The sequence below is a fragment of the Pogona vitticeps genome, chromosome 4 (genome assembly GCF_051106095.1).
Source record: "Pogona vitticeps strain Pit_001003342236 chromosome 4, PviZW2.1, whole genome shotgun sequence".
NCBI lineage: Eukaryota > Metazoa > Chordata > Lepidosauria > Squamata > Agamidae > Pogona > Pogona vitticeps.
Window position 1 is genome coordinate 197,899,072 of NC_135786.1, and position 108,504 is coordinate 198,007,575.

Here is a 108,504-nt window from a genome sequence, read left to right on the forward strand (position 1 = left end):
ACTGAAGAAACACAGTGCTGGATCGTAAAGAAAAAGAAAGGAAGAAAAGAAAATAAATCCTCCTCTGGCTTCTCTTCTGCCTCCCCCTCCACAGGAGTTGGGGGGAGGCAATTTTTTTACAATATATACTGTATTGGTAAGTGACATATCACTTCATTGGCTTAGCACCCAAGTGATTGCACTGTATTGTAACAAAAAGGAAGAAAAAAAGAAAAATAAGACAACCCCTTTCTTCTGTCTCCCTCTAGATGGGGAGTAGGAGCACTGAACTGCTGGGGGAAACACCTGCCAGTGCTGTTTTGTTTTGATACCAACAATCACACATGCTAGAAACTGAGCAATCCTACTGATGGTAAACAACAACAAAAACCAGTAGCCCCGGCAATGAGGAAAAAAGTCTGGATAGCCACAGAAAGGGTCAGGCTGGTTTGCAATTAGTAGTACACTGTGTAGTTGCCAGAAAACATATCAAACCAAACCATGCCAAATGTGGTCCAAAATGTAATATAAATCACCATCTAACCACACCCTTATGCACTGGTAATGTACCATTTCAAAGTGATGTGCTTTTTTGCCTGGCTGCGGGTTTGGACTGACTGAATCCAGCTCATTGGGAAGTTGCTGCTTAAAGGCTGAAGGAGCAGACTGAGGTGTCAATTCGCAGACTTTTCTCTGCCCCCTGCCTTTCCCTTTGGAAAATGTGGTTGATGAGCAAATATGATTTACAGAAGAGCCAAGTCCTCACCAAGGCACTGGGAGTATTTTGAGATGGTGACCACATTGAGCTGAATAGCATAATAGGCAGAAAATATTCCCAAGGAATAAAGATTGCCTAGCATAAAAATATCCATAAGGAAATATCATTAATGGATGCACACCCATAAATTGCAGAAATCAAGAGGAAATAAGTGCAGTATTAGGGTTCCCAAGAGCCAGTCCTGCACTGAAGCAAATCATAGCACAACAAAACAAAAATGCATCACTGCTCACAGATGGTGTAAAAATACAGTGGTGCTTTGAGTTATGAACTTAATCCGTTCCAGAAGGTGGTCGTAACTCAAATTGGTCGTAACTCAAAGCACCATTTCCCATAGGAATACATTGAAATGCGATTAATCCGTTCTGGCTGAACCCCCCCCCACACACACACACACTAAAAAACACACTGCAAGAGCCATCAAAGCACAGAAACATAACCCCCTCAGAATCAAACAAACCCATTCCATCAGGGAATAAAAAACACACTACAAGACCCATCAGAAATGCGATTAATCTGTTCCAGCCGAAACCTCCCCACTAAAAACACACAAAAACACACTGCAAGACCCATCACAGCATAGAAACATAACCCCACCACCCAGCCCGAACCCACGCTGCAAAACCCACCCAGAACAGGCAGTTTTTAAAAGCAAAAAGCAGTACTTTACCAGGCAGTCCAAAAGCCTCCTCCAAATGCACTCTTTCTAACTGCTGGGGTGAAAGAGCTACAAAGAAGCAGCCTCTTTGCCGACCAAAGAGGTTAAAATTTCCCTGCCTTTCCCCCCCCACCTTTTTTCCAGTAGTAACTCAAAGCTCCGGCCGCAAGTCAAAGCAAAATTTTGCGGCCAGAGCTGGTCATAACTCAAAATGGTTGCAAGTCAGGACGTTCGTAAGTCGAGGCACCACTGTACCTGAAAAGCATGTTGTTGTTGTTGTTGTTGTTTGCGGTGGTCTTGCTCTGACTGTTGACACTAGTTTCAGCCCTGTATTGTGTGGACATTGGACTGCAATACTGGCTTCATGAGTGCAAGGAAAGTGCATTATGTGGACATTGGACTGCAATACTGGCTTCGTGAGTGCAAGGAAAGATGAACAAATGCTTCAATTGGACACACTGTCAGTGAGTTTTAGCATGCACCATATTTTTACAAAGAAGGTGCAAGAGTGTGGTAGCATAGATCAAATTGTGAAACAAAAATGTCAGCATGGACCAGACATTTGTTGTTTGTTCTTTGACTCTGCAACATTGAACAATGACAATATGTTGCTGATTCTTTGACCCTTTTAGAACCAATTGGACAGGGGATTAAACAAATAAAACCTGGAAGAAATTATGCTTTGTCTTGAACAGAAATTCATATCTAGAGGGGGTGTTTTTTGTAGAGAAGAAAGTAATTAGGCTCATTCAAGGCTGTCCTCTTGGTGTGCCAGAATTCTAGGGAAATGTAACAGTACTTCTTTTTTGTTGCCCATACTTCCAATCATTCAGCCTCCATGACTTAGCAGAGAGAGAAGAAAGAAAAACAAGTGAGGTGGATATTGATTGAGAGTGGAGAAATATAAAGGAAAAGGCAGTGCTTAACCATTTTTTTCATTCCAAATTACCCACCACTAGGGCTGTCCCAATCTGTTTCGACAGCTGATGCAGCAAAAAGTCCCCTACACACAAATCAAGTTACACAGCACTGAAGGCTAAACAAGCTATTTTGATACTTGAGGAAGAGAAGCTCTCATGTGTCTCTCCCTAGAAGTAAAAATATAATAATGATTAAATATCAATTTCCTGCTAATTTCTTTCGCTCCATAACAGGTAACTAAGGTGACTGCCTTGCTCAGCCTTGTTCCCTATTTTTTCATTTACAATTGTCCCCACAAGTGTTTTTTTCCTCTCCCAGGGTGTTTCAACTCTGCAATAGCCTATGAGAAACAACAACTCTTAATTTAGAACACACAGGTAGGGGAAATTGCCATGAGGAGATCTGGAAGGGGGGAATTGTAGATGTTAATCAAAAATTCCTCCAAAAGCTTCTTTTCTAAAGGAAAACAAAAGAATGTTAGACCTATCATACATCATAAGTCACCGTTATCTGACTATAAATATTTGGGTATATCCAAATATAAAAGGCACACACATTTCATCAAATACAAAGGACCCTATCTTGGGTCTCTGTGGTGAAGAGACCCCACTAATACACACAGCAATAGGTTTCATATTTTCCATGTTTAGTGTTAAATCCAAACCTACAAAAACTAAGACTGTGACAAATTCATTTTGGCAAGAGACACAAAGGGAAATAAAATATGTTCTAAAATATTTAGCAGAAAAGACAAACAAAAGAGGAAAAAAGATCCCTGTAACAATTAATATGAAATGACAGAATTCCTGCAAAAATATTATGGTTTTGATAGAAAGGAAACAAGACAAGAAATGCACAACAGATCAAACTAAAAAAGGGAATTGAATGAGATTTTCAGAACAAAACTGTAGTCACAAGGTACTGAAAGATCATTCGCCTAATCTTAATCAAGTTGAGGGCCAGAAGGGATTCCTGAAATAATTAGGGAGGCTAATCAGGGCATGTTGAGATATTCTTGGCTTCAGTTGGTTTTTCTATCAATTGTGGTAGACTCAGCAGTTAAGTAATACTTGAAGAAACAAAGCTATAACTTATTATACCAGCGAGAAACTGGATGATTAAGCAAAATACTTAAGGGACTGGAATAAAAGGTCATGCAATATGAGTTCAATTTCAAAAAATAAAAGAAAGAATATAGAGGATTCCAATTAATTGCTCCTGCTCCACTTGTTACACAACATCTTTGTAACAACTGCAGCCTAAATTGAATTGTTGATTTGCCAGCTAGAATAGATTCACTGAATCAATGGGACCTTCATAAATCAACATTTATTGAAGTCTTATTGGTTCAGTGGTTCTACTCTAGTTGGGCCCAACAATTGGATTTGGACTGGCAGCTTCTTAGGATAGGACCTAGAGACATGGAAAAAGAAGACACGCAAATGGTAGTTCTTGCCACACTTCTGAATAACAATTGGTGTCTGTGTGTACTTGCATACGTCCATAGAGAGGGACATTTCTAGATGGTTATCTAGGTCATGATAATGCCTGTTGCTTCAGGCATGATCTAACAGCACAGAATAGGATCCACTTCCCTGCAATGTGTTGATCAAGATGTTGGGACCTGACTGGGTGAAGTGAGCCTCTTGCCCTGTCTCATTGAGCTTTGACATAGCCCTCAGAAATATAACCCTCGGGTGTTACTTTTGGCAGGCGTTACTTCTGGGAAACACAATTCCCAGAATATTCAGTGCCTATACTTGTTGAGATAGCCTGGGAGATGTAGTTCAAAAAAGTAATTTTTCCCATCTCTGATGCAGGGAATGTTCAGAACTAATGCTAAGTCTGATTAGGGTCACATGATAAACCTATCAAATAAGTCTTCCGGTGGTACAATTAGACTGTCTCCACAACAACCTTTGAAAGATCTGAAACTGCCAGATTTTTAAAAAGAAAAAAGAAAGAAAAAAAAAGCAGTCCTTGAAGATCTGGTGTTGATGGGAAACAACTCAGGTATGACTCTGTGGCTACTTCCTCCAACACAGATCAAAAACAACTGCCTGCCTTTCTAGACTCTTCTTCCCTTACAGGCCTAGCAACAAGAGGGGCTGTCAAGATGAGTGCACTTCAGCATTTACCACTCCACCACTGGGAACATAGATAAATGATTTAAAATGCAAAAAAAAAAAAAAAAAAAGGACACGAGGGGATACTGATCCATTTTTCACCCATTACTTCCTCTCCTTTCTCCTCCTCTCCCGTCCATTTGCTGATGTAATTTCATTATCAGCTGACTTAAGATTCTGACTATTATGGCCACATAAAGCGAACGTATTACCTTTTCTCAGGCTTTTTGTAGAACTAATGACTCCATGTAGTTCTTCAAGGGATGGACCAAGAAGATGCTTGCTTTAATCAGTATTTAATGGCTTTTAATGGCTGGTAGCCAATAGCTACTGGGCACTCCCTAGCTGCTTGAGTGGGAGCTGGAGGGATATAATTATTTGCATTGGAACACCCAGGAGGGAAGGAGACAGAAGGTATTTTACAGCTTCCACAGGTCAGGAATTAATACTGCTTTAAAAGACTAATGCTCTCCAGCTGGAGACTTCCTTGCTCCCTATACTCAGCATGTATATTTGTAAACAAACAAGATACTGCAAAAACACAGTAGGTCTCCAGTACTCTCTTTTCAGAGGGAAGCTGAACTTGTGAAAGGCCCTGCTTAAATCTCCTATGACATGGGGAGTCACTGTGAGTTCATGAACAGAAGTGAGTAAACAGGGAACAGTAAACAGAGAAGCAAGGGTATTTTGCCTGCGTGTTTAATGGAGGTGTTTGGAAAGTAAGCCAACAGTGCAGTGTCACCACCAATGTAAGGCAAGCACCTACAGCTTGTGTTCCATGTTTCTCATCCTGACTAACAATATAGAAAGCTATATGCAATAAGCTAGTCGTCCTTTAACGTTAAGTTTGACCCTCAGTTTATCATTTTAAAAGCTCATACTTCAGTGACTATTTAGTGCAGTATCATGTTTGGCAAGGATGGAAACACAGCTTTTCAAAGACAATGGCATCTTCAGCATATTTTATTTATTTATTTATTTATTTATTTATTTATTTATTTATTTATTTATTTATTTATTTATTTATTTATTTATTTATTTAATATCCCACCTATCTGGTCGGTTAAGACCACTCTATTTTGACACAGTACACTGAACTTAAAACAAACAAATAACAAAATTATTGCTTCAATATAACAGCAAGTTGTGAGTGGTCCCTAGTGAGCTGTCCATCCTCACCCCATGCCTTCTAGAGCAGTGGTCCGCAATCTTGGGCCTCCAGATATTCTTGGACTACAACTCCCAGAAGCCTTCACCACCACCTCTGTTGGCCAGGATTTCTGGGAGTTGAAATCCAAGAACATCTGGAGGCCCAAGTTTGGGGACCACTGTTCTAGAGGGCTTGGAGGAAACCACTTCTCCAGGCCTCAGGAGTGTACAGACGTGTCTACAGGTTACAAAGGCTCTGAGATTACACCTGAAATTTCCTTGAGCACTCTTGGATGCAGTTCACATGGCCTCGGAGATGTGAATTCTTTTGAAGAAGTGATGTGTTCCCATGCTACCTGTGCAGTCACCTTCACAGCAACCCTGATTTGTCCCCCCACCTAGTTAAGTACTTCTTTATTTCTTCACCTTGGGAAAAATTGATGCAAAGTAGGTGCTGAGCACTTCCACCTTTTCACTGTTACCTGTTAGCATTTCTACTTCATTTCCATGCAGTAGGTCATTTTTCTCCAAGCACAGCTGAGAAACCCTTCTTACTATTTTCAGCCTTTCTCTTAAGAACTGCTTCTCAATATGCCTTCAGTAACTACCAACCATCATGCCCTTCTTTCTCTTTGAGCATTTGTGACAATGAGATGTGTGACTGTCCCTCCAAATCACCCTTCAGAGTATTAAAATAATCTTTCTTAAAATCCAGAGTCCACGTCATAATAGCCTCAGTTTCCATTTCTTCTTTTGGGGTAGGACATTGTGGTACCCAGGGAAGGGCAAAATCTTCACACAAAGAAGATCCCCTTCAGAAACCGGCACAAAGCTTTCCTTGTGCCCACTGAAAAAGAGGCAGGCCATTTGTTTTTGTGCATCCCTCTTGGGAATTTGTTGTGTGGAGTTTGTTTCCCCTTCCCCTTCCTTTTCTTTTTCTTCCCCTTCTTTAGTCTCTCTGGAAGTGATGCACCATACTTAAAATCCCTTTCTTGTGGAAGCAGCAGCAATGCTATCTTTATGCTGCCATTTTTTCTTTTTCTAAAAAGTAGCCTGGTCATCCCTTCTCAGACAGTAGAGGCTTCTTTCTCCTCCAAGGGCCTGTTTCTCATACATAAACATATACACTAACTTTAATATCCCACTCTAAAAGGCCAAGGGATAAATTATTTGACAAGGGCTACAACACAAATAAGGTAACCCACAACCCTCCCCCCTGACTCCCAGGTTGGGAAACACTGGTGTAACAAATCCCAATATGGTGTGGTGACTTCTCCCCACTATAGTATTTCAACTTCATTGAAACTAGCTCTTTGCTCTTGATGAGGATCGCTTCCAGAATATCTATTATCCTATAAAATACTTTAGCCATCTCATGAGAAGAGATGACTCCCTGGAAAAGACCCTGATGTTAGGAAAGTGTGAGGGCAAGAGGAGAAGGGGACGACAGAGGATGAGATGGTTGGATAGTGTCATCAAAGCTACCAACATGAATTTGACCCAACTCTGGGAAGCATACAGAAGATTTGGGAGACACATCTCATATTGTTCTTGTGGGGGTCAAATCTATATCTCTAGGTTCCCAGCCATTTGTTCTATGCGGTGTATCTATGGCAGATTGGTTGCATTATAGTATTAGGTGCCACCTGGGATCATGTGCTTTTGTAATGATGTAGCAACTTTTATTCCCTGTATCCTTATCAACATCATTAGCATGTTGCTATGGGTTTTATCCCTGTTAACTCTTATAGTATTATATCAGGAAAAGTGTCCATCCTTTTCCTTTATTTTCTTGCTATTTTTATGTTCCTTCTCCCATGCATTTCCTCCTTCTTGTGGCCAATGTCCTATAGGTGACAGTTCTCTGTCACATTCTAGATCTTCAGACCATGGAGACATCACACAGTTCCAAGACACTAGAGAAATGCCTCTTGGTTTGTTTTACACTTGTATCTCTGGCTTGTTGGTGGAGAAACAAGCTGGCATGCCAGGTTTAGAAGTCCTTGTTCAGTGCTACGAGTACACTTTTAAGAAGCAGGCCCAGGTATTCCAAAAGAGAGAAGGCTTTCAGACTGGGGCAGAAATTGGAAGAGTAGAAGCCAGAATGATATCGAATTTATTCAATTGCATTCTACATATATTTTAAAGGTAGATGTTGCTGTGTTTCTAGAAAAATTAATAAATGACCATTAGCAAAGAAATCTGTGTCTAGAGCTGATTCTCCTATTCAAAAGACTTAATAAAAAATCAATGGATAATGACTTGTTTAGTTTCTCCTACTTGAAGCAGGAGGGATTCGACTGGACACATCAGCCTGTGGCTCATGAAAGATAGATCTAAGCTCCCCTAAATATCTGAATGTGATTTCTGACACATGGAAATGAACACCAGAAGATAAATTGGATTCTTTGCTGGGAGAGGAATAGAACAGATGGGGTGACACAAGGTAGAGGAACGTTCATTGATGCTTGCCATTAGCTGTCTCTGCTGTCTTCTAGATAGCTGAAGATCTCCATTCCAGCAAAGTTCTGTAAAAGGACTAGAAAGCCAGAAGCAAGTTTTCAAAACTTGCAGTCAAATTATCCTTTGTTTTAATATTACCTTATGCACATACGTATACTTGTGCTCTTTTCGTTTTTGTAGTGGACAGTGAGGGAGGGAATTGGGAGGGTTATTTCTCCTTCACACATACTTTCAAAACTCATATTCAAGATTATATTTTCGTAAAAGCCAGTTTCGTAAAAGCCAGTTTGCCAGCTCATACAACAATACTTGCAAAACTGTTTGTGCTTCCACTAAGCTAAAAATATGCTTCTCCACTGTTTATGGGTGGGCGTGTATTAGTACATAGAAATTGTATTGGTACATAGAAATTGTTTCTGTACCAACACCCAATAAAGGACTGACATTCAGTATACAATAAAAACCAGTAGTACAAAACAATCACTCACTTTTCATCCAGCAAGGCTGCAGTCCAGCTATAGAGGGATCTTGGCTGACACATAGCAAATCCTGTAAGCAAACAGTTACAGGTTGAGAACACAAACCATATTGCCTACAAATGATGTTGCCGTAACCTGGGACACATGGAGGAATGTTCAGATGTAGAATAGGCCAAATTGTGCCTGCATGGAGTATGCCTGGCATCTAGAAAAGGAAGAGCAAGACTAGCTTTTGGAACTGTCAGCAGAAAAGTGTTCAATGGTGATCATATCCTATTGCATTTTTATTGATTGATTGGTCAGTTAGTTGGTTGATTGAAAACATTCATAGCCTATCCTATATCACAAGATCTCAGAATGGATTACAGAGCCATATAGAACAATTTAAAAACATAAAACCTTTAGAACAATGTAGAAATAAACAGTATGAAACATATAAAATTAAAATATTAAAACCATAGCATTAAAGCCTGAGTAGGCTAAGATCCTCAACCCCCAAAGGACCTAATAAATATGTTTCTTACTTGGTTCTGAAATGAGATCAAAGCTGATACCAGTTAAGCCTTCAAGGGAAGAGCGTTCCACAGTTGGGGTACTACGGCCTATCCCTGTCGTTTAGTCGTGTCCGACTCTTCGTGACCCCGTGGACCAGAGCACACCAGGCCCTCCTGTCTTCCATTGCCTCCCATAGTTGTGTCAAATTCATGTTGGTTGCTTCGAAGACACTGTCCAGCCATCTCATCCTCGGTCGTCCCCTTCTCCTCTTGCCATCACACCTTCCCAACATCAAGGTTTTTTCCAAGGACTGTTTTCTTCTCATGAGATGGCCAAAGTACTGGAGCCTCAGCTTCAGGATCTGTCCTTCCAGTGAGCACTCAGGTTTGATTTCCTTTAGAATTGATAGGTTTGTTCTCCTTGCAGTCCAGGGGACTCTCAAGAGCCTCCTCCAGCACCACAATTCCTGTAGCAATAGTCTATTGAACATCTGTTGAGTGCATAGCAACAAACTCTGTTGCAGAAGCAGTGATATTCATGAAGAAAGCCTCACCTCTGCCTACGGGTGGCAAAGTTTGTGCAAGTGGCATAATACCATGTTACTCTGCTGGTGGGACTTTCGATGTTATCCTTAAGCTGCAATCCTATACTTATATGTATTAAATTGGGAGTAAGCCCTATCAATCTCAGTGGGACTGACTTCGGAGTGTGTGTACATTTGCTATCTGTCTCTCTGCCTGGGATTTTGTTGTGCATGACATTACATAATAGTTGTCTGCCTTGCATTGTCCCAAAAAGAATGGAATCTGCACGTTTTAGCAAATCAGACATGAAGAACCTGTTGAAAGAATTGGTCTTGTATATTGGATTAAATGGCAATGAAAACCAATCCACAGCCCCAGATAAGGTACTTTCAAAGGACTGAGTTGATCCACCTTGTGTATTGTCACCTTGGGATGCCGCAACGAATTATCACATCTAGGCTGACAAAAAATATACACCTAAGAAGGGAGACAAGCGCTGGAAGCTGGGAGTTAAGTCAACTGGCCATGGGTAACACAGAATCTGGAAATAGCTTCTTTTCCCCATTTTTAAAAGTAAATAAGTGTTCAGACTGGTGCTTCTAGTTTTCGTTTTTCAAAACACTTTGGGGACAGGGCCACCACTCTTGGAGGCCTCCAGGAGTCCCTTTTGGAGACTGCAAAATGCTGCTGGGGATCTCAAGCACACTACAGGCTGCACTTTGACTAAAGACTAGAGTGGGCATTATGTGGTCATAGAATAATGAAGTTGGAAGGGGCTTATAACATCATCAAGTCCAACCCCCTGCTCAATGCAGGGATATAAATCAAAGGATATCTGCCAGCTGGTTATCTAAATTTCTCTTGAATGCCTCCAGTGTTGGAGCATTCACCGCCTTTCAAGATAATTAGTTCCATTGTCATACTGCTCTAACACTTAGGAAGTTTTTCCTAATATTCAACCAAAATCTGGTTTCCTATAACTTGAGCCCATTACTATGTGTCCTGCACTCTGGGATGTACAAGAACAGATCCTGCCCCTCCTCTGAATGATAGCCTTTCAAGTATTTGAAAAGTATTATCATATTTCCTCTCAGTCTTCTTTTCTCAAGGCTAAACATGCTCAGTTCTTTCCGTCTTTCCTCATAGGGCTTGGTTTCCATTCCCCTCATCATCCTTGTTGCCCTCCTCTGAAATTGTTCCAATTTATCAGCATCCTTCTTGAAGTGCAGTATCCAGAACTGGGCACTCACGTTGAGGCCTAACCAGCGCTGAATAGAGGGCAACTAGTACCTTATGGGATTGGAAGACTTTACCCTTGTAAATACAGCCTAAATAGCATTTGCCTTTTTTTTTGTAGCTACATCACACAGTTGGCACTGTGATCTACATAAAATCCAAAATCCTTATTTCTCATAGTATTGCTGCAGGTATCCCCCATCTAGTAACTGTGTGTTTGGTTTCTTTTTCATAGATGCACTTACCCCTGTTAACGTTTATTCTGTTGTTCTCAGCCCAGTGCTCAAGCCTATCCAGATCATTTTGAATTTTTCTAAATGAATTTTAATTCTATCTATACTTTCTAATGGGTTTTTCACTGTCAATAGGGAATCATCAGCAAATAGATTAATCTTTTTTTATTATTATCACCCATACCTTCAATTAAATTATCAATAAATAAGTATTGCATTTGCTAACATTTCAATAATCAAACAAAACAGAACTGGAGAAAGAGTTCAGTCTTGTCTGGTGCCTGGACCTACAGCTATCTGCTCTGTCATCCCATCATTTACTACAGAAGTGTTCTCCATACACACACATACACACACACACACACACACACACACACACACACACACACACACACATATACACACACACACACACACACACACACACACACAGACAGTCTGTCTGTCTGTCTCTCTCTCTCTCTCTCTGTGTGTGTGTGTGTGTGTGTGTACACTATATATAGTGTCTATATATATAGTGCTCTCCAAAAGCAGATAGTTGCTTTTAGTGTCTCTAGCTAACTTCAGCTAATTCTCAGCTTTTGCCTCCCTAATGCAATCCCTGCGATTCCTTGCTACTTGTTTGTGCTCTTCCTTTGTGGCATGGCCACTTCCACGTCCTATATGTGTCCTTTTTGTTTTCAAAACTTTTTGTGAAACCACACTGGCCTTTTTTCTTCTTCTTTTTTCTTTTCTTTTTTTATGTATCCCACCTTTTTTCTTATTGTGCCTTTCCCCCTTTTTCTAGAAACTCCCACCCTTCTTGAACTCCTTTTCTTGCTATGATCTCCTGCCATGTGACCTTACATATCCTTTTTCTGAGTTTATTAAAACTGGCTTTTTAAAAATCCAGCATATAGTGTGGCTACACTCTGTTTTGGTTTCCTTTGAACATGCTACTTTGAGTCCCTTGTTGGGAGAAATGCAGCACATAAATAAAACTAACAACAACAACAACAACAACAACAACAACAACAAAAACAAAAACAACAACAACATGGTCACTCTCGCCCAGAGTTCCCTTTACTGCCACTTTGTCCACCAAATCATCTCTATTGGTTACAATCAAGTCAAGGATAGTTACTCCTCTAGTTTCTTTCTCAACTTTTTGTAGGAGAAAATTATCAACCAAATGCTGTAAGATTGCAACTCCCATCAGCCCTAACCAGTATAATCAGAGTTTGAGGGCTGATGAGAATTGCAGTCTCATATCTGGAGAACTACACACTCCCCACCCTGATCTATGATGAGGAACTGTATGAGAATTCCTTCAATTGCTTCCACAATATTATGTCCGTAACGAGTAGCAACACAGACACCTATCAAAGAAGCATTGTTAACCCCCACTGGTCAATTGGCCAGATCCTTTCCCACATTGCTTATCTTTTATTAGTCAGGCTAGACATAGTTCTAATTGACAAACAGTTGGCTTCTTTCCTCCAAATAGCTTGTCCACAAAATCACACTGAACAAACTATTCATGATTGGATAATGCTGCAACATATTCTTTCTTGAACTTTTATGTCCTTGTAAGATTGCATAGCTGTTATATACTACAGGACCCCAATTTATCCATTGTCTGAAAATATTAAAAATATTAAAAGAAAAAACCCAGAAAACTATTTTCACATGTATTACCAGAATCAGCCACTAGAGGGAATCAGAGACTGTGCTATGAATACTTGTTAGTGAAGAATACACAGCATAGTCTCTTACACACTCTAGTGGCCAGCTCTGGTAACTCTCTCTCTCTCTCTCTCTCTCTCTCTCTCTCTCTCTCTCATTCACACAAACTCTCTCTGTTTCATTCACTGTTATCCACAGTTTTCAGTATCCATGGGGTGGCTTGGAACCAATCCCAAGTGGATATGGGGGTCCTACCGTATGGCTTATAATAATATATATTGTATGCATATAACAAATTAAATTGGGTAGAGAGTAAGGAAATCTGTGAGCAAGTTAATTCATTTTTTAAATTGTATAAATAACAGATGACTTAGATGGTTTGGATGAATGTGCACATACATAAAAAACAACAAAAACAAAAGGAAAAGGAAGCTGAAACAAGAATAAAACTGGACAATGGTGACCTTCTTCCTTACATGTTGGTTTCCATTGTTTTGATATGGTAATAAATATTTGATTGGAATAAAGTAGTGGTTCCTAACTTTGAGTCCCCAGATGTTCCTGGAGGAAATCCTGGCCAGAACAGCTAATGGTGAATGCTTCTGGGAGTTTTAGTCCAATAACATCAGGGACACAAAGTTGGGAATGACTGGTTTAAAGTATTTCTATACAGCTCTTTAATTTAAGATTTCATGAATGGTTTACAAGGTTTTTTTTTACATTAAACTGAGAGTGACTTTCTCTTGTCATAACCATGCCCAGCAATGAAAAGCAGTTCTAGCAGGTTTACTGGTTATGGTGCCACACTTTTCTGTGAAGACAAAGAATGCATTCATAGTCAAGCATGCACATGATCTAGGGGATCTAATGGCATTTGACCAGCTCAGTGAAGCATTAAACAAGCTAAAAAGATGACACTGCAACCCCTCCACCAATTATCTACACCTCCAGCCCCAGAAGCAAATTTTCACAAGTGACCTTCAATGGAATCATGAGCATAATAAATTGGATTTTTACAAAACTGTGACTTCAACATTTTCTTTATTTACTTTGTATATGTGTGTGTATTTGTGCATTTATCTTTGTATTGATTTTTTGTATGGGTACATCCCACCTTTCCTCTACTAAATTCAAGACAGTGCACATACCTCTTTCCCACTTCATCCTCACAATAGCTGAGTAAGGGAGAGAGTCACTGTCTTAGAATTGCTGTGTGAGTTTCATGGAATTTGAACCTCTCTTTTTGTTCAGCACACTAACTGCTATATCACCATGCTGTCTTTTTAAAGATCTGAGTATATTTCAAACTATGTCACTTATTCATTGCATTATAATGCATGCATTTACTTCTCCAAATTTATTTAAATATATAGATAATTATTGCCTATGAGAAACTTAGAATTATTTCCTGCCACAGCTTTTTAAGAACATTTGGAAATGGCATCTTATGGAAATCTTTGGATACAAAACCATAGCTCTAAAGTCACAAGTGGATAATGGGCCACAGCGCAATGGTTAACTGCCTTTAGTTTTATTATACTCACTTTCTCTATTGACATTTTCACACACTTGATAACCACAAACCATGTATTTCACAGAGGCTTGTCACACGTTTTTCAAGTTCAGCTGCTCAAATACAGAATCACAATGAAATGTTTGCAGAGGCAGATAAACCTAATTATTCTCTTTCTTCGATTTGGATGAACAGGAACAAACAGCCATTGACAACGAGCATGGACTATCAGGGGAAGCAATGGCTACTGAAACTTTTGTTAGTCATCTCACAAGACTGATTTCTGGCAGAAATTTAATCACGTCATATTCTTCCTCTATTTTAATATTATGTATGCATGTTTTTCTGTTCTTTTTTCAGGTGTAAGGACCCAAGGCAGTTCACACATGATTCAAATCAACAAATACAACTAAAAATATAATTGAAAACACATTAAGTGATAAGTAAAAAAAAGCATGTAACACTAAGAAAACAATGCTAATTTTAAAACAGTTTTAAAACAAAAACACACACACATGAAAAGCAGTAAAAATGCACACCATCCTGCAATAAAGCCGATTCACTTATTAAAAGGCTGCTGGAAGGAGAGCAGGTAGGGACCAACCTGGCCTCCTGAGTCTACAACCTAAGAACAACCATTGAAAATGCTGTCCTCACCAAACATGACTATAAGGGTAGCGTGACTGAGAGAATCGCATCCCTCCCTAAAAATGTGAATTCTCACAGGGGAGATACCATAAGTTCCTTTAGATGGGTTGGATCCAAGTCTAACCTATACAGCTTTATAGGTGAAAAACAGCACTTTGAATTAGGCTCAGAAATGGGTTGGCAGCCAGTGAAGCTGTTTTAACAAGGGAGTTATATTCTCCTTGCAACTGGCTGTGGTGAGCAGTCTGGCTACAACATTTTGTGCCAGCAAAAGCTTCTGAACTGTCTTCAAGCCCAGTCCCACACAAAGTATATTGCAACAATCTAGAAAAGATGTTACTAAGGCATGTGTCACCATAGCCAGATAATACATCTCTATGAAAGAATGCTGTTTGTACACTAGCTTTTACGGGGCAAATATACTCTAGCCACCTGGCATCCAGTTTCAGGTCCAAATTTATGGAGCATACTGAAGTTTTCAGGGGAAGTTTGGCCCCTTACATTACAAGCTGAATCTTGACAGAACATATCAACTGTGTTTCCCCACCTCCAGGTGCTGCCTGTTCCTGCATAGAGAAGGTAGGTGGTCAAAGCTGAGTCAGAACGACCTGCTCAGCTTCATCCAGCAGGATCTCTGTTACACAGGGCAAGTTGGTGTGTTTACTCAAGATGAAATCTTGAATGTTTGTTGTTTTATCTTTCAATAAACCTAGACTTTAGCATAATTGTTTTCTGCTACAAACCAAGGAGGATATCTAGTCTCACACACACACACACACACACACACACACACACACACACACACACACACACACACACACACACACACACACACACACACACACACACACACACACACACACACAAACACCGGTAAATTTCATGAATGAGACAGAAGGATAATACAGTTTTTAAAAAGCCTTGTTGGGAAATGCTCTATATTACTTCTGCAAAGTATGCTATTTGTAAAGGGGGTGTCTTCTGCTAGAGGGTGGGACTTTCTGCTTTAAAAGAGCATGTCCCAGGACCATGGACCCTTTTCCCTAGGAAGCTGGGCTGAGGGTGAAGGCCAGGTATGTTTGCATGGATGTTTTGCTGAGGTTTTTTTTCTGGGGTTTCTTTTTGTCTCCTCACCACATGCCCTGGGGGTGGGGCCTAGGGGTGGGACTTTCTGCTTTAAAAGAGCATGTCCCAGGACCGCTCTTAATATGGTAAATAGGAAAGCCAATTTGATTTGCTTAAGCCTGGGAGGCAGGAAAGTTTTAAGGGTCAGATCATACTTCCGCACTATTAAAGAGCAGGCCGGGTAGGTGGGGCTCGTCAGCCATGGAAGGCAGCCCATCTAGGAGAAGGGAAACTCCAATTTCAAACCTCCACTGCCTTGTGGCTATATCCACTCATGGAAAAGGCTTCAGGAGTTAACCTCAAGGCAAAATCCGTAGCTGGAGTCCCGAAGGCAGCTCATGTCGTTCTGCCAACTCCTGCGACGTTGCTGGAACCAGTTGTATTGGCTCTTGCCTTTCCATTGGACCATTTCAGCAATGTGGAGAGGGGGGAATCTCCTGCTTGGGTAACAGCCTATCCTCCATATTACTTTACCCAGGCTTCATGCTCTGGAGAGGACACTCCTTGATTCCGAGCATGTTACCATAGTCTCTGGAGACTGAAGGTTGCCTATGTGTCTTCTGCTTCCACAGTTTTTTGTGTGATGGTATTTATAAAAAGGGAATACTCAATAGACAAAGAAACTTTTGCCAAGACCAGTGAAAATTCAGCAGGATTGATTGTTTGTATTAGCCCCATTTCCTCATCTAAATCATTTTAATATTAGTTAATAAATCAAAAGAATAGGTTTTGGCTGGAAGCTGCATATTTATCAACATCATAGAGATGCTTCTTAAATGATATTGCTCCTCATTACCAGATCAATTGTCATGTTCATCATAGTATGGGAGACTCCACATAATTTAGAAATATGTAGTAATCCCTTCAATTATTTATATTCTAATTCTGCTCTTGTTTATAAAAGAAATATTCTGTTCTCTCCACTTGTTATCACTGGACATGGGTCAGTATCAAAGCTGTAAAATGTAAAAGCCAACTGGCTCTTTACGGTTTTGGTCAAGAGTCCTTCTAGTCCTATTTGAAAGTACCAGCAAATTAACCAGGAGGTTCTACACTGAAAACATATACTGTACTACTAATCTAACTCCCTCCCCTCCACTGGATTTAGCTCATTCAGAATATATAATTATGCATGCACAGTTCCTTAAATTTTGTTAAATTGAACTTTTAAGTAGATAATGGGTCTCCAAACTATAGCCAGCGGGCCACATCCAGCCCCCCTTGCCTTTTTATTCAGCCCGGTCTGGTATGCTGGGGGTTAACGGCTGCCTAGAATGGATGGTAGCAGACACAGAAGCTAGACTGCTGGAGCTGCTGTTTCAGTTCCAGCAGGCTAGCTTTTGCAAGGAGGAGCAGGGAGGGCTTCCCTTTCGGCAAGCTTGACTGAGGCGATTCCCTCGCTGTCTTTGCACAGACAGCGGGGGTGGGGGATCACTTCAGTCAGGTTTTCCCCATCTTTCTGTGTCCCAGCAGGCATAGAAATACAAGAGAAGTGGGACCCAAGTGACCCTCCACCCCACCCCCCTGTCTTTGCACAGACAGAAGGGGTGGGGGATCGGTTCTGTCAGGCTTCACTCCTCTTCCTATGATCGCTCGGGCATAGGAAGAGGAGGGAAGGGGGACCCAAGCAACCTCCCACCACCGCTGTCTTGGGTCCCCCCCTTCTCTCTTCTTCGTATGCCTGAGCAGGCATAGGCTTTAGCATGCCTGCTCCTATGCCCAAGCAGGCATGCTAAAGCCTTCAGGCAGGCTTCAGAAAGCTGCCCAAAGGGAAAACCCCTCTGTGCTTATGCCCCTGAGGAACAGCTGATCCTCAGGGTCATAAGCAGATAGGGATAGGGATGGATGAAAGAACTAATATAAAAGGGTTATATTTGTTGCTTCATTTTCGTTGGGGTCCCTGGACCCCAAGAATACAAAACAACAAATAACTGACGAATCAGGGATATTTGTTGAAGATCCCAATTCGTTTTTATATTCGTCCCCATATCTAGTAGCGATTCTAGGACCTTTCCCACTACTTCTGGTACTGCTCATGCTGCCGCTGCCGCCTTGCTCATAAGCCTCTCTTCTGCTGTGACTCAGGGCCACAGTGCCTGGCTGGTCATTACTGCCGCTTAATGTACCCACCTGAAGTGGCTGCCTGTCTTTACACAGAACAGCAAGGCCCAGGTCAGCTGTCTGCAGACCAGACTGGCAGGCAGGAAGGCAGGCCAGAGGCAGTGGGAAAACAAGACCCGGCTGGACTGAGAGATGGCGGCCAGGATGGAGAGGTAGGCAATAGATGAGGAGCAGCCACAGTGCTGTTTGGGGAGCTGAGGCTCTCTTTGGCCCGCGCAGGGTGTGCAGATCGAGCATTTTGCTGGCCTGCCTTAAACTGGGAGACCAAGCCCTTCTTCACGTTTAAGTCAAGCTTGCACTCCGACACCTCCAGTACCTCCCTTCTCTGGTATCAGCAGCAGGGACTGAACATGACAGCTCCCTCCTTCTCTTGGCAGCGGTAGTTGGGAAGAAATGGCTTTCCCAATGTAACTGGGAGAGAGGGCAATACCACAGCCCAACAGCCTACACTCCCGCACCACGGGCTGAGTGAGTGAGTGGGAAGAAGGGCAGTGGCCATGCTCCACTTTCTCTCCTCGGGGGGGCAGCCTCCTGCTCCTCCCCGCTGATCCCTCCCCTTGTTTCCACTGGTGGCGGCAGTGGCAGTGGCAGCTGCTGCAGCAGAGGTGGAACAAGAGAAAGGCTGACATGGAGATGACATCTGTCTTGCTGCTGCTCTACCAGTTCATCTGCTTCGGACCAGCCCTGGGAAGGTGGTGAGTCCAGTGTAGAGCCTTGCAGAGGAACCTGTCTGTTGTGCATTCATTACAAAACTGTTCCCCCCCCTTTGGCCCCCCAAAATGTGTAAAATATATGATGTGGCCCTCATACGGAAAAGTTTTGAGACCTGAAATAGATTAAGAACCCTCACCCATATTTGCTATTTTCAAACTTCTTAGTTAAAAAACAGCAGAAGTAAGAAAGTCTTGTAAAAATTCAGGAGATGATCCCAAGTACTGTAGCAAATGTAGACAGAAATTCTAGTGTGTTTAGAGTGGTTTTCACAAGACTGTTCTCTCTAAAACAATTATTAAATACGTATCATGTTTTGTTTTTTAAGTCTACCAACTACAAAACATGATTACAAAACTTTGAAAACTGTGTAAAAATACTAAGGAAAGTCACATATATTAGCTAACAAGAATTATTTAATAATAGGAAGGAAACAACACCGTAAGATAAGTGTCCAAAACAAAAATAGGAGATGGAGGCCAATCAATTAGCTATCACAGATGGAAGAATGTAGTTTTTTAATATTCAAGTTTGATCCGTTGTGTATGTAAACTCTCAGAAATGTCAATACTTTTAACACGAGTTAGAAATTTTGCAGCTGCAGTTCAGTCTCTGGGGACTCTCTTTCAGATAGTCTAGGATCTAATCAGCCAGTGGAGAGTTGTATCCTGAAGCCACAACGCTATGGGTTTGTAGATATATAGTAGCCACGAGGTGTTGCAAGTTGTACAGGCCTGATTGAAAGTAAATGTGGGAGCTTCATGTTGTGTCACTATAAGTGTGTTGTAGAAATGGTGGTTTCCTTACTTCTTTGCTTCTAGCTTTAAAATATTATAAGCCCCCCCTCGTTTCTACTTATTGTACTGAAAATGTAGTTTTAACAAGACACACCACATGTATTATGGTTTCTGTAACACAGTGTATATATTGTGCAGGTTGATATGCGGGAGACTGAGGTGTAAAGGAACTTATATTGAGCCACATGCTTGGGTTCAGCAACTTCTGAATCAGGTTTTCATGCTTAGGGCTGAGGTCCTGTTTCCAAGGAAATTCTATGACAATTTTGCCCCATCTTTGTTAATGAACCTAAGCCAAGATTGCATCAGCCGAATATAGGCAGAAATTGAAAGTCCAAGGTTAAATCTGGAAGGGGAAAAAAAATCAAATTATCTGAGCACTTTTTTCTAGGAAAAATAATGTAGTCTTTTTATTAATCATATATAATTCAATAATTAATGAATGTATAAATGAATATGTTCCCATGAGTTTTCCAGAACTTACAACAGATAAAAGAGTGATGCACTAATACCTTCACTAAATACAATTCCTCTGATTCAGTATTGCTGTATTACATTTACAGTACTAATGTAAGATACTTGGTGCAAGTTCTCCACCTAGTGGATTGATTTCTAACTTTGTAAATGGAACATACTTTCTCCTTAAAGGAAAGGCACACACAGAAAAACAGCATGTAATAGAATAGGAAGGGATCTATTCTTCTCTTTGCAGCACTGTGCTATAGGCCAGCTTTGGCTCCTAGTAGCCTCGAGGATTAGGTACATTGCTGGTTATTAAATTATTAGGCTGTTTGCCTAATAAACCAGCTACACTGCAGAGTCCTGGTACAGTAGCTGTAAACTGCTGGAGGAAGGTTGGTTAAAACTGGGTATTATGGATCTCAGAGAGGAATTACTTTCTTTAGTGATAGACTCTTTTACAAAGGTTCCTTCCAACAATTAATAGGCTCTTGCCAATCAACTGTATGTCCTGACATAGTCTAAGCTGTCCAGCTGATTGGAGTGTTTCTTAGACTTCTCAATGAGTGATCTTTTCAGCTCAAGCTGTAGAGGACAATAAAAAGGGAGTGTGGATTCTCTGGCTCAAAGGCTTGACACACACAAATAAAAATCTTGTGAAGGTCCTACAAACGCTAGCAACATGCAATCCTTCTCATGGGGAGATTAGTGAGACATTCTCTTTTTAAAAAACAGCACAACCAAAACAGTTGGTTATTTGGGAGAACGTGAGAAGAAAAGGCAGCAACCACATATATACAGAATTAGTTTTTTAATAAAATAAGTAAACTTAAATTTACATTGGTGGTTACATGAGACGCATGTGACTAACTGCCGGGTAGGTGGGGCTCATCAGCCTTGGGAGGCAGCCCATCTAGGAGAAGAAAAACTCTGACTTCAAGCCTCCCACTGAGGCGCCGCCATTGTCATCCATTCCGTGAGGGAGCGGGCCGGGTAGATGAGGCTTGTGAGCCTTGGGAGGCAGCCCATCTAGGAGAAGGAAAACTCTGCCTTCAAGCCTCCCACTGAGGCGCCACCATCATCAGCCATGTTGTGAGGGAGCAGGCCAGGTAAGTGGGGCTCATCAGCCTTGGGAGGCAACCCGTGTAGGAGAAGGAAAACTCCAATTCCAAACCTCCACTGCCTTGTGGCTATATCCACTGATGGAAAAGGCTTCAGGAGTCAACCTTGAGGCAAAATCCAGAGATGGAGTCCCGGAGGCAATTTGTGTTGTTCTGTCAACTCCTGCGACGTCACTGGAACCAGTTGTATTGGTTCTTGCCATTCCACTGGACTATTTCAGCAATGTGGAGAGGGGGGATTTGCTGGTTAGGTAACAGCCTATCCTCCATATTATTTTGCCCAGGGTTTGTGCCCTGGAGAGGACACTCCAGCTTCGCATACAGTGTTGAAACACTAGACGCTGTTCTAAGTCCTTCATACAGAGCACGTTACCATATTCTCTCGAGACTGAAGGATGCTTATGTGATGTGTGTGACTAACTACGGTAGCTTGTGTCTGTAGCGGTTTGTGGGTGAAAGGCAAACATGTGGGCTTTAAAGGCACATTTTAAAGCAATTTAGAGGCATTTTGATAGAAATTCTTCAACTTTTGTGCCCTCCTCTTACCAACCCCCCATATCAAGCAATTTTAAAGTATCAGGAAAGTAATGAAAAATGAAGCAGAGCAACAGGTAACACAAGACGTTTCTTTTAAAACAACAGCTTACTTGTCTACTAACAAAGTCCCAGGGCTAGCTGAATTTACTAGCCCTGTTTTTATCCAGTCTTTCTCTGAACCCCTAATCATCTGCGCTGGAGTGGGGCTGCTTTCAGTTTGTTTTAAGGGTGGTTGTCCTGAGATCCCAAAGCTAGGTCCCTGGAGAAACAAGGGTCAGTACACCTGCAGCAAGAGCAAGGCATATGGAATATTGCTGGTCCGGGGCTGGAGGGAATCTAGGCCCACAACTGTTGTTTTTGCAGGTGACATTGGAACTTTTTATGCCAGCATTACATCTGTGTCTGGTTGGCAACCCCAGACTTATCTCTGCTGGGTGTCTCTGTTCCAAACGTTCTCGCTGTTCCCACAAAAGTAAAGGCAAGGTAGGGCGACTATGGTTCTTGTGTTTCATGCTTTATCCTTTGGGAACCTGCTGTTAAATTGAGGTCCATCTCCAAGGATTTTCTTTTATGTCATAGCCCAACCCACCTTCAGATTTGGGGTCTTTATTTTCCTCCTTCTCAGCTTTATAGCTATCACATACCTCCTCTGGTGGATCCCTTCTTCCTCATCCTCTGCATTGTCCCATCCACCCACTCATTTACCCTCCAACTTCCCTTTGATCTCTTCTAGGGCATCTTTTATATTCTCCATCTCAAAGCAATTTTTTCCTCTCCTTCAAGAGGCTCTTCTTCCCAACAACTAGTCTATCTGGATCTCACTGTCCTGGGCCCTTTTTCATGCCTCCTCCAGGTCAAATCCATCCACATCTTTACACTGCTCTCCTCATTAAGGCCTGGGCTATGGCTAGACAGCCACCAAAGGTGCTCTTCTCAGTGTCATCCTCAACAAATTACATTCCAAGCATAGTAACAAGTGACAGAAATAAATTATTTTTAGAAAATAACTTTCCAAATTCTGGGCCAAACCCATGTGGAGGATATATCAGGGGTCTCCTATCAACTCTCTTCAGATAGAAAAAGCTACTTGGATGAGTAGCAAAACATATCTTCAACCTAATAAGAAAGACATCCAGTTGCCATCAGTCAACTTCCAGATAACCTCACCTGGATGACTGAGAATCTTCACAGATATTTTCCTTTCTGGTGCCAGAATATATTATTTTCTTAGCATGAAAGAACTGTTTTGAATGACAAACATTACTACCATGCTTATTATTGTATTACATAACCAAAAACAGTTTTCTGCAGATTTCTATTTTGAAAGTACAGTGGTGCCCCGCATAGCGAGGTTAATCCGTTCCGGATTAACCCTCGCTATGGGAAACATCGCTCAATGAAACAAAAAAAACCCATTGAAACGCATTAAACTTGGTTTAATCCGTTCCAATGGGCCCCGAAACTCACCGTTGAGCAATGCTTCCCTATGGCCGGCAGCCATTTTCGCGCCCTCCCCTTGCTTAGCGAGGGCGTGAAAATGCTGCGCGCGGCCATTTCGGGGCTTCCGGTGGCCATTCTGGAGCCGCCGAACAGCTGATCCGCGGGTTGCAAAGCGAAGGTCGGTAAGCGAACCGCTTACCGACCTTCGCTATGCGATTTTTGGCCATAGAGGCCATCGCTTTGCGATCGCATTAGCGATCGCGAAAACGTCCTCGCTATGTGGATTCGTCGTTCTACGGTGCACTCGCTAAGTGAGGCACCACTGTACAGGGAAAGAAGATACAGTGTTTGGTGATATAATTTAAGTTACAGTGGAAAGAAACAAAATTTCATTGGGCTACAATAGGAATTCAGCATTTAATTTTTGTACAGATGATTGCTGGAATCTTATTGTGGATTCATGTCAGTGTAAATGCAATCGCATAAATCATGGAGGCAAATTGCCATTAATTATTTGTCACTCACACTTCTTGTCGCATGCCAAGTTGTGTAGCTGATGTACAAATAGGGAGGCAATTTATTAATGACTGCTGGTTTGTAACCATGATTTACAGAATTACATCTAATTCCTAATGAACCCTCACTAGAATTCTGATCAATAAGTTAAGGTAATACAATGAGGTCATTCTGTATATCTGCTACCCATTTTAATATACAATGCCTACAGTCTAGTAGTCAGTCACAAATAAATTCGGCCCATTGAATTAGTGGGGATTTGATGAGTCAATTCTTTGGTAAATTCTACTGATTCAATAAGCCAACTCTAATTGTGACTTAGTATCATATTAGTATTGGATCTCAGCTAATATATATAACTAAAGAAACCTCCATTTTTTTTTACACTCAGTAAACTTATTTACAGTGGTCCCTCGACTTACAAACTTAATTGGTTCCAGAACTCCAGTCATAACTCGAAATGGTTGTAAGCTGAAGCACCATTTTTCATAGGAATGCATTGAAATGCAATTAATCTGTGTAACAGCCACCCTCACACTTCAGAGTGGTTGCTACTTCACTTCAAAAACCTCTGCTGTCACCAACTTATCCTTGAAAATAATCATAAAGGACAAGTATAACTTTGAAAAACAAAAACTGGTTTATTGATTACAAAAATAAGAATGGTAAATCATGGGTAAAGAATCAATTAATCAATCACTGTTAATAAACACTAGCTCACACAGACTATTTCACCATTGACAGGCTCCCTCACTCACTCTAATTACTAATCACTTTAAACTCTCAGCTCAGACTCTCAGCTCCAATCTCCAATCTCACACACACCTCACCCCCCTTTATATATCAGCTCCTCCTCTTAAGTTCCACCCTCCGTCACACCATTGGCTGATGACTCACTGCCCAGCTGTGATGGACAGGTGATGCTATGGCTGCCCGTTACAATCTGTTCCAGCCGAAGGGGGAAAAATCACCAAAAAACACCAAAAACAAAACCACTGCAAGACCCATTGGAAACGCGATTACTCTATTCCAGCCAAAGAGGGGAAGAAAAGCAAACAAACCGTGCAAGGCCCTTTGGAAATGCAAAAAGAGCAAAGCAGAAAGCAAACAGACCATGCAAGACCCTTTGGAAATGCAAAAAAAGCAAAGCAAAAAGCAAACAAACCATGCAAGACCTTTGGAAATGCAAAACAAAGCAAAACAAAACAAGAAGCAAACAAACCATGCAAGACCCTTCGGATATGCAAAAAAAGCAAAGCAAAAAGCAAACAAACCATGCAAGACCCTTTGGAAATGCAAAACAAAGCAAAAAGCAAACAAACCATGCAAGACCCTTCAGATATTCAAAAAAAGCAAAACAAAAAGCAAACAAATCGTGGAAGACCCTTCAGAAATGCAAAAAAGCAAAGCAAAAAGCAAACAACCCCCCAAGACACATCAGAAATGGGAACCCCCCCAAAAAAACAAACAAACCCTGCAAAACCCATCACAGCATAGAAACATAATCCCTCCACCCAGCCCAAAACCACACTGCAAATCCCACCCAGAACAGTTTTTTAAAAGTAGAAAACAGCACCTTACCAGGCAGTCTAAAGCCTCCTCCAATCGCACACTCTCTAACCGTTGGGGCGAAAGAGCTACAAAGAAGCAGCCTCTTTGCTGACCAATGGTTAGTAATTTGAATTCCCTGCCTTTTTTCCCTGCCTTTTTCTGGTTGTAACTTGAAGCTCCGGTTGCAAGTAGAAGCAAAAGTTTGTGACCGGAGCTGGTTGAAACTTGAAATGGTCATATGTCGGGATGTTTGTAAGTCGAGGCACCATTGTACTTTGCCATTAAGATCCCATGGTTTCAATGGGACTTATTCCGTAGTAAGACATAGACAGGAATGGAAACTAAAAATTTGAACATATCAGGTGATATAAAGCTGCCTTTAAAGGGGTAATCATGAAGGAAGGTGGTCAATCAAGAATGAAGTAAGTACTTCTAATGTCTAATTTATTAAGGTGTTCTTCTCTCTCCTGTTGTTATACTGAGGACCAAACTTTGTTAAGTGCCATCATGTCGCTTCTGATTTATGGCTATTCTATGAATTAGTGACCTTGAAAAGGTACTGTCTTTAATAGCCCTGCTCAGATCTCGAAAATTCAAGCCCAAACTCTGTATGGTGCTATTCATTTTTTTAAAAAAACTGAGATAACCAAGTGCATCTTCAGCTTCTCTGGTTTGTAGGAATAACAGTTGTGGGGACTCCATCTAAAATGTGCTGTCAGCTAAGGTCAGGAACAGATGAGATGAAAGCTTTTGAAAGGAGATAATGATAAAACATTATCACTCTGGAGCCACATTCCTGACTGTCGTTTTGTCTGTAAAGTTAATATGCAAACGAAGCCCTCCTGATGACCAATCACTATATAAAAACAAATTGATTCACAATTTGTGAAACTTTCAAATAGCAAAGGAGGAACATCCTCCACTCCTAAGACACATCCAGTCCTAATTGCAATGTTCCTGGTTGACCTGTTTCTGCTTTGAATCAGAATCATTTGCCAGTTTGCTGCCAAAACATAGCACCCCAAAACACAGCACCTTCAGGATCTGTCTTTAAGAAGTGCTGTTTACTGCAACATATAGAACCTCTCAAGGCAAATACAAGCCAAGGGAAAGTTTTCAGCAGATTCTGACACAGGACCCTGATCCTGATCATATTCTCCATAGGGATCCTTCAGCTACTCCAAGTGGCCACATTAAGCTTGCCGGAACTGGGTGGCGGATATGGATTTCCGCCCCCTCCGCACACATGCACGCAAGCACAACACACACACACACCCATGAGCATGAGCATGACATTCCCACCGCATGAGCGCAGGGGTGCCGCGCCCCCCATGCATGGGGCTCGCTCCCCCCAGGCAGTCCGCAGCCTCAAAACAGTTGGGGACCGCTGCTCTAGGGAATGGCTGGCTTACTTCAGCGTTTCATTCAACATATGCTGTGACTTTCACTGTACTGAGGAGTACAGTTCATGTGTTTATTTCTTCTATGATTTGATTATGGTTTAATAGCTACTGTGTAGAGTTACAGTAAAAGTTCACTGTACAGATGGCCAAACATTCCAATTACCCATGTATAATAAAGAGTCCTCTCTTTGAAACAGATCTGCAATAGTGACAAAGAATTTGTCAAAAGGCCCTTTCTGTCTTTAGTTGCATTAGTCTCATAAACGATACACAAACACATTGTATTCTTTCCTGTGATGGTTCTAGCACTCGCAGATGTCTCTGTAACTGTCAATTTCTCATCTATATTTCCAGCAATCTTAGGTATTTTTTAAAAAAAATGCATACAAAGACACAATTCAGTTCTTCTTTATTACAGCGTACTCACACTGTATACAAAATTTTAAGAAAAGAAAATTGCAGATGGCATTTAGGAATGCACTATACCATCCCTTTCATGAAAATGTTCTGTCTGGCTTAGCTACATTTGCCAAATAAATCATTGGTGTGCTCATTTAGCTGTTTAATTCAGAAACAGAACAGCCCTCACATAGGGTCTCTACAATCTGTGTTTCACATTGAAAGCTATTTGGAGAAAATTACTGGGACATCACATCTCATGGCATGGTAATTCTTGTGATTTCCCCACTTGTAGATACTTTATCACATCTTCCCGGCACAATGATAACAGAAGATCCCCCTTATAAGCACTGCAGCAATCAACTTAGAAACACACAACAGTTATCTATATCCTCTTTTAAAAAAAAACTTAAAGTACTCTGAGTGACATAGAGCATAATCACAAAACCATACAAAACAAACAGTAAAATGGAAAGTACAACAAACAATTCCTAAGGGTGATAATAAAGAATATACATATAATAATACAGTGCTAAAAAGAAAAGCATAAACCTAATAGCAGCAAGAATAAACAATCTTATTCATTAAAACTGGTCAAAATAGAACTAGCAGAGCTAGGAAAATTACTTATTTGTTCTACAACTCTCAGAATTCCATAACTAGAATAGCCACTTTCTTTTCCATGATGCAAAAAACAGGTATTATGCATTAAAATCCTGTTGAAATCAGCAGCCTAAATCCCTTTGGAATTCTCCGCTAAAGTAGATTCACTGAATTGACACTAACATAAATCCCACAGATTCAGGAGATTTAATCTAGTTTAACAGTAATGTAATTTTGGAAGACATTCAAAAGCTACACAAAAGGCTTCAAGTCAACCAATGCACAGTGACTACACAACCAAATACCTCAGAATTTGCTTCAGTTATAAAATAGATGAATTCTTCTCTTTTTTTAAAAAACCAATCACACAACACAAAGGGCAATTCACATCAGTCCAGACCTTTTTGCTCCCAACATGGAGTTTTTTCCTCTGCCACTGGGGGCTTCCATGTTTTTCAAGCTGGCACAATTTGAATGGGCATTTCTCTGTGTGATCAGTTTTTCATTCTGCAAAAGGTGGGAAGCATGGTGTTGTGGTGACATAGGCAGTTTGGGCATGATGTTTAGGGACCAAAATAATACTCACACCCAAAATCTGTTCCCCATGTACTGTGGCTTAAATCTATTAACAGCTTGGTGGATCTCCTTAAGTGAAATAAGTGGGTTGAAAAAAGAATTTATGTTCAGTACTTAATCTTTTTAATTTTGCTTTAGAAAGTTGATTGTTTATATGTGGAATGTTGAGATTTATGGACTTGTATATCAACTGAAAAAAATGTTGTTAATGTTGAAGAAAAATTTAGTCATGTAGAAAGATCTACTTCCTGCCCCAGTACAGGAGATATGTGTTCCGTGTCTGCATTTTCAGATCTGGTTAGCCAGTAATTTTGAGCTCTTGTTCCTGAACTCAGAATTTCTGGTTAGTGAAATGTATGTCTCTAGATATCTGAGTAAAAGGGTATTAAGCTCAGTTCTTTTTTGTTACAACTGGCAGTACGGACTTGCCAAGTTTCTTCTTGTGCTTTGTTTCAAGGTACTGAATTTCCCTGAGGAAAGGTCTTGTCTCTCTTGAACTTCTAATAAATCTAAGATTTCATTTCATAACCACCTTCGCCATTCTGTTGCTGTTTACCTCAGGATGTTTACCTAGAGTGGAGTTGTATATATTCTGTGATAGCACTGACTATTTTTTCCTTAGAACCCTGCTGTAATACAATAATGGGGTTGAGTCCCACAGAAAATGGAGTAAGAATTCCACCCCTGCTTAGTAGCTCACCTCTTGTGAGAGAATGATAAAACACTGTTACTTTGCCAGTGGATGCCACTTTAATCGTCGTGGTGTCCGCCCAGGTCATGAATATTGTGATATCTGCACAGACGAATGGGAGTGGTAGAGGGGCAGAGTCAGGAGATATAAAGAGACTCAGCAGGAGGAGGGAGTGGAGGACATTGAGAGTTTGGAGAGTTTGGGCAGGAGAATGGTGGTTGAGAGTGGATGAAAAAGGATGTTTGTTTAAGAGTTAACAACACTGCTTGAATTATCATCATCTGTAACAATAAACAATTTCTATTTGGTTCTTTTAAAAATAACACGTTGCCTGGACCTCTATTATTAATATTAAACAATGTTGAGGTAATCAACTGGTGGCAGCTGAAAGACATAGTGTGAGCTCTTAGTTTGGTGAAACAAGCAGGGGCCACATGGGGATTATGACAATTGTATCTTCCCATGCTTTTGAAATTAGGATATAGGCTAGTTGAGAGTATGGTGGAACCTATGGAAATAGTATGTACAGTATAATTGTGCCCAACATGTTTGCAAATGCAAAAGCATCAATCAGGCCACGTGCTTTCACCAGAAGCTTAATGATAGGTAGCTGGTACAGTGGTGCCTCGCTTAGCGAGTGCTTCGCTATGCGATGAATTCGCATAGCGAGGGGGTCCAGGCCATCGCTGGAGCGTTCGCTCAGCGATGGCCCCTATGGCGATTTTTCGCTTTGCGATGATCGCTAAGCGATTCGCTTAGCGATCTTCGCAAAACGAAGCGGGGGAGAACAGCTGATCGGCGGTTCCAAAATGGCCACCGGAAGGTCCGCGCCGCATTTTCGCGCCCTGCCCTCGCTTACCGAGGGCGCGAAAATGGCGGCGCTATGGAAGAAACATCGCTTAACGGTGAGTTTTCAAGCCATAGGAACGCATTGAACAAAGTTCAATGCGTTTCTATGGCTTTTTTAGTCCCGTTTAGCGATGTTTTCGCATAGCGAAGGTTAATCCGGAACGGATTAACCTCGCTATGCGAGGCACCATTGTATTTTGCCTGCTACTATTACAGTGCTCCATTGAACTCTTAAACTTGCCAATAAAATTGCATAATCTAAAGGGATTGTCAAACTCAGGGTACTTCCATACTAGGTATTTAACATGAAACTACCGTGATTCTAAGGGACATCCACTACCATTTTCCAGTTAGTATTACCCTATATTTTTCCTATGCTTCTTCCATCTTGTTCCAGATTTCACAAAGTCTGACTTCTCACAGAACAAAAAAGTAGTATTATCTTTATGGATGTGAGTGCCCTTAAAGCCACTTACCTCTTTTTGAAAAATCAGGGAGCTGTGAGCTACTGGGCAGGTGAACTACGTAGTATATTCCCAGCAAGCATATACTACACATTTTATAGATGAGTACCATTTTCTGACACCTTTTGCCAGTTGATCTTTTGATTAGCAGTAAAACACTTTCCAAGCAACAAAATCCATGAACTATGCACTGTGGAAATACTCAATTTTTGTCCTCTCTCTCACACACTATTCAAACTTCTCTCCAGTCACTTTCTCCTCACCATGCAGCCAACATAAGAGAGAATAAACTGGAAGGTAGTTTTATGTAGTGATTTTTGGATCCATGTTAGATTCTCTGTGTTGATTCAGTGAATAAAAAACAACAACACCCAAAAGTGGCCCAGCGTCTAGCAAACATTGGAGCAAATTGAGGAGAGAGAAGAGACATTGAAATCATTTGAGCAGCCCTACATTGCTTCTACAAAAAAATATATGCTCCAATTTTTTAGATCAGTATATAAAATGATACACATCTTTGTTTGTCAGCTTTACCTATCTTTATCTCATGCTTCAAAAAAGATACAGTAGGTCCTAAATAAGACCTGTACATCAGTAGATTGTTTTCCTATATTTTATGAATTCTCCAATTGAAGGGGGATTTCACAAGTTTATGCACCAACCACCAATTCTGAGGAGACTGAAACTGACAAATTGTATGAAGATTTACAACACCTTATAGAACTGACACCAAAGGAAGATGTTCTTCTCATTCTAGGGGATTGGAATGCTAAAGTGGGGAGTCAAGAGATAAAAGGAACAGGAAAAGTATGGCCTTGGAGTTCAAAACCAAGCAGAGCAAAGGCTAATGGAGTTTTGTCAAGAGAACAAGCTGGTCATCACAAACACTCTTTTCCAACAACACAAGAGGCGACTCAACACATGGAAATCACCAGATGGGCAATACCGAAATCAGATTGATTCTATTCTCTGCAGCCAAAGATGGAGAAGCTCTATATAGTCAGCAAAAACAAGACCTGGAGCTGATTGTGGCTCTGATCATCAGCTTCTTATAGTAAAACTCAAGCTTAAACTGAAGAAAGTAGGAAAAACCACGGGGCTAGTCAGGTATAATCATACCCTATGAATACACAGTGGAAGTGAAGAACAGATTTAAAGAACTAGATTTGGTGGACAGAGTGCCTGAAGAACTTTGGATAGAGGCTCGTAACATTGTACAGGATGGTTTCAAAACCATCCCAAAGAAAAGGAAATCCAAGAAAGCAAAGTGTCTGTCCAACAAGGCCTTACAAATAGCAGAGAGGAGAAGGTAAAAAAAAGCAAGAGAGATAGGGAAAGTTACAGAAAATTGAATGCAGACTTCCAAAGAATAGCAAGGAGAGCCTTCTAAAATGAACAGGGCAAAAAAATAGAGGAAAATAATAGAAAGGGGAAAAGCAGAGATCTGTTCAGGAAAATTGGAGATATCAGAGGAACATTTTGTGCAAAGATGGACATAGTAAAGGACAAAAATGGGAGGGACCTAATAGAAGCAGAAGATATCAAGAAAACGTGGCAAGAATACACAGAGCAACTATACCAGCAAGATTTGGAAATCACGGACAACCCAGATAATGTGGTTGCTGAACTTGAGCCAGACATGCTGGAGAGAGAAGTCAAGTGGGCCTTAGAAAGCTTGGCTAAGAACAAGGCCAGTGGAGGTGATGGCATTCCAGTTGAACTATTTAAAATCTTAAAAGATGATGCTGTTAAGGTGCTACATTGAATATGCCAGCACGTTTGGAAAACTCAACAGAGGCCAGAGGTCTGGAAAATATCAGTCTATATCCCAATCCCCAAGAAGGACAATGCCAAAGAATGCTCCAACTACCATAAAATTGCAATAATTTCACATGCTAGCAAGGTTATGCTCAAAATCCTACAAGGTAGTATGTGGACCGAGAAGTCCCAGAAGTACAAGCTGGATTTCGAAGGGGCAGAGGAATTAGAGACCAAACTGCTAACATGCGCTGGATTATGGAGAAAGCCAGAGAGTTCCAGAAAAACATCTACTTCTGCTTCATTGATTATGCAAAAGCCTTTGACTGTGTGGACCACAGCAAACTTTGGCAAGTCCTTAAAGAAATGGGATTGCCTGACCACCTCATCCATCTCCTGAGAAACCTATACATGGAAGCAACAGTTAGAACTGGATATGGAACAGCTGATTGTTTCAAAATTGGGGAAGGAATACAAGGCTGTATATTGTCCCCCGGTTCATTCAACTTATATGCAGAATACATCATGCGAAAGGCCGGACTGGAGGAATCCCAGCCGGAATTAAGATTGCCAGAAGAAATATCAACAACCTCCGATATGCAGATAATACCACGCTGATGGCAGAAAGTGAGGAGGAATTAAAGAACCTTGTAATGAGGGTGAAAGAGGAGAGTGCAAAAAACAGTCTGAAGCTCAACATAAAAAAAAACCCAAAAAACTAGATCATGGCCACTGGTCCCATCACCTCCTGGGAAATATAAGGGGAAGATATAGAGGCAGTGACAGATTTTACTTTCTTGGGTCCCATGGTCACTGCAGATGGTGACAGCAACCACAAAAATTAAAAGACACCTGCTTCTTGGGAGGAAAGCAATGACAAACCTTGACAGCATCTTAAAAAGCAGAGACATCACCTTGCCACCAAATGTCCACATATTCAAAGCTATGGTTTTACCTGTAGTGATGTATGGAAGTGAGAGGTGGACCATAAAGAAAGCTGCCCGCTGAAGAATTGATGCTTTTGAATTGTGGTGCTGGAGGAGACTCTTGAGAGTCCCCTGGAGTGCAAGGAGAATAAACCTATCCATTCTAAATGAAATCAAACCCTGAGTGCTCACTGGAAGGACAGATCCTGAAGCTGAGGCTCCAATACTTTGGCCATCTCATGAGAAGAGAGGACTCCCTGGAAAAGACCTTTATGTTGCGAAAATGTGAAGGCAAGAGGAGAAGGGAACGACAGAGGATGAGATGGTTGGATACTGTCACCGAAGCAACCAACATGAATTTGACCCAACTCCGGGAGGCAGTGGAAGATAGGTCCTGGTGTGCTCTGGTCCACGGGATCACGAAGAGTTGGACATGACTAAACGACGACGAGCCAGATGCCATCACCATATCCTGTGGCAATTTTTGTACTCTCTCACACACAATTCAAATTTCTCTCCATTCACTTTCTTCTCACCATGCACAGTTATATACCTGTATGATGCCCCTGCCTTATATACCCCTTTTAAGGGTAAACTGACCCAAATGATCCAACTTTATCTCAAAGAGTACTTACTCCAGCCTCTTAGTCATTTTTTTAGTCCCTTTCTGCAACTTTTCAGGTCTACAACATATTTTGAACTGCAGTGGCCAGAATTGTATTTCAAGTGTGATTGTACTACAGCTTTCTTTAAATGGTACAACACAGGTTCTCCGTTTTGAGGTGTTTACTGGGTTCGTCTCTGAACCTGGATGCTTAGCTCAGTAGTGACCAGGAACATATTTGCATAGTTAAAATCAGTGTGCCAATGCATCATATATATGGGCTTTATTGGTACCAGTAACAATTCTATTCTGTAGGATGCCAGAGGCAGAAGTAGAAATCATGTTTAAATGACCGCTGAAAACCTATTTGTTTATGCAGGCATTTTCTTCTCTATAATTATTTTCATTACTGTATTTTGTCTGATTTTTTTCAAAACATTTAAAATGGTTTTATATTGCTTTTAAATCCAATGTGAACCTTTTAGAACCTTTTAAAATTTACTTTTAACTACTAGGAAGTGATGTACAAATATAAATTGCAAATAATAGAGACTACAGAATGTGCCGTGGCTTTAATCTTGCATATGGATACCTGTGTTTCTATTATGTGCAAAAAACAGACTGTGCATGCAATTTATGTACATTCTGAGAGGCAGATTACTATCCATATAAGTACCTGTATTTTCAAAGAAACATAGTGTGCAAGTTGTGTAGCTATTGACACATCTGTCTCTGAAGGGGATATACTAACCTTTCCAACCACAATACAAATGCTCCTTTGTGAAAGACTAAGAAGAACACTACAGTCTGCTCCTAGATCTGCTCTTTTTGCTGTTCTTATCCATGTTCAGTAGTGGCCCCTCATATGAGCACTTTTAAAAATGTATCTGTTGCCCTCCTTCTCTTTTGCTCTATGTAATCTATTATTCTAAGTACTTTAAGTAATATATACAACTAATATCACAAAGCTAAATGCGGGGATCGCTTTGTCAAGAGATGAAGAAAGACGCGGAGACAGACATGGGGGAGGAATTGTTCTGCCCTCCCGATAGTGGGAGAGGTTTATTTATAATCAATTTAGGACAGATGTAAGACTAGGATTGGTCAAGTTTTGGTGCAGTGTTGTTAATGATCGGCTTACTTAGAGTAAAGTGGTGATCATGCGCCTGCCTCATGCAGGGTGCATGCTTGGCTCATGAATCAGGTGTGATTGGTACCGCCACATGGTTTGCCAGTGCTTTGGTAACCCTACAGCTAAATGCATGTATGTACTCAGGAAAAAAGGCTCAGTTCATTCGTGTATACTGTATGACCTAAAGTGCTGTTATTTGCTGTGACAGGAAATAGGAAGATAACAACTTAGAGGTCTTGCTGAATAGAGAGTGCTTCAGAATTTAAACAGTCACACCTAGTTAAGGAACTTTTAAGCCATATCAGTGCTTTATATATCTGGCTGCAGAGCCAGTGGTTGTGAGTTCAATTCCCCATTGAAAGCTGCTGGACTCCATGATCTGTAGGGTTCCTTCCAGCCCTGCAGTTCTAAGATTATTATTATACACAAAAGATTTATTTGCTAAATTCCCATTTCTGAACTACTGCTGGAATCAGCAAGTACCAGTTAGGCTAGCAAAGGGGGATAGGCTTCAGGTGGTAATGTGAAATTCACAACAGATTGCCAATAGTAGCACATGTTGTACATGCCACAGGGCCACAATACAAAAGAGGAATGGTTCTTTTAAATGTGTTATCCGTCAATAGCATCACGGAAGGCCGCGTCACGATACGACTGCTGGAACGCCCTGGCAAAATCCACAGCAACAAAGTAAACAATTTCTTCTTCTTCTTCTTCTTTCGCCGATAAAGAAGCACACACCCATTGTTCCCGACCAGACAGGCCAGCTGAACCGGGCCACGGTCCCCACCCAAGGGTAACACCCCACCAAGACTCGAGCGCCCGTCCCTCCCTCAGAACTTCTCCTCAGGATCCTCCCTTTACCCGCATGCCAAGGCAAGGAAGGCACCGGCTACTTGAGCACTTCCGGGTCGAGGACGAACGCCGCGTGACGTCGCTGAGGCGTTGGGAGCCTCGCGCCTGTTATTGTTCCTGCTCCCTCGAGCTGCTGCCATCTCGCGCCGCGGGACGCTTTCAGCCTCCCCGTTTTGGGACGAGGCAAAAAGAAGTCCGAGGAAGGCAAGAGAAAAGGAAGGCGCGCGCGCGCTCCCCCGCCCCCCCGTGTGTCCGGCGTGGGAGGTCGTTGAGAAAAAAACAAACAAACCTGTCAGGGGCGAGAGGGCGGGGGGGTCAGCGCTCCTGCTAACGGTTTCGAACCTTCCGTCGCGCGCGAGCCCTGACACCGAAGGGCGGGAGGGGGCCCGACGCCGCGTCACTGAGGAGCGAGCAGCTTAACAGCAGCAGCAGCAGGAGGAGGAGGAGGAGGCGGTGGCGGCGGAGAAGAAGCCGGCAGTGAAAGGACATGGCCTACGCCTATCTCTTCAAATATATCATAATCGGGGACACAGGTGAGGAGACCACCGGGGAGATTACCGCTGCGGAAATGGGGGCTCGGGCCTGAGCTACGAAGCCGCCTGCGCAACGCCCAGCCTCGCCTGCCCCATTTCCGCAGTGTTGGCTGCGCCGACGTGGTAGTGACTCGGCTCGGGAGGGGGAGGCGCTCGGCGCACAGGGCCCCGCCCGCGGCCTGGCTCTGGACTTGCCAGGCCTAGGCCTATTAGGTTTCTGCCCCGTAATGCCCTTGCTTCAGAGCCAGGCGCTGGGGCTCTGAGTCCGAAGAAAACGTATGCGGGAGTAGGGGTGAGGAGGCGTCCTCGAGTTGGTTGATGTCTTAAGGCCTCCGGGTCGCAGGGGGAGAGTGTCAGGGGTCTCCTTTGATCCGCCTGGAAAGGGCCCTCTTGGTCCAGGGGAACACTTCGGGAGGGAGGAGTGGGCGTGGTGGTGGGTTTAGGAGGACATGATAACGCTCTCAGGCCTTTCTCCAGACTCGCCATTGTAGGCCTTTAGGAGATCCACATGGAGAGTAGGATTCCAAAGTCTCATACTGCCTAAGTTGTGTCCCCCAGCCTAGCCCTTAGATAGGTTGGACTGCATTTCTCGTGATCCCCAGCCATGCAACGGGGTTTGTAGGTCAGCACATCTGGAGGCTACCAAATTGGAGAAGTTTGCCCTGAGCAGATGGCTTCTCATGAAAATGATTTCACAGTTTAAGGAGTGCTTGTTAAATTTCTGGATTTCCTCTAATATTTTGAAGCTGGTGGAGATTATATAATGGTTACAAAACTGAATTATAAATCATGATGTCACAATCTCACTCCTGCTTTAATTTTTAAAATATACTTTTAATATGAATTAGTAATAACCTTAGTTGAAGGAACCTTTGCTGCTCATCAGAATTTTAGGTGATAATAATACTGACTGCCTTTAGAACTAGAAAGCACATGTGGTATTTTAATACCAGCATGTGGTACCATGTTTCCACGAAAATAAGACAGGGTCTTATATTAATTTTTGCTCCAAAAACGCAGTAGGGCTTATTTTTTTATGTACAACAATATACATTTATTCAGATACAGTCACATCATCTGGTTGCTGCACAATGGTGGAGGGTGGGCTTTCACTTAACTGGGGCTTATTTTTGGGATAAGGCTTATGTTATGAGCATCCTGAAAAATCCTACTAGGGCTTATTTTCAAGTTAGGTCTTATTTTCGGGGAAATGGGGTATTAGCATATTTGTCATTTCTGTTACTTTTGCTGTTGCCTTTTTTATTGGGTTTCCTATTTCGTCACTGCGTTAAGTCTAAATATGGTATAATCTGAATTGGAATAAGAAGTATGGAAGTCATTGCTATCAAATTCCATAGGATTTTCACCCCAGTAGTCATAGGTACATTTTTGTGGAGATGTGTAAATTAAGAAAGGCAAATTGATCCATATCAATTCTAAGTTTTTTGTTTGTTTTTTGGTCTGTGAGACAAATTTGTATTACATACTTATGTTGTTGTTTAGTCATTAAGTTGTGTCCGACTCTTCGTGAACCCATGGGCCAGAGCACGCCAGGCCCTCCTGTCTTCCACTGCCTCACTACATTGAGTACATGTAGCTGTTAGCCACCATGTAATATGGGAAGTAATGCTAAAACATTTTTGTATGAAGATTCTGGGAAACTATCTCTTTCATAGTTCTTTATAAAATAATATCTGTTAAATTATCAATCCTTTCTCTATTTTTTAGGAAGACAATCTAAAATGCAAAGATGTCACTTCTGTTTACTCCTCCATCACCACTAATATTGCTTCCTATTAAAATGGAAATTCATCAGTGTTCAGTTGCATTTCTAGATGCTTTTCAATTATGTTTGGTTTGCTACTCCTTTAAATGTGAGTTGGATTCTTTATAAAACACTGGCCATGAATATATTTGCGTTCTGCTTTTATAAGTGTTTCTTGAAAGCAAATTTCACTGATTCAGTTTATTGCTACATTTTGCCATCATGAAATATTTATTAAAAAAAATATAGTTGTACATGCCTAGGCATACCTAGGGCACAATCCTAACTATCCAAGATGATTCAGTGTTATATGAGCTGACACTAAATAACCTGAAGCTGCACTAAATCTAGAATGTTTTCCAGCCCCTTGATACTGGAAATTACTTAGAACTACTCAGACTCTGGCCTGACTTTATGCCAGCAAAATGACTATGAGTCTGAGTTGAATGTGGTTTGGATCTGCAGTAACTTAGCTCCTCATTCAATCCTTCTCTCCTCCCTCCCTTTCTGGCTCTTCTGCTGGCTGCTCTCAGAATATAGAGCACAGCAGTTGTGCTGGCAATTTCCAAACCCACTCCAGCTGGTGTATCTTTGGATTGAATTGCTTCTTGGGAGTACCGTATTTTTTGCTCCATAAGACGCACTCCCCCCCCCAAAGTGTGTGTGGGGAGTCCATGCATCTTATGGACAGAAGCTGGCGATTTCGCCCCCACTGGCCCCATGGGGAAGCCTCACAAGGGTCCGAGGGAGCATTCCAGGACCCTTGCGAGGCTCCCCTCAACCCCCACAGGGCCAGCAGGGGCGAAATTGCCAGCTTGTAGGACCTTTTCTGAGCCTTTTAAGCCTCGGAAAAGGTCCTAGAAGCTGGCGATTTTGCCCCCGCTGGCCCCGTGGGGGGCTGGGTGGGGGGAGCCTTGCAAGGGTCCAAGGGAGCTTTCCAGGACCCTTGCGAGGCTCCCCCCCACCCCCCACAGGGCCAGCGGGGGCGAAATCGCCAGCTTCTAGGACCTTTTCTGAGCCTTTTAAGCCTCAGAAAAGGTCCTAGAGGCTGGCAGTTTTGCCCCTGCTGGCCCTGTGGGGGGTGGGGGTGGGGGAGCCTCGCAAGGGTCCAAGGGAACCTTCCAGGACCCTTGCGAGGCTCCCCCCACGGGGCCAGCCGGGGCGAAATCGCCAGCTTCTAGGACCTTTTCTGAGCCTTTCAAGCCTCAGAAAAGGTCCTAGAAGCTGACGATTCCACCCCCCCCCCGCTGGCCCTGTGGGGGGAGCCTTGCAAGGGTCCTGGAACAGATCCTAGGACCCTTTGGAGGCTCACCCTGCCCCCCTGCTGGGCCAGAGGGGGCGAAGTCGCCACCTCCTGGGACTCCTTTGAGACTTGAGAATCTTCAGAAGAGTCCCTGAAGGTGGCAATTTGGCCCCCTCTGGCCCCTGGGGGGGCAGGGTGAGCCTCCAAAGGATCCTAGGGTGTGTTCCATAAGACAGACTTCTCCATAAGGCTCACTAAATTTTTAGGAGAAGAAAACAGATTTTTATTCTCCTGTTTTCTTCTAAAAATTTGGTACGTCTTATGGAGTAAAAAATAAGGTAAGTTCTTTTTGGATCTTTTATCTGTGTATACATGCATAGGATCAGATTTCCTGTGTACATTAATTACTTCTTGCTTTAGTTTGTCATAAAATCACAGCAGGAACAAGGTATTTTGGAACATGTGTTTATTAAAAATAGTTAAAATGGATGTAAAAAAGTCCAGATTTTTTGCATTTGTGAGATTTTTTAAAAAATGTAAATCTGATGTTAATTTATTCTTAAAATGCCTTTTCTTTTTAAAAAGTCTGTTGAGATAGTTTTATTTTAAAATTGTCATAATACAAAGGTCTTATTGAATCAGGCTGATAGAGATCTTAATATATGGGGATCTATGGGTTTCTGTGTGGATTCAGGTTAATTTTTGTATCTAATACTCAGACTAGTAGATATAAGGGGAAAAATGCAAATTTTGGTTTTGTGTCTTCACAAGTACAGTATATACTTGTTAAAAGCAACATATGGATATTAAAAATAAAGAACTGGATCAACTCTGTTTTCTAACTCTGAAGTTATTCCTTCCTAATATTACTGGAAATTCTTGGGAGCTGTTGTCTAGACCACTGGTTCTTAACCTTGGGTTACTCAGGAGTTTTGGACTGCAACTCCCAGAAGCCTTCACCACCAGCTGTGCTGACTGGGGTTTCTGGGAGTTGCAGTTCAAAAGCATCCGAGTAACAAAGGTTAAGAACCACTGGTCTAGATTTGCTTTCAATAGTTTCCTTGAACGATGATAATTCCTTTGGTGGCAACTTTAGCTGTTCTCTCTTTTCAGCTTTCTGTGCATAAAGTCGTTGCCTTTCTCTCTGAATCTGAATATGAATACATATTTTGGCATGGATTTGGATTTGATAATGTGATTCCTCCTCAAAACCTTGCTAAAACCTTAATGTGTGGGGTTTTTTTAATTCATATTTTTCATTATCTCTTTTCCCGGATTGCCACAATGTATAAACATATTTCTCAGTCATTCTGAGGGTCTAAAATTGATGTGTTGGTAAAATGAACCATTAAAAATCCATGTTATTACTCTTATATAAAAGGAAATGGTGATGGAAGATGGATGAATTTACTAGTTATAGATTTGCCAATTATATAAATGTGATGTTGGATCCTTTTAAAGGAGAAAGGTGGGATAAAAATATTTTAAATAAATAATGTTGACAATGTAGTCTATGTTCATGGTGCCACCATGGTAAATTCCAAGTCTTTGAACAGCAGCATGTGTGTTGCTCTATTCCTTGAATGTTGACTGTTTAGCTACTATGTTGATATAGGGATTTCAGTTAAAATGGACAAGGGGGGAGCCTGCCATGTGGAAATCAGTGTCTTTTCTGGCCAGAATCTGTTCAGTTAGAGAAGGAGAACTACATTTGTCTGCTTCTAGAATAGCTGAATTTTGCAACACTCCATGTTTGCTATTAAAGATTTCAAATATTCAAACAGAATTGAAACTGGAATAACACCCCTTTAGGAAATATTTTTATTTGCAGCTGTAATTCAATCCTTTTAATATATATTTTTGACATTAGTACTAATATGGTAGAGATTCCAGAATCTTGCGATATTAGCATATAATACTGTACTATGGCCAGTATCCTCTTGTGGAGCTCCACCAGAAGTATCACTTAGAACAGTGGTTCCCAACCTTTTTTGAGTCCCAACCCTTTTTTTAATAGCCAGGTAACTTGTGAGCCCTCTGCCATGTTTTCATAAAAAGATTTATTTTAATCAGTTAAAGCCATCCCATCTCAGAAAGTAAAGGGTTTCTTTCTCCTCTACCTCGGGGGTCTGTTTCTCATATATAAACACAAGGTTCCCTGTAAGCCATGTATGACCATGCCTCCCCCCCCCCATGCAGCTTTCTTCCTCCTCTGTGTAATGTTCGACTCCTTTGGTTCTGCTCGTGATGGAACCCAGTGAGCAGGTGGGCAGAGTCACACTCATGCACGTAGAGCGGAGTAGACCAGCGCTGCTGAAAACAGATACACACTAATTGTAATACCTGGCTCTGAAGGGTCGAGCAAGAAATTACTTAACAAGTACTATAGCACATATGAGGTGACCTGCGACCCCCCAGAAAATAATTTTGCAATCTCCTTGAGGGTCATGACTAGAAATGGGCATGAACTGCTGGTTCAGCAGTTGGTGCTTTTTCATTTATTGGCCGAATAGATATTTGCTGCTTCCCAGCCTTGCCTCCTCTGATTCTGTTTATCATGTGGTAGCAGCATCCAAAGGTCCAGGGGATGCAGGCTCCCACATCTGGCCCATGAAGGGCTGCATCTGTCCAAATTTTTTAAAAATACTGTTTTTAAACCTAAATAAAGGAGTGTCTGTTTACATCCTCTTGTAGATATGAGGGGCAGCATTGCCAGCTTTTTAATCTCTTTGGACCCATAAGAGGCCTTTTTGGAAAATATTCAAAAATTGTTTGGAGCTTTAAGAAAGGCCCTTCCTGGCCTAAAACAGATCATGTGGTACTTGTTGTTGTTTAGTTGTGTCCGAATCTTCGTGACCCCATGAACCAGAGCACGCCAGGCCCCCCTGTCCTCCACTGCCTCCCAGAGTTGGGTCAGATTCATGTTGGTAGCTTTGATGACACTGTCCAACCATCTCATCCTCTGTCATTCCCTTCTCCTCTTGTCTTCACACTTTCCAAACATCAGGGTCTTTTCCAGGGAGTCTTCTTTTCTCATGAGATGGCCAAAGTATTGGAGCCTTAGCTTCAGGATCTATCCTTCCAGTGAGCACTCAGGGTTTGATTTCCTTTAGAATAGATAGGTTTGTTCTCCTTGCAGTCCAGGGGAGAGAGTCTTGTGGTGCTGGAGGAGACTTTTGAGAGGCTCCTCCAGCACCACAGTTCAAAAGCATCAATTCTTTGGCAGTCAGCCTTCTTTATGGTCCATCTTTGACTTCCATGCATCACTGCAGGAAAAACCATAGATTTGACTATGCGGACTTTTGTTGGAAAGGTGATGTCTCTGCTTTTTAAGATGCTGTCTAGGTTTGTCATCACTTTCCTCCCAAGAAGGGAAGTGATGGCTTTGTGGCTGCTGTCACCATCTGCACTGATTATGGAGCCCAAGAAAGTAAAATCTGTCACTGCCTCCATATGTTCCCCTTCTATTTCCCAGGAGGTGATGGGACCAGTGGCCATGATCTTGGATTTTTTTTTATGTTGAGCGTCAGACCGTTTTGTGCACTCTCCTCTTTCACACTCATTAAGAGGTTCTTTAATTCCTCCTCACTTTCTGCCATCAGAGTGGTATCACTCTGGCAATCTTAATTCCGGCTTTGGATTCCTCCTTTCACATTATGTATTCTACATATAAGTTAAATAAGCAGGGGGACAACATACAGCCTTGTCATACTCCTTTCCCAATTTTGAGCCATCAGTTGTTCCATATCAAGTTCTAACTCATGCTTCCTGTCCCACGTATAGGTTTCTCAGGAGATAGATAAGGTGGTCAGGCACTCTCATTTCTTTAAGGACATGCCATAGTTTGCTGTGGTCCAACCAGTCAAAGGCTTTTGCATAGTCAGTGAAGCAGAACTAGATGTTTTTCTGAAACTCACTGTCTTTCTCCATAATCCAGTGCATGTTAGCAATTTGATCTCTAGTTCCTCTGCCCCTTCGAAATCCAGCTTGTACTTCTGGGAGTTCTCAGTCCACATACTGCTGAAGCCTACCTTGTAGGATTTTGAGCATAACCTTGCTAGCGTGTGAAATGAGTGCAACTGTATGATAGTTGGAGCATTCTTTGTCACTGCCCTTCTTTGGGATTGGGATGTAGACTGATCTTTTTCAGTCCTCTGGCCACTGCTGAGTTTTTCAAACTTACTGGCATATTGAATGTAGCACCTTAACAGCATTATCTTTTAAGATTTTAAATCCTCCCACTGGCCTTGTTGTTAGCCGTGCTTTCTAAGGCCCACTTGGCTTCACTCTGCAGGATGTCTGGCTCAAGGTCAGGAACCATACTATTTGGGTTGTCCGGGATAGCCAAATCTTTCTGGTATAATTCCTCTGTGTATTCTTGCCACCACTTGATACTTTCTACTTCTGTTAAGTCCCTCCCATTTTTGTCCTTTATCATGTCCATCTCTGCACAAACTGTTCCTTTAATATCTCCAATTTTCCTGAACAGATCTCTGGTTTTTCTATTGTTTTCCTCTGTCTCTTTGCATTGTTCATTTAAGAAGGCCCTCTTGTCTCTCCTTGCTATTCTTTAGAAGTTTGCATTCAGTTTTCTGTAACTTTCCCTATCTTCCTTGCCATTTGTTTCCCTTCTCTGCTATTTGTAAGGCCTCGTTGGACAGCCACTTTGCTTTCTTGGATTTCCTTTTCTTTGGGATGGTTTTTGTTGCTGCCTCCTGTACAATGCTATGACCTTCTATCCAAAGTTCTTCAGGCACTCTGTCCACCAAGTCTAGTTCCTTAAATCTGTTTTTCACTTCCACTGTGTATTCATAAGGGATTTGGTTTAGATTGTACCTGAGTAGCCCAGTGGTTTTTCCTCTTTCTTCAGTTTAAGCTTGAGTTTTGCTATAAGAAGCTGATGATGAAATCCACAATCAGTTCCAGGTCTTGCTTTTGCTGACTTTATAGAGCTTCTCCATCTTTGGCTGCAGAGAATATAATCAATCTTGATTTTGGTATTGCCCATCTGGTGATTTCCATGTGTAGAGTCGCCTCTTGTGTTGTTGGAAAAGAGTGTTTGTGATGACCAGCTTGTTCCCTTGACAAAACTCTATTAGCCTTTGCCCTGCTTGGTTTCGAACTCTAAGGCCAAACTTCCTTGTTTTTCCTTTTATCGCTTGACTCCCTACTTTAGCATTGCAATCCCCTATAATGAGAAGAACATATTTGTTTGGTTTCAGTTTTAGAAGGTGTTCTAAGTCTTCATAGAATTGGTCGATTTCAGTCTCCTCAGCATTGGTGGTTGGTTCATGATCTTGGATTACTGTGATGTTGAAAGGTCTGCCGTGGATTCGTATTGAAATCATTCTATCATTTTTGAGATTATATCTCATTACAGTGGTGCCTCGCTTAACGATATTAATTGGTTCCAAAAAAATTCATCCCTATGGGAAAACATCACTAAGCGAAACGTGTTTTCCCATAGAGATGCATTGAAAACCGGGGGAACGGATTGCCATCCTTAAGCGAAAATCGCCATAGGAAACATGGCTAAGCGAAACGCGGTTCCCCCATTTCAATGGGGGAGAAAAAAATCACCAAAAATTCAAAAAGAGTCAGAACAAAGCCAAATTTGGTTAACAAAGGGTTTATTAAGTGCACTAAAGATTTCAAGCACTCTAAACCCTTTTTAAACAATTTAACACCTTTTAAAAATAGCGAAAACGGAGCTGTCAAAAACATCGCTAAGCGAAACAAAGGGACCTAAACTGTCATCGCTAAGCGAAGCAAGGTCCCGAACATCACTATGCGAAATTCCCCCATTGGAAACATCACTAAACGGAGCGCAAGATCGCTCCAAAAACCTCATCACTAAGCGAATACATTGTTAAACGAGGCAATCGCTAAGCGAGGCACTACTGTATTTTTTTGACTATGAGGGCTACTCCATTCCTTCTACGGGCTTGTCCACATAGGTAGATATGGTAATTATCTGAATTGAATTCGCCCATTCCCATCCGTTTTATTTCACTGACACCCAGGATATGTATGTTTATTCTTGCCATCTCCTGTTTGACCACATCCAGCTTCCCAAGGTTCATAGATGTTACATTCTAGGTTCATACGCAGTATTTTTCTTTGCAGCATCGGACTTTCCTTTCGCTTCCAGGCACATCCACAGCTGAGCGTCCTTTCAGCTTTGGCCCAAGCACTTCACTAGCTGTGGAGCTACTTGTACTTGTCCTCCACTTTCGTCAGTAACATGTTGGACACCTTCCAACCTGAGGTGCCCGTCTTCCAGTGTCATATCTTTTAGCCTTTTGTTACTGTTCATGGGGTATTCTTGGCAAAGATAATGGAGTGGCTTGCCAATTCCTACTCCAGGTGGATTGCGTTTAGTCAGAACTCTTCCACTGTGATCTGTCCTTCTTGGATGTCCCTGCATGGCATAGCCCATAGCTTCTCTGAATTACTCAAGCCCCATGATAAGGCAGCAAGCCTGCCATAAATGCTTCCAAGCTCTTGGAAGGGAAAAGTGTGTTTGTGTGAGAGAGAAAGAGAGAGAGAGAAAGTATTTTCATCCAGGTTAAGTGTTGTTGGGGTAGGGCAGGGAGCTGCTTAGGGTTATAGGGCAACACACTGCTTTAGCATTCCTGGTCTGTCAGGTATTAGCAGCTGATGTTCTGTCTTGCTTCTCTGGATTTTAAGACAAGAAGAAACCAAGAACATGCCTGGGTTTTCCTCCTCTGGCTTCATGGAACGGAAGTAATGTACAATACTGGCTCTTGCTGGATTTCAATTTCAGACTAAACAAAGATATGCTTAGTTGTGTCTGTTTCAGGCGGGAGCAGTCTGTTGTGCTCCAGCATCTTGACTTGTTTTCTGCAAGTTGGAATTCTGTTGTTATGATGTCTGAACTTGCCCAGTGATTCCTTTAATGTGCTCTGCTTTTTTGGGTCTGAGACTAGTTAGTAGGAAAAGATTGCTTCATGTCTGTCTCCTGCCCAACAACAACAACAACAACAAAACAAAGACATAACATAAAGGTTTCTCTTGTATGCATACATAACGGCTTCAGATTGTGGACTTGGTAATAGTTGACTTTTAGATGTAATTGTATTGTCCTATTTTGCATCAGCGATGTCTGCAAAAGAATTGTTTTATTTAAAACAGTAATTGCACAATTATATATTCTTGCTTTCAAGTAGTCTACATTTAGAGACAAGGATCCTCTCAAAACTGAAGCTTCATGTTGAGTTAGGTTGGTGAGAAGCAGCTGCCTATTACAGAATCAAATTATGAGCATAATGGCTATGTTTTATGTGCATTTAACAAGTAAAGACAATATATAAGATTCATACACTTTCATAGAGCCATCTTTCTATTGCTTTGTGTGAACAATGAGACAAGTCAAGTTAGGTATGTCAGTGGAAAATTATGGCTCATGGCTTCCAAACAGACCAGGATACAGTGATTTAAAGTTGGCTTCCATATTGTGGCTTGTTTGGAAGCCATTAACCATAGTTTTGTAATTCAAACATAATGAAATATCATTGTCAGGTGTAATTTCTTGACGTGGCTTCTTGTTTATAAAAGGGATGTATGTGGGTTACATGTGGGTTCAGGAAGTTCATGCACATTAAGTCCAGATTTGATTTTACAGATTAGGGCAATGAATATATGTTTGAGATATCTTTGAGTTACAATTTTAAATGATTTGAAGATGCATCTTTTTAAACAGACAGTACATGGTTATTTGAAAATTGTGTTTCAAATTGTGTTGTTTGACAGTGGCTTTTTCCACATCAACAAACAGGAAAGCTTTTTCATTTCCTGGCTGGGGCATTGATTTTACACATGGCTTTTGAAAATTTTGACTGCCTAATCTAGTCACTACTACAACTGATGTGGTTAGTATTTTACAAATGTAGTGTTTCATTTGCTGAGCAGTGATGGGAGAAATTCATTTTTCTCAAGATAAATCCAGATGATTTATTATACTGTCTTGCTTTAGAATATGTGTGTAAAAGCAGGCTAATTATTTGTGCCATGGATTTCTTATGTAAAACTTAACATCCTGCACAGGCTTCAGAAAAAAAGGTAGTCCTGTGAGAAAGTATCTGTGTGCACTTCTGAACTCTTGTAAGATATTAAGTAGTCAAAATTGTGGGATGGATAGCTTAGACCAGACTTGGGCAAAGTGCGGCCCGAGGGCCACATATTATCCTGCAAGCTGTTCCTGTCTGGCCCGTGGACAGTTTTGAACATCAAAACCATTTATAGCTTTTTGTCTAAAGTTGATAAGTTGCTCATCTTTAACATACCACAAAAAATCTCTTTAGTATTTGTGAAGTTTAGTATTTGTGAAGTTTAAAATAAAAACAATCATAACATCACTGTTTCATTTTATTTTTAAGTAAAGTTGGTTCAGCCCCCGAACACAGTTCTGATTTTTCATGTGGCCCCCCCTATAGAAATTAATTGCCCACCCTTGGCTTAGACTTATGTCTCATTTCACTTCAATAGACTGGCTATCCATTGCAAACTAGATCATGAGCTGAATGTTGTGCCCTAGTGATAATGTCCATACAGTGGTGCCCCGCTTAACGGTGTTAATTGGTTCCAAAAAAATCGCTGCTAAGCGATTTCATCGCTAAGCGAAACGCGGTTTCCCATTGAAATGCATTGAAAACCGGATAATCCATTCCAATAGGAACGAATTGCCGTCCTTAAGCGAAAATTGCCATAGGAAACATCGCTAAGCGAAACACAGTTTCCCAATTGAAATGCATTGAAACCTATTCAGTGCATTTCATTGGGGGGGGAAATGCAACAACAAATTAAAAAAGAGTCAGAACAAAGTCAAATTTGGTTAACAAAGGGTTTATTAAGTGCACTTTATGACTTCAAACATTTTAAACAGTAAACTTTAACTTTATAAATAACGGAAAAACATTTAATAAACAGCAAACATGAGGCTGTTTAAACCATCGTTAAGCGAAACGGGACCCAAAATTTAATCGCTATGTGAAGCATGGTCCCAACCATCGCTAAGCGAAAATCGCCCATAGGGACCATCGTTAAACGAAGCGTAAAAACGATCCAAAAAAGTCATCGCTAAGTGATTTCATCATTAAACGAAGCAATCGCTAAGCGAGGCATCACTGTATATGAAATTTCTGTGAGAGGATTAGTGTTAACAATTTGTCTAGTTGCTAGTGGCAACCGGATATTCCCAGGTTACCACGTAATGACTGGAGCTCCTGATTCTTTGGCATATTCCTTCTCTTAGAAATAAAAAATTGTTTGCCTAATTCAGTTTGGTGCTGAAGTAAACTCAATTTCGAGTTGGTACATGAATGCCACAAAGTTTCAGCACTGTGTTATGAATCGCATTTCTCTTTGTATCTGGATCAAGGCTTGGGAAATCTCTGCAGTTTATTCAGCATGTTATCTGAAGGGATGTAGTTTCTCTTCTTGTTTCTCCTTCAACAAACCTAATGAGAAATATAGGCTTTGATGTAGATGGTCCTATTCTTGGAATACAAATGAACTGAAGAGAAAGGGTACCTGCTTTTGAGTGACACATTAAACAAACAGCACTGCAAGCTGAAGTGGTTGGGAAGTTTGCTTCAGCATGCTTGCCATACATATCCAAAGATCCTGTTGTTCAGTGTGTCATCTAAACCAGATATCTGGAATTTCCTTGCTTAAATGATCGTTAAGATTAACTACAGATTTAGGTTTGGACAACGTAGCAAGTGGTCGTTAATCAAAAGTGAACATAGAAGCTTCTGAACTCTTCTCCAGTTGCTCAAGAGAAGGAGAGATGAGGATTGGTTGAGCCCAAGACTAACTGCAGTTCATTTCTCCACATTTATATTGTGCAAAAATATGGTTCGGTGCATTATGTGAATACTTCCATAGTGCCACCTGTTCACCCTTGTTTGCATTTACTACAAAAGTTGTAGCCAACAAGAGAGAATAAACTGGAAGGTGATTTTGTATAGCGATTTTTGGATCCATGTTAGAATCTGTGTGTTGATTCACTGAATAAAAAACACGACCACCACCCAAAAGTGGGCCAGTGTCTAGCAAACATTGGAGCAAATTGAGGAGAGAGAAGAGACATTGACATCATTTGAGCAGCCCTTCATTGCTGTTATAAATGATATGCCCCAATTATTTGAGATCAGTACATAAAATGATACACATCTGTGGCTGTCAGCTTTACTTATCTTTTTCTGTACTCTATTTGACTTTATCTCTTGCTTCAAAAAAGATAGGTCCTAAGTATTAAGACCTGTACATCAGTGGATTGCTTTCCTATATTTTATGAATTATCTAATTGAAGGGAGATTTCACACTCAAAAGGCTTCTTAATGGTTTCATATTATGATGAAATACATAGAGTACGCATCAAAATGTGACCCTTTCCAGTCAGGGTTTTGACATGGCTATGTTATTGAGGTGGCTTTCATGATCCTGTTGGATGATCACTTCTTTTTTTACGTCAAGAGTGGGTAATCTTTGCTGACATTATTAGATTTTACAACAGCCTTTAATACAGTGGATCAGGGGTCTCCAAACCTTTCACAATGAGGGCCACATAATATATTTTTCATATTTTCAAGGCCTGAAGAAACACATGCACACTCACCTACACTCCCACCCGCATGTATGCACAGGCCAGATAAAAAGGCAAGACAGGCTGGATGTGGCCCAGGGGCCATACTTTGGAGACCCCTGCAGTAGATCATAGTACAGTGGTGCCCCGTATAGCGAGGTTAATCCGTTCCGGATTAACCTTCGCTATACGAAAACATCGCTGTGCGGGGCAGGAAAACCTATTGGAACGCGTTAAACTTAGTTTAATGCGTTCCAATAAGTGTCTAAACTTACCCCCTCCAGCGATGTTTTCGCTCCGGCGGCCATTTTGGAGCCGCCGATCAGGCCCCTATCAGCGTTTTCGCGCCCTCACCTTGCTTAGGGAGGTCGCGAAAACGCTGCGGGGGGGCATTTCGGGCCATCCGCGGCCATTTTGGAGCCGCCGATCAGCTGTTCGGCGGCTCCAAAATGGCCGCTGGAGCCCCAATCGTCGCAAAGCGAGTGCAGCGATTGGGGCTGATCCGTATAGCGATCCCCAAAAAGGGATCGCTATACGGATTTTTCGTTAAACGGTGCACTCGTTAAGCGAGGCACCACTGTATATTGCTGAAGAGACTGGAGAGAGACATCGGTCTTGCTGGACCAGTTGTACAGTGATTTTCATTTTCCCCCAGAAAAGGATGGTAGAAGACTTTATGAATTTTGTAGGGTTCTACAAAGCATGAGACCACAGTCAGAGGCAGCCTTCCTTAGGCTAGGGTCAAGTGGTGAAGGATCAACAAAATGAAGTTGAATCTAGACAATACAGAGGTGATATTGGTTCCTCAGCAGTTGTTAGGTCTATAGTGGTTGACAGAGAAGAAAATTCCCCTTTTGCATCAGGTGAAGGGCTTGGGTGTCTTTATTAGACACACAAGAACATAAGAAGGGCCCTCCTGGATCAGGCCAAGGGCCCATCTAGTCCAGCTTCCTGTATCTCACAGTGGCCCCACCAGATGTCCCTGAGAGTACACAAGACAGCTAGATACCTGTTTCTTGTTACCCCTCCCCTGCATCTGACATTTTGAAGTACCTTCCTTTTAAGTTTGGAGATTCTACATCCCTATCATGGCTTGTAACCTAGAAATCTGTCCAATCTTCTTTTAAAGGCATTTAGGCCAGATGCCATCACCATATCCTGTGGCAAGGAGTTCCACAGACTAATATCACATTGCTCATCCTGGAGAAACACGTGAGAATTGGAGCTAGATCAGCATTTTGCCATATATTCCTGGTGTGGGAACTTTTTTCTTACTTCCAGAGTAGCTATGTTGATCCATAAAATTGTACCCTTGACTACTGTGACCACATGCTCTGCATGGTCTTCCCTTGAATGCAACTTGGAAGCTGCAGCTGGGACAGCATGTGGTGGCTAGGGTACAGTGACATCTGTATGGTGCCAGTTACTTTGGCTGCTATTGCTTTTCTGAGTTCAGCTCATGGCACTATATATTACCTTTAATATCCTGCATGGCTTGGTACCCACATATCTGCTAGACTGCTTCTAACCATATTATCTCATGTGCCAACTAAGACTGTCTGAAACCTCTCTTTTAAAGGTGCCAGCTGTTAAAACTGTTTGGCTAGAATATGTCAGGTAAATATCTTTGTATGTTGCTGTAAGCTGTGACATCCCTGCACTGATACAGGAGGGGATATACAGCAGGATTATTGTGGTGGGCTTTTGAATGTTATTAAATCCCTGTTCCACCAGTTATGTGATGAAGCATTATGTGGTAATGTATGTGAGATGAAATTGGTTGGTGTTTATTTCACTGTTGCTATTTTCTATTTATGTTTTTGCTCTTTTATGTGAAGTATTTCAATACTGTATTTAGATTGCTATTTGCAACAGATTTGCAGTAGTGCAGCAATAATCATGCACTGGCACAGGAAATCAACATTTTACAAGGCAGTTCTAAAAATAAGGGCAATCCAAACAAAAATTACAACTTTTAAACTGAGTTTCAGATCAGCAGCAAATTTGATACAGTTGTAGCAGATAGTATGTTCTTTTGGGGATGTTTGGGCAAAGAGTTTTCAAGTTACAATTTTATAAAATTAAAACTACCCCCCCCCCTTCAGAAATAGGTGACTCTAAGTGTCCCCACATTAAAAACATCATATAAATTGAAAAGATCAGTCTTACCTGGAAAAAAACTTTTTGACCTCACCTACTTTTTTTTTTTATTTGGAAAGAATCCAGGTTGCAATAGATGAAATATTGATCCTTTAAAAAGGCTTGTCAAAAGGGGAAACAGCTGCTTTGTTGTAAGACTGATTGTATGTGGTATAGGCTAACAGCTTTGCTTTAAAGAAAGCAATAGAATGACAATACTTCAGAAAGGGGAATATTTTGCCGTGCAGCTTAGTAAACATTTTTTTCAGGTTTTCTGAGACCAAACAGGCTCCTCACAAGTGTGTTTCAGTCTGAACTTTTGACTCTCAATCAGGACACATTTCGTTTTCGTTTAGTCGTTTAGTCGTGTCCGACTCTTCGTGACCCCATGGACCAGAGCACGCCAGGCCCTCCTATCTTCCACTGCCTCCCGGAGTTGGGTCAGATTCATGTTGGTTGCTTCAGTGACACTGTCCAACCATCTCATCCTCTGTCGTCCCCTTCTCTTGCCTTCACACTTTCCCAACATTAAGGTCTTTTCCAGGGAGTCCTCTCTTCTCATGAGATGGCCAAAGTATTGGAGCCTCAGCTTCAGGATCTGTCCTTCCAGTGAGCACTCAGGGTTGATTTCCTTTAGAATGGATAGGTTTGTTCTCCTTGCAGTCCAGGGGACTTTCAAGAGCTTCCTCCAGCACCACAATTCAAAGGCATCAATTCTTCGGCGGTCTGCTTTCTTTATGGTCCAGCTCTCACTTCCATACGTCATGACAGGAAAAACCATAGCTTTGAATATTCGGACTTTTGTTGGCAAGGTGATGTCTCTGTTTTTTAAGATGCTGTCAAGGTTTCTCATTGCTTTCCTCCTAAGAAGCAGGTGTCTTTTAATTTCGTGGCTGCTGTCTCCATCTGCAGTGATTATGGAGCCCAAGAAAGTAAAATCTGTCACTGCCTCCATATCTTCCCCTTCTATTTGCCAGGACGTGATGGGGCCAGTGGCCATGATCTTAGTTTTTTTTATGTTGAGTTTCAGGCCGTTTTTTGCACTCTCCTCTTTCACCCTCATTACAAGGTTCTTTAGTTTCTCCTCGCTTTCTGCCATCAGAGTGGTATCATCTGCATATCGGAGATTGTTGATATTTCTTCCGGCAATCTTAATTCCGGTTTAGGAATGTCACTCCGGATTCCTCCAGTCCAGCCTTCCGCATGATGTATTCTGCATATAAATTAAATAAGCCGGGGGACAACAGCCTTGTCGTACTCCTTTCCCAATTTTGAACCAATCAGTTGTTCCATATCCGGTTCTAACTGCTGCTTCCTGTCCCACATATAGGTTTCTCAGGAGATGGATAAGGTGGTCAGGCACGCCCATTTCTTTAAGGACTTGCCATAGTTTGCTGTGGTCCACACAGTCAAAGGCTTGTGCATAATCAATGAAGCAGACACAATTAGTTGACACTTAATTAACATTTTAACGCCTTCCTTGCCAAACAGGCTTATCAGAATCATGCTTGCAAGGGGATTCTGGGTCTGGTTGTTAAAACTGAGAGACAAAGAATACGGAACAAATATTCAGAAGCTCACAAATATTCAGAAGTTTAAGCTGTGTTTTTTGCTTTGTGGCTAGGGATGATCTTATTTGAAGTTTGCTGAGCTTTGGTGTCATAGTCTTCATTCTACTCATGGAATTACAATTGCTTGGTAATAAAGAAAAAAACTCCAAAGGTGTTATGTGGCATTAAGTCACTTCTGATACTTAGTGACTATATGAGTTAATGATCTCCAGTATGTCCTACCATTAACAGCTCTGTTCAGATCTTGCAAAGCAACATCATCTTATGTTAGGTTGTTCTCTCTTCCTATTCTCTCCTGACATTATAGCAATACTGTACAGTATTGTCTTTTCCAGTAAGTTCTGTTCAGGTCTTGTAAATTAACAGCTGTGGATGTCTTTGTTTAGCCACCCCATCTCATGTTAGATCTTCCTGTTTTCTGACTGCCCTCCCCCTTCTTCCTGGCTGTATTGTCTTTTACAGTCAGTTCTGCATTGTCTTTTACAGTCAGTTCTGTATTTTCCTTATATGTGCAAGGTAGGATAGCCTCAGTTTATTCATTTTTGCTCTAGTGAGTGTTCAGGCTTCACTTGATTGAGCACCTGCTTATTTGCAGGTATACATAAGGCTCATTTTCAACATTACATTTCATATTAGTTTATTTTTATCTTCTTTCTTTACTATCTGCCTTTTACATAGGATAGATGATTTTGGCCCATGCATGCACGAACGTGCACCCCGCCCACCCACGAGTACGCCCTACCCGCAAGCGTGGCAGGTGCCCGACCCCCTGCATGCATGGACACCCCACCCCAGCCAGTCTGTGGTTCGGAAAAGGTTGGGGACCACTGCTGTAGATCATCTTGATTGTTGATATTTCAACAGTCTTCAGTTGTAGGAATGTGTCACTGAAGACCAGGGCCAGGAATATCCACACTGTTGTATTCCTAATTGTTTTGTATGAATGTGAAAGCTGAACAGTGAAGAAAGTCAACAGGAAAAAATGAATTTGTTCAAAATATGGCGCTGGAGAACTTTTATGGATAACATGAATCACCGGCAAGATGATTGGGGGGGTGTCCTACACCAAATGAAGTCTGAAGTTTGTCTAGAAGCAAAACATGACAAAACAGAAATGCTATACTTTGAGTAAATTATAAGATAGCATGGCTCACTGGAAAAACCAACAATGCTGGGAAAGTTGAGAGGCAGCAGGAAAAAATTAAGGCCAAATATAAGATAGGTTGGCTCAATAAGAAAGCAATACCTTTAGTTCTCAAGAGCGAAGCAGAACATGTTAAAAAGGATAGTTGGAGATCACCATGAGTTGGAGGTGGCTCGACAATACATAAATAACATCACACATGCTGTCACAGAATACATTGATCAGGAAAATATGACGAATAACTGATAACAATTTATTAACACTTACAGTTTTTATACACCACTTTGAAGGAGTGAGTCTGAGTGTGCCGTCCTCCGAAGAAAAAGGACAGACAAAGGAGAGTGGCTGCGTGGAGGGCGTCTTGGTTGAAATAGAGCAGGATGAGGGAATGAAGAGGAGGCCTACTGAAGTCTGTCTGGCTGATGAAGAAGGGGTGGAGTTTGATCTGATCATGTGGGAGGACATAAAAGAGGGGGGAAACGCGCGGGAGTTCAGTTGGCTGGGGGAAGGAGCACTTGGAGGATATGTAACCCGAGGGATTCAGACTTGAGCCTATGCTCGAGACCGAAGGCACACCGGGCCTTGCGCGGGATTTTCCTAACTTAGGACAGGGAAGGGGCTTACTGCCTGAACCTTTGCCTCCGAGTTGCAGCGGCCACGTATATGATCCGTTAGAATGGATTGTGTCGGTGTACCCCCGGAATTTCCTTGGTGGCCGGAAGGTGATCAGACCAGGGCCCGAGTTCCAGCAGAAGCCTCTGGAGGGAGACTGGGCCCGCCACCCTTGTTACCGCCACTGTGTGCGCGGTAAGGAGCACCCCGCTACAGCCGATGACAGATCGGGAGCGTTTTGGCCCGGCCCCTTGGTAGACTTTAATGGGAATGGGGAAACACGGCCCCCCAAGAGATACCATTTGTTATCTGATGATGTTTTAAGGGATCCGTTTGATCCAGTTGAGTTGAATACTTGTTCAAATAACCTTGTTAATTTTGAAAAAGATTCGCCTCCTCATCTTTTTCCCGCCTTTACCACTCAGCCCCCCCCCAGCTACCGTACCTACTTGTCACAACCACATTTACTTGAAACACAGCACGTTTGCTAGGAGTCTTAAATCCTAAACAGTGGTTCCCAACCTTTTCCGAACCAGAGACCGGCTTGGGGGGGGGGTCCATTCTCCTGTACGGAGAATTAGTGCAGGGAAATCGCCCCAGAGGTAGACCACAGCTGCGATACAAGGATATCTGCAAGTGGGATCTGAAGGCCTTAGGAATGGACCTCAACAGATGGGAAACCTTGATGTCTGAGCATTCAGCCTGGAGGCAGGCCGTGCATCATGGCCTCTCCCAATTTGAAGAGACACTTGTACAGCAGCCTGAGACAAAGAGGCAGTCCCAAAACCAGCAAAACCAGGGAGCTGGACAAGGGACAGATTGTATTTGTCTTCAGTGTGGAAGGGATTGTCACTCTTGAATTGGCCTTCTCAGCCACACTAGACTGTATTCCAAGACCTCCATACAGAGCACATTACCATAGTCTCTCGAGACTGAAGGATGCCTACTATTAAATTCTAACTTGAATCCTGTTTGGAGGCACAGGATAGGATAGAATTCTAGAGTTGGAAGGCAGAACTAGAACTACCTCTTTGTGTGATCTTCATATTGTTGAGCTCTTTTCATATTTTCATAAGGGTATCTATGAGCTTGGTGGAAAAACAGAATGAAATCCACTCAGGTAGTCTCATTTTTCTGGGATTTCTTGCCAAGTGCAAAGAAGTCCACTGTATAATTACCCTGTGAGCACTTGTTATCCATGTGAGCATATAAATAGTATTTCAGACTAACTTTACATTTTAGTGTTAAAAACATATTTATTTTTGTTGACTCATCCAATTCATGGGAGTAAATAAACTCTTTCTTTGTTTGACCTCTGAAGCTGCCTCCAGGTCTCCCCAGCCTTCAGAAATAAGGGATTCGAAAGTAAGAGGTTTGTGGGGAAAAGAAAAACTGGCAGATGTGTTCCCAAGCTTCTAGAAATTGAATTCTGGTAAAGGGGATAGGCACGTGTTCTCTGAAAGTCAATCCTTTCTCTTTCTCTCTGTTCCTTGAAAAGCAAAGTGAACCCTCTCTCTAAGTCAGGAAGCACAATAGAAATCTTATTCTTTAGGCTTTAGCTGATCCACAGTTTGAGATGCTACAGATACAGCATAAATGTGCTTTAAAACAGGGTCGATAAAAATCAATGATTTCTTAAAATGAAAAATCAGATTTTTTTATTTCTATCAAATGTACTTTAATGAAATGCTTTTGGAGGAAAAATCAATCTAAAGATAGTTTCCTATTTAAGATACATTATAGTTCAAAGGTTATTCAGCATGAAATAGAGGTTAGATATGTAGCATGAAGGTATATATCTACATATCTGCATTTTTGGTAAACTAATTCAATTAATCCAAGTTATCCAAACTGAGATAACATGCACTTTTTCCAACGTTCAGGAGAATACTTTAATCCTGTTGTTCTCTAAAACTATGTACAAACAATGAACAATCTATGCTATATAATGTTACTGTTTTAGTTAAATAAACCAATTTAAGTACTTCTCAAAAATGAGTGATTAATCTATTAAACTAAAATCAGTTCTAATATAGCTGTTTTATGAAACTGATAGGTTATTGTTCTAAATATTAAATCTTCAACTGGTTGCAAATATTATAGAATATGAATACCAACAAAAATGAATCTTTACATTTAAATCAAGTCTTGCTGACTAGTGATTTAAATCATTTTTTAAATTAAATCCACACTGCTTTAAAAAGAGGTGTGCTTGCTAGAGCAACTCCTGTTTCAATTGCTGAGGTTGGCTACCATCTTGTCCTATCTCCACCTATCTTGCTGTGTGAATTAGTTCTCTGTTAAGACCTCATCAGTCTTTGAAACATATCCAAGAGACATCCATGTTTACCTTCAATCTTTCCTTCAGTTAATTGTTGTAATATATGTGCCCCAAATAAGAAAAGTTTTGTTTCGTATTAATCACCTCTATTTCTTTGTTTTTCTATCTAATGAAGTATGTTTTCATTCTTTATTCTATAAATCCATGGGACGTGAATAATGCTTCTGTATATGCACTTTTCAAATGTGTTCTGTGGAGCAGGGTATATAGTAATCAGTGATTTTTTTATGAATCAAATTGATTTAAACCTCTATATCATGATTTACATTTTTAAAATGATTTAAAAAATGTAAATAATCAAAAATCTGTTTTTTGTAAGTTAAATCAATTTGAATTAAATCAAATTCACTCTGATGTTGAGCATCTACTCCTTAATAGTCCAAATCTCCCATCTATATAAGGTGGTGTAGCAACTAGATACAGTAATTACTGAGCTCTGCTACCTTAGAGCATTTGCACTACACCCCAGATCTTGGAAGAAATCCAGTTGCCCTCATCCATTTTCTCAAAGCAGTACTCATCAGAAGAGTTTTGAGGTAACTGTGTTATAACTTACAGTCTCTTCCACTAAGTCAGGGGTCCCCAAACTACAGCCCACGGGCCACATCTGGCCTGCCTTACCGTTTTATCTGGCCTGTTCCCTTCAGGCTGTCCAGGGGGGGATATACACCTACGCATGTGCACGTTACTTTGTCCCTCAAAAATGTTGAAAATATGCAGTATGGCCCTCATGCTCAACCCCTGCACTAAGCCATCAGACTCATAGGTACCAAGTTTATATATGTTAGAAGTACCACTGAAATTGTTCCAGCCATCTTGGATTGCACCAAGATCTGCCCTCTTCTGTTCATTAGCAGTTCTCTATCTGCTTTGTGTTGGATATAATTTATAGGAAAATACTTCAGTGAGGTTAACATGATTTCTTTGCTGTATAAGGAAATTGGTGGTTATAAGCTGTAGTATCAGTAAAACTATCATGGGTAGATCATAGAGCATCTGATTTCTAATCATTTGATCTTGCAGCTGATTGTAGGAAAACATTGCTGAATGATGAACATAAATTTGTGAACGAATCCCATAATTTATTGAAATTTCCAGGAAAGATAGTCTGTATTAATCTCTTGCAGAAGAAACAATAAAGAATATTGTGACATCTTACCTGCTTTATTTGTCAAGTAAAATAAGAAGTATTTCCATATGAAGTTGTACTTGATTCATTCAAGGTTCTAACATAAATCAGTTATATAAAGAACTTTCCACTTAATTTGAATTAAATATAAAATAGGCTTCTGGTACCTTAAAGGCTAAGCAGTTGTATTTGACATAAGCTTTTGTGAACTGCATCTGGCTGCTGAACCAGGGGTTAGGAATTAAATTCCCTAATGTGCCTCTTTGGAGAGGAACTAACCTGTGTACCCTTGGGAAGGGCACATAGTTCCAGATTGCCCTCAAAGGAAGGGACTGGTATACTATTTTTGAGTACTTTATAGTTAAAAAACGCTGAGAAGGGTCACGGGAATTGACTTGATGCCAAACAATTATTATCTTGTGGACTATAGTGCACTTTATAATGTGTACAATGTATAAGACAAGGAAACCTTTATTTGGAAATACTTGCTTTTATGTATAATTGTTCTGTTCCTGATGAAACCTGACAGCTATTTGACCCATTGCTTTGTCTGTAATTTCTTTTGGTACAGCTCAAAGTCTGTATTTCTTTTGTGTCCTGGTTTTTTGGAGTAGTATTTGCTTTGTACTATAAAAGTTGGAAGATGCAGAATAGCAAAAATGCATTGTTTTCAGAACGATTACTGAGGATATGTGGAGATATCTACTAAAATGGCATCTTGTCAAGCTTTTGAAAAGAAATACAATATACCATTTTAATATCAGTTTGGAGGAAAGTTGGGATTTTAACCATCATGGTGACATAGAGAAATAAGTTAGCTACAAGTGATTTTTCCATTCTCTGATTTCTGGAATGGTCTTTTCTATCTTCTGAAGTTTTTTTCTGAGACAATGGACTTAGCAGTATTTTTCTGAAGAACTGTTGTTTAAAAATCTCTGAATTTAAAGTACTTTTAATTTTTTTGAATATTTGGAAATTTTTAAAAGTTTTTTAAAATTATTTTTCAGGTGTTGGAAAATCATGTTTATTGTTGCAGTTCACAGACAAAAGATTTCAGCCAGTGCATGACCTCACTATAGGTAAGTTCTTATAAACAGGTCAATGACTAATGGGAGAGTTTGTGTATAGAACTTGATCTGAAAGTTATTTACATGTTTATGGTGAACAGTAGTAACTTTGCCTGTTTTGATAAAAGTTAAATCACTAAATGACTCCATTTTATTTATCTATTTGACAAGATTTGTAGATAGGGATCATGCAAGCACTGTATACCTTGTTGCTCCTTCCAGTAGCACAATTGCTAAAAAGGCCAGGAACTGTTTGCTTATCCTGTTATCTGAACTGGAGAACTGGTTCTTCCTTGTTGCATCCTTTATAAGTCAGGATTCAGGAAACAAACTTTGATGTATAACCCTGATCAAACTTTGATATATAACCATGTGAAGAATTCTGATTCTGAAAACATGGTAAAATAATTTAAAATATGGCATTTATTTTTTCTACGCTTCTTTAATAATAAGTGTGCTGTCAAGTCAAGTTTTGACTTATGATGACCCTTTCCAGGGTTTTCTATGAAAGAATATTTAGAAATGGCTTTCTTCTCAAGGTGCCCTGGAATCATGCAACTTGCCCATGGTTCTTCCCCCAAGGGACACAGTGGAAAATTGAACTCCCAATCTATGGCTCTTGAGCCAAATGCCTAAACCACTAAGCATATCCAGCCAGCTACTCTGATTTAAACACAGTCTGGTTTTTTTACTTGAAATCTGGAAACTAGTGTAAAATGTCGACTTTGATACAAAGTTATATTAGAGTATTACAGTGGTGCCTCGCTTAACGAGCGCACCATTTAACGACGAATCCGCATAGCGACACATTTTTTGCGATCACATTGCGATGTTTTAATAGGCAAAACATCGCATTGCAATGATCGGTAAGCGTTTCACTTACCGATCTTCGCATTGCGATGTTTTGGGAACAGCTGATTGGCATTTCCAAAATGGCCGCCGGGTGCAGAAAATGGCCGCCCGCAGCATTTTCGCGCCCTGCCCTCGCTTACTGGGCGGCGAAAATGGCGGCCGGATGGAGGATTCCCTGCATAGCTGTGAGTTTTTCCCCAATAGGAATGGATTAAACGGAGTTTAATGTGTTCCTATGGGTCCTCCCTCTGCATAGTGACGAATCCGGATAGCGACATTAATCCTGGAACGGATTAACGTCGCTATGCGGGGCACCACTGTATATGCTGGGCTAGGCATTATAGGAAAAGAAATGAAAAACTGGTACAGAATCTTGTTTCCTACCATGATAAAGTCCTGATTTAACTTGTGATTTTATTTCATTGCTGTGTTAAAATGTAGAGCTAATATTTCATTTCATTTCATTATTCAGGTGTAGAATTTGGTGCCCGAATGATAACTATTGATGGGAAGCAGATAAAACTTCAGATATGGGATACAGTAAGTATAGTAAAGAGTTTCTGCACAGATGATATTTAGAAAAGACATTTCAGATCTAAGGATGGGTGTAAGAAACTACCGCTTCTTTATTTACAGTAAAATATTACCCAGTGAGCTTGGATTGTTATACAGAAACTACCAAAATTTAAAAAGCAGTAAGCAGAGTTTAGTGTTATCTTCCAAGTTAGGCATACTGGTTCTAGCCTTTGTTTGTTCTCATTATCAGAATAACACCTAGCCTCCTCAAACATTAATAACTTCAGTTTATCCTGAATCAACAGCCTCTCTCTGCATTGAGAAGAGTTTATACATACCTGGCATTATGCACGTTGTTAGATTACCTTTTCTAGGCTCTCTTATTGTTTAAGCCTAGAATGAAAGAGCTGTGAGAGAAGCCCGATTTTCCTCCTTTTTGGTAACATTCCTATTTCAAAACCTTACTAAGCATATGTGTAATTCATTTTCTTACTCTGTTTTATACAGAATGGATGTTTTACACAGAAGAAGTGACATATAGATCAGCTTTTTCGGCCGGCTGACCAGCTAGCGCTCAGGCAGGAGGGCGGGGGAAGGCTCCCCCACCCTCCTCCCGAGCACGCGCCAGCTTTTTCAGTCGGCTGACCCGCCGGTGCTTGGCCAGGAGGGTGGGGGAAGGCTCCCCCACCCTCCTCCCGAGCGCGCGCCGGCTTTTCTCCGGGAGAAGCTGAAACGCCAGCCTTTCAGAAGAGCTGAGGGGCGGGCGTTTCGGCTGCTCCCAGAGAAACGCTTCTCCGGAGCAGCCCCAGCGCCTGCCTTTCAGAAGAGCTGAGGGGCGGGCGTTTGGGCTTCTCCCGGAGAAGCGCTTCTCCGGGAGAAGCCGAAACTCCAGCCTCTCAGCTCTTCTGAGAGGCTGGCTACCCCAGGCATGGTCGGACTCCTGAGAGTCCGACCATGCCTTGGGTAGCCGGCTGCAGGGCGGATCCAAGCCCATATCCCTCCCACCCTGCCCCCGCCGCCGGGATCCATGCCGCAGCCGGCTACCCAAGGCATCGTCGGACTCCTGTGAGTCCGACCATGCCTGGGGTAGCTGGCCGCGGCACAGATCCAAGTGGCGGGGGCGGGAGGGGGAGGTCCGGAAGGCTTCCAGTGCTTTGCCTGGAATCCATCGGGATCCACCATACCCTGCCCCTGCTGCCGCTGAGAGCCTTCCGAGCTCTCAGAGGGCTTTCTCCAATGTCGGAGGGGGACCCTTTGAGAGCTCGGAAGACAAATGTCGGCGGTGGCTTCGGGGTCCTTCCGAGGCCGCCTCCCACTGCCAACATTTTCCCCCAGCTGAGCGGCGGGGCTCCCGCTCAGCTCGGGGAAAATGCCCCTTCAAAACCGGAATGCCTGCGGTGGCCTCGGAAGGACCCTTCGAAGGGTCTTTCGGAGGTCACCACAGGCATTTTCCCCTAGCTGAGCGGGAACTCCCGCCACTCAGCTGGGGGGAAATGGGGCCTATGGGGAAAAATCGCAAAGCGATTTTTCCCCATAGGCAACATGGCAATGCGATCGCAAAAGCGATCGCAAAATCTGCATCGGTATGCAGATTCATCGTTAAACGGGGCACACGTTATACGAGGCACCACTGTATTAAGTACTGGTCATTAAGTAATTACTCATTCTTCAACTGGAATAATATATTTACATTTAATGTCTTTCTCTTCTTTCTGAAGGATTCTTCTTTACCAAGACCTTGTTGAAGTATACGTTTAGAGAGCAGGAGTATCTCTTGTTGAATCTGTGTAGTTAAGATAACTGTGTAGTTAAGACAATTTTACTACTGTGTAGTAAAGACAACCTCCTATTCTAATCCTGTTTCAATCAGTTCTCAGTCATGCAAATCTCTGCATCTGTACATTGCTTCAAAGAGGTGATTACATAGATGCAATTCCAGCTGAAGGCAGTCTGTGCACCTTGCCAGCAGATAGGCTTGAGACCTCAGAATTTGATCTTTTTTTTGAAAGGTGTGGCAGACATTATGGTTCATTAATTATAGGAGCTCGCAAGCTCTATTAGTGGACATCTGGTGGTGGGTGGGTTATGAATTGCACCATTTATATGTTTGTTAGGTACTGCAGGATTGCTAAGTATGCACTGGCTGAAAAGTTCTTAATTTGTAGTGTACCGCAGCATGTTCAGTGAGTCACTGAAGAGCGGGGGTATCTGTGGTATGTCCCTCTTGCATTGAGTCCATTTTGTGACGATTCCTTCTGGTCACTGGAAAGTGGAGCTGACATGCCTTCCTAGGTTTTTTCAATTTTTTCAATTTCAAAAATTTCAAAATTTTCAATCTATCCTTGTTGCAGTGTTCTGTCCCCACTTGCCTGAAGACATCTATTACAGTGCCAATCCCGAAGCAGTCAGCTGTGGTATCTCCCAATGATTATAGACCAGTAGCTTTAACATCTGTTATTATGAAATGTTTTGAGAGATTGGTGCTGGATTACATTAAGGCTAGTCTTCCACCTTCTTTGGATCCATGGCAATTTGCATACAGGAGAAATAGATCTACTGATGATGCTGTGTCCATTGTACTCCATACTGTATTGAGCCACTTAGAACAACAGGGAACTTATGCGAGGCTGTTGTTTGTGGATTATAGCTCTGCTTTTAACACCATTCTACCAAATAGGTTGTTTTTAAAAATGATCAACCTGGGATTACCTCAGGAGATCTGCATGTGGATAAAGGATTTTCTGACAGATAGGCCACAGTCAGTAAGGATGGGATCCCACCATTCTTCTACCCTGGTACTAAGTACAGGAGCTCCCCAGGGCTGCGTGCTGAGTCCCTTCCTCTATTCCCTGTACACACATGATTGCACCCCACTATATAACACCAATGCAATTATTAAATTTGCGGATGATACGACAGTGGTGGGACTCATAAATAAGAACAATGAGTCTGCTTATAGAAAGGAAGTACAAAGATTGATACTATGGTGTAAAGAAAATCATCTCACACTTAACATCAAAAAAACTAAAGAACTCATAATTGATTTTAGGAGGAAGAGAAATGTACATTTACCACTGTACATAAACGGTGAGGAAGTGGAGAGAGTTGGTAGTTTTAAATTTCTGGGTACTTACATCTCAGAGGACCTCTCATGGACTATAAACGCCAACATGCTAATAAAGAAGGCACAGAAGAGGCTGTATTTCCTGAGAATGCTCGGGAAGTTAAATTTATCACAGCATTTACTTCTGTCCTACTACCGTAGCACCATTGAGAGTGTCCTAACTTATGGCATTCTGGCATGGTTTGGGAGTAGCTCTGTAGCGGACAAAAAAGCTCTACAGAGAACCATTAAAATTGCCCAGAATATCATTGGGCTCCAGCTACCAACCCTGGATGACATCTTCACATCCCGCTGTCTGAGGAAGTCACACAGCATCCTGAGAGACTCTTCCCATCCTGCTTATAACTTTTTTGAACTGTTACCGTCTGGCAGAAGATATAGAACAATTAAGACTCGGACCACACGTTTTCTGAATAGTTTTTATCCTAGAGCTATAATTGCAATTAATAATGAGCTTAAAGACCACCAGTAGTGAATAATTAGTTGGACTGTGTTACTTGGCCTGAGGTGTAGATGTTTGTATTTTTAGTGGGGGACTTTTAGTGGGTGGGGAGTGTTTGGGGATGAGTGTGTGCATGTGTCTGGTCTCTGGGTGTCTGTGAATTTCGTTGTATGGTATACTGTGTATATACTTACAATGACAATAAATTTTATTATTATTATTATTATTATTATTATTATTATTATTATTATTATTATTATTATTATTATTATTATTATTAGGTGATGACTTTTCTCTCCTTCAGGGGCACATTGAAATAGCAACCTTTGTATCTACAGTGGTGCCTCGCTTGACGACGTTAATTCGTTCCAGCGAAATCGCTGTAGAGCGAAAACGTCAAACAAAATTAAAAAACCCATTGAAACGCATTGAAAACCATTCAGTGTGTTCCAATGGGCTGAATACCTGCTCGTCCAATGAAGATCCTCCATACGGCGGCTATTTTTGGTGCCTGTATAGTGAGGAATCCGTCCTAGAAAACAGCGGGGAGGCCATTTTGAAACCCGACGATTAGCTGTTTGCTGATTGTCGTAAAGTGAAAAATCGGTTCCCAAAACATGGAACTGATCAACGTGAAGTGAAAAAACCCAACCTAAACATCGTTTTGCGATCGCTTTTGCGATTGCAAAAACTTCAACGTTAAGCGGATTCGTCGTTAAATGGGGTAATCATCCAGCGAGGCACGACTATATATGCTTTCTCCTAGCTGAGAGTTTTTCTCATCCTGTTACGGTTATTAGTTCTGTCTTCAGAGCCACTGTTCGTTGTGCTGCTGATGAGTGAGGCTCTCATAATTCAGTGCTTCTCTATACCTTTAAATTCTCTCAATAGAGAAAGCTAGATGACAGTGGGAACAGTAACTGACTCCCTCTGGTGTGTGTGTGTGTGTGTGTGTGTGTGTGTGTGTGTGTGTGTGTGTGAGAGAGAGAGAGAGAGAGAGAGAGAGAGAAGAGAAGAGAAGAGAAGAGAAGAGAAGAGAAGAGAAGAGAAGAGAATGGACACTCTAGTAATAATTAAGTCTTTTCGCGAAGATGGGTCTGGAGTATCAAGTCCAAAGTAGATTTTATTTTTGTTAACTTTGTACAATAACATTTAACTAAGTTATTGTATTTTTTTATTTTATCCTTAAGTCTAAAGTAATCTTTATGATCGTGTCAGCTAATTTAAAGAAATAAAGAAAAGAAAAACAGTTCTGTGAGTTACTTTTCACTCCCTGTTCCCTTTTTTGCCATTGTTAAGGGCTGTATATGTACTATGTGCTAGATACAGTCATGGCCAAAAATATTGGCACCCTTGCAATTCTGTCAGAAAATGCAACCCTTCTCTCAGAAAATTGTTGCAGTTGCAAAATGTTTTGGTACTCACATGTTCATTTCTTTGGTTTATGTTGGAACAACACAAAAAAACAGAGAAGAGTCAAATCTGATACAATCCCACACAGAAACCCAAAAATGCACTGGCCAAAATTATTGGCACTCTTAACTTAATATTTGGTAGCATCCCCTTTTGAAAAAAATAACTGAAATCAATTGCTTCCTGAGTTTCTTACACCTCTCTACTGGAATTTTGGACCACTCTTCTTTTGCAAACTGCTCCAGGTCCTTCAGATTTGAAGGGTGCCTTCTCCCAACTGCTGTTTTGAGATTTCTCTGCAGGTGTTCTATGGGATTCAGATCTGAAGTCATTGCTGGCCATTTCAGAACTCTCCAGCACTTTGTTTGTAACGGTTTCCGAGTGCTTTTTGAAGTGTGTTTCAGGTCATTGTCTTGCTGGAAGACCCATGACCTCTGATGGAGACACACCTTGCTGACACTGGTCACTATTTTGCGTCCCAAAATTCTTTGGTAATCATCAGATTTCATGATACCATTCACACAGTCAAGGCATCCAGTGCCAGTAAGCAGCAAAGCAACCCCAAAACATCTTTGAACCTCCACCATGTTTGACTGTAGGGACTGTGTTCTTTTCTTTGAATGTCTCATTTCTTTTTCTATCATGATCTCCTTTACCAAAAAGCTCTACTTTTGTCTCATCTGTCCACAGTATGTACTCCCAGAATGATTGTGGTTTTGTCACATAAGCTTGGACATACTCCAGTCTTGCTTTTTTATGCCTTTGTGTCAGCAGTGGTGTCCTCCTGGGTCTCCTACCATAGGGTCCCTTTTCATTCAGATGGCAACGGATAGCGCGAGCTGACACTGTTGTACCCTGTGTTTGCAGATCAGCTTGAATTTGTTGGGATATTAATCTGGGTTCTGTGTCCACCATTCAAACAACCCTTCATTGTAATTTTTCAGGAATTTTGCTCTTCCATCCACATCCAGGGAGGTTAGCTACAGTGCCATGGGCTGGAAACCTCTTGATTATATTGCACACAGTGGAGACAGGAACATTAAAATCTCTGGAGATGGACTTGGAGCCTTGAGATTATCAATGTTTTTCCACAATTTTTTTCTCTCAAATTCACAGATAACTCTTTACACTTCATTCTTTTCTTCATGCTCAGTGTCACACACAAAACAAAGGTTGAGCCAAATTTTCTCCATCTTAACTGGTTGCAAGTGTGATTACTATATTGCCCACACCTCTTACTTACGACAGATGTATCTAAATACAAATTTAAGAAGTGTTACATGCTTAAAAAGCAGTTATTTCTTACAATTTAGACGGGATGCTGATAATTTTGGACAGTGCATTTTTGGCTTTCTGTGTAGGATGGTATTAGATTTGACTTTTCGTCTCTGTTGGGGTTGCATATTCTGGCAGAATTCCAAGGGTGCCAGTAATTTTGGCCATGACTATATGTGTTCCGACCAGAAATCCTGTTACATGATCATGTAAGGAGAAGTTGCAGAAGCTGTCTCCCCTCTAGCGGGCTTTGCACAAGCGGTCACACACAGGTTGCAGAATTTTGTGCAGTGCCAATGCTGTGGAGGGCAGTCTGCTACAGAAGAAAAAGGGCTTATGATTGCTTGCTTAAATGTGTATTTCTTAACTGTATTTTGGCCCTTATCTGTTGGGAAATGTGTAAGCAGGACCCTGCCTGTATTGACATGTATGTAAGTATTTCCAAAGATTCAGCCCCCCCATCCAAAAAATCCTTTTAGGTTCTGTCTGTGTTAGAAAACTAATCTACATTTTTCATTACAGCGCCCTTAGCTAGCGTCTGGCAAGCCTTTTTAGTGACTTTTTTTTAACCATTTGAGAGGTTTTGAGCGAGAAAAGGCTAGTTAGAAAAATTCTTTCATATCTACAGACATTCTCATCAGAAACCTGTTCTAAACAGACGCTATTCTAAAAATGGGACATTCTGGTTGCTATCCATTTTGAATTTGGTGTTTTCTGGTTTTGGTAATGACGACATTACTTTTACATCCTTTTGACAATCATTTTATTAGAAGAACAAGAAGCTAATAACGTACTGTACAACAAAATGTTGCAGAATTAAACTTAATTATAATAATGTGAATGTAGGAAAAACGCATCTGAAGATTGTTGAAAGCTGGTTGCAGTTTATGATATAATGGGTAAAATGTGCATCCTTGGCCTTCCTACAACCTTTACACCAGCAGATGGCGGGTGTAAAGATGTCACTCATCATTTATTTACAATGGGCTTTATTTATCCTAGTGTCAACAGCTGCCCCCGGGAGGGAGTTATTGAATTCAAATATGAAGAACTGGGCTATTTGCTGGCTTTCAAATTTATCTTTAGAGCTTAGTTGCTAGGAGTCCATTTTGTACTCTAATAATGATTCATGTATTGTGAAACCATTCAGTAAATTGAGTTGTCAGGGATTGCCAGAAAAGGTTGAGATCTTGTTCTTGATTTTTCTCTCCATTGATGTTATGCTGTAGATTTTTAAATATGTGAGTCTTCTTTTCAAGAATTAGTGAGGATTCCCCCCTCCTCAGTTGAAGTGAGAAACTTTGATACTCTCTTCATATGAAAACACAACAGGCCAAATGAACTATCAATTTTATTTTATTGCAGGCTGGACAGGAGTCCTTCCGTTCCATCACAAGGTCATACTACAGAGGAGCAGCAGGGGCTCTACTAGTGTATGACATTACAAGGTGAGAATCTTGTAGATTAATGTAAAAAAATTCTGTCAGCTTTATGTGACATTGAAATCTCTCAAGGTTTAAAGCACTTGATCCTTGGCATTAAGGCCAACAAAAGTGACTTCCACTACAGACTTGTCCAACAGTAGTCCAGTGTACCCCCTTCTTCATGGATTGCTGCCTTGTCGTGGCGAAGGGGCTTGAGTAACTCAGAGAAACTATGGGCTATGCCGTGCAGGGACACCCAAGACGGACAGGACATAGTGGAGAGTTCCGACTAAACGCAATCCACCTGGAGTAGGAAATGGCAAGCCACTCCAGTATCTTTGCCAAGAACGCCCCATGATCAGAAACAAAAGGCTAAAAGATATGACGCTGGAAGATGGGCCCCTCAGGTCGGAAGGCGTCCAACATGCTACTGAGGAAGAGCGGAGGACAAGTACAAGTAGCTCCAGAGCTAATGAAGTGGTTGGGCCAAAGCCGAAAGGACGCTCAGCTGTGGACGTGCCTGGAAGTGAAAGGAAAATCCAATGCTGCAAAGAAAAATACTGCATAGGAACCTGGAATGTAAGATCTATGAACATTGGGAAGCTGGAGGTGGTCAAACAGGAGATGGCAAGAATAAACATCGACATCCTGGGCATCAGTGAACTAAAATGGGCAGGAATGGGCGAATTCAGCTCAGATGATTATCATATCTACTATTGTGGACAAGAATCCCGTAGAAGGAATGGAGTAGCCCTCATAGTCAACAAAAGAGTGGGAAAAGCTGTAATGGGATACAATCTCAAAAATGATAGAATGATGTCAATACGAATCCAAGGCAGACCATTCAACATCACAATAATCCAAGTTTATGCACCAACCAGCATTGCTGAGGAGACTGAAATTGAACAATTCTATGAAGATTTACAACACCTTCTAGAACTGACACCAAAGAAAGATGTTCTACTCATTCTAGGGGACTGGAATGCTAAAGTAGGGAGCCAAGAGATAAAAGGAACAACAGGGAAGTTTGGCCTTGGAGTTCAGAACGAAGCAGGACAAAGGCTAATAGAGTTTTGTCAAGAGAATAAGCTGGTCATCACAAACACTCTTTTCCAACAACACAAGAGGCGACTCTATACATGGAAATCACCAGATGGGCAATATCGAAATCAGATTGATTATATTCTCTGCAGCCAAAGATGGAGAAGCTCTATACAGTCAGCAAAAACAAGACCTGGAGCTGACTGCGGTTCTGATCATCAGCTTCTCATAGCAAAATTCAAGCTTAGACTGAAGAGATTAGGAAAAACCACTGGGCCTCTCAGGTATAATCTAAACCAAATCCCTTATGAATACACAGTGGAAGTAAAGAACAGATTTAAGGAACTAGATTTGGTGGACAGAGTGCCTGAAGAACTTTGGATAGAGGCTCGTAACATTGTCCAGGAGGCAGCAACGAAAACCATCCCAAAGAAAAGGAAATGCAAGAAAGCAAAGTGGCTGTCCAACGAGGCCATAGAAATAGCAGAGAGGAGAAGGGAAGCAAAATGCAAGGGAGATAGGGAAAGTTACAGAAACTTGAATTCAGACTTCCAAAGAATAGCAAGGAGAGACAAGAGGGCCTTCTTAAATGAACAATGCAAAGAAATAGAGGAAGATAACAGAAAAGGAAAGACCAGAGATCTGTTCAGGAAAATTGGACATATTAGAGGAACATTTTGTGCAAAGATGAACATGATAAAAGACAAAAATGGGAGGGACCTAACAGAAGCAGAAGACGTCAAGAAGAGGTGGCAAGAATACACAGAGGAATTATATCAGAAAGATGTGGATATCCCGGACAACCCAGACAATGTAGTTGCTGACCTTGAGCCAGACATCCTGGAGAGCGAAGTCAAGTGGGCCTTAGAAAGCCTGGCTAACAACAAGGCCAGTGGAGGTGATGGCATTCCAGTTGAACTATTTAAAATCTTGAAAGATGATGCTGTTAAGGTGCTACATTCAATATGCCAGCAAGTTTGGAAAACTCAACAGTGGCCAGAGGATTGGAAAAGATCAGTCTACATCCCAATCCCAAAGAAAGGCAGTGCCAAAGAATGTTCCAACTACCGTACAATTGCACTCATTTCGCACGCTAGCAAGGTTATGCTCAAAATCCTACAAGGTAGGCTTCAGCAGTATGTGGACCGAGAACTCCCAGAAGTACAAGCTGGATTCCGAAGAGGCAGAGGAACTCGAGACCAAATTGCTAACTTGCGCTGGATTATGGAGAAAGCCAGAGAGTTCCAGAAAAATATCTACTTCTGCTTCATTGACTATGCGAAAGCCTTTGACTGTGTGGACCACAGCAAACTATGGCAAGTTCTTAAAGAAATGGGAGTGCCTGACCACTTTATCTGTCTCCTGAGAAACCTATATGTGGGACAGGAAGCAACAGTTAGAACTGGTCATGGAACAACTGAGTGGTTCAAAATTGGGAAAGGAGTACGGCAAGGCTGTATATTGTCCCCCAGCTTATTTAACTTATATGCAGAATACATCATGCGGAAGGCTGGACTGGAAGAAACCCAAGCCGGAATTAAGATTGCCGGAAGAAATATCAACAACCTCCGATATGCAGATGATACCACTCTGATGGCAGAAAGTGAGGAGGAATTAAAGAACCTTGTAATGAGAGTGAAAGAGGAGAGTGCAAAAAACGGTCTGAAACTCAACATCAAAAAAACTAAGATCATGGCCACTGGTCCCATCACCTCCTGGGAAATAGAAGGGGAAGATATGGAGGCAGTGTCAAATTTTATCTTCCTGGGCTCCATGATCACTGCAGATGGAGACAGCAGCCCTGAAATTAAAAGGCGCCTTCTTCTTGGGAGGAAAGCGATGACAAATCTGGACAGCATCTTGAAAAGCAGAGACATCACCTTGCCAACAAAAGTCCGAATAGTCAAAGCTATGGTTTTTCCTGTCGTGATGTATGGAAGTGAGAGCTGGACCATAAAGAAAGCAGACCGCCGAAGAATTGATGCCTTTGAATTGTGGTGCTGGAGGAGGCTCTTGAGAATCCCCTGGACTGCAAGGAGAACAAACCTATCCATTCTGAAGGAAATCAATCCTGAGTGCTCACTGGAAGGACAGATCCTGAAGCTGAGGCTCCAGTACTTTGGCCATCTAATGAGAAGAAAAGACTCCCTGGAAAAGACCCTGATGTTGGGAAAGTGTGATGGCAAGAGGAGAAGGGGACGACCGAGGATGAGATGGCTGGACAGTGTCTGCGAAGCAACCAACATGAACCTGACACAACTCCGGGAGGCAGTAGAAGACAGGAGGGCCTGGCGTGCTCTGGTCCATGGGGTCACGAAGAGTCGGACACGACTAAACGACTAAACACACAGTCCAGTGTACAAGTTCTGGTAATGTTAGAATGTGAAAGAGAAATGATAAAAACAAGCTTGATGTTGAAGGCTTGGGTTAAAGATGGAACCAGAGTCTGAAAAGAAAAAACACACACGTAGGCTGAAATCCTGTTGTTTAGTGTACTAAGTCGAGACTAGAGTAGGCCTATGAAACAGTGGGGATTTGGTAAGTGGACAGTTCCACAAATTCCATTGATTCAGTGGGCTTCATTTATTTGCAACTTCTTATACTAAGCACAGGATTTTAGCTGCTTAGTTTAATAAGGTTTGTTTCAGTAATGGGAAGAACACTGGAATTACTTTCATTTGGAATTATCCCATAATATAAAATGTGTATGTTTCATTTTATTTTGTTTAGAGTTGTTTTACTTTTATTCAGCTGATCTTATGTTAATATAGACAATTCTGCACATACAACACTCTTTTGTACACCTAAAATATTGAAATCCTATCTGCGGTCACAACCCCCTCCATCCAGTTATTTACACAATGAAAGTTTGTCCTGGTGCATGAGGCCTTCCGTTTAATATGGATGTACAGGGAGTTTGAGTAGGACAAGGAAGCAAAAACAATGTCATCGGCAGACTAGAGTCTTTTATGAGTCTGTACTCATAGCAGATTTACCCAAGATGGAATAGTGAAAGCTGAGACAACAGATTAAGAGGGATCCACCCTCTTCAGGCTTAAACATCACATCAACAGAAGAGAATGGACAGTTGCAATGGTGACTGGGGCAAAGAAATTCCTGAATGGCAGCTGTTGGATATCAGCAGTAGTGAAGGCGGCAATGACTAAAGATCTTCCACAGACAATAGCAGTGGTGCTCAAGCTAACCATTAGTACATCATGGAAGGTTGCAATAGTAAAATACTTCTGAATATAATATACCTTGAAAACCCTATGATGAGAAAATAAAAAATCGAAACAAGAGTTAGAATATGAGATTCTCACGTTGGAAGCCATTCATACCAGCTACTGAGGAAAGTGGGGGAAAAAGGTTGAATAGCCCTTATAAAAGCAGTTAGATTAATGCTGAAAGGACATCTAGTGGCCGATAAGCATAGAGATAAGAGGTAAGTCTGATGCTGCACAACACATGAAGTTGGAACATAAAATAAAGGTATACAATACCATAAAGGAAGAAATTGAACATTTAAATATTGCAGTACTTGGTGTGAGTAAATGGATTGGAATGGGACATTTTTAGTCAGAGAATTACAAAAAAATTTACTCTGGAAATTATAAAATCAGAAGAAACAATGTGACTAATACTGAAGCTAGGTGTAGTACAAACAGTTAGGGACTATAATATATTTTCTGGCTGAATATGACATCTTGGAAAACTTACTAACATAACCATTATTCAAGTCTATACTCCAACTACAGATACAGAAGAAGAAATTGAAAACTTATGCAAGTGTCCATGAGGAAATGGATCACAAAACGTAATAGGATATGCTGCTGCTTTCTTCCTGTTCCATGTCAAATGCATCACAGTACAATTAAATATAACATAATTTTTGCCTAGTAAGAGCAACATCAAGAAATTTGGGGAAGCTAACATGAAGTCTTCTATAGTACAGGTTTAGGGGCATAGAGTACATTGACATATGTGTGCGATAATCTATTCTTTGCTCTTGAAAAATACTGTATTGGTGCAGAAACCCCATTTTCTTAGGTTCACTTGGGTTCTGCCAATTGCAGTCATAACCTATTAAGTGATTTTGAAGTAATCCAGTTCTCCGTATGACCAGGGGCTAGATTTTCCTGCGGTTCCATCCATTTTAAAAGGTGGGTAGTTACTACTTCCACATTATAGTCATGACATTTTGTGCTGTTACCTCAAGTTTCACAAATACTCTGAGGGGAAAAAATCCTTGATCTTGGGAAGAGCAGGATGGTTACCAAAGAATGTATATGCATCTGATGTAGATGCTTTGATTCTTTAATTGTTAACTGCTACCTCTTTCAGTATTTCACTGGATGCAGTGCCTAAGTAATTGACTTTATCAGTACAGCTAATTTTAAGACATAAGACATAAGAAATTTATTTGTCATTGCACTCACAAGTGGGTGCAACGAAATGAGGTGCTCTTCCCCAAGGTAAAACTGGACAACACCACTACAAAAAAAAAAAGTTAAAAATATACACAACACTCACCATACAAATATAAATACCCCGTTTCTCCCAGCAATTAAATTTCCACCAAAACTTATGACCCCGCATTTAAACTCAATACTGCACTTGGGTAAAAGCTGTTCTTGAATCTGCTTGTCCTTGCTTTCAATACCCTAAATCTCCTTCCCGATGGTAATAATTTAAAGAGCTGATGTCCCGGATGAGAGGAGTCTTTCAGTATGTTAGATATCTTCCTCTTACATCTGTTCTTATACAATTCTTCCAAAGAGGGGAGTGAACAGCCAATGATGTTTTGGGCCGTCTTAATCACCCTTTGAATTGCCTTTTTCTCTGCCACTGTGCAGCTCGTGAACCATACACAGAGACAGTAGGATAATATGCTCTCAATCGAACTCCGATAGAAGGTAGTTAACAAACTCTCAGTCAATTGCTGCTTTCTAAGAGTCCTTAGGAAATACAACCGTTGTTGCGCCTTCCTGATTAACGCAGCGGTGTTTGCACTCCAAGTCAGGTCATTTGTTATGATGGTCCCAAGAAACTTACATTCAACCACCTGTTCCACACAAACTCCATCTATATACAGTGGCTGAATGTCTGCTCTTTTTTTCCTATAGTCCACTATAAATTCCTTGGTTTTTTGGATGTTAGGCATTCAATAATGATTGTTCAGCTTTCGTTAAATGCTATATATGTCTGTTTTGCATGGGTTGAAGTATACAACACTGGGCTGGTGTATTTGCCAGCAGAGCAGCACAAGGCTAAGGCGGTAGCTCTTTGTGTTTGTTTGCCCAATAGTTTTCAAAGAACATTGTTCCTTTTGCTTTGCATTTTACAGTGTTTCTTACAGATCAGCATACAACCAAAAAGTAGCACCTATGTTTGCTATGTGCCATTAAGTCAAATCTTAAATCTAACCCAGCATATAGAATATGGTTTTGAAACGCATAAAATAACTGGAGTGGCATTTGTTGACCTTACAGCAGCCTCTGATACTAACCACCATCAATTGCTGCTCAAAAAAACTCTGCCTTTTTACAAAAGGCAATGGACTAACAGAAATGTTTGTTTGAGTTTTATATCGCCCATCTGTTTTCTACTTGAAAACAGGAGATCCTTTTTTTTCTTTCAGGGGAAGCATAATTTCTGGAGAAATGCAAGGGAAGGTCTCCCACAGGGTGCTGTAGTGTCCTGGCACCATTACTTTTTAACATTTACACAAATGATCAACCAACAACCCTATATTCCAGAAGTTTCATCTAGGCTGATGGTCTTGCCTTGGCAGTCCAGGGGGAAACTTTTGGGGCCATGGAGCACTATCTAACCTCTGCATTAGAAGATCTTTCCTTATATTATAAAACAACCAGCTGAAACCAAATGCTTTAAAAACACAGGTCTGTGCTTTCCAGTTAAAGAACATAGAACTAAAGAGGAAGCTCTGGGTTAGCTGGGAAGGCAAGGTTTTGAAACATTTGGGTGTCACTCTGGATCAAACTCTGACCTACAAAAAATGTCTAAACACCAAACAGAAAGTTGCCACCAGGAATAACATACTTAGGAAACTGGCTGGATCAGACTGGAGTGCACACCCACAAAAAATAAGAACAACAGCTTTGTCCATGTGCTACTTGACAACAGAATATGCTAGTAACATGTAGTACAAATCAGCCAAGTGGATGTAGCTCTTAATGAGTCATGAAGGATTATTAGTGGCTGCCTGAAACCTACGCGCATCGAAAAAGTATTTGGCAGGACTTGCCCCTCCAGAAGTATATTGAGAGGAGCTAGCTAGCATATAATGAACAAAATAAGGTAATACCGCACCAGGCTCATACACCTCATGGACACCAACGTCCTAGATGATGGCTAAAATCAAGGAAAGATTTTCTGCACACTTATCAAGCTCTAAATATTAAATCGGGAAACAGGCTAAACCTACGGAGAACAAAAACAAGACATCTTTCCAAATAGATGAATGCTGAAGAGTGTCTGTCTTCAGGGCAAGACTAGCTAAATCATCTGGAAGTCACTTAATAGACTTCGAAGTGACGCAGAAAGATCAAAGAATAATCAAGTAAAATGGGGTTGCTTGGGTACAAGAAAAAATTCTTTGATTGTGGAGAAAGTCAATCAAAACAGCATTTAGGTGCATGCAGTTTATTTCCCACCACGTGTACAAAAATAGTGTAACATTCCAATTTATTTTATTAATTTATTTTTATTGTATCTTTATCATATACATCCATAATTTTAAATTTTGCAGTGTTCTGAAAGAAAGAAAGAAAGACAGAAAGAAAGAAAGAAAGAAAGAAAGAAAGAAAGAAAGAAAGAAAGACTGATTTATAGTGACCCTAATAGATTTCTCAAGGTATATGAGGTATTTAAGGAGTTGTTTTACCAGTTCCTTCCCCCGATGAATTTCCATGGTAGAATTGGGGAATCAAATCCAGATCTGCTGAGTCCTAGTCCATTACTCTATCCACTGCTCATTGGTGGGTAACCTAGCTCATAGGTACTTGTAGGCAGAACAGGGATCTAGTTAACCTGACGTTTCTGGGATGCCTGCAGTGTATAACCTGCATAATTCAATTGTAAACTGCCCAGAGAGTGCTTTAAGCACTATGGAGTGGTACATAAGCATCACACTTTACTTTTGCTTTGCTTATTTCTTAGATGAAAGGTACATATTTAAGTCATAGCTAGGGTTAGGTTTAAGTTGGTTTATATCAAAATTTATTCTGTGTTCTTCCACAGGATTTGTAAAGAGATGTTCTACCATCTGAAAACTAACGGAATAGCAATGCAAGATGGTCAGCATAAATAAAACTGTTGGTTTCTTGATGGAAGTGGTTAGTCAATGTTGTAGATGTTAAATAAAATAGTATTGCCCTGGGATGGGCCATTCTTTTGAATTCTCTAGCAGCTGCATTGTCCTTGAAAGTTAATGAAAAATCTATGATTCTGCAAAAACCTTGCCATAATTTTAGTTATTTAAAAATCGTGGGTTAGATTATAAAATTTTTGCAGTAGTATTTGCTGGTGGATACTGATATGGGCAGCTGAGAAATTAATAAAGGCTATCCCAGTGATCTTCCTAGTTTCAAAGCTGTCCTCAATATGTTGTGTTATATGACAGATTTGTACAATTCTTCCTAGGTCTAACACCATACTGTTGTGGGATGAGGGGTGATTCCACTAGTTCCATTAGATGTTAAGAATCGTTCTTTATAGAATTTCATAAAGATCAGAAAGTAGTCAGATCAGCCTGAGGTTTTGAGGGTCTGTGAGTTCTTTACCAGGTTTCAAAATAGTAATTACTTGTCCTTTTCTTCAACTATTCAGAATCCTGAACCAAGTAAAGAAAATTATTAAAAAAATAAATAGCCATTTTTATGTTACTGTACTAAAATGTTTTCTTCTATCTCAAAAAGTGGAAAAGGTACTTGTCTAAAATGAATGCATGAGAAGAAAAAGTGTGGAAATTATTAAAGTATGTTAACGACAACTAAACTAAAGGCTCTATGTATGCAAATGCTTCAGCAAATTAAATAACCTATCAGCTCCTGATTATTGGCAGATCTCAACATTGCCATAGGAAATCAGGATCTAAACTTGGAAGTAGCAAACAGCTAGAGACCAATGATCTTACAAGACGGTTCAGCTTAAGCAAATAGAAAAAAACTATTTGTCGTTGCAGAAATGGCAAGCAGCAGGATTGGGTAACATTTATGTAGAATATATGTGTAGTTGATCAGATATGGCTGGAGCACAAATGTAAGAAGTAAAACCAACCATCAAATATTGTTGGAGAAATTGGCTTAGAACTCAGAAATGTAGTGGTAGAATGACTCATAGAATTCTGTGAAGCCAGCAGTCTCTTTATTGCAGATACACACTTCAAGTAGCTGATCAGGTAGCTGTACACATGGACATCACAAGATGGTCAGTATAGAAATTAAATAGATTAAATAATTGGAAGTAGTGGATGAAAAAGCTGTATTCTTTGGGCCAAAATAAGACAATGACTTGTTAAAATCTACAATTAGAGTAAAGTCCAAAAAGAACATTAAAAGAACCAGTATGCCAAAGTATAACTGGAAAAATATTTCTGATTAATTTAAAGTCCATACAAAGAACAGATTTAAACTACTATACTCATTTAACCTTGAAACAGAACTCTGGATTAAAATGAGAGATACTATCAAGTAAGAATGAAAACAAATAACCTGTTCCTGTATCCATCTAAAGTAAAGTCTAGATGGATAATTGAAGAAACACTTCAAATTGTCAAGGACAGGTGAGAGGTCAAAGTAAAAGGAACAGAAATAAAGTCAGAGTCCTGAATGCAACATTTCAGTTACTATCATGTAGAGACAAAGCTGGTGCAAATAAATTACAAGAGAACAGCAAAAAGAGGAAAACAAGATATTTCTTCCAGAAGATCTAAGAAATCCAAAGGAAGTTTAAGCCTAGATTAGGAATGCTGAAAGACCAACAGGGAAGCACAATATCTGACCAGCATACTGAAGACCTATACAGAAAAAATAAAAAGATGACAGATTCCTTTGAAAAAGATATGGATATGAAATCTAGATGATGAAGAAAGCTGACAGGAAAAAAATAATTTGTTTGAAATATGTTGCAGGAGGTGAGCTTTGTGGATACCACTGACCACTAGAAAGTTGGTCAGTTGGGCCCTAAATTAAATCAAGTCTGAACTCTTTGTGAAAGCAAAAATGATGAATCCAAGGCTGTTTTTCTTAGGACGTATCATAAAATGACAAGAGTCTCTAGAAAGACTAGGAAGGCAGCAGGAAAACAGGTAGATCAAATTGAAGTGGATTTATTGCATGAAGAAAACCTTAAGTTTGAATTTAAAAGGTATGAGTGTTAAGGATGGGATATATTGGAGAACATTCATTTATTAGGTCACCATAAATCAGAGGCAGCTTGAACATATAACAGCTGTGTTGTTTCATATAGGTATTAAAAAGCAGCATGGTTGCATATGGCATTTCACAACATAGTTACCAAGAGGCATAGATGTCACTGAATGCAGTTAGGAACAGAATCATAATAACTTCACCCTTTTCCCATCCCATAGAGCAGTGGTCCCCAACCTTGGGCCTCCAGATTTTCTTGGACTGCAACTCCCAGAAACCTTCACCACCACCACTGCTGAGTAGGATTTCTGGGAGTTGAAGTCCAAGAACCTCTGGAGGCCCAAGGTTGGGGACCACTGCCATAGAGCCAGTTCAAGAGGATTTTTTTAACTGATAGTATTAAAAGCCACACCTCTGCACCCATTTGGCCTGTCTTTGGAATGGACATGTCTCTCCTTGGTGGAGGGGGGCAACACAAAAAACCCAAGTCCCCCATCTGGGAATTGGGGTGATAATTTAGTAAACTAACTAGGTTTGGCCAATTGGGGTAAGATTAAAGTCAAAATAATATTACCTAGTGGTTGCAGTCCTGTTCAACTAATGTTGAGAGGCCATGTCTCTTCTTGTTGGTATTCGGCACGGTGGCTATTTCTTGGTTTACCCATAATTCCATTGAAATAAAAGTGAACCATATGTTCAGTAGAACATACAAAAATGCAAGAGTAGGAGATACCTTTATTTGTTGTTCACTTGTTAAGTCGTGTCCGACTCTGTGTGGACCCCATGGACCAGAGCACGTCAGGCCCTCCTGTCTTCCACTGCCCAATGACACTGTCCAACCATCTCATCCTCTGTCGTCCCCTGCTCCTCTTGCCTTCACACTTTCCCAACATCAGGGTCTTTTCCAGGGAGTCTTCTCTTCTCATGAGATGACCAAAGTATTGGAGCCTCAGCTTCAGGATCTGTCCTTCCAGTGAGCACTCAGGGTTGATTTCCTTCCAAAGCGATAGGTTTGTTCTTTTTGCAGTCCAGGGGACTCTCAGGAGTCCCCTCCAGCACCACAATTCAAAAGCATCATTCTTTGGCAGTCAGCCTTCTTTATGGTCCAGCTCTCACTTCCATACACCATGACAGGAAAAACCATAGCTTTGACTATGCTGACTTTTGTTGGCAAGGTGATGTCTCTGCTTTTTAAAATTCTGTCTAGGTTTGTCATCACTTTCCTCCCAAGAAGGAAAGTGATGGCTTTGTGGCTGCTGTCACCATCTGCACTGATCATGGAGCCCAAGAAAGTAAAATCTGTCACTGCCACTGTAAATCTTCATAGAATTGGTCAATTTCAACATCTTCAGCATTGGTGGTTGGTGCATAAACTTGGATTGCTGTGATGTTGAAAGGTCTGCCTTGGATTCGTACTGAAATCATTCTATCATTTTTGAGATTGTATCCCAGTACAGCTTTTCCTCCTCTTTTGTTGCCTATGAGGCTACTCCATTTCTTCCATGGCATTCTTTCCCACAGTAGTGGATATGATAATTGTCTGAATTGAATTCACCCATTCCCATCCATTTTAGTTCACTGACGCCCAGGATGTCAATGTTTTTCTTGCCATCTCCTGTTTGACCACATCCAGCTTACCAGGGTTCATAGATCTTACATTCCAGGTTCCTATGCATTTTTTTCTTTGCATCATCGGACTTTTCTTTCAGTTCCAGGAGTGTCTGCAGCTGAGCATCCTTTCGGCTTTGGCCCAAGCACTTCATTAGCTGTGGAGCTACTTGTACTTGTCCTCCGCTCTTCCTCAGTAGCATGTTGGACACCTTCTGAGGTGCTCATGTTCCAGCATCAATGTTTTAGCCTTTTGTTTCTATCCATGGAGTTTTCTTAGCAAAGATACTGGAGTGGCTTGCCAGTTCATGCTCCAGGTGGATTGCGTTTAAGCAGAACTCTCCACTTTGACCTGTCCGTCTTGGGTGTCCCTGCATGGCATAGCCCATAGCTTCTCTGAATTACTCAAGCCCCTTCACCACGACAAGGCAGCAATCCGTGTAGGAGGATACCTTTATAGATCATTTTAAAAGGCATTACACAATCTGCAAGCTTTTGGGGATCATGTCAGACATGCACCGTTGTGTAAAACTTCCTAAGTATTCATGGCAAGATGGATTTTGCTAGGGAAGTTACCGTATTTTTTGCTCCATAAGACGCACCGGACCTTAAGACACACATAATTTTTAGAGGAGGAAAACAGGGAAAATATATTCTAAACCAAATAGTGTAATCAAATATTTAATAAACTATAACAGAATGACATTTGAACCATGTAAAGTAAACAGCAGTCAACAGTGGCATTAACAAATGGAGAGACTTAAAGCTTTGTGTACTCTAGTTTATGTACCATAAATTTGTGTACCATAAATTTAATTCAAGTACATATAGACCATTATTAGCCAGTGATAAGACCTATACCACACTACCTATATTTTACATTTCCTTTCATCCACCTCCTCCCCATGCTTATAGAAATGTCTCAATGACAGATGAGATTGTTGTGCAACTCTGCCCATCTACAGCTCAAGCCTATGTTAAGTTAGAAATGGTTTGTCTGATTTGGCACTGCATTGAGAGGTCCCTTTTAGTTGTGTGGAGGATAAATAGTGGAATTAAACTATTTAACAGCTGGTTTTCCTTATTTACTTTAGGTTATGCAAAAGAACAGCAACACAAAGCTTAACCCATTCACCAGCAGTAGCACATGCTCAGCATAATACCAAATCTCCATTTTCTGACATAATTGAACATTTATAACATGCAAGGCACAACAGCCATGAACAATGTTCTTGACAAGCCAAAAAAACTGAATACAAACTATAGTAGCTGAAATCAGGAAGCAGGTACTGTAATCCAGTTAGAAGTCAGGAGGCACAGTTAGTTTCCTTGCTGCAACACCCTTTGGAAATACATTCTCTATTAGATGCCCAGAACTAGTTGAAAAGTTTGCAAGTGGAATCCAAATTTATCATAACAATTCATTGAAAATTAATTAATGCATTCTTATGGGGAAAAAGGTCAGAAACTTTTAAAAACTTAAAAGAAAGTCACTTACCAGGTACTGTAGACTGAGCCTTGCTCTTCACAGTACCTTGGTAGACCCCAGAACAGTCAAAAAAGAGCCCCAAACAGCTAAAAGCCAGGAGGCAGCCGGCAGCCATTTTGTGCTCTTCTCCGCTCCTGCCCTCTCCCCACCTAACAGCTGATTGGCGCTGGTCTGAAATGCTTCCCAGGCAAGCAGGTTTCAACTCAAACGGAGCACCTTTTCACCCAAGCACGGTTTAACCCAAAACAAGCAGCTTTTAAAGAAAAACAAGCAGATTTTTAAGGCAAGCATGAACGTTTCTACACAAGCAGGTTTCAACTCAAACAGAGCACCTTTTCACCCAAGCACGGTTTAACCCAAAACAAGCAGCTTTTAAAGAAAATCAAGCAGAGTTTTAAGGCAAGCATGAACGTTTCTACACAAGCAGGTTTCAACTCAAATGGAGCACCTTTTCACCCAAGCACGGTTTAACACAAAACAAGCAGCTTTTAAACTAAATTTTACATTTAAAAATGACAATACCAGGCAGTCCCAGGTCTCTCTCCCAGCTCTAACTGCTTGGACTAGCAAGGAAGCAGACAAGCAGCCTCTTCACTAACTGAAAGTTTGAATTTCCCCGCTTTCCCTGCCTTCCCCGCATATTAGGTATGCTAATATCTGTGCACTGGAGGATTGTGGGAGGAACATTCCAGGCCTTGATGGGGGTCCTGTGGGGCACCCCAAAACACTGAGTAGGTCTCTTGGCCTCTTTCAGGACTGGGGCTGTGCAGCCCTGCTCTGATCAGGAGGTGCAGCTGGGGTGTCACCATGCCTTTTTGGGGATAGGGCACAGAAAGGGGAAGAATTTTCAGGGGCCATTCTAACTCATACCTGGCAAGGGAGATACCATTATTGTAAAAGTGGTTTTCCCAGGGTAAGGCTCATCTATTGCACTTTGGATGTGCTGACCCCTGTGATTTCCCCAAATGTGGGAAAATCAACTGCCTAAGTGGGGGGCTGTGTTTATGGTTTCCCCTGTTCTTTCTAGAATCACCCTTTCCCCTTTGGTCCTTGGCTGTTTTCACTGCCTGCTGCCGTTGGCCTTGCTGGTTTTCCAGGTGGGCTGCAGGAAGCAGATCCTGGAAAGCTAGCAGTGCAGAATGGTGAGGTCCAAACAGCAAGCAGTCTCTGGTGCCAGTTCAGAGGCCTCCCAGCATGGCAGTGGGAGGCTTCTGGGTGGTGGTGGCTGAACCCTTTTTTTACTGTATTTACTCCATAAGACGCACATACTTTCTCCCCCTCTATTTGGGAGGAAAAAACTGTGTCTTAAGGAGCAAAAAATACAGTACTCTTAGTTGTAATTACTTATAATTAGTTGTAGAATTACTTGTAGTTTTCATTATTTGAGTGTCTATCTATACATTTACATCATTTGCCCTTCTCTTCCTTGGCATCTGCTAGCAATTAAAATTCAGCCTCTGTGTTGTCCAGTTTTCTCAACTGAGGGGCAGTATGCTGGGACATGCATTATCAGTAGACCTCAAACTTCCTTAATGATAGCAACAACAAAAGTCAACAATAGATGGGCTCATTTCCTTTTTTAATCTCACCACCCCTGAATGTTCAGTCGTTTCTGGACCTAGTGCAGGCTGTGCAGAATCGTAGGTGAAAATTTGACTCTGATGTGCCCCAAAGTTGACTAATCCCTGCTTTAACTGATTAATAGTTTTATTACTTTGCAATTTGTCTTGAATTGATAACAAATTATTTGGGATATAAAACTTCAAATAGAAACCTTTGTGTATATTAACAACAATGGCTGAAAAGCTTTGCTGCCTGCAAGGATTACATCATCATCTGTGGCCATGCCACTATTGTTTGAAGGTAATAAAAAAATTATGTACTCTTGGGGATCCTCTTTACCCTAAGATGGCCATGGCTGATGACATCATCCTCATTGCACAGTGTAAAGTCATGCAACAGGATTTCAGCCTTTGTTTGTTTCATAATCATTGACTTATACTTTGGTTCCTTTTCAGAAGAGACACTTTCAACCATTTGACAACATGGTTAGAAGATGCTCGCCAACATTCCAATTCCAACATGGTCATTATGCTTATTGGAAATAAGAGGTAAAATAAAACTTTCTAAAGCAGCATAGTTTAGCCAGTAACAAAGGCTGAAATTCCTGTGTTTCTTTTAATATTTGCTGCTCTTGGTTTGAGAAACTTTTAGGCTGTGTAAGAAGAGAGAGATTTTGTGTTAGTATAAAATCCTATTGTAGTGTTAAATGCACTGAAAAGATAAATATATTTAAATCCCCTTTTCTTATCCTATACTTAGGTCATTCTTTGTCTTTACAATTATACAACATGCTAATTGTGAATACTAATTTTAAAGTTGACCCCCTTTTTTGGTCTAAATTATACCCTTTAAGAATTAATTTTGAAATAACTGCACCTCACATTTTTTCATAGCTTGTAAGCTTTTGATTTGATTTTTTAAGTGCTCTTTTTATTGTTGTCATCGAGGGTCAAGATAACAACGCTTGTTACCTGGAGAAAAGGTGGTATGCCTCCATTAAAGTTTCTGATACAATATCATTTTTTTCAGAAGTTTTGCTGAAATTTAGCAATTAATGTGCTGTAGTTTCAACTATCCTCCAGCAGCCGTGGCTTGCATACAATTTACTTTTTACTCACTAACTTTAGAATAGTCAAGCAGGTTTTGGAGATTACATGATTGCAATGGTATGGTAAAGAAGGAAGATTTTGCCTGGTTAATAGAAGAAAGAGACTAATTCAAAATTAGTTGTCATCTTTATTTTCTTTCATACAGTCTTCAAGCAGCATGATTTCTGCAAAAAAAGGCAACTTATTGGCTCCTGTTTATATATCTGTCCTCTCATCTCATCTCCTCCTAAGATGTAGTGTGGGTTTTTAATGAGTTATAATCAATGGATTATGAAAGATATAAACATCTATGCTGAACATCAACAAATATAGCATTACCTAGAATGTACAAAGACAATTTTACATAATTTGATATTATTTAAAGAGGCATATATAGGCAGCAGGCCTGTTCATGGACAGAAAATAACCTTGTTTTGTTGCATTAGTGATCTAGAGTCTAGAAGAGAAGTGAAAAAAGAAGAAGGTGAAGCATTTGCACGAGAGCATGGGCTTATCTTTATGGAGACATCTGCCAAAACTGCTTCCAACGTAGAAGAGGTAATTTGGTGTAGTTTTTCTATGATATTTATTGTTATTTACTGTTTATGGATTATGTGAAATGTTGGGGGTAGAAGCAGACCCTGGAAATAAAAATATAGGGTACCTCTCTCCCCAAACCACCAAATCTATCTATGTTGAAGTCATTGGGTAAAGTCTAGTCTCTCTGCCAGCAAAATGGTGTCCTTCAGTGACAGATACCCTTTCCCTCCTGTATCCCTCTCCCGCATATGCTTTTGGAGGGTTGAGGGATCCACCATAGCAGATTGTGGAAGTGGGGGAAGGTGCAGGAAAGTTCCTTTGCATGAGAGAAGTTGTCATGTACGACACTGGATCTTGCCCTCGTTCCAGTGGCTGTTTAATTCCTTGTTGTTAACTAAATATACAGGTTTTGGGAGGTTGACATAATCATTACAGTTTCATAAAATTCTGTTAACTAAATATAACTGATTCAAGCTTTTTCAAATTTTATTTTTAACTTTTTAACACAAAATAAACAAAACTTAACAGAAACATAAGCTAAAGTATAATCATAACTCAAAATATACAGTATTCCCCACCATTCTTAAGATGATGTTGATTTGCATGCCCTGTCTCTTTTCATAAATACAGTGGTGCCCCGCATAGCGACGTTAATCCGTTCCGGATTAATCATCGCTATCCGGAAACATCGCTAAACGGAACAAAAAAGCCCATAGAAACGCATTAAACGAAGGCTTAAAACTCATCATTGAGCGAAGATCCTCCATAGGGGCGGCCATTTTCGGTGCCTCTAAAGCGAGGCAACACAGCGGGCAGCCATTTTGGAACCGCCAACCAGCTGGCCGAAAATGGGGCCTTCGGCATTTTCCCCCAGCTGAGCAGCGGGAGCTTCAAAGCCCCACCGCTCAGCTGGGGGAAAATGTCGACAGTCGGTGGGCGGTGGCTTTGGAAGGACCCCGAAGCCACCGCCGACATTTGCCTTCCAAGCTCTCAAAGGGCTTCCCCTCCCCGCCATTGGAGAAAGCCCTTTGAGAGCTCGGAAGGCTCTCAGTGGCGGCAGGGGCAGGGTAGGGGGGGTCCGGATGGCTTCCAGGCGAAGCACTGGAAGCCATTCGGACCACCCACCCACCCTGCCACCGCTGCTTGGAGCCGCCCCGCGCCGAGTTTCCCAGCCATGCTCGGATTCCCGAGCCTTGCCCTCCTCCTGGCTCTCCCTGACCCACCCCTCACCCTCATCTCTGCTGCCGCCGCTGGGTTTCGGGAGCCGCTTCCAAAGCCCAGTGGTGGAGAAGGGGGTGAGGGGTTGGGAGGAGGGCGGCCAGGAACACCCGACCCTTGCCCTCCTCCCGGCTCTGCCCGACCCACCCCTCACCCTCATCTCCGCCACCGCCGCTGGGTTTCGGAAGCCGCTTCCAAAGCCCGGCGGCGGCGGAGACAGGGGTGAGGGGTGGGTCGGGGGGACCCGGGAGGCAGGGCAAGGCCCGGGTGTTCCGGCAGCCCTCCTCCCAGCGGAGGTTCCCGCCCAGCTGAGCGGTGGGAGCTTCTGAAGGGGAAGCTCCCGCCGCTCAGCTGTGGCTAAATGCCGATGTTTTCCCCATAGAAAACATCGCAATGCGATCACAAAAAAGCCATCGCTATGCGGATTCGTCGTTAAACGGGGCACCCGTTAATCGAGGCACCACTGTATAATGATTCTTGGGTATGGTGAAACCTTGTCTTTTACCAAATATGTGTGTTAACAAAGCATTCCGTATCTCCTTTCAAAAAATCGTTTTCAATAATCCTTTTCTAACTTTTAATTCACACATTAATTTATCATTAATAGTCATACTCCACATTTCTTTCTCCCAATCCTTCAAAATAAACTATTATTTTTCCAGCTCTTTGCAAATATCAGTCTTCCCATTGTTAATGTAATAGTAATTAATTTTTTTTCCTATTCCAATTGAATATCTCCAGACATGTTTAACAGAGCTATCATTGGATACCTATCATTTCCTTTATCTCTTTGAAATTCATTGTCCAATCCTTCTGCCTTGTTTCACATGTCCATCACATATGTAAATATGTTCCCTTTTCTTTTTTACATCTCCAAAATGACGATGATACTTTTTTATTCATTATGTTCAGTTTCATTGGCATTTACCATCTCCATATTACTTTGTAACAATTTTCCTTAACCCTCACAGACATATTCTTCATTATTCTTTTAACTGAATTGAGACAAAAAGTTGATAGTTGTCTAGAAAAGACTTTCAGGACCAAAAGGTTTGTAGATCTGTGAGAAATTATCTCAATTCAGTATACGTTCTGGTTTTTAGAGTTCCTTCAGTTTGATTTTGTAGCTAGAATATAGTGATAGGGCTGTGGAAGGATATCTGAGTAGAGCAGCAAAATGTCCTGATATATTTAGTAAGAAAGAGTTTTAATTTTTTTAATAATGTCAGTACAGATGCTTATGATACAGACTGAAGGTGGTTACCTTAGATCACTTTCCCAGAGGAAATGGAAGAAATGCTACAGGTTTAAATTATAAATGAGCCCAGAAAAGAGCAACTAGAGATAATGATGGCAGTCATAGCTCACACCAGAAGCTGCTTCCAGGGGAGAGATATTGAATAAGGAATGTCAGACTCAAATGGGTGGGAGAGCAGGCTTCTGTCCAGGGAACAGCCAGGGGCCAAATTTATAATGTTAATAATTAATTTTATCTTAATTAGATGCCAAAATGAAATAAAATTTAGAATACTTTTCCCTGAAGCTTCTTTCTCCTTGTAACAGAAAAGGGAGTGGTAGAATGATTGCTAGCAAAGACCAGAATACAATGATAAACATCTCATCCTTTGTCATCCCCTTCTCACCTTGCCTGCACATTTTCCCAACATCAGGGTCTTTTCCAGGGAGTCTTCTCTTCTCATGAGATGGCAAAAGTATTGGAGCCTCAGCTTCAGGATCTGTCCTTGCAGAGAGCACTCAGGGTTGATTTCCTTCAGAATGGATAGGTTTGTTCTCCTTGCAGTCCAGGGGATTCTCAAAAGTCTCCTCCAGCACCACAATTCAAAGCATTCATTCTTTGGTGGTCAGCCTTCTTTATGGTCCAGCTCTCACTTCCATACATCACGACAGGAAAAACCATAGCTCTGACTATGCGGACCTTTGTTGGCAAGGTGATGTCTCTGCTTTTTAAGATGCTGTCTAGGTTTGTCATTGCTTTCCTCCCAAGAAGCAGGCATCTTAATTTATTGACTGCTGTCCCCCCAAGAGGTAAAATCTGTCACCGCCTCCATATCTTCCCCTTCTATTTGCCAGGAGTTGATGGAACCAGTGGCCATGATCTTGTTTTTTTTGGTTTGGTTTTTTTTTTTTTATGTTGAGCTTCAGACCGTTTTTGGCACTCTCCTCTTTCATCCTCATTACAAGGTTCCTTAATTCTTCCTCACTTTCTGCCATCAGAGTGCTATCATCTGCATATCGGAGGTTGTTGATATTTCTTCCGGCAATCTTAATTCCGGTTTGGGATTCCTCCAGTCCGGCCTTTCGCATGATGTATTCTGCATATAAGTTAAATAAGCAGGGAGACAATATACAGCCTTGTCGTACTCCTTTCCCAATTTTGAACCAATCAGTTGTTGCATATCCAGTTCTAAATGTTGCTTCCTGTCCCACATATAGATTTCTCAGGAGATGGATAAGGTGGTCAGGCATTCCCATTTCTTTAAGAACTTGCCAAAGTTTGCTGTGGTCCACACAGTCAAAGAAGTCAGTGAAGCAGAAGTAGATGCTTTCTGGAACTCTCTGGCTTTCTCCATAATCCAGTGCATGTTAGCAATTTGGTCTCTAGTTCCCCTGCCTCTAATCCAGCTTGTACTTCTATGGAGTGAGTAGATGGCTCTAAAGAATGTGTGTGTGTGATCAGTAGGGGTCAAGTCTGTGAAGTTGTCAACACATTCTGTCTTTTCATGGTTTGAAATTATGTAGACATAGTAGGTACATGGAGTGGAATGCACTTAAAAGTCTTTTTGCAGCCCTTTGTCATTATCTCCCTGAAAATGTAATGGTGTTGGGTGTGGGGCAGCAGTATGTGTATTTACTTTGTCTTTCTAGCTCTTGTGTTTTTAGACTGAACTGCAAAATAATAAAGCTAGTAAGAATACTAGCAGGTGCAGTCAGGTGGGTGGGCTGTGGGGGAACTGCTTGGATAAGTAAAATGCATATGGTGGGAGTAGATGTTAAAGAGGGGTGTGAAAGTTGTTAAATTATTAGATAGAACCATTATTATTTTTGCTGGATGACTACTCATTCTTGATGTGTTCTATAAATAAATGCATTGTTACGTTTTAACTGTTACTCTCTTCTGTTGATTGGTTGATTTTAAGTTTAGTATATCTCACCATGTGCTGCATCCCATAAATGTAATTCAGTCTTTATTGTGCAGTCACAGACCTGAAAAACAAATCTGCTGATGTCTAGATTTTGCCCCCTCTTTGGGTGCTCCCTCTAGCGTCTCTGATGGACAGTGAGACTACGACTTCCAATGTCCTTGGCATACCATTAGTCAACTACCCCTTCCATCTCATGCCCAATCAGGGGGCAGGTCCTCCTGGACAGAGTGGATGCTGGTGATCATTATCTCACTGCCCATTAGGCTCTATAGAGCTCACCTCCTGAAAAACTACTACTCACAGGAAACAATACAGCAAGAAGGGCTGAATGAAATGAAATGAAACAATTATGGAGGCAAATAACCAAAAGACCTTTTCTAGGGGGGCAAAAGCTAGATCCCGCAAATTTGTGTTTGTGCGGTGTTTGTTCCAGAATTCTGTGTGAGAAACTATTGGAGAATGCTGGGATTTGCAATTCAAAACATGAAAGAGCACATGCCATTGGTTTCCTCTTCCACTCTTATTTTGTTCATTCTCATTTCTTTGTTGTGTTATTTTGCTGCCACTTCTTTTGCTTTTATATGTGTGACCTTTCTATTTCACCATCTATAATGCTGTTTCAATTTTTCTCTTCTCTTCATCCACAATCCTCCATGTGCTTTGATTCCTCATCTCTTATGGCAAGCTTTCAAGTCCTCCATAACTCTTTTTCAGGCATAGATGGTACAAAATTTAGGGGATCAGGGAGGAAGCAAAACATTCAAAAACATAGCCAGCTATGGAAACCATTGTGCCTGTGGCAGAGTTATTTGCAAGATAGGAGACTGAAGACTCAGTGGAGAAGAAAGATATTAAAGTATCAGTTTATTGTCTCTCTCTTCTTTATAAACAAAAGTCTGCGTTGGAAAGGTGACAGCTTTCTATAATTCATTTTTCCATTTCTTGGCCCTTTCTATGATCTTTTACCACAAACCTCCTCATGCATCTAGGCCTGTCTTCATTTGTCTTTCCTTTCACTGTGTAGCTTTCCCTTTTCAATTCTGTATCACTTCATTATTTCCTGCATTCTTCTCTATGGTTTCCAGTGTTTGTAAATCTGAACTGTGCACTAGAAATAAACAATCTCACATATTCCATTCCTGGACAAGGTTCTGTAGCTTGCAGTGACATTACAGCTCTAGGTGTTTCTAGATGCTATAGATCAGGGGTCATCAACCTCCGGTCCACGGCCCGGTGCCGGTCCGTGGGCTTGCCAGAACCGGGCCGCCGATACAGATCTCCACCCCACCCCCCACCCCCGATGCACATGCGGGGTCATGTCGCGCTCGCGGCTGGCATGTCACAGAACAAGGAAGTAGGTCAACTGAAGCCTTTACAGTAGACTAGCGTGACCCCACCCCCAGAGACGCGACTGCATCTCCCATCATGCCACGTGATAGCTTGTGCCATTGTAAGGGCAAGGAGGCGGAGAAGCATCATGGTACGTGATATAAAAAGGGGGTGACATGCTGTACTGGCCACCCTATTGTTATTACTGTGCCAAGCCTTGAGGGGCAGGTGGTGTGTCTGATCAGATCTTGTTGCCTGCCAGAGCTGCCACCACTGGCTTTGTGCTCCCTCCTCTCCCTGCCTGAGGCATGGAGCTGCTACTTGGACACCTTCCCCTCTCTTGGGAACCTCGGGCTTCGCCCTGCAGGGAAGGGGAGGAGGAGGAGGAACCAACCGGTGGGCGAACGGCGGGCAGACGGAACCCCCCTACCCACTGAGAGTCTCAGCTTGGCTGTCTTGCAAGGGAGGGCATATCTTCTGAGAGGTGGGGCTAGGGGGCTTTTTGTGGACAGAGGAGGGAGGCTGTAAATAAAAGGGCGAGAGGCTGTTTCACCAGAAGCACCCAGAGGTTTGGGCACAATAGGTTCTTCCCACCGTCATGCATATGTAGGAGAAGGATGACATATTAATGGGGGTGGGTCTTCCTACTCCTCTGTCCCTCCCTGAAACAAATGCTTGCTCGTGAGGTGCAAGGGGTGTTCTTTACGCTGCAGAGCTAGGGGTGGGTGGGGATGTATTTTTAAATATATATGTATATATAACAATCTTGATGGCCTGCCGTAGTGGATGCAGAAGCACTCTCTCTCATCCCACCCCGTCCCGTGTTTTATGACGGCGCTTATTCATCAATAAGCGGAACCTCTTGGCCGCATTTCCACGGTTGCACGACAGAAAGGGTACAGTGTTACACCGCTCGAGCTGTGAGGCCGCCTTTGAAAGCCATGGTGGTTTTCCCTGCCCCTCTCCCTCCCCCTTTCCTTCGCCAGTTCTATCAAAATGGCACCTTAAATAACAGGGTAGGCGAAGACAGGGCGGGGGAGAAGCGGCCCTTGGGGTGGGGGACCGATAGTGAGGGTGCACCTTTTCCCCTCCTGCCAATGCCAGGATGGCGAGCCTGGATAAGAAGGCCCCCACCCCCCAGCCAGTCCGTGCACCAAGCCTGCACCCCCGAAATGGTCCGTGATCCCAGAAACGTTGGGGACCACTGCTATAGATTATATAAATTTCAGTATTGCTTCAGGTCTGGTGATGGGACCAAGACTGTTTTGGTCACTTTGATGGATGATCTGTGTTTGGAATTAAGAGGCAATGTGTCCCTTTTGGTTTTGTTTGTTCTTAGCAACTTTCAGTACCATCAGCCATGGTATCTTTCTTGGTTATATCTGTAGGGTGGGACCTAGAGGCATTGTGTGGCTCCAGTCCTTTGGGGAGTGGGGTGAGCTCAGAGGGTGGTGCTGGGAGACTCTTGTTTGGCACCCTGGCCATTGGCCTGTGGGAACCCTCAGAGTCCTGTCCTGTCCCCTATGCTGTTTAACATATTCATGAAATTATTGGGAGAGGTGGTCCAGAGTTTGGGGGTTTGGTGCCTTTGGCGTGATTATGACATCCAGCTTTCTCCTTCCCATCCAATTCCAGGGAAGCTGTTTCAGTCTTAAACCAGTCTGGTGTCACTAATGGACTGGATGAGGGCAAACAAACTGAAAATTAGTCCTAGAAAGGCAAAGGTGCTCATGGTTAGTTGAAAGACAGATCAGAGAATAAGGATTCAATTTGCATTCAGTGGAGTTACACTTCCATGAAAATTCAGGTTTGCAAGATTGGCATGCTCTTGGATTCATCCTTGAGCTGGATGCCCAGGTCTCAGCAGTGGCTAGGGTTTGCACAATTAAAATGACTGTGCCAGCTATGCCCATTCCTTGAGAAATCTGGTCTGACCATGGTGACACATGCCTTAGTTACATAGCACTTAGATTACAATAACATAGTCTTAATGGGGCTACCTTTGGGAAGTTTGGAAATCTCAGCAAGACCAGGATGATGCAAATAGACTCCTGACTAGAGTTGGATTCATGGAAAACAAAAAAAATCCACCCTCACATGCATGCTTGGGTGCAGAAGTGAGAGAGATCCTTTTTGGTGGCTGTTTTGAGGGAGTTTGGTGACCCCCTGTCTTCTGTCCTTCCACCAGCAGACAAATACCTTCTTTTTCGGGCAGGCTTATAATATGCAAACTGTTGCTGAGAAACAGATTTTAAGGGGAGAATATTATTTTAACTTATTTTCTGATTATTTTAGCTAATGCTTTTAATGATGAATATGTTTAATTATTTTTAATAATGTGACTTTTTTATTGTTATGATATATTTGTGATTTTCTCTCTTTGTAACCCACTTTGAGTCCCTTCCAACTGCAGGGAGAAAGGTAGGGTAGAAATGAAATAAACATGTAAATAAATTGCTTTGTTAAACGCATCCACTACTAAAATATTTATGTTCATCTTGTTTAGACTGCTTTTCTTTTGGCCTTTGTCCTGCCATCTATCTTGAATAGCTTTGTCAAAATGATTGTAATTTCATTCTTGTTCTTAAATCTCAAGTTCTTTCTCACTGCCTGCAGACTGCTCTAGATATGACTAAGTTCACGCAGAGATTCTGCCTATAAATATACAGTGGTGCCTCGCTTAATGATTACCTCATTAAACGACGAATCCGCTTGACGATGAGGTTTTTGCGATTGCAAAACGGTTTCAATAGGCGGTTTTCGTTTGATGATCGGTTCCCTGCTTCGGGAACCAATTCTTCGCATTACAACAATCTAAAAACAGCTGATCGTCAGGTTTCAAAATGGCCCCCTGCTGTGGAAAATGGCTCCCCTCTGTGATTAGAACAGATTTTTCGCTTAACAGGCACCGGAAAATGGCTGCCCTATGGAGGATCTTTGCTGGACGATTAGGTATTTAGCCCATTGGAACTCATTGAGCGGTTTTCAATATGTTTCAATTGGTTTTTTCCCTGCTTGACAACGATTTCGCTCTACAGCGAATTCACTGGAATGGATTAACGTAGTCAAGCGAGGCACCACTATACATTAGTCAATAAATTATTGTTCTAGAATTCTGACATCAGAACATGTTAAACCTTGTGTATGTATGATTTAGAAAGTTGTCCAGAATCCTGTTGGTGTTTATGTAGGAGTTGCATAACTTTCCATAGCTAATGGCGGCTAACTGATGAGATGCCGGGATATATTTTGATTGCACAATCGGATTTGTGATCAGGTACATGACTGAGACACACCCTGGCACCTCATAAATTAGTTACAATTAGCTGCAGCAAGTTACTCAAACCTTATGGAAACACTAATAAGATTCTGTACAGCGTTTCTCAATTTGAAAAAACTAGGTATGGGCAGACTATTATTGTTGGGGGGGTGATGATGATGGTAGACTAAAAACTTACCAGCCACCAGTAAACCATCATTTGAAATGAACAGGTTAAACACTGTATATAGCCTGCTATTGTGTGTTTTACAATCTGTAGGTCAAGTCACTAACCAAATACTATTGTTGTCTGAGAACTTGCATAGATTCTTTCAGGTTTCTTTTCTAAAGCCAGTCAAAGTACAGCCAGGAAAGGAGAAGAGAGAAGCTACTGTGCCCGGAAATTCTTTTATGTTTCTTGTGGATAACATACCACTTCTAGTTAAAGAATGGGATACTGATGCTTAAGAGGAAGATGTCTTGGATATTCCTGCCTTTCTCTAAATGTCTTGCACCACTCCCTGGTGTCAGTTGTTTTCTAACATTACAAATATTGATCAGTGCAAGTCTGAATTAGTAAGTACAAATTGTAACCACCAGGTGGCAGCATTTACGTGACAAGAAAATTAGCAAAACTGAATGTTTCAGTGATAAAGGGAAAGTTTGTTATTGTGTAGATGACAGTTAAATATTTTATTTTTGAGATCTGTTGACTAAATTGCATACATTCTGATTTAAAAAAAATGATTTTTGGGTGGTGTTACGTATTCTAATATCCTAATAAGTACTGAACAATTATTTACCACCACCAGCAGCAGCAGCACTAATTTTGCTTATCCTTTGAAAGTTAGATAGGATTTATGTTAGAGTCAGTAGCATTGCCATATTATGCATCCTGATTCAGGTACTTCAGTTGCAGAGTTACCTGAGTAAAGATAGATTGGCATCTTGATTCTGAATCTTGACTACAAGAAAGATGTGAATGTATAAAACTGGCACATAAAGACAAAATATTGTAAGCTACAAGATAGCTATTCTTACTAACAATTATTTAGGTCAACTTCCTATGCTTGTGACTAATTTTTTAAAAGTTTTTTCAATTAGAATGATAGTTAAAATTAATGATGTTCCTTGTTATTATGTGTAATATCTATAATGAAAGAAGAGCTTGTCACTTTTAAAAATAAAGTAAAAGATGAATATAATAATCATTCCAGGACACTAAACATTCAGGAACTTGTTCCTCTTTTTGTGAAAGGGGTGCAGTTCTTATATACATTGTGTTAGATTCTTTGTGTTGACTCTCCTATTGGTGTAGGAAACCATAGTTGTATAGATCTTCCTTCTGTTTGAAACCATCATCACCATCTCACAAACTGTTCCCTCATCTCTGTTATGTAGATTTGGGGATACACAGAAGATTCCATGGGGGACTAATCCTCCATCTTCTGTTTGTGGTAGTTATCAAATTTGCTGAATTCTCCTTTGCCCAGCTATGGATCCAGACAGAAAATGGGAGAGAAGTCCCCTCCTTGTCTTATGCTTTGTGTGCTGTCGAATTGAAACTGATTTATAGTGAACCTAATATAGCTTTCAAGGTAAGTGAGATATTTAAGTTCCACACCCCCAGTGAACTTCCATGGCTGAGCAGGAATTAGAACCCAGACTTCCTGAGTCTTAGTCCGTCACTTTATCCAGTAACCACACTGGAAATCTCTCAGTCCTCTGTGCCCCAAAATCTATATTGGAAAGTTGAGGAAACAATGTGATGATGATGGGTTCAAACATACTACTTGTTAATGTTAACATACTACTTGTTAATGATGCATCTATGTGAAATTATCATAACAGAATTTAATCCATTTCTTTTATCAGAAATGCAGTAGTTCCTATAAGAGATTGGTGCCATGTGGATTTCCAATGTTGTGATTGTAGTTTCAGTTACTGTGACATATTATACTATTGCAGTAATGGGTATATTATTAGTAGCCAAAATAATATATATTTCTATTTTACATTGAAAACATCAATTTCTGAAGAATACAGATCAATTCAAAGTTGGCTGAAAGCCAATTTCTAAGCTCCATTGCACGTTCAAAAAACGTACTCACTTCCTAAGTGCCTTGTGAATCTGCAATGATTAATTCTTCTCATTATTTTGCTGCAAATTCTCATGACCCTCTGTGATGATTCACTCACCCACTTAGAGTTTATGCATATTCATATCTTTCTACTCATGGCTGCAGTTGTTCAAGTCTCCTTCACTGGCTGTGGTATGTACTTGGTGCAGTAATTGAGCTGCAGTAGATTGATTACTCTAGGGAGCTGTAAGGCCTTTAAAGGTGAAAACATATCAGTCCTGTTAATTAGGAAACAAAGCTCTGGTGGCAAGTTCAGCAGTCAAATGCTTCTAGTGTAGAAATTAGGAAAGGTATGATTTGTTCCCCTCCATGAACCCTGTTTACTTTTTAATATTTGAATTAGATTTGTGGCCAGACATGGCAAGCTTGAGTAGATGATATCAGCATTTGTATGATTGCAAAGCACAGGCATGGCAATAGAACTCAATTTGCTATGTTGGCTGTCAGTGCTAAAGTACTCAACATATGTGATATAACAGTAGCGTTATACTGTTCTTTCTGTAGTGTTAAATGAAGAATAGAACTGTTTTATAAATAAAATGCTAATTGGGTTGTATGCAGGAAGTGACTATAATCATATGTAAGCTTTTCTTTAAATATTTTAAGACATTTTGGTGGGAGAGGATATTTGCGGCCTCAAAATCATAGTGGTTAGTCTTTCATGTGATCATCTATTCCCCTGTTGGAGAATTATTATTTTTTTCAAAGTGAACAAAATGTTGGCTGTTTCACTGCAGACAGGTTTGTTGTAGTAGTTTTAAATCTGTCTGCAGCGAAACAGCCAACATTTCGTTCACTTTGAAAAAAAATATTTTCTCCAATGGGAGAATAGATGACCTCATAAAGGACCAACTATTATGATTTTGAGGCTGCAAACTTTTTGTTGTTGTTCTTGTTTAGTCGCTAAGTCATGTCCGACTCTTCGTGATCCCATGGACCAGAGCCAAACCATAGCTTTGACTATGCGGACCTTTGTAGGCAAGGTGATGTCTCTACTTTTTAAGATGCTGTCTAGGTATGTTGAGCTTCAGACCATTTTTTGCACTCACCTCTTTCACCCTCTTTAAGGGGTTCTTTAATTCCTCCTCACTTTCTGCCATCTGAGTGGTATCTTCTGTATATCTGAGGTTGTTGATATTTCTTCCTGCAATCTTAGTTCCGGCTTGGGATTCATCCAGTCCGGCCTTTCACATGATGTGTTCTGCATATAAGTTAAATAAGCAGGGAGACAATACACAGCCTTGTCGTACTCCTTTCCCAATTTTGAACCAATCAATTGTTACGTATCTAGTTCTAACTGTTGCTTCCTGTCCAACATATAGATTTCTCAGGAGATAGATAAGGTGGTCAGGCAGTCCCATTTCTTTAAGAACTTGCCAAAGTTTGCTGTGGCCCACAAAGTCAAAGGCTTTTGCGTAGTCAATGAAGCAGATGTTTTTCTGGAACACTCTGGCTTTCTCCAGAATCCCGTGCATGTTAGTAATTTGGTCTCTAGTTCCTCTGTCCCTTCAAAATCCAGCTTCTACTTCTGGGAGTTCTCGGTCCACACAATGCTGAAGCCTACCTTGTAGGATTTTGAGCATAACCTTGTTAACGTGTGAAATGAGTGCAATTTTATGGTAATTGGAGCATTCTTTGGCACTGCTGTTCTTTGAGACTGAAATGTAGACTGATTTTTTCCAATTCTCTGGCCACTGCTGAGTTTTCCAAACTTGCTGGCATATTGAGTGTAGCACCTTAACAGTCTCATCTTTTAAGATTTTAAATAGTTTCACTGGAATGCCATCCCCTCCACTAGCCTTGTTGTTAGCCATGCTAAGGCCCACTTGACTTCACTCTCCAGGATGTCTGGCTCAAGGTCAGCAACCACACTATCTGGGTTGTTCGGGACATCTAGATCTTTCTGGTATAATTCCTCTGTGTATTCTTGCCACCTCTTCTTGATGTCTTCTGCTTATGTAGGTCCCTACCGTTTTTGTCCTTTATCATATCCATCTTTGCACAAAATGTTCCTTTAATATCTCCAATTTTCTTGAACACATCTCTGGTTTTCCCCTTTCTATTATTTTCCTTTATTTCTTTGCACTGTTCATTTAAGAAGGCCCACGTAGAGCGCGACTGTGGGGTTCCGTTTGAAGCTGACGTGGAAACTTCAGGTGGTGCAGAATACAGCAGCCAGACTCCTTACTGGAGTGAAAAAATACCAACATATTTCACCTACTCTGGCCATGCTGCACTGGCTGCCCATCCGTTTCCGCATTGACTTCAAAGTGTTAATGTTTACTTATAAGGCCCTAAATGGTTTAGGACCTCGACACTTGGCAGAATGCCTGCTCCCACCTAGATCTATCCAGATCATCCGCACGAGTCAGGAGGTGAGGCTGAGGAGCCTAACGTTGAGGGAGGCCAGGAAGGAAAGGACATGAAATCGGGCGTTCTCGGCGGTGGCTCCTCGCCTCTGGAATAACCTTCCTCTGGTGATTCGTGCGGCCCCTACCCTGGGCACTTTTAAGAGTCAACTAAAAACATGGTTGTACATTCAGGCCTTCCCTCCTGTCAATACTTAATTCTTTCTTTATTCTTTTTTTATTTATTATTTGTTTTATTATTGTATGTGATATGGATTGTTTGTAAAATCCTGATGTTTTTATTGTATATACCTTTATTGGAAGCTGCCCAGAGTGGTTGACCAGACCAGATGGGCGGGATATAAATCAAATAAATAAATAAATAAATCAGTCTCTCCTTGCTATTCTTTGGAAATCAGCATTTAATTTTCTGTAACTTTCCCTATCTCCCTTGCATTTTGTTTCCCTTCTCTGCTATTTGTAAGGCCTCGTTGAACAGCAACTTTGCTTTCTTGCATTTCCTTTTCTTTGGGATGGTTTTTGTTGCTGCCTCATGTACAATGTTATTAGCTAATGGTTGTTGTGGGTTTTTCAGGCTTCTTGGCCGTGTTCTGAAAGTGGTTCTTCCTAACGTTTCGCCAGTCTCTTTGGCCGGCATCTTCAGAGGACAGCAAACTGTGCTCTTTTTGCTTCGGAGTGTTTCCAGTCTCCGGGTCTGTCTGACTGTTTCCTCCCCGTAGAGGCGTTCAGTGTATTCGCGAAGGCTTTCACGGCCGGGATCTAATGGTTGTTGTGGGTTTTTCGGGCTTCTTGGCCGTGTTCTGAAAGTGGTTCTTCTTAATGTTTCGCCAGTCTCTGTGGCCGGCATCTTCAGAGGACAGCAAACTGTGCTGTCCTCTGAAGATGCCGGCCACAGAGACTGGCGAAACGTTAGGAAGAACCAGTTTCAGAACACGGCCAAGAAGCCTGAAAAACCCACAACAACCATTAGAGCCCGGCCGTGAAAGCCTTCACGAATACAATGTTATGAGCCTTCATCCATAGTTCTTCAGGCACTCTATCCACCAAATCTAGTTCCTTAAATCTGTTCTTCACTTCCACTGTGTATTCGTAAAGGATTTGGTTTAGATTATACCTGACTAGTCCAGTGGTTTCTCCTACTTTCTTCAGTTTAAGCTTGAGTTTTGCTATAAGAAGCTGATAATGAGAGCCAGTCAGCTCCAGGTCTTGTTTTTGCTGACTGTGTAGAGCTTCTCCATCTTTGCAAACTTTTACTGTGAAGTAAAAACCTATTTAATAAAATCATATTCTGAAAACTGAAAAGGTGATGTGTAAAAAAGGATTGCCAGTGAACATGGAGTGTCATGAACATTGAGGAACTTAAAAATAAATATGGAAGTTCATTCTGTGATTGTAGTTGAACAATATTGGATTTCCAGATTTAATATCTACAACTATTGCATCATAATTTTGCACTGAATGCCCAGTTCCTAGGAGAGTGTCTTTGGAATAAGAACTTCATAGTTCTGTTCATATCTGTGGTAATGGAGGGAGACTCAGCAGAAGGGAAGAGGGGAAGAAATATGTATGTTACTTTCCTGTAGGCTTGAGACCTTCTGCTGTATTACAAAGGATTAGACAGTGTGTGATGTGAAAGACTGCTACCTGTGACTTAGGATGACCAAGTCAGAGGAGACAACACTGAGGTTGATGAACAAATACTGTAGTTTGATCTCATATAAAGCAGATATCTGTGATCCTGCTAGCCTGATAGCTATTTATAACTATATACTAGCAGATGTAAAGGTCCTGGGCTAGATTTACAAATACAGTAGTACCTCACAAGACAACGACCCCACTAAACGACGAATCCACATAATGATGACTTTTTGCGATCGCTATAGCGATTCGCAAAACAGTCATTCCAATGGGGGATTTTCGCTAGGCGGCAATTAGGTCCGTGCTTTGCAAACTGTTTGTTCACAAGACGACGATTTTTTCGGTTAGCAGAATGGCTGCCCTGTGTTTTCCGGACCCATGCTTCGCAGGGCAGCCATTTTTACAGCTGATCAGTGCTCGCAAAATGGCTTCCCTATGGGTGATCTTTGCTGGACGATGAGGTATTTTCCCCATTGGAACGCATTAAACCGGGTTTCAATGCATTCCAATGGGGAAAGGGTTTTCGCATGACGACAATTTCGCTAAACATTTATTTCAATGGGACGGATTATCGTCGTCATACGGGGCATCACTGTACTCTTGACCTCATAAAGCTATCTTGTCGATATTAAACTATCTAAAAAGTAGAAGAGGGACGTCTTCCCCCCTTCCTTCTTTCTAAAGTATATAATGAAGAAAGTCGTTTTTAATATTGAAACACACATTTCTCTAACCCTGTCCATGAGTGGAATAAGTTATTAGGCGCGTCACCAGGTTATGTAGTGTATCAGAGTGAGAGGAAACAATAGTTGTCTCTGTAAAAGCAGGGGAATGTGCACTTGCAGCTTTATAAAGCCTGGGACATCTGCACTGAAAAATTAATCCTACACTCTGACATAACAGAGTAGAGAATTGGGTGTGTGTGGTATGTTTACTTATGAAATTTACATAGCTACCTTTGTGCACAGGTTCACTCTATAATAATGGCAATAACATACTACTTTAGATTAATTCTAATCTCAATACTGTCCACTGTTTAGCTGCTTGGAAAAAATTTTGGTCCTACGGCCTAAGGCTTTTATGAGGTCAGTCAAGAGCTTTATATTCATTTTGAAGCTCTAGAAGACTTGGACTTAATAGAATTAATTTTCTTTTGAAGTCAAGACATTTGTGCCACCTTAGTAGACAGAATATTTGGGTGAAAAATTATTTTAAAGCAAATTAAGGCAAAAGTACTTGCCTTTAAGACCATTTATTTGGACAGAGCGGGGGAGGGGGAAATTTAATATACCGATCTAACAAAATGTTCATTATCTGCCTGATTAGAATATTGGTTTTCAATGTATGTGAAGAACTTCATGCAGAAGATGGACTGAGAAAGAGCATCTTCCAATATCTGAATATTTCCCGAAAGACCAAATACAGAGAAAGTGTATTACCTATTTATGGAAATATAAAACCTCTGGAAGGCAGCCTTTGGGCTGAATCAGACTACTGTTTTGTCCAGTGGTGAAAGTGGCCCAGCTCTGGTATTATCTAGGTGGCTAGTCAGAAATACATTTAAAGCCTTCTTTGACCTCCTTAAGGATTCTTAACAGCATTATAAAAAGATTGACCAGCTTCAAGTGCATATGCATGTGCTTAGGTTTGAGGACTGACCTGATAATGTCTTCTGGGGAATAAAATATAGATCTGTTGTGGAGAACATTGACTGCAGGCCCTCTAGGAGCATTGTTAGCATGTTCATAATACAAGGTTTTCTGAAACATTTTTATTTATTTTTCAGGCATTTATTAATACAGCAAAGGAAATCTATGAGAAAATACAAGAAGGGGTCTTTGACATTAATAATGAGGTAAGTTTTCCAAATACTAGAGTGCTACTTGTAAAATATGAAGTACATGCACTGAAAATGAAAGCATAAAAACATTATATTTACCTCTTAGGCCAAATCACTTTTTGCACTAAGTTTGATACATTAAAGTCATACAGTGGGGTCTCTACTTAAGAACGTCTCTACTTAAGAACAATCCAACTTAAGAACAGCTCCATTTGCCAAATTTTGCTGCTACTTGAGAACAGAAATCCAAGATAAGAACAGGGAAAAAAACCTTTCCTGCTCTTTTTTTAACCTTAGGTCATCTTAGGTTAAAAAAAATTCTCCCCCTAGTGGTAGAGTACGTATTAACCAGCTTTGCATTAGTTCCTATGTGAACTAATGCTTCAATGTACGAACGCACCTCTACGTAACAAAAAAAAAAAAAAAAAAACAGCCAGAACGGATTAATTGGTTTTCAGTCCATTCCTATGGGAAATTTTGCTTCAACTTAAGAACGTTTCAACTTAAGAACACCATTCCAAAACCGATTAAGTTCTTAAGTAGAGGTTCCACTGTAGTTTCTATGGACGGAAAAGAGCAGATACGGATTAAATGGTTTTCAATGCATTCCTATGGGAAATGCAGATTCAACATAAGAACTTTTCAACTTGAGAACCGCCTTCCAATACGGATTAAGTTCTTAAGTAGAGACCCCACTGTATCTTGTAAGTTACATTTCTCTGTTCATTAGTTTAGTATCATGTAGAAACAGAGTATATTAGTGACAGTCACTGTCCATGAATCTATATCAAATCCTCCAAAGAGAACTGTCCATTCATTTCTATTTCTCATTTCTGACCTGTCAATAATTACTACTAGTGGTGTAAACAGTGATTTAGAGGTAGCTTGTCTGCTATGTATCAGCTATCTATTGTGGAAGATAGAACAAATACTATCTGAAATATGTCTTGCCTAAATATTACCACATCCAACTCCTCACAGTATTCCTATGCACAATTTCATGGGAATATTGTTTGAATTTCTGGGATTTACTTGTAAGTAAATAGGATTTATTGTTAAATTGGCAAATTATCTATAAAATTTCATAATAGTACACATTTTCCTTACTGAGAGAGATCTGAAGTTAGATTCAGATAAACAGATGTGTAGACCAACCAAGCCTTCACTTCTTTCATTCATGAAAGTTACATCAATATATATTCAGATCTGTATGGCAAGTTCTTTAAAGTCTCATAATTAACTTCCCTAATTGAAAATGACATACTCAGAACATGGTCTTTCATCTATAGATCATTGGTTCAAACTGAGCCTAACTTTATTAATTAGAAGGCAAAAACTGACTTCCACGGAATCATACAACTGGTTTCCTTGGCATATTAGTCAAAGTTGGGGGGAAATACTTTTTGCAGTTGACTTCCCTGCATATTAAGCAAAATAAATAAATAAATAAATAAATAAATAAAAAAGAATAAGAAGCACCCCAAGCCAAGAACCTGATTTTTCACAGGAAGTACAATTTCATTCAAAGTAGGTCATATGCCTGAAGTCAGGCAGTCTGAAGTCAGGTACTTCACCAACCAAGTTTTTTTTTTCCTTGCCATGATTACATTTCAGCATGTCTTATTCACCTAAGCCCCTTAACAGCTGTCAGAAAGTGGTTCATTATTTCCACTTCCTCCCTAGGATCATGTGAAAAGGAGAAGTAGAGCTGGGTTTCATCTGCATACTGATGACTCCACAGCCTAAATGACTCTGCCTGCCAGATGAAAATAGTTGAATAGCAGTAGGGACAGATGGGAACTTAGAGAACTCCACAGGCCACTGACCAAAGCAAATAGTGCTACTCATCCCCACCCCATATACTAGTCCAGAAGGATGTCATAGCTGATGGTATCACATCACAGTGAAATGTCCAGGAAAATTGGCTGGATAGAATCTTTGTCTATCTTGTGTCATGTGTCATTCAGTGGACCATTGAAGGCAGTTTTTGTCCCAAAACTGTGCTGAAAGCTAGACTCAAAAGAATCTACATAATCAGTTTCATCCAGAAATGTCTGAAGCTGCAGGCTTCTGCCATGGTCCTACAGGAGTTCTTTTCTCTCAGTGTATAGCCTGAAGAGGCAGTGGCATTAAAAGGCTGTTATTAGGTTGGTTATAACGTTGTTTATTCTGTGCTATTATTCTTCAGGTCTTGTGAACTCTGCAGGAAAATTACTTAAGTGTTAAGGCAAAATACATTAGTAAAGCATAGCACTCATTTAGGATGTGTTTCTTTTATTGTGTAGTTTAGATACAAGATCAAAATTATAGTATATATAGCATAAAGAGTTGCCCTGCCTTTGTTTAGAATGGCCATGTTTGTTCCTCCTTCAACTAACTTCAGCTCAGCTGAAGTTAAAAAATGTTGTTTAGCAAGGTACTATATATATTGGACAATAATCATGGTCTCTGAAAAAGCATGCTTGCTGTATCTGTCAAGTTTCATATAGAATCTGACTGCTTTACTGTGCCTTATGGAGATTTGATTGCAATATGCTGTCAGGAGCCAACAGTGCGTGCTATTTACTTGGCTCAGTGCCGACTCTGGCTCCTTGATTCCTCAAGAAGTTGCTACCAGCCCAGAGGGGGCAAAACCAATGAGCCATAGGGCATGCTTTTTATTAAAGAGGAGTCAAAGAGCGAAAAGAAACCACATCAGCTGCTGTCAATGCTAAGCTAGTGCCAGAAACCCCAAGGCTACTACTGTTGCAGAACAACTGCCAAGCACTATAAATCTGAGATTTACTGTGACGCAAAGTTTCCTTAAGAGCTTAATTTCTGAAGCTACTGTATTACTTTTCTTAAACTGTTGTATTTTAGGTAAAATCCACTTGAGGGAGTGAGGGTTAAGATATAAGTGTGAGTTTGATGAATGAAAGAGCTACTCTGTGTGTGGTTCTTGGCAACTTGCCATGTCTTTGGGGATCACAGAAATTATTGATGACACAGAACACTTGTATGCCCTTAGCCTGTACAGCTGACTCAACATAGAAAGAAATGCATTCAAAAGAGTAAAATGTTTTGCTGTGTGAGACCAATGGAAACCTGAACTGTCTGCTGTTAGGAGCAACAGTTTATTAGGAGTATTAATGATTTCTACCTTTATAAAACAGTTTGAATCTGTGTGTTGCCTATGCTGTATACATTCATAGTGGCAGTGATAAATTACTAACTTCTCTTTTACAGAAGCAATGAAAAATTGAAGTAATGTAACAAAAGTCCTACCCTTGATGTCATTTCCTTAATTGCAACCAGAAGTGTTTTTAATAGGATTTTCCCCCTACAGCTTGATTATCATGAAAATGAGACAACTAGTTTAGCTGTTCATAAATCAGAAATCAGTTAACTACTTTCAAATGTTGTAGCCTGTGGCAGTGTTTCAAAATAGTAATGTGCATTCAACTTTTGTTATTTCAGGCAAATGGCATTAAAATTGGTCCTCAGCACGCTGCTACCAACGCAACACTTGCAGGCAATCAGGGAGGACAACAGGCTGGTGGAGGCTGCTGTTGAACCTATTTTTACTTCTTAGCTGCCTGATGGAGCCTACTAACTTGTTTCACCCTCTCCCACTCAGTTTCAACTACGACATGAAATTATTGTAAGATGGTATCATGTTGCAGAAGACTTTATTCTTCAAATTCTTGTAAAACTTTGAATAAATGGTTAATGTTCACTTAAAGACAGGTTTTGGAGATTGTATTCATATCTATATTTCCATTTGATTTCTAAGTCAGTTGATGTGATTATTTTTGTTAAATGTTGTCTTGTGCCCTTGACTACAAACTGTATTAAACACTACAAAGTCATCTGAGTATTTTAATCAGTTTGAGTAGTTAGGTTGCCCAACTACAGTGGCTACCTAATGTTTAATATTGTAGAACTGTCCTCAATTTTTGATCATTTGCAAGGCTCTGAAGAAAAGCAGATGGACTCTTAATTCTGTATTTATCATTTACTTTCTGTATATATAGTTTAACAACCTGCTTGGGTGTATTTGCCAAGCTATAATTCTTCAATGCATTTGCATACATTCTATACGTTTAGAGCTTGGAATTACAAAAACATTATTAGAAATTGCTTAGATGCTGAATTTTAAACCTTATTGACATATTAGCATGTTCGCCCTCTTGTCATTATTCTAGAGTCCAAAATGCTTTATGTATATTATTACTAGAAGCTACATATGCATTACCTATTTTAATGCCAAATGTTTGCTGTTTGTTCACAACTTCCCACAGCACCTCTTCAGAAATGAATATAGCTGTTTGCCTTAATTATATAGGTTAAAACATATTATAATGAGTAAAAAATACAGGAAACGATGAAACTCATAAAATGACACATTATGAAGACAGTACTCTTTAAAGTTTTTATTTGCTTCTTCATTTCTAGGTATACTTTCATCAAGGACAGTTTTTCAATTTAGATGTACAGTGACTGTGTAAACTTGTTTTTTTTCTTTTCTTTTTGGTTGACAACATGTAATCTTAATATGGTAAGCATCTTGTCTGTTGTGAAGGGGGTGTGACAATAAAACTGCCAGATTGAAAATCCTGATAAAAGCCAAAATTGGAAATATTTTAATGTTGTAATCCACATGGTGATTTTATTTTCATTTTCCCTGTGCTTCTAATGAATTAGTTTATAGTACTGCAAACCAGATTCCTGTTTACCAGTATATTCAAGTATAGAATATTAATAGGGCTCAGACTAAGAGAGACAGTTATTCCTTGAATCCATCTTTTGCAGCTTTTAAAAATTAATTCATTTCTGAGTTGAGTTTAGAATCTAAGGAGGGAAGTATGACCTGATAAAAACATCAAGATATTTCCATCCTTCACCTCTTAACTTTGGGTGCCTTGATGGGTAAACAATAACTAAATACATTATGCAGTTATTTGTTTATTACATTGTTTAGTATCGTCCTTTCTGCAAGTCTAAATTAACACTTTACTTTTTATAGTAACGTTATGAGGGAGATTTGCCTGGGATATTGTCAGAGATGTCCTGCTCTACTTATGCTATCTTACACGTGATTTGTAGGAAAGGGCCTAAAAAGTCCAACCTAAAAGAAAATCATAATTCTGGTTTAAAAAATAAATGTCTGTTTCACCTCTGGCTACTATACTTGATTGAGAAACTATCTATTTTGCTCCATTCTCATTTAATTTCATAGATGTTCCAGACATCTATGAAATTTTTTTGTTTCATTATGACAGCTTGTAACTTCTGCAAATAGATTGTTGCTGCAAATTACGGGACATGATACACTTTTTCTAGGTTTTCTTCTCTTACAACATCAATCCCTCAGGAAAGTAAAGCCCATTTGAGTATGAATAATAATAAGAGAGTGTGTGTGAACTAAGCACAACCTAGATTTCTTTCCAATGAAATATTTTATCTGTGACTTTTTATATTCCACTCTTTCTCAAACAAAGTCAGGCAGATCACTCTACATCAGGGGTGGGTAAAGTGTAAGGGAAATAGTTGCTGGTCCACAGCCACTTAGTGAGCTTGCTTGCTGGATTTGGATTTGAACCTAAGATTTCTTAGTCCTTGTCTCTGGTTGTTACAGCAAACAAGTACCCTAGTAATAGCTTTGAAATTTCACAAAGGTAAAAATAGCCAGTTCTTGTGCATTCCTAATCTAGGTAGTCATATGGCAGCAAACTACAACTATAATACCAATTAGGGCCGTTTGAAACTTCGTTGAATACATAGGTCTGGTACTGCTCACCACATCTACAGAAGTGCTTCACGTTTTGCTTACCCTGATCTTGGATTCAGAAACCATTTCTATTTCATTTTAATATTACTTTGCCACTTCAGTATGGTTACATATGGATGTTTTTATGTTCATGTATGTACAAAAATTACCTTTGTGTGATGTTCCCATATGACCAATTCACTGCTTGATGTAGTTGTGCAAAAGTAAAAAGAATGATTTCTACAATTACTGTAGAATCCTTCAACCATCGTAATAGTCATAGACTATTTAAACCCTGAAAAAATGTACATGCAGAAGATTCGTATTTTACTGGGTGAAGCTCTGTTGCTCAGCATAAGAATGTTCATGTGG

At 40.9% G+C, this 108,504-nt stretch overlaps 1 protein-coding gene, 1 long non-coding RNA gene and 1 pseudogene across 2 annotated transcripts; all 3 read left to right on the top strand.

Moving 5' to 3' along the window:
* The first annotated feature begins 35,598 nt into the window (after window positions 1–35,598).
* RAB2A (RAB2A, member RAS oncogene family) lies at window positions 35,599–107,550 on the top strand. The gene is made up of 8 exons (XM_020811545.3): window positions 35,599–36,038; window positions 59,599–59,670; window positions 60,983–61,050; window positions 68,646–68,728; window positions 84,253–84,345; window positions 85,332–85,443; window positions 102,330–102,398; window positions 105,840–107,550. The coding sequence occupies exons 1-8, from the start codon at window positions 35,993–35,995 to the stop codon at window positions 105,933–105,935; spliced, it is 639 nt and encodes a 212-aa protein (XP_020667204.1). The 5' UTR covers window positions 35,599–35,992; the 3' UTR covers window positions 105,936–107,550.
* On the top strand, window positions 82,398–82,693 carry LOC144589339 (uncharacterized). The gene is made up of 2 exons (XR_013545412.1): window positions 82,398–82,467; window positions 82,562–82,693. It is a non-coding gene; the product is annotated as an uncharacterized LOC144589339 (long non-coding RNA).
* Window positions 83,097–83,251, top strand: LOC140707110 (U1 spliceosomal RNA; annotated as a pseudogene).
* Window positions 107,551–108,504: the final 954 nt, after the last annotated feature.

Bases quoted from the DNA above. Each gene is read 5' to 3' on its own strand.
- RAB2A (XM_020811545.3), top strand. From the start codon at position 35,993: ATGGCCTACGCCTATCTCTTCAAATATATCATAATCGGGGACACAG. The intron at 84,346-85,331 runs GTAAAATAAAAC...TTGTTGCATTAG, and splicing joins ATGCTTATTGGAAATAAGAG to TGATCTAGAGTCTAGAAGAG. The intron at 102,399-105,839 runs GTAAGTTTTCCA...TTGTTATTTCAG, and splicing joins TCTTTGACATTAATAATGAG to GCAAATGGCATTAAAATTGG.